The sequence below is a fragment of the Meles meles genome, chromosome 3 (genome assembly GCF_922984935.1).
Source record: "Meles meles chromosome 3, mMelMel3.1 paternal haplotype, whole genome shotgun sequence".
In the NCBI taxonomy this organism is placed as follows: domain Eukaryota; kingdom Metazoa; phylum Chordata; class Mammalia; order Carnivora; family Mustelidae; genus Meles; species Meles meles.
Genome location: NC_060068.1, coordinates 45,113,298 through 45,257,476, shown reverse-complemented (window position 1 = coordinate 45,257,476; position 144,179 = coordinate 45,113,298). Strand labels below are relative to the sequence as shown.

General features: G+C 41.0%; 2 protein-coding genes across 4 annotated transcripts; one reads left to right on the top strand and one right to left on the bottom strand.

The window, feature by feature from the left end:
* Positions 1-13,662: 13,662 nt before the first annotated feature.
* Positions 13,663-14,281, bottom strand: LOC123938794 (fatty acid-binding protein 5-like). The gene has a single exon (XM_046000498.1). It carries the CDS (start codon positions 14,224-14,226, stop codon positions 13,819-13,821), a length of 408 nt encoding a protein of 135 aa, XP_045856454.1. The 5' UTR covers positions 14,227-14,281; the 3' UTR covers positions 13,663-13,818.
* A 20,323-nt stretch (positions 14,282-34,604) lies between these two features.
* Positions 34,605-119,209, top strand: CEP120 (centrosomal protein 120). 3 transcript variants are annotated; one of them, XM_045999822.1, is made up of 21 exons: positions 34,605-34,719; positions 34,987-35,064; positions 39,028-39,184; positions 40,599-40,713; positions 43,457-43,598; positions 63,077-63,225; positions 67,071-67,268; positions 69,648-69,875; positions 71,317-71,533; positions 72,620-72,797; positions 75,808-75,957; positions 76,707-76,889; positions 79,251-79,347; positions 79,447-79,599; positions 80,109-80,198; positions 88,873-88,965; positions 90,395-90,556; positions 93,818-93,940; positions 100,722-100,820; positions 114,197-114,342; positions 117,357-119,208. In XM_045999822.1, exons 2-21 carry the CDS (start codon positions 35,016-35,018, stop codon positions 117,589-117,591), a joined length of 2,964 nt encoding a protein of 987 aa, XP_045855778.1. In that variant the 5' UTR covers positions 34,605-34,719; positions 34,987-35,015; the 3' UTR covers positions 117,592-119,208. The 3 variants fall into 3 exon arrangements, with proteins under 3 accessions (XP_045855778.1, XP_045855779.1, XP_045855777.1); XM_045999823.1 differs by having other exon boundaries at positions 34,655-34,719; positions 34,984-35,064; positions 117,357-119,209; XM_045999821.1 differs by lacking the exon at positions 34,605-34,719 and having other exon boundaries at positions 34,934-35,064.
* The last annotated feature ends 24,970 nt before the right edge of the window (positions 119,210-144,179 follow it).

The window sequence follows — 144,179 nt, the reverse complement described above, 5'->3', positions numbered from 1 at the left end:
TCAATGTAGTACCTGGAGTCCTAGCCTCAGCAATCAGACACCGAGAGAAATAAAAGGCATCTGAATCAGCTGAGAAGTCAAATTCTACAGGTCTTTTTTTAATATAATTTTTTATTTTTTTATAAACATATAATGTATTATTAGCCCCAGGGATACAGGTCTATGAGTCGCCAGGTTTTTTACAGGTCTTTTTTTTTTTTTTTTAAAGATTTAATTTATTTATTTGACAGACGGAGATCACAGGTAGGCAGAGAGGCAGCCAGAGAGAGAGGAAGGGAAGCAGGCTCCCTGCTGAGCAGAGAGCCCGATGCGGGGCTTGATCCCAGGACCCTGGGATCATGACCTGAGCCAAAGGCAGAGGCTTTAACCCACTGAGCCACCCAGGTGCCCCTCTACAGGTCTTTTTAAAAACAGAAGTGTTTGCAAGGTGGTGGTAGCACCCGGGCAATGGGGCAGTAATAGTGGTTTTGAAAAGCTCGTGCAGGAATGATAGTCCTTTTCACTTATACTTGCCAATTTTTGGTTTCAGCCTTGCAAGACTGTTTGTACATCCTGGCCCTGTTGGTAAGCTGTGTCTCTCATCTTAATATCTTTCCCCAGCCTTCATTTCCGCCAAGCTGCCATGTTTCCAATTGCTCTATGCCAGGCTAACCCATCCCCCTATCTGACAATACGCTTGAATGCCACAAAGTTAGAGGCTTAGGGAACCTCTGTGCAGATATGAGGGAAACACTGTACAAAGCATTCTTTCAACATCCCCAGATCACTGGAGTTAAAGGGGGAAATGTACCTTATTGAAATACGGCAGTAAATAGAGTTTCGGACCCAGATTATTAGAAATGCTTAGGGACGTTGCCATTTTCTATTGAAGCTGAGTCAGAGAAAAAACTCACAAAACTGGAAACACCACCAGATGGGACAGCAACTGAAGGTTAGCTCTGCTTCAGGATATATTTGCAACTGCAGCCATAAATTGTATGGCCGTATGTTCATGGTAGAAAGGATTAATGGTGGGACACGGAATTCCTAATCACCAGTGTGTGGCAGATTAGTGGGAGGTGAAGAGAGGGGCTTATGGCTTAGCCTTCAGAGTACCATGTGTGGCCTGCTTCCAAGTGTACCTCTGCTAAGCTTGTAGAAACAGTGGGTATCTTTATTTGTGCATATGAACATTACCCGTCAGGAATGAGCAGCAGAAAAAAAGTTTACTACTCCCCACTACTGTGAAAGCCTTCCTATTTTTTCCCAGAGCTTTATGCATGTTAACCTCCCTTTCTTCCTTTAAATTTAAATTCAATCAGCCAACATATAGAACATCATCGGTTTCAGATGTAGAATTCAGTAATTCATCGGTTGCATATAAATTCCCTTTGTTTGCCATTGTGAATCTCAAAGAAAAAGGCTTCCAGATAACACTAAATCAGTTGATTGCCTCAACTGATAAAATACTGAACTGAGAACGTTTGTAATAATTAATATTATGGAGAAATTTAGTACTTTTTTTTAAAAAAGATTTTATTTATTTATTTGACAGAGAGAGAGATCACAAGTAGGCAGAGAGGCAGGCAGAGAGAGAGGAGGAAGCAGGCTCCCTGTGGAGCAGAGAGCCCGATGCGGGGCTGGATCCCAGGACCCTGAGATCATGACCTGAGCCGAAGGCAGCGGCTTAATCCACGGAGCCACCCAGGTGCCCCAGAAATTTAGTACTTTTGATGGAAAGTTGTTTAAGGAAGTAGACACATATGGGACTGTCTTACCAGTGATGCACACATTTCAGACTTCCACTGTCCTCGTTTGGCAGCATGCTAAAATCACCAAAGCATATGGAAAACTTGTCTTTGTTTAGAAAATGTAGTTACTGAAAACAGGGAGCATTAAAAGGAAATTTTCTCTACTGGCTGCTCAAAGAGGGTGTCAGGATTTCACGAGCATCTTTGTATAATCATGTAGGGGGGAATTCAGAGTCCTGGACGGAGCCTGAGGTAAGATTTGAGCCACCAAGCTCACTTGAGGAACTGCTGGACGGCACTTCCATGCGTTCATTTGCAGGAGAGTTTCTCATTGAAGACAACGGAGGGTGTAGAGAACACAAGGGGATTTGGGCCTCAGTTATCACTATCCCCTCCCCCACCTGACTGCCAGTGCCCCAGATGTGGAGCTTATGGAGAAAGAGGCAGAAGGCATGAGACATAAAAGTAAATTCCCTGAGGCATACTCTCCCGAGGGCAGAACATGCCATCAGGAGGTTGGTTCCAGGTGAAACAGACCTTAGCTTTGGTGCAGTGGGAATCCAGGATTGGAAGAATCGTGAGATGGCACCTTGGGTCTGGCTAATCAGGCTATACCACAGGGCCAAAAGCACACGAGTCAAATGATGCCCTTGGGTAGCTTAGGCCAGCATGGAAGAATATGCGTTTTTTGTGAGCTCACGGGAACCATTATTGGAAAGTTCCAGAAATAAACTGGTGAGACTTTAAGTGGTGCCAGATTTCCCTCAACAACAGACAGGGGAATAAGCCAGTGCACTCACATGAATATTAGCTCATGTGCAATCATGACCAAAGACAACTGTATCAGTCTTACGAGATAGATACTATTGTTATCCCTGATTTCTTTTAGTGAGCATAGTACAGAGGCACAGAGAAGGTGAATGACTTGCCTGAGATCACACAGCAAATAAGTCAGAGTCCCAGATCAGGCCCACCAAGGCAGTTAGACCCAGATCCCACTCCTGAGCCCTTTATCCCATTGTCTTACCATATTAGCCCACAGTCCAGAAACATTCAGGTAACATATGTGATTTTCTATTTTATTTTAGGAAATCCCTAAGCCCTTATAAATCTAAGTAAAAATTGTAATTTTTAAAAATTTTTAAAAATTCTCTAATTTTTAGAGATTGCTTCTATTACTATAAATTACTTGAGGTTGAAAGATTTCTAAATATAGTTTGATTTGAAATATAAATGATTCTTCAACTCAGGAGTGGCTAATCAGTATATAAAAACACTGGTATTACTTATTCCTTAATTTGAGCAGTTTATCTAAATACTTATGAACAACCCTCAAATCACTGAAGCAAAATTTAAAATATAAAAAGTTTTGATGAGGAAGCTTGATGTGTGCGATGAACCTGAAGTGAGACAAAACAAGTCCCAAATTGATTCTTTGGCCACATTTTTTTACCATTTTCACGTGAATTTCCTCTCTGAGAGGTCCTATTAGATGGCAAGAAAGGAAAGAAGCTCCCCCCTCCCCTCTGCACCAAATCACCAGGAACATGTAAGCGGTGTTGATAGTAGTAAGCTAGGAAAAGATGGAGAGAAAGTAGAATAAGGCCAAACTCCAGGAACTAGGAAGGCCAACCTTCCTCCCTTTGAATCATTCTGCCTTTAGAAAGAAGGATTACAACTTGAGGACGGGATGTGCGTCTGATGAGAGAAAGCTCTGGCTGATCATTAGGAACACTGGAGATGTCTTTCAGACACAGTTTTTGTTGTCTTGCTTTTTCGTTTTTGTTTTTATTTGGAGTTCTGGTCTTTGAGAATTTAGCCTGTTGGATGAAGACCATCTTCTTCAACCTTCTCATGGAGACTACATTTTGTGTGTGTGTTAAGAACACTTAACATGAGGGTGCCTGGTTAAGCCTCTGCCTTCGGCTCAGGTCATGATCACAGGGTCCCAGGATTGAGTCCTGCATCGGGCTCTCTGCTCAGCATGGGGCCTGCTTCTCTCTCTCTCTCTCTGCCTGCCTCTCTGCCTACTTGTGATCTCTCTCTGTCAAATAAATAAATAAAATCTTTTTAAAAAAAATCTAAAAAAAAAAAAAAAGAACACTTAACATGAGATCGATTCTCTTCACAAACCTTGAAGTACCCAATACCATATTGTTCATTATAGGGGCTAGGCAGATCTCTGGAGCTTACTCATTTAGCATAACTGAAACTTTATATCCTTTGAATATCAGCTCCTCATTTTTCCCTACCCTCCAGCCTCTCACAACCACTATTGAAGTTTCTGCCTCTATAAGTTAGACTATTTTAGATACCTCCTATACGTGGAATCAGGCCTTATTTCACCCAACAGAATGTCCTCCAGGTTCGTCCACATTATCACAAATGGCAGGATTTCCTCTTTTTTTTTTTTTTAAGGCTAAATAATATTCCATTGTATGTATATGTCACATTTCTTTGTCCATTCATCTGTCAAAAACAGTGTGGCCCTGGCATAAAGACAGTCCATCGGGACAGAATAGAGAGCCCAGAAATAAGCCCACACATACAGAGTCAACTGACCTTGGGCAAGAGTGCCAAGAACATACAATGGGCTACTTTCTGTTTAAGTTTGACTGCAGGCTTAAGTGACGGCAGCCAAAGTGAGTTTACATTGCTTTCTGGCTTCCTGGGATAGGCAAACGATTCAGTGGCAGATAAACCTGGCCTGGGACCAAAATCCACATTAAGTTTGAGCCCCTGTTCAGAGGACCATGAACCGGGACAGAGACCAAAAGGGAGATAAATACCAATAAATTTACAGTGTATTAATCTGTTGTAATGCGCTCGGTGCCAAATTGCTGAGTTCTAAGTACCTCCCTTATTAAATGATGAAGCATCATGTATCCTACTTCCCACAGTTGTTTTAAAATTAAATGAGATGATGTACATGTAAGTTCCTAGAAAACTATAAAAATCTTTTGTTTTTCGAAAGTGGTTATTGAAATATATGATTTTATTGTTAATGATTTTTATTATCTTTTTAAAAAAGATTTTATTTATTTACCAGTGAGAGAGAGAGCATGAGTGGGGGGGGGAGGCAGAAGGAGAAGCAGGCTCCCTGCTAAGCAGGGAGCCCAAGGGGCGACTTGATCCCAGGCCTCTGGGATCATGACCTGAGCCAAAGGCAGATGCTTAACCGACTGAGCCATCCAGGCTTCTCCCAATAAGGGAGATTATCTTAATGAATAAGATTCTCTATGAGTAGCAGAAGCAGGGTTTTCAAACATATTTTAGAAAGTAAAGTTCTTACAACACTACCACTCTCTGCACTCCTACTCAAGCCAGGTGACCTTTTATTTATGTATTTTTTATTCTTTCCTAGATTTTGAGAATCTTGAATTCAGGGAATATTGGACTTATCTTTATTCTCAATTCGTGTCACTCAAAGAAGTATGTGACACAGACAAATGACAACCCAGTCATTCAGGGATTCATTAATAGACCCCTTGGTGTTTCTGTGAGAAGCAAGTATGATAGAATTTTCACGAAACGAAAAGTGTAGATTCTTAAATAATTTAGAAGAGGGCAAAAGCTTTGGATTATTTGTTAAAGTACCAAAGTAAATTAAATTATTCAATTCTGGTTTAATATTAAGTAGTCTCCATGTCCAACATGGACCTTGAACTCATGACCCCGAGATTGAGAGTCACAGGCTCTACAGACTGAGCCAGCCAGGTGCCCTCAATTCTGGTGTAATATACATTGAGGAACATAAATTCTTTCACCCTACTAGGAAGCCTTTAGTTAAACTAAAACTCTATTTGCTAATGGCACCCTCATGACTTGTAAGCATTAATGAATACTGCCTCATTTACGCCTGAGGCTAACCCACTTGTCAGATGATTCTGCCCAGAACTACGGGCATGATCACGGCAGGAACAACTGAGCATCTGCTCAGCGCCCCAGGATGAAAGATACTGGAAAACGCCTCTGAGAGGAAAGAGAAGTAGGTCCTATTCCTGACTCTTCCATCAGCCCGCTGTGTGACCTTGGCCCCTAGGGCTTGTTCCCTAATCTTGAAAGAGCAGTGGCTCTCAACCAAGAAAAACAAAGACAGTGAGGAGGTGGCGTGCCTGCATCCCTGAACACATTCTAAGACGTTATCACACTGACAGAAAGTACAAAACCTTCCCCAAGAAAATTGTGTATTTTGCTTTTGTTTCTGTTGTTCTTGTCATGGTGGGGCCTGGGAGCGTTCGCATTTATTCTACGTGAAATGAGGAGAATGACCAGAACTCCCTAATGCATCTTTCACATTACAGCTCCGTGATCCAAGTCAACCGCTGGATGTTTGTGTGGAAGGAGACAAAGCTGGCCATGCGCCAGAATTGGTTCTAGTTATCAAGCCAAAGCCTGCCCCTCAAAATAATGAGCTTTTGAAGAGGCTAAAACTGTTTTTATTCTTACAGGGAGCAGCCTGCTTATAATGAAAGAGCAACTGACTTCAAGAGTCAAAGCTAATATCCACATCATATGAATCTGCCATAGACAATTACGGTTGCAAAAATTAAAAAGGATTGTCATAATTTTCCCCTTCAAGTTTAACCATTTGTGACGGGGAATTTCTTCAAGGTTACCTCCTGTATTTTATTTTGTGTTTTTAAAAAAAAATATTTTATTTATTTATTTGACAGAGAGAGAGAGAGATAGAGAGAGAGATCACAAGTGAGCAGAGAGGCAGGCAGATAGAGAAGGGGAAGTAGGCTCCCCGCTGAGCAGAGAGCCCAGTGTGGGCCCTGGGATCAGTGACCTGAGCCAAAGGCAGAGGCTTAACCCACTGAGCCACCCAGGTGCCCCACCCACTGTATTTTAAAGGATTACACTTACTCTGAATAAGAGGCTAAATGCTTTTTGGGGGGGACCGGGAATTAAACAAGATAAAATTCTCATTTTCTACATTTCATTGAGGAAAGGAGAACAAGACCATATGTTCCAATTAGCACAAAGAGAAAATAAAGGTCTTCTTCTCAACTGCCCTCTCAGATCTCTGATAGGGACATTATGTCTGGGACAAGTTATCAAGGGAGCATCAGAACTATTTTGTAGCATGACATAAACAAAAACTCAGCAAGCAGAAGGGAGAAGAAAACTGTAACCATGACAGTAATAATGAAACAATGTAGCATTTTACTAACCTTTCAAACCTTTCAGAAGTGGCTCTAAGCTAGTGAGTCATTTTGCTGGGTAAAAAGAGAATCAGAATATTTCCTAACAGTTCTAAAGGCAAGAGAAACAGAAATTATGAGAACTTGCAATGATAAAAATATTTAAAATATCAAGGGAAAAAGAGCCAGTATTTGAAAGGGCACGACCTGAAAATAAATAAATAAATAAATAAATGTGTGTATGTGTGTGTATATATATGTATACATATATACATATACATATATATATCTTCTGCCATTATATATTACATATTATAACAAATCTGTCTTTATCGTGAAGTAGACTAGCCTGGGTAATAAATTCTACCTAGCTCTAATTTATATGAATTAATGAATCTAATGAATAATGAATTCTTCATGGGAGGACAAGATTCTTAGAAGAAAACAATTTATCTATGGGATAATGTTTTCAGGACTGGCAATTTCGTTATATACACTTGTTTGGAGATAATCCTCTGTGGGTCCTTCACATTTCTGCATGTATTATAAGCAAGGTACTGACTGCCTTTTATTCTGGTTAGTCTCAAAGACAGTTGTAGAGAGAACACACTTGGAAAATAGAGAAAGTGTTGCCCTTTGGAGCGAAGGGCAGGTTTCCTTATAGTCCAGAAGAGAGGGATAGTATCAGCTGCTGGAGCAATGAATGGGCAGGCATGCATCATATCTGTTTTTTTTTTTTTAAAGATTTTATTCATTTATTTGACAGAGAGAGAGAGATCACAAGTAGGCAGAGAGGCAGGCAGAGAGAGAGGAGGAAGCAGGCTCCCTGCGGAGCAGAGAGCCCGATGCGGGGCTGGATCCCAGGACCCTGAGATCATGACCTGAGCCGAAGGCAGCGGCTTAATCCACTGAGCCACCCAGGTGCCCCGCATCATATCTGTTATTACAAAGATAACCCCTCCATCTAGAGTGAAGGACAGGCATGCTTATTGCCCATTGTAGAAGATGCTGGCTCTCTAGGCTCAGGGTCTTTCTCTCGCAAATCAGTTACCTGTGTGTTACAGCTGTCACCAGGCCCTCTTCATGTTGTCCTGTGGGAGATGGGGCTTGGAGAACCTGCACAGAATGCTGACACATGGCTACGGCTACTGCTTACCTTTAGCTCTGATCTGGGGACTTAAGTGATTTTCACCAGCATCCATGACAGTGCAGCAGCTAACTTGGGAAGTAGCAAGTGGAGTAAAAATCTCAGAACCGTCAAAGTTCTTGACAATACTCACATGGCTGATTATCTTGGAAACATAGTGGTCTCCTCTCTGGAGTTTGGGTATGTAATGAAAAATTTCATGTGTTTAAAATAGATTTTTCAGGACATGTAGTATACAGACAAGATGCAGGTGTCTGTATAAAATCAGACCGCCAATAGGCTCTTGCGGATTTAGAAATTCTATGCTATCTGGGTGTGTAGAATCAATGCAGTTTAAGGGCTAACAAAACTCCTTTGAGTCTGAGATATCGTCTATAAGGCTGCTTTGTCCATTTGTATAAAAAATATTTCCAAGCAGATCAAAAGTTTGCTGGAAGAGAGAAGAGCCGTGTCTTTCTATATGCACATCAGGTGTAACGATTACAGAGGTAATGAGGGGTTCTCAAGGGTCAGTGTGGTCAAGTCTGACACATGCATGAGCACTTTGGGTCTGATTTCAGGTTGACCATCCATAGCCACTAGTCGAGGTCTCTCTCTTGTGAATCGCTACATATGTTACTCTGAAGTCTTTTTCCAGAATCTATCCACACTGCTTCTCTGAGGATGGCTTTTTTGTTTCTTCAGACACATTGCAATTCAGCTAATCGGGTTTCAACTTTCTATGTCACTGTCACTTTCTAGCAATTCCATTTCACTGAAAAGAGCAACCTTTGCACATTGGCCGGACTTGGTTGTTTCCCCATCTTCTCTGTCACACATTGACAGAAAATAAAACAACTAGATTCACCGGTTGTGTTTTCACTCTCGGACAGCTCAGGGTTGCTCCACTTACTTTCTGAACATATGGTGTTAGCTGTGGTGTTTGTGGTTTTCATCCTTTGGTTCTCAGAGAGAGAGACCTGGGCTGCCGTAACTACCATCACCACCATCCAGCATCTGCTGGAAATTTTTATTTTTTTATAAGGTCTTATTTATTTGACACAGAGAGAGGCACCGAGAGAGGGAATGCGAGCAAGGGAAGTGGGAGAAGGAGAAGCAGGCTTCCCACTGAGTGGGGATCCAGATGCTGATGCGTTGATTCCAGGACCCTGGGATCATGACCTGAGCCCAAGGCAGACGCTTAACAACTGAGCCACCCAGGCGCCCCCTCTGGAAATTTATGAGAACTGCAACTTCTAGGACTGACTGAAACCTAGTGAATTCAAAATTTTAGAGAAGCCCAATAGTCTCTGTTTAAACGTGTTCTCCAGGATTCACGTCAGCTAAACCCCCCTGGGTAGTTAAACTGAATTCCAGCGGGTTTTTAAAATTATTGAAAGATATCCATTTTGCCTCATGAAAAATAAACTGACCGTGGAACTAGAGCTTGAAATATTTTATTGTGCATAAAAGACAATGTTAAACTTGATTATTGGAGGAAGCTGTATGAAGGTACTATGGTATCTCTCTGTACTATTTTTTTACAACTTGCTTTGAGTCTATAATTATTTCAAAATAAAGAGGTTTTTTAAATTTTTGAAAATGTATGACATTTTAAGTAAAGAGAATTTTCCCTTTAAATGAAAAGAGTAGAGGGGCACCTGGATGGCTCTGTTGTTGTATATCTGCCTTCGGCTCAGGTCATGATCTTGGGTCCTGGGATCGAGTCCCACATTGGACTCTCTGCTCAGGAGGGAGTTTGCTTCTCCCTCTCCCTCTTCCTGCTACTCCCCCTACTTATACTCTCTCTCTCTCTCTCTGTAAAATAAATAAATAAAATCTTTAAAAGAAAAGAGTAAGATGGCACATAAGTAAGAAAACAATGATGCTCACTAAGCAACCCGTGTTGTACTGAAATTTGTCTTTTACTCTTGTTCTTCATACCTATGAGAGAAACAAATACGTGAGTTCCCAAGACACAATGTCTACTTGGGAACTGAGTGACAAATAATATACAATTAAACTGATAGTCCTCTGATTAAAAATTACATAGACTATGTGGTTTCCTTCACTAAGAGTTTTGCAATTTCTGGGTATCAGAGTTTAATTCATAACTGAGGAAGTGCAAGCTTTATAGATTTTCACTGACTAACTATGCTTCAAAAGATAAAAGTAGCCATGTGTTAGAGATTGGCCTTTGTATTTGTTCAGGCCCTCTGAGAAGCAGATGCTGAGATGGGATGAGACAAGCAGGAAATTTACTCATGCATGATAAAGGGGAGGAAGTAGGAATAAGGTGAGAGAGAGAGAGGATAGAGAGAGCAGACTGCAATGTAGGTCTAACCCCTGTGAAAGGTGAAGCAAAGGGAAGAGGATTGAGAAGAAGTCTCAGAGCGTAGAGGTCTAAGGGAGTTTTGGACATCCCACAGGTGAGTCTTGGAGTAGATATTGCCTTGTAGATGAGTCTCGTGTCCAGCAGCAAGCAGTGTGGCCCTAGCAAGCCCTCTGTGCTTAGTCATGGGCTGGGGACAGCCTGGCGCAAGCGTGCCCTCAGCTTGTACACTGAGGTGCCTCCAGAATGCTGAGCTGTCCATCAACGATGCACACTGCACCAGGAATTTTGCCTGGTGCGTTTTCACGGCTACTGGAGTACTCAGCCAAGTCAGTTTCGAAAGCACAAAATGCCTAACTACAAAACCAGTGTATGCTCTCCCTGTTCCAACTACATAGTCATCTGGACACAGCGATGTCACACTGCAGATTGTTGAGGTCATCTTTGTCATTCCAAGAAATCTCTGAGATGAGTACAAAAAATGGCAGCTACACTATTTGGAACGTAATTCAGGGCTGAAGTTTTTGAAAATATGGGTTGAGACCAGAATATTGTAATATATCATGCGAAACAATGACGTAATAGCTTGCCCATGTACGATGCATGGACGCGCCCGTTGCGATACTCATTCTACCATTCATACAGTGTGCTGTATACCGTAGCACACCAAGCCGCAAACCCGGACGGGCAGTGATGTTCAGAGCAAAACAATAGACACTCTGCAGGGCTCTGTGATAGATTTGGATATTCACATAAAAGTCTTGAATGACTTTTTTAAAAAATTTACTTATTTGACAGACAGATCACAAGTAGGCAGAGAGGCAGGCAGAGAGAGAAGGGAAGCAGGCTCCCCACTGAGCAGAGAGCCCGATGTGGGGCTTGATCCCAGGACCCTGGGATCATGACCTGAGCCGAAGGCAGAGGCTTTAACGCACTGAGCCACCCAGGCGCCCCTTGAAAGACTTTTTAAAATAACAATTGAGCTTTATATTTTAGAGAAGTTACTGGTTTGTGGAAAATTTGAGTGGAAAGTCCAAAGAATTCACAAGTACCACTTCTCCTTGCTTCCCACCTCTGTGGTTTCTCCTGTTGTTAGTGTCTGGCATTAGTGTGGTACAGGTGTTGAGCCAGTCTTGATACATCATTGTTAATAACTAAAGTCCATAGTTCACATCTGGGCTCACTTCTCTGTGTTGTGCATTCTATGAGTTTGGATGAATGGCTGAGGACGTGTATTGACCATCATAGTACACTGCTGTCAAAATCCCTTGTGCTCCACACACCTCTTTGTCCCTTCTTCCTCTCCTTCCGAGCAACCCCCCTGCAACTGCTGACTTTTCTCAATCTCCATTGTCTCATTTTTCCAGAAAATTCTCATGTTGTGGGAATTATATAATGTGCAGCCTCTCCACATTGGCTTCCTCCACTTAGCAATGTGCTTTTAAGATTCTTCGTATCTTGGGGCGCCTGGGTGGCTCAGTGGGTTAAAGCCTCTGCCTTTGGCTCAGGTCATGATCCCAGAGTCCTGGGGTCGAGCCCGGCATCGGGCTCTCTGCTCAGCAGGAAGCCTGCTTCCCTTCTCTCTCTGCCTGCCTCTCTGCCTACTTGTGATCTCTGTCTGTCAAATAAATAAATAAAATCTTAAAAAAAAAAAGATTCTTCGTATCTTGAAAGCCCATTTATTTTTGTTATTATGTGGACATACCACCGTCTGTTTATCCATTCACCTACTGAAGGACATCTTGGTTCCTTCCAAATTTTGGCTGTAATGAACAAAGCTGCTATAAACATTTCTGTGGCAGTTTTTAACTCATTTGGGTAAATACCGTTAAGTTTAAGCGTTTAAACCATGCGTGTAATACCAAGGAGCATGTTTGCAGGGTCGCATGGTAAGAGTACATTTAGTTTTGTGTGAGATTGCCAATCTGTCTTCCAAGACGGTTGTACACATTAATGACAACCCTCCCACCCCCCAAATAAGAGAGCTATTGTGTGATCCCTTTAAAAAAACATAAATCATCCCTCTGCAAATTACTTGCTGTAATTTTCTCTTGAGACAGTAGAAGGAAATGATAAAGCTGGGAGGACAAATAGAGATTTTTCTCTGCTCCACTCAAGAGACACCCCCCCCCCAAACCTTTCTAGTACAAAATAAGCCTTTAATCACAAGTGGGACTTTCTGGAAAGAACTTAGTCGTTCATGGCTGTTTTCACCTTACCCTAAGCTATTAATTAACATCTTTTTGGCAAGTAAACTTTGGCCCGAGTCAAAGCCTGCATTTGCAAAACTTCACGAACTGCATTGTCGGTTGTTTCTAAATACACATTCCCTGAGAAAGGCAACAGAAGGTAATGCTGGATTGTAAGAAAGGTATTAATTTTTTCTAGCTTTTCAGCCAATGAGAATATATTTTAAATCCTTTTCCATCCTCTGAAAAAATCTCTAAGAGGAGGAACAGATGGTCTACTCCACCCACCCCACCTGTTTTACTGGTTACTCTTAGACAAAGCTTCAGACATAAAAGACTCACACTGATGGACTAAGAATAACTACATAATTCTAAAATGCATGTGCCTCTGCAGAGTGTGAAGGAACTGAGGTGTTTTCCATTTTTTAAAAAAGTACCATTGTCATTAATACAAGAAAAGATTTTTCCTGAAAGTGAGGAGAGAACGTCAGCTTTTTGGTTCAAACTATAAACATAAGGCATGTTCAATGTAATCATTTTAAGAATGCAGAAAAATATTAAGAATATCAGGGCACCTGGGTGGCTCAGTGGGTTAAAGCCTCTGCCTTCGGCTCAGGTCATGATCCCAGGGTCCCGGGCTCTCTGCTCTGCAGGGAGCCTGCTTCCTCCTCTCTCTCTGCCTGCCTCTCTGCCTAGTTGTGATTTCTCTCTGTCAAATAAACAAAAAATTAAAAAAATATATATTAAGAATATGACAAAAACCATGTCAGATTTCAGCACCCGGAGATAATTGCTCTTCGTATTTTGAGTAACATACTTCCAAGTATCTCTCGATATATATAGGCTTATAAAATTAGGATAATACTATATAGGTTGTGTTGTAATCTGTTTTTTAAAATCTGCCTTGTCTTCTGTACATCTTTCCATGTTAAATACACATGCAATTAATTATGATTGCTTTTTTTAATGGCTGCGTGGGTATTCTGACGTATGACTATATCCTAATTTATTTTACAAACCTTTTATTGATGAACCATTGGATTATTCTAAGGATTTGGTGTGATGTTCCTATAAAATATTCTTTTTTTTTTTTTAGCACAAACACATTTATTTACTAACCAAAGGGATGATCCTAATTAAATCAACACTTTGAAATAGTTGCATGTAAAATGTTTGTGATAAAGATAACTGAACACAGTAATGGAAAAAAAAAAAAGCAGTATGGAGCTTTGCTCATTGAACTGAGCTTGTTCATCCTCACAGCTAATTCCTATCCAAAATGATGATGGAATTTTTACTCTACTTTTTCATAGACCCGAGTACAGGTGACATTGTTCATGACGCATTCCACCACTAATTTCCCATTTTCCAATTTTCTTGTGATTGTGCTTTCCTTCCCATCCCATTCCTGATGTTGAACCAATGCGCCGTCTGTGAAGTTGCAGACCGTCTGAGTTTTTCTGCCATCAGCTGTAGTTTCTTCAAACTTCTCTCCCAGGTTACATGAAAACTGGGTTGTTTTCAAAGTGCTCTCAGTTTTTATGGTGAGGTTTTTGCCATCAGAAGAGATGATACAATCTGGTTTGGCCATTGCACCCACTTTTCGCAGAGCCATTCCCACTCCTACTTCCTTCATGTATTCGTCAAAGCCTTTGCTCTCCACTAAGTGCCATCTTCCTACCAGCTGCTGAATGGTGGCCATGGTGGGTGCGGGCGGGCTGAGCTAGCAGAGCAGAACCGGGGCATTGGGAAGCGTGGCTTACCCTATAAAATATTCTTGAGGATTTACTTTACTGTCGTCCCGAGATATTTGCTAGTAATATAGTTATCAAGTTAAAGCTTATGTAATTTTTCGAGGTTGTTGTATTTTGCCAGACTGTCTTCCAAGAGATTTGTACCTATCTAAATCCCATCAACATTACAAAAGAGCTGGCAGGTTCTCTTCAGCTCCCCAACCAGGGGCATTGAAAGATTTTTGAAAAGTTCTTAGAGGTGAGAAACTCTGTGTCAGTGTTGTATTTATTTTCATTTCTTTAAGTTTGAAGCAAAAGCTATTTTCATGTGCCTATTGGCCATTTGTAATCGTTTTGTCCTTTACCCGTATTTCTATTAGAGAATATTCTTCTGGCTGACTGAAGATCTCACTATATATTAGATTAAGCGAAATGAATTTATCGAATTTCTAAAGGAGCTGCTTCTTCGACATTTCTATTTGGAAGCTTCGAATGTAAAATTGTTATCCCTACATGCACAGGCAACCCACTAGAATTCTGCTAAGAGTATAAAAAAAAATAAAAAAGACATTGCTAGGACAAAATGCTTTAAAAGGCTTTGTTTTCTCCACTCAGGAGAGAGTTCAAACGAGCTGCAAAAAATAATTTCTAATAGTCATTATCTAAGGAACTTGGTTGGTCAGGAGCAGTGAAGATCAAGGCAAACCGAAGAATGGAAAAGCAATCTAGGTCTGCATCCGCACACTTTCAGGCTACGGTCCCCGTGAGTTCTAGTCTAGCTCTCTAAAATGGTAGGACGCAGTGTCTACTTTCGGTCTCATTTACACAAAAGAACCTGAAACTCAAGCAGTAAATGAGGACAACGGGATGCCGCCTTTGTGAAAATCATGTAGCCACCTGTGTCCCCACTTAGGTTTTAATTAGCAGGATCACATCCCATACTGTCGAGAGAGCAAGCCACCCTAAATGAATGCTCCTCCAGGGATTCCTGAGGAACACGGTCAATTGAGGCGTCTGCTCAGCTAAGTCTCAGGTTTCTGCGTGGTGCTCGGGGCTCTCAAGAACGCAACGTAGAGGCAGATGAAATGTTCTTATTCTCTCTGAGCCTTAAAACCCACCCCTCCAGGCTTGCAGACAGGAGTCAAAAAATAGAAGAATAAGATACGTGGGGTGTAATACAATGTATGCAGATTTCTCAAATAGAAACAGGGAGTAGAGTCTCAGGTTTAAATTCTAGGTCATCGAGAAACAGATCTACAGGAGAATTTCTTAGACCCTATCTCGAGGAGAGAAGCAGCATCTTACTTAATCTAGCTCCGTTTTCACCCCTTTCAGTGGAAAGAATGAGCTCTTCCCTCAACGGTATGGCTCTGACCCAGTAGACAGTCAAAGAAAGATCCTTGAAAGGCATGGCATCATTCATGGGGTCAAGCCCCCAATAATGCCAGATGAAAAATGAAAGTGTGATTTTTTTTCTTCCTTTAACTCTGTCTTTTAGAGGGGCAGGGGGCAAATATTTGTATAAACTCAGAATAGAATACAAAATGTGTGAATGTACAAATCCTGTCTTACTCACAGGGTCACTGCTGGTTTGTTTGTTTGTTTGTTTGTTTTTAAAGATTTTATTTATTTATTTGACAGACAGAGATCACAAGTAGGCAGAGAGGCAGGCAGAGAGAGGGCGGGGGAAGCAGGCTCCCCACTGAACAGAGAGTCCGATGCGGGCCTCAATCCCAGGACCCTGGGATCATGACCTGAGCTGAAGGCAGAGGCTTTAACCCACTGAGCCACACAGGCGCCCCCACTGCTGGTTTTATAAGGCTATCTTATTTCCTAATCAGATTGACAACTCTTTTTGGGCGGGGATTTATCTCATACTTTTCTTGTATTCCCTCACACCGTATAAAACAAGTATCTCTTTATAGATTGCTTTGCAAGGCTTTGGGCCAATGAGCCAAAGGCATCTACGGTTGTGTGACACAGTTTACTTACGACTGTGCCTTGAAGAATATACATTCCATCAAAGAATTCTGGGAGACAGGATGGATTTCAAAAGAATTGAAGAAAGCCACATTTAATAATCTTCAGAGAGTATAGTGAATCTCCTACAGAACAGGTCATTATGTATGTGGTGTGTATTGTGTGTGTGTGCATGGGTGCATGCACGTCTGTGGGCTTTCCCTACCATGGTGGAAAATCAGTTTTGGTCCCAGACACGATAAATAATCAACAATATAAACACAGCCTTTTGCAATAGTTTGAGTCATAGGTAAGAACACATGATGAAAAACCTTTATTTTTTCTGCAAAATCAACAATCTAAATGGCCATTTGACCGTCAGCGATTTGTTCTTGCATGAAAGGCTGTTGTTAGACATATCTCTGAAGCTAAACTGGAACTTCGAGTTTTGTTAGCCTCCCTTTGTAAGTACAACCCTTTATATTCAGAGGACCCAAGAGTGTCTTATGTTCCTGAAATGTACACCCACACGCCCACACCTGCTTCTAGGTAACAGCCGATTACAAGACATTTACTGCTTGCCTCTCTTTTTGTTACAGAAGGGTTTCATTTAGACGCTTATATAAATCAGTTATAATCTGAAGTTTTTGTAATGATTTGCATGAACGTCCTTATCCTTTATGGACATTTCATAATGGATACAGAAACGGAATATTTCATTACATACAAAATAACCATAAAAACATTGAAATGCATTGCATGCTGTAAGAGACTACTTTCTGTAATTATATGCAATAGTCTATATATTGAGTTATGCATTAATTATAAACAAAATATGCTGACTAGATTTGAACACCAAAATTCTAAAATAAAAAAAGTAGACTGATTCTTTTAACTACTACAGTATAATATTGTGAGATTTTTTTTAAAAGATTTTATTTTTATTTATTTGACAGACAGAGATCACAAGTAGGTAGAGAGAGAGAGAGTTGTGAGAATTTCTAAACGTGTTTTAGCTGTCAGGATTTTGGATTTTTAAAAAAAATTTTTATGATTTATTTGAAGGAGAGGCAGAGAGAGAGGGCGATCACGAGTGGGGAGGAAGGGCAGAGAGAAAGGGAGAAGTAGGCTTCCTGCTGAGCAGGGAGCTGGATGTGGGGCTCAATCCCAGGACCCTGAGATCTTGACAGAGGCTCAACCCACTTAGCCACCTAGGCGCCCCAGGAATTCAGGATTTTTTTTAAATAAAAATCTACAGGGCACATGGGGGGGAAAAAGTAGTGAAACCAATGATTTGTACGATCTACTTTTGCCCAAACACTCCATTCTCTGACAATTAAATGGATTCGGTTTTTGTGTTGTCTTCGAATAATTATAATGATATTAATATTTATTGGGCAGTTAGTGCCAGGTGCTATGCTATACTGATTTCTCAAAACGGCACTGTGAAGTAGGTTTCCCTCCAGCCGTTTTACAGATAAAGAAACTGTGGCTTGAGAAGAGTCTTGCCCAAGGTCACAGAGCGACTTGAATGACCCAGTTGAGATTTCCATCTCGCTTCTCAGCCTTTTGGCTAAGATCAAGTGTAGATGCTCTGGCTTCACAGTCTATGCCCTCGGCTCTTATCATTGCTTCGAAAAGTACTAATTGAGCATAGACTATGTGTCACACACCCCGCGAGATGCTGACGATAAAGCAGTCAACTGAAAAATTCTGGATCTCAATGGGGATTAGCAGGAGGGTCCCAAACAAAAAGTTAAAAATACAAATGGTGAAAACGATCACGTCTGTGTGACGTGTTCTGAGGCAGGTATATATATCTCCTGGGGAAGTGGCATTGCTGAGTCAGGTGTTTCCCCCTCATTCACGCAGCAGCATCTCACGGACAGTCTATTAGCCTACACACTTGCAGATTGAAGAAACAGAGTACAGAAAAATCTTTGATTTGTATTACTGACCAGTCTGTCATCCGGCTCCTCCCTTCCACTGTACAGGAAGCTAGAGGGAAACATGCCTGGAGGGAGGGTCCACACTCCGTATCAGAGTCTCGCTGCCCCCCTCAGGAGTCAAGCTTCCCCTCGGCGTGGCTGGATTGGGTCTCACTCAGATACATCTGGTGGACAGTCAGACTTTTAAAATTTGTACACCAGAATAGATGGTTATTAGTTGATAGAGATAATGCCTATCTCACTTATGGATTATTGTATGATTGTATGGGGTCCATATTTTGGAATACCTTCCAATTACCTCTTGTGATATGGGCCACACCTCCGAGAACACCATCAGTCAGACTCATGGCTCCATTTTAGCCTGAGATGGTTTCCTCCCTTGAAGCACACACCTCATGCCATCAACAATATTCAGGATTGCTTTTTTTTTTTAAGATTTTATTTATTTATTTGGCAGACAGAGATCACAAGTAGGCAGAGAGGCAGGCAGAGAGAGAGGAGGAAGCAGGCTCCCCACTGAGCAGAGAGCCTGATGTGGGGCTCAATCCCAGGACCCTGGGATCATGACCTGAGCCGAAAGCAGAGGCTTTAACCCACTGAGCCACCCAGGCGCCCCTGCCTTTTTTTTTTTTTTTTAAGATTTTATTTATTTGAGAGAGAGAGCGCACACAAGCAGCGGGGAGGGGCAGAGGGAGAAGCAGACTCCCCGCTCAGCAGGGAGCCCAATGTGGGGCTTGATCTGAGGACCTGGAGATGGGGTGACCTGAGCTTAACCAATCCAGGCGCCCCTACAGGATTGCATTTAATCACTTGACTTGAATATGCATCCTTGGTTGGTCCCCAATACAGAATTCCCATTAGTAGCACCAAATACCCATCACCACCCAGAGAACCAAATCCAGATGGTCTCCATGTGTGTTCTAGATAGTACTACCTTTGTCATATTCCAGGAAACAAGCCGCAGCGGTTGTATGAAATCTCTTTCAAACTTTGCTCCACTCAGAAGATGCCTTAGTGTACGAGGTCTGCCGGAACAGAGTACCACAGACCAGTTGGCTTGAACAGCAGCAGTTTCTTTTCTCACAGTCCTGGAGACTGGACGTCCAAGATCAAGGTGTTGGCATGGATGATTTCTTCCAAGGCCTCTCTCCTAGCTGATAAGTGGCCATTGTCTCTCTGTGTCTTCACACAGTCTTCCATCACGTGGGCCTTTGTGTCTGGCTCTGTGTGGGTCCCAATTCTCTCTTCTTCTGAGGATACCAGTTATACTGGTGTAGGGTTCACTGTAATGACGTCACTGTAACTTAATTAACCTCTTTACAAGCCCCTTCTCCAAATACAGTCACATTCTGAAACACTGAGGGTGACGGCTTCCAACATATCAATTTGGGGGTGGGCGGGGTGAGGACACATGATAGGGAGTAACAGGAACGTTTACAAGATAGGAGAGCATCTCTAGCCAATCTGTCTTTCAGTTACAGAGTATATAGGATTTCATGCTAAGTCCTCAACTCCTAGTACCTCCTACACTTGGCCTACAGGTGGCATGGGGATATTCTCCCTACCGCTTCACAGAGGAGGGCAGCTGCCTCCAGCAGTGTTTGCTAGAGAGGGGTGTACCCCACCAGACAGGAAGCTAGGTGGTATAAATAACGTTGAATCACATAGTGAAAGTGACCGTATTCCTTTGGGTTCTGAGGAAGTCATCTGGCAGTGGGAGTTTGTTGGTAATGTTTTTAACACTTGCAAAGTCCTCCCTACCCATGGCTTCCCCCGCCCACCCCCACTTTCCTAAACAAACAGAAATCAGGCCTCAGGCTCAAGAGCCTTTGGCAAGCTGCAGCGCCCATCCCTAACTAAGTCCTATTTTTGTAGCGTGTTGGTTTTCACTGGATTCATGAGGTCACCCACTTTTTTGTGGTGATTCTTTTTTTTTTTTTTTTTAAGATTTATCTATTTGACAGATAGAGATTACAAGTAGGCAGAGAGGCAGGCAGAGAGAGAGAGAGAGAGAGGAGGAAGCAGGCTCCCCGCTAAGCAGAGAGCCCGATGCGGGGCTTGATCCCAGGACCCTGGGATCATGACCTGAGCTGAAGGCAGAGGCTTTAACCCGCTGAGCCACCCAGGCGCCCCATCATTTGTGGTGATTCTGTTCTCCCACTAAATTCATGATTTTTTTTTTTAATGTAACACGAAGTCTTTAAGTTAAAAAAAGACTACGTTGAGGGAAAAATATTAATGATGGTGCTCGCTATAGGCACAGATGGAAAGATCAGGAAGGCGGTTTACACAGGATCGAAAGTCTTAGAGAGGCTGCTTTCACGTGTAAGGTAAGTAGAAATAGTGGTCTTCCGGTTTTTGAATTGTCCATGAGGGGATGCTCCCTGAGAACAAAGGTACTTCTAGATCCAACCTGGTGTCACCGTTGTCAGCGTTATGGTCACCGCTGGTTTCATGGGTCCTGTTCCCCTCCCCAGAGTGATGGAGATAGTGGGGCACAGCTTTCTTCCCCAGCTGTTCTCCTGAAAATTCCCATACCCAGGACCCAAAAGAATCATGGTTCCCCCTCTAGATCTTCTTCTTCCTTTTACTTCAGTTCCAGCATTGACATCCAGCCCTCCTCTTGGTAAAGGAGCCGCTTATTACAGAAGCTGAAAGCAGACACGTGTAGACAAAGCAACGTTTCTGGCTTGGATCTGAAGACTTCCAGGAAATCCCAGCCTATATTCGATTCATCATTCTTTTCCAAGCTTGTTCTGTCTCTTTGCCACATTTTTGTTTTACAATTTGTGGTTTCGTTCCTCACTTCCCTACCAGATTTCTGATTTAACACTAATTTTAGGACTCAGGTCATTCAAAAAGGAGCTTGGTTTATGATTGTCTTTGAGACCTTCTAGCTTTGTGAAATGTTTTATCTGCAAGAGTAGCATATTTCCCCCAGTTGAGGTTGGTTAAATAATCTTACTTATATGATGGTTTTAGAAGAATTATTAATGCATGGGGGAAATGCATTTTAAACAAAGAGAACAGTTTACAAAACAGCATTTCTCGTAATGTACTACTTTTTTTTTCTTTTAAAGATTTTATTTATTTATTTGACAGACAGAGATCACAAGTAGGCAGAGAGGCAGACAGAGAGAGAGGAGGAAGCAAGGTCTCTGCTGAGCAGAAAGCCCGATGCAGGGCTTGTTCCCAAGACCCTGGGATCATGACCTGAGCCGAAGGCAGAGGCTTTAACCCACTGAGCCACACAGGTGCCCCTACTTTTTTTTTTTTTTTAAAGCACTCTGTGTATACATATATTTTCTATAACAATTGATTCATATGTAATTGGAAAAGTATGCCATAATGTTATTAATGGTTCTTTAGCTGAACGGATAAGGGTTTTTAATTATATTCTTTATACATTTTCTACATGTTCTCAATCTTCTGCATTTCACTTTTATTTTGTTTAAAATTATCAAGATACTATTAACTTTCAAACAGACCACATTGGGGGAGGGGGAAAAACGAACAAACTGTTCTATTCAAATGTTTCCAAGATGAAGCCTCTACCCTCAAAGCATGACTGAACCACTGCTGGCCTGGGGGCTCTTCGAGAAATTCCTTTCGCCCTCTGCTGAGAAAGGGATGGAAACGCCATAGCTAGTTTCGAGTCATTTTCTACCAAGAGACACGGTCTTAGGTAAGATACAAGGTCGACACCACCAAACAAGCTTGCCTGACTTTCTTAGCACTAGGTTAGGTGAAATCTTTCTTTCTTCCTCAAAGAGATGAAAAAACTGTCATAGCTTTTATCACAGGGTTTGTGAAAGCGAAAGACAAGTAAAAAGAGGCAGACAGCAAGATAGAATACCAATAACCAGATACATCATTTCTTTTCTTTATGGACCGTTTATTTCGCCCCCACCCCCTACCCCCACATCATAAAGCTTTTTCCGTGGAAACAGTTCTCAGTCTTTTGAACCCCTATCATCTAGCAGATCCAACATGGTTCCAAAGTGTAATTAATTTTCCACAAGGCAGGCAAGAGAGCCTCATACAGATGCAAATCAGAATGGGGAGTGATTTTACTTGGATAAAATTATTTCTAGTTGCTTCTGATATCCACCCCCCCAACTTTGAGAATTACTGCTGTATAGTATTTTGTTGGCTTTTATTGAATATTTAATAGATCAACATCACCTATTAAAAAAAAAAAAAGCTTGGCTGTCTTCTGCTAAACACAGTTAGCATTCTCCCCTCACCTTTCCTCGCTTTGTCCTTTCTTTTTTTTTTTTTTTTAATATTTATTTATTTGACAGAGAGAGAGATCACAAGTAGAGCAGCAGGCAGAGAGAGAGGGGGAAGCAGGCTCCCCGTGGAGCAGAGAGCCCGATGCGGGGCTCGATCCCAGGACCCTGAGACCATGACCTGAGCCGAAGGCAGCGGCTTAACCCACTGAGCCACTCAGGCGCCCTTGCTTTGTCCTTTCTGTTGTGTCTCCAAAACCCAGATGCTTCAGGGCAAGGTGACTTCATCTCTGGCCTCAGAGCTAAGCCTGGGTGATTTGAAGGGTGTTCTACTTAACTAATGAATCATTGAACACTACATCAAAAACTAACAATGTACCACGCAGTGGCTAACGGGACATAATAAAAAAAAATTTTTTTAAAATAATAATAAAGGTCATCTCAAACGCTTGTGACAGTGACTGGTTTGGGAGGACTAGGATCTGGGCAAGTCAGCCGTGGCGTTTCCCCAGGCACAGGATTGTTCAGGAAAGAGAAACAGCCAAGGTGAGCCAATGGACTTTATTTAGCTGGTTAGAAAGAAATTTCGTCCCTGTTAGGAGAAAGTCCCTGGGAGAGACAAGTTCTTTCTCTGAAAGCCATTTTGTGTAGCCGTGAAGTACAGGACTGTTTCACGTTCTCCCCAGTGAAGGAAGCGGACGCGAGAATGAAACAATTCTAATTGCAGAACACAGACGAGGAACTCACAGGAGCTACCCACCACCCTGATACCCTTCCTGCTGCTTAAGCCCCAGGGGCAACCATTCCCTTAGTCTGTAACCAGCGGAGTAGGAGGGACTTTTCTATTCCTCACAGCTGAAAGCACACTAATACTGATAAAATGTATGTAATATTGGAAAATTCCTCAAAATAGAGGCTCATGATTCTAGTGTGAACTGAGTTTTTCTTTATAGATTGGGATGAATAGGGAAAGAGAACCTGCTTCCTTTTCTAACTATCGATTTAAGTTAATCCCCTTAGATAGCATCTTAAATATTAATACTGAAAGTTTCCATTAAATACAGCATAATAATACAGTTGGTTAGAAGAGATGAGGGCTTTTAGCAATCACAGAATGCCGATGATTGTGAAGCAAATCTCAATAATTAGGATTTGTGCTTAAACTGTGTTTTTACCTATAACGTCCTTGAGATCTAATCTTAAAATATTGGTGCTGATAAGTGATTAAGATACATTTCTTAGTGAATAATTCATGTATCAGATCATCAAGTTGAAGAATTATATTGCAGAGAGATTTCAATAACCATTTATACTATCACCAGAATAATCCTTAGGGTTTTTTTTTGAAGGGATGTCTTTTTCAGATAATCCATTCATTCCTTTAAGTTCATTGAAATATTCTAAAATAAAAAAACTGTAAAAATAAAAGGTCAACTTAAAAAAAAACTCAACTTTTTCCCTCTTTGGTAAAATCATTTCATGTTTTGTTCCATAAATTGCTTGTCTAGGTAATCCGTACCTTTAAGTGTGTGGGAAGGACAGGTGATAGAAAAAAACAAACAAACAAGCAAACGAAAAACTTAAAACCAAAAACCATAAACCCAAACCCAGATGCCAGGTAATCTACAAGATTCTTCTCTAGAAGAAATGTAACTGCATTGAAAATGCGTGTTTTTGAAGGTTACTTAGGTGCAGAATCATTGTGGAAATGCTATGCTCCCTTTTCATAGGAAATCTGTCCTTCAGTGATGCTTGTTTTGAGGTTTCCATTTTTTTTCTCCATTGAATTCAGTATCTGTGCTGCAGACTCAAGGTACATAGGCACTTTGGTATCCATCCTCCATTATTTACTTATACTTAATTTGCTAGATTCATACATTCCTACACATACATCATCATAGTATGTGGCCACAGAGGAAAAAATAAGTTATTCAGGCTGGCTGGATATTGACCATCTAGACTTAAATTGATTTCTATTTCGCTGACACAAGAAAGTGGGAAAAAGAAAGAGCGATGCTGGAAGAGAAAGCTCTTACATTCAGTGGAAATATATTAAATTAACTCTATTTTTCTTGTTTGTTTGTGTGTGGAAGTTCATGTTTGAGACTTTAAAATGGAAAGGTGTAGCCAGTAGGGTCCAAACAGCTAATCTGGGGGTTCTATTCACCGAAAAATCAAACACATTTTAATACAAAAAGACTTTTGGGGGTAGGACCTATAAACAAAATATCTCAATGAGTGAAATTTTAACCAAAGTGAATAACACGACTGGATACGTTATTATCTTTGGATAGAGCCAACGTTAATCTGAGAGGACTGGGAGAAAAAAAATGTATAGAATAATTTTGTCTCACTCATGGTATCAGATTGAAGCATGTTGCTTGTTTGAAATGGATTTGAAGTGAATGCATCTGAGGAATGGCTATGAAGTTCTACCTTTTCATATCAAAATGATAACACGAGGCACCCACACTCATGAGAACCACCCTGGGTCGGGAGAAAGTTAATTGATCTGGGCAGAAAATGCTTTAGGGAAAGGACAAGAAGAAAAGAAACCCCAGCACTTTTGTAAGATAAGTACTCCCTAGGCTCTCCGTCTCAGAAGTGGTTAAGTTAACTATTTGGATAGCATGATAATTGGGTCCGTTGCAATGCATTTGATATTTAATGCTTGGAAAATGGAAGGAAAGTGGAATATCTGATCACTTCTCCTAAAACTTAAAAGCTTACTTTGAAAAAAAACACCAGTGAATTTGGCAGAACGTAGATATATGATAAATTTATTTAAGCCTTCTGATTAAGTTCAGTGAGAATATTTTCCAAGACAGACAGCAATGTGAATTTGGATATTTGAAATTTAAAGAACCCCCTGGGAATCTGATGGAGCCGATGGTTCTGTTTTGGTCCAATTACGAAATAGGAGAAAGTCCTTGAAAACTTTCGATATCTACATTTAAAAACCTGAAGCTTAAGAGTTTGACCAAGGTAGAAAGCCACTGGCCAAATCTAAAAAACATAATATAACATATTATGTAAATTTTATATTATAAAATTATAAAAATGTTTAATATTCTTATATTTTTACTTTATAATAGAGGGTATTAGTCAAATATATCACATGCCAGGTTTAAAGTCCATCTGCTGGCTAAAATCCATCATAGTTTTGCCATTTGTGTAACAAATATTTACTGAATGTCTATCGTGTGCCAACTACTAATTCCAGGCCCTGGGGATAAGGTCCCTATCTCATGGAACTTAATTAATAGATTATACTTTGTTGGCATTTGTGCTATTAGCCAACTGAATTGTTAATTTAAACAAGGATTTGGGTTGCAATGTATCCAAATAGTGTTAAAATTCCCAATAAGAAAAGAATAATGAACGAGTAATACAATGTCTTTTTATCTTTATTCTGCTGAATAGATATCCTTTTGATGTATTCGTATTCCTTGATGGAGATAACAGAAACTGGTTTGTTAGTAAACATTGTCTGGACGGTGGTGGACAAAACCATAACATCCCGTATCTTGGTATGATTCAAATGTTATCTAAGTAAAAATTATGAGAAATGGCTGGTGAATACATACTTGTGCAAACACATTTGGAAGATACTTCTCATTGCCTTTCTGAGCATTGGCTTAAATTCTGCAAAAGTCTGGATTTTTTAAAATATTTTATTTATTTGACAGAGAGAAATCACAACTAGGCAGAGAGAGAGGAGGAAGCAGGCTCCCTGCAGAGCAGAAAGCCCCACATGGGGCTCGTTCCCAGGACCCTGGGATCATGACCCGAGCCGAAGGCAGAGGCTTTAACCCACTGAGCCACCCAGGCGCCCCAAAAGTCTAGATTTTTAAAAATATTTCTTGGGACACCTGGGTGGCTCAGTCAGTTAAGCGGCTGCCTTCGGCTCGGGTCATGATCCCAGTGTCCTGGGATCAAGCCCCACATTGGGCTCCTTGCTCAGCAGGAAGCCTGCTTCTCCCTCTGCCTATACCTGCCACTCTGCCTGCCTGTGTGGTCTCTCTCTCTCTCTCTCTCTCTGAGAAATAAATAAAAATATAATTTAAAAAAATTCTTTCTTTGTTATTTTAAGTATCCTTCTCACTCCCTGATGAAGTCATCCTCTTCGTTTATCAGATTCCTGTGGCGCTGTCAATGAGAATGCTAATGAAATATACAAGTTTCATATTTAGTTTCTTTTTTCCTTTCCTCTCCTTCAGTTTTTCCTCTTTCTCTTCCTGACACTTATACAATAATCATATTTTTCAAGGTTGGCCTGATATTTGTGTAAAATTTATCTGTTTATAGAGCATCTTAACCTTCAAACTTTTCTCAAAGTAAGGCCACAAATCTTTCTTTTCTCCTCTAGTCCAATAAATCACTTCTTCTCATTCTGGTAGAAAGTTTCTGAAATCAAATAGACTGCGAAGTGTTTCCTAATGCATCAGAGAATGGCTGGTACAATCTGAACAAGACAGTCTCGCAGCTACATTTCTTAATCTGTGCCAAATTCCATATTCACCTTGGTTCTCTGTCTGTGTAAGATTATATCTCTGTGACTATCCATCAGTGGCACAGATACAATTCTAACATCGTTGTAAGTTTGGCTTAATTTATTTAATGAGAATTTCTTGAGCCTCTGCTACAAATTTACTCAAGATACTCTTCTAGGCACTAGGAGTATAGTAATGAATAAAATAGACATGTTCTCTAATTTACTGGAATTTGCTATTCCTGATTTTTGGGAGATTATGTATTTCTGGTTAATGGTAGAATAATCCAGTTAATGCTGACATTGCAGATTTTTGGCTAAAAGGTAAAAAAAAAAAAAATCACTGCTTCTTACCTTGTAATCAATCTTGTCTGGGACATTCGTCATTTTATGGTAAAAATTTGTAACAATTTGGGGCACCTGGGTGGCTCAGTCGGTTAAGTGTCTGGCTTCGGCTCGGGTCAGGGTCTCAGGGTCCTGGGATCGAGCCTCACGTCAGTATACTTGCTCCTTGCTCCTGCCTCTCCCTTTGCACCTATTCCCCATTTGTGCTCGCTCTCTCTCAAAATAAATAAATAAATAAAATCTTTTTAAAATTTTCCTAACTATTTATAGAGTATACTAACATTCCGATATCACACAAGAGTACCTCACAGCTAACCATCCCACCATTTACATCTGAAGTAATTAGAACATTCAAGTCAGCTTTCCTTAGAACTTCCCACCATATTGAAATAACAATGACTTCAATGTATGATTAGGGAAATAAATTCAATCTTCTCCAAGCCCTTAGAGCCCTATGCGGAAGTTAGACATTCTTTTCCTTTAGATATTGTCTTTATCCCTTTCAGTATCGTGAACAGCAAAGCGAATCTGGCTCAAGAATGTCAGTAACGAACTTTTCAGCCAGTCCATCAAATGACCCCTTAGCTGGAGCAGAGGGTTGATACTGATGGAGTCTGTGTGGGGAAAAGGCTGAAGATGTGATCCAAAATGAATTTCTTTGAAGGACTAAGTTTTTTATTTTTAAGTCATGCAAAAATGTATATTGTATCCATATAGCTTCATGTTTTTTTTACTATTGACCAACATTGCTGTTCTCTGATAGGATACGGGAATTTCTACTCGTTTCCTGGGCTCAGGTCACACGTGCACCCCTCTTCGAAATCACGGGGGTAGCTTAACACAAGCTGTCAGACCACCTGGCCTCTCATTATTATCCAATTGTTCCAGTTATCCAACTTCACATTGTCTCATGTGTTAAAAAGTAATAAAGAGCAGAGATGCTTTTCTTTCCACAGGGTCGCTGGGAAGACTGGAAAACTTGACAGGATATTATTATTCTTTGAAATTTCTTTCATTTTAAAAAGATTTTATTTATTTATTTGAGAGAGAGAGAGAGCGAGTAGGGGGAGGAGCAGAGGGAAAGGGAGAGGGAGAGGGAAAAGCAGACTTACCGCTGAGCAAGGAACCCAGGATCCTGGGACCATGACCTGACCTTGGATTAAGATTCTGCACTTGGATCCCAGTCAAGGTACAGATATAAAATGGTTCCATTTTTCTCTAGTTACTGCTTCTAATTGTGCTCCACAGAGTCTCCTCCCATCCCTTAATGACAGCTTGATCCTAAGTTTCTGATTACTTCTAGCTCTTAAAATATCAGTTCAGTCCAATTTAACCCATTTTAAAAGGTCACCTCGTATCTGTTTGACATCTTGTCTCTTCCCATTTTCCCTCTGTCCTCCCTTTCTTTTGAGACCCTTACTCCTCCAAAGAATTGGGATCCAAGATGGAGAACAGCAGCAAACATCCCTAACTTCTCAGATGCAGCTGTGGTCCTCTCTCATCCGTCGCGCTTTCTTTGTTCAAGATCTCTCTCTGATGTCCTTCGAGTGACTCCCCGATAAATGCTCTTTCCCTTGGGACACACATGGGAATTGCATCTAGTGGCAACGTTGGTGGGGGTGGCATGGGGAGCTTCCCAGTGCAATGTGCTGTATTCCGAAAGACCTGCCCTCACTCAATCATTTTTGATTCCTTCTGCTCAACTCTTCTGGAACCAGATCAATTCCCATATTGGAACTGACCCCATAGCTTCTCAAGGCTGCAGCCTCGTCACCTGGTGACTTGGCTTCTTGGACACCAGAAAGGCTCAAGGGACGGGACTTAGCACCATATTCTTTTCATCCATGGGAATCGCACACATTTTTGACACAACAAAAGATGAAGTAGGCTACTCATCTCTCTCTCTGGCTCATAACCATATAGACTCACAGCCTCTTTCTCTCTCTCTTTTCCACTTAAGTATCTATAGTGAGCTGCTAGTGAGCATGCCCACACAGCTTTGTGAGAAATTCCTGTTGACTCACTCCTTTGTACTTGGCCTGGATTGAGGAGGGGGAGCACTTTCACTCTCTGCAACGGGAAGGCCCTCAGGCTTATGGCTAATCAGTCCTCAGCCCGCCATGTTTGAACATAGATGTTAGGTGGCTACTCAGGCGATGGTCATGCTGGACCAGGTGGTCACCTCCTCAAAGCCCAGGAGATAAGTGGCCCAGGAGAGGCATCTGGGCCTTAATAGTCTTGGTGCTCTTCACAATGAAGGAGACATGACACCTCTTTGTCATCCTTTGAGTCATGGGTGACATCTCCAAGGCAACAAAGTCCCCATCCAACATACTGTTACCTGTTACACTAACTAGACTCTGCCTGGAAGTGGAGACGTTTTTGCAAATGAAAAATTCTATGGTGGCAGTGAAAACACATACAGTAATTTAGGAAGGGCAGTTTAGTGATTTAGGCAACTGCCAAGGGATATCAGCTTTGCTGTACCACTTGGGAAATGAGGTGACTAAGCGCGCTGGCTGCTGGCTGTGGGCGCTGCTTGTGCTATCGCTCAGGGATGTGGGTGAGAAGTTAAGGAGCCTTCTGTCTTCTCTGAATCCAGGCCATATGTTTAGAGCCTTTCTCCAAATTCATTTGATGGGGGGGCGGGGTGGGGGGTGGGGGAGATGGGTAATGATTGTCTGTTGTTGTAATTTCTGGTTGTTGATGGTGGTCATAACACAGACAGGGAGGAAATAGTTTTCTACCCTTCGGGTGTCCTTGTAATTTCATCATGAACTAAAACCCTTATACCAGAGATGACTCACAGTGCGGAAGACCATATTACCATTTGATTGGGTCAGACTTCTGTGGGCTAAAACCCCCAGAAGCCTGGAGCATGTCTCCTCTAGACAGCTGAGTAGGCAGACTTCAGCTTTTCCTCCACCATTGGCTTCCAGGTTTCAAAAGGAAGCTTTTCAGAGGGGAAAGAAATTGACACACAGGAGACATTACATAATAGGTGAATCAAAGTCCCATAACGTCATAGAGTGTCTCTCAATGACACCATGTCCCAGTGGCTGGGCTTTCATCCCAGCATAGAACATCTGTTGCATCCTCTACCCCTAAAATGAAGTCCTCTCAGGGAGCCTGGGTGGCTCAGTCGGTTGAGGGTCTGAATTTGACCTCAGCTCAGGTCTTGCTCTCAGGGTTGTGAGTTCAAGCCCTGTGTAGGGCTCCATGCCGGGCCTGGAGCCTACTTAAAAAAAAAAAAAATAATAATAAAATAATAATAATAATAAAATAAAAAGAAGTCCTCTCAAAAGGCTGTTGCTTCTAGTATGCAGTTGCTCTACTAATGGCCTCCTCCTTCTAAAGCAAATTCGGTTGGCCTGCAGGCCTTACCCACAGTTGCAGAAATATCTCTAGCTCTGTCTGTTCTCTGTGGAGTAGTAGGAGGCATTCTCCCACCCCTGCTCTGTGCCTCACCTCAGAGACGGAGCCACTCGGTACCTCAGACCCCGTCCCAGCCTAAAGGAACTTCCAGAAGCTTACGCCACAAAGCAGGGAGAGCAAGGAATGTTGCTCTTCTTCAGATGCTTACATTTGACTGCAAGCTTCTGCTGTCAGGCAGAAAGTCAGTCTCAGTCACTCCTGGGGTTCCCCACTGCACGCACAAAATGTTGTGCAAAGGTGTTTGGGTTCTTACATGAAGCAAATATTTGCAGAGGACTTGGGAGGTTTTGCCCTTCCTCTTAACTGATAAGTAGTCTATCATCCAAGCCTCTGCGGTCTCCTGACTTATCTAGTGAGTCTGCTGATTCTGTGTCAGTTTAGGGGCATAAAAACTTGTGCCAAGGGTGATAAATGGGGGGCTATGGTCTCCATTTCCTGGGGATCCCACAGAGCTAATCTCTGCTTCTGCCCTTCCTGAAGGTTCTGCTAAGGAGTGCAACGGAGGTCCCCAGCACACTGTCCTTCAGTCCACTCCTTCCCACTTGGAGGTGATCTCTTCTCCTTTCCCGACTCTTGTCCTTTCTCTGCCCTTCAGGAATACCCATTAGAACCACCTTCCTGAATTAATGCCAGAGGTAACTGAAGTGTGATTGGAAGAAGTTTTGGTTGGCTCCTGTAGGGCTGTTGCTGTTGTTTGTTTGTTTTTTAGCTGAAATTAATAACCAGATTTTATTGTTTTTAAAGATTTTATTTATTTATTTGAGACAGAGAGAAAAAGAGAACAAGCAGTGGGGAGGGGCAGAGGAAGAAGCAGACTCCCGGCCAAGCCGGAAGCCAGACTCCATCTAGGGACCCTGAGATCATGACCGGGCTCTGCTCTGAGCACCTGACTCTGGCTACTAGCACCTGCCTGACCTGAATGAGTGTGTGACTTTGGAGCGCCCTGCTGTGGCCTTTCCCAAGAGCCAGGGAGGGAAACTGTTTCAGGACTACATCACCCTTAGAACATAAATATAGGCCAAACTGAGGGAATATAAAAAAGCTGGTTTTCTTTGCAGGAGCAGAAGGAAAAAAAAACAACAAATGACACAATGATACATCTGTCCAAATCAACAATCAAAATGGCTGTCGCGTTCAGAGATTTCATCATGGCTGGGGCCTCTCCCTGAAGTAACGCCAATGAATCTTCACGAACACTTATTATCCCTGTTTTACAGAAGGGAAAACTGAGGTTCAGAGGAAACAGACGTGGCCAGGTCACAAAGTGGAACTTGGGACACAGGTCGGTAAGGCTGGGCTTACTGGGCTACCCTGCCTCTCTTGCCATGGACATTAGTGACCCTTCTTCAGGGGAGTAAGGGCACCCGAATTCACTGCCAGGTTTAATGATATCAGATGCTGGGTTGGAAGTCAAGTCATGTGGATGCTGAGTGAGTAGAAGTTACTGCCTCCACCCTCCCTCCCTCTGCCTGAAAGAGGGACGTCAGGGTCTGGAAGGTCAGGGTCTGGATCATGCTCTTAGACATCACAGGTGTTTAGTTACTATGCTCATGTTGTTACTTCTGGTGGCTTGTCTGAAATTGTAATAAGTGCATGTGTGTGTGTGAGAGTGTATGTGCGTGTGGTTTGTGTGGTGAGAAGGGGGAAGAAGAGGGAACAGACAGAGGCAGGGCTCCTGATCCTTCCTGTCTTGGGCCATAAATGTTGCTGGAAAGAGTCCAGATAAAAGGAACTGTATGAAAATTTTACTATGTGAAAGAGTTTCTTAGTTAATTTTAATGGTTTGTCAGATTTTTCTTTTCTGATTTGAGATTATTTTCTGACATTCAGTGATGGTTTACAATCTAGCTTTTCAGCCTGAAATATCCTAAAACAAAACAATGAGACATCTTGATGGAAATTTCCTAGTTCTTGTACATCTAGTAACTTAAGGTCTGTTACTATTCATGTAAAAAGATAATAACTAAATGCCGTTTGCTACGCTTAAGTCCTGAACTAAGAAATTATGTATACTACTATTGTATAGGTGAAATTTAAACTCGGAGAGGTAGAGTGACTTGCCTAAGTTCACCTAACATATAAATAGTAGATTTAGGTCCCAAACTCTGACTTGCAGAATCATTCTTTGCTTTGGAGATTGGCTCCTTTTGTCTAGGGTTTAAGCTAAATAATGTTTTATACCATAATAAGCTTGTATTTGGCTCACTGTTGTTGATCTGTTTGCTGATCTCGAGTATTGTCAGTCTGGACTGGACATCTTCATTAGACTGCTCAACAGGTGAGGTGTTCAATAATGACATTGTTTTTGTATCAACAAAATTGAGACTGTGGTAAACTCCACAGGGTACATGACCAATTTCTTTAATGAAGAGTTTCGAGGGAGAAAAAAATGGAAGTGAGTACGTCTACACGAAAAGACAAAAAAGACAGATCAACCAAATACACTGTGTTTTGGAACCTCTTCGAATTCTGATTTGAACGAAGCAACTGAAAAGTAATTATTAGCTCATCAGGGAAATTTGAAAAGTGCACTTACAGGTTTTAAGGAATTGTTTTTTAAATTTTTTATGCAATAGAGGTTGAGATTAAGTAATATATGAAGATATATTATGTTTTAGAGTTACATATTTACATATTTGTTTATTTAAAAGGTTTTATTTATTCATTTGACAGAGAGATCACAAGTAGGCAGAGAGAGAGGGGGGAAGAAGGCTCCCTGCTGAGCAGAAAGCCCGATGCAGGACTCGATCCCAGGACCCTGAGATCATGACCTGAGCCGAAGGCAGCAGCTTAACCCACTGAGCCACCCAGGTGCCCACCGAGGTACATATTTAAAGAGATGAGTTGAGACGATGTTAAGACTTCCTCCAAATTAACGGAGCAGATGAAGACGGGTCTTCTATCATAATCGTTGAAGCCATGTTTTGGGTACTTGCTGGTTCACTGTATCATTCGATCTACTTTTGAATCTGTTTGACATCTTACACAAAAGAATGCATTGTTCAACGATGAACCCAAAGTAGATCGTTACTTTGGTTTTACATCGCATAATGCCTTCATTGCAGGGAGCTCGGAAGGGGACGCAAAGGGTCTTCTTCGAAGTCGTCTAACCCAAAGTGCATATTCTTCTCCTCTCCTTTTAGGCACCCAATGGGAGTGGGGTGGGGATTGTTTTTTCCTCCTTACTCACCCCCCTCCACCCCACACCAGGTTCAGTTTCAAGCTTATAACCTCCAGAGGATTCCTAATCGGTCCTAAAATAAAGCCTGAAGGTGGCGGGGTGGGGCTGGGGGAGCGGGGATATGCTTTGTTTAATTTGGGTCTTGATTGTGCTAATTAGTTACCCTCTCGTCAGGGGGCCGCAGAACCTATACTTTTCATTCCCCTGCCCACGTGACGATGTTGTCGTTTCAGGGTAATTTCTAAAGTACAGGAAATTCTCGGAGAGCTTACGTCACCGCCAGCAGTTACAGTAATTACCGTATTGACGCTACTTGTTTTCCAAAACGTGAACGTTTGCGGGGCGCCGCGAGTCCTAGTTAGGGATTTTTCAGTTCAGACTTAATTTTAAGCAGTCGTGACGCTGGGGATTTGAACGGAGGGGGATAGGTGGGTGGGTGGATGCGTGCGTGCGGGTTCTCCGTCTCCACTGCTGTATTTCCCAGGTTGCGTCGGGGGGTGAAAAAACAGAGAATACACCACATCCACACTCCTCGTAAGGGCACTGCAGGAAGCGGCGGCGGCAGTAGTGCGCCTGCGCAGTCAGGTCCCGCCAACGCTCCCGCCGTCCCCCGTCTCGCTAGCAGGGGGCGCTGTGAGGCAATGGCCGCGTCTTCTCCCTAGGGCTCTGGAACATAGCATAAAAGGGCAGGAGGCGAAGAGGGAGGAGGGGCGTTCTATCCGCGATTGCCCTGGTCTCTATCACCCTTTGTCCTCCAGCTTTCCCTCGGCACTGGGCCTGCGGGCCTGGTTGCTAGGCGGAAGCGGGGCGCGGCGGCTGCCGCGGCGGCTGCCCGGGCGTTTGAAAAGCTGCAACGCAGGCGGCAAAAGGTTTTCCGGCGGCGGGCTCGCCTCTCCCTGCAGACGGGCCGGGTGGCCGAGCTGACTTTGCCTTTGCTTTCAGTCGGGGCAGGGCGAGGAGTGGGCTGGCGGCCCAGGGCCGGGTTGCCCGGCTCGCTGCAGGCGGCGGCAGGCCCGGGCCGCGGAGCGGGGTCCCAGGGTCGGGAGCTCCGGGCGGGCGGTGGGAGCCCCGCCGGGAGCCCTGCTGGTGGTCGCGGGCCTGCCGCATCTCACCCGGGTCCTTCTTCCCCCAAGCAGACCCCGCCTGCGGGTCGCGCACCGCGACCATGGTCTCCAAGTCTGACCAACTGCTCATCGTCGTGTCCATCCTAGAAGGTGAGCGGCGGGGGCTTGCTTCTGCAGCTGCTGCTTGCTGAGCCCTAACAGTGGCGTGCGACCGAGGCTTGGTTAATCTTTTTTTTTTTTTTTTTTAAGATTTTATTTATTTATTTATTTGACAGAGAGAGATCACAAGCAGGCAGAGAGGCAGGCAGAGAGAGAGAGAGGAGGAAGCAGGCTCCCTGCGGAGCAGAGAGCCCGATGCGGGGCTCGATCCCAGGACCCTGAGATCATGACCTGAGCCGAAGGCAGTGGCTTAATCCACTGAGCCACCCAGGCGCCCCAGAGGCTTGGTTAATCTTAAGAATCGTTGCTTTCGCGCTCCCCCCGGACGTGTTCACAGCTGGAGCTAGTCAGGTCTGTTAGGCGATTGATTTAAAAACCTCCCAAAGGAGCGTGAGAGCTATTAGGGATAGGTGGTATTTAGCGTGAGGAGCCGGAGCCCCAGAGAATGTAGGAAAAACGATTTCCATCAGAAGCAGCTTGTCGATGACTTTTTTCTGTGAGCTGAGTGTGCCTGCAAAGCACGTTCTGTTCAGCGGCCTCCCGGTGACACCGTTTGCGAGAACTTGGCTTCGGGTCGCGGACAGATTTCCTGCAGTCTGAAGTACTGCGGGAGGCCATTCCCTTTACAAGTCTTGGTAGGGGACTTAGAAGACTGGAGTTGTCTAGATGGTCCACCGGACGTGCCTTGAAGTTCGGTTGGTTGGATAAGTGGCATTTTTTCATCGGAGACTCTCTCAGTGTCAGGCACTGTGCTGGGAATGGAAGGAAACAAGATCCCTAGTCCTAAAAACTCAGGGGATAGCATGGAGAAATGTGTATAATTCCTCAGGACGTGGAAGAAGGAAAGACAAGCTCTGGGGACGATTTCCCAGCGGAGGTGACATTGATTTGGGTCTTAAGGGATGATGAGGTCTGCCTCAAGGAAAAAAAAAATGGAAGGGAGGGCTTTCCATACAAAGAGAAGAGCAAAGAGCACTTAAGGTATAGAAAAGCAAGGCATATTCTGCAAGTGCTTAAATTCCCTGTGGTTGGAGAGTAGGTGGCAGAAAGGGGGGGGGCATAGGATTTGGTAGGAAGAGTGAGGACAAGCTATGAGTATTGTGACAACAGTCATCTTGAGTGGGCCAGAGGAATGGCTGGTGGTTTGTTTGTTTGTTTGTTTTTTACCACTAGTGGAGGTATTTTGTGAGGCCTACCACTGTTGGGGGGATGAGAGGGAATGAGTTGTAATAAGTTGTGGGACAGAAGGCTGACCAGAAACTGTAAAGTGCTGGGGCATTTTTAACTGTTCATTACTCATTGTTAAAAGACAGAGAATTGAATTCCCCTTGTAATTTGGTTAATAAAAGCTTTTGAACTTGGTTCTTGCTCCCTGTAGCGTGGCAGCAAACCAAAAATAAAAGGCACTCTCTGTCCTTTCCAACTTGCAGGCTTCTGTCTTCTTGGGGAGATCACATTGATCTGCAGGGCACCGTATGTTGGAATGCTTTCTAATATTAAAAATACTGGATGTGGGCCGTAAACAATAGGTTTTGGGGGTGAGTGAGGATGATGGCTTCTGCACTGAGCGGTAAGTAAGGATGGAAGAAAGTCCTTGCTGGTGGTTAGATAACCCAGGCCAATGATGGAGCAAGTGTGTGGATAGAATGGTGGAGAGGCCTTCAGGATGCCCAGGGTCAAGGGAGGTGAATACTGAGGAATATTCTGGTTAAATAAGCTTGCGTAATTGGAGTGAATAGACCTTGGAGGATTTTGAAAGTCAAGGAGTTTAGATGGAACGTTCTAAAAAAGAGAGAGCCCACCCATATTCCTAAGCAGGAGAGCATCATTTGCAAATTTCGCAGGGCATGTGCAGGGAAGGGAACCTAGCTTCAAGAATGTCAGTTAGATGTTGCCACAAATATGGCTGACCCTGGAGGGTGGGCCTCCCTGCAGACTGTCTCCTTTTGTTTGTGTTTCCATGCATTGTCTCCATGTTGTTGCCTCAAGCCCAGAACCTGAGAGTCCTCACCTGCCGGGGTTCCTTCTCCATCTGCACCTTCCAAATGGTCCCCAAGTTTCGTTGGCTTTATTTTTAGAATAATACTAGGGGCTTCATGTAAACATCTGAATGAAAATTTTTCCACTTTGAGCATGCTGTGTTGAGGCCCTAGTAGTTATCTTTTCAGTAGTCTGTTTGGTGAATGGTTTTTTGTTTTGTTTTGTTTTGTTTTCCTTTTCAGAGAATCTTTACTGTTCACATTACTCTCTAGGGTGATTTTTTGAAATGCAAATCTAATTGTCTTAAAATCCTTCAGTGTCCTAAAGGATAATGTCTGTACTTTTTAGAACAGGATTCATGGCCTTTTATGACACACTGCTTGCCTGCCTTTGAGTTTGCTTTCCTCTCCTGCGCTGTTCCCAGCTCTCCAGTTATATTGAGCTACCCGCAGTTTCTTGACTGCACCTCTAGAAATGCCCTATATTCAAAAGAAAATGAGATTTCTACCATGAGCAAAACTGGGGCTATGTACTGGATGCTAAGAATGAAAAAGACAAAGTTTCTGTTCTCTAAGTATTGTCTTTGGAAGGAGGCAGGCACCGGTTCCCTCTAGTACATATTCTCTGTTGTCAGGCCAGTTGGAGCTTATAGTTAGGGTAGAGGGACTGAAAATAAAGGTTTTTTGTTGTTGTTGTTTTGTTTCTCTTTTTTTTTTTTTTAAGATTTTATTTGTTTATTTGACAGAGATCACAAGTAGGCAGAGAGGCAGGCAGAGAGAGAGAGGAGGAAGCAGGCTCTCTGCCAAGCAGAAAACCTGATGCGGGCTCGATCCCAGGACCCTGAGATCATGACCCGAGCCGAAGGCAGAGGCTTTAACCTACCGAGCCACCCAGGTGTCCCTGTTTTTGTTTTTGATACCGATGAATTTCATTTGGGGAAGCTGGTGATCATTTAGAGCAGCTCAAAATGATGTCCGGAGAGAGGCCTCTGTGATAGCTGGTTGGGAGAGCCATGTGCTATGTGGTAGGACAGCTAAGTGGGGAGTTTCACATGAGAGTTTCAGGTGGAAGGTCACAGGATGGCAATCAAGATCTCTCTGAGCCCTTCCATATGAAGTAATTTGTGCCAGGGTGAGTAGCAGCTCGGATGTATTTATTTAATAGGCGTCAATGCTCGTCTCACCAAAGTGCCCCTCACCAAACTTGTGAACAGGTGGACGGTAAGATTCTTGTGCTTTAGTTCTTCAGCTTCCTGTTTGCAGTGTCTTCAGTTTGTCTCTCTCCCCTAGACCCTCAATTCCTTGAGGGTCTTTTTGCTGGACGTGGTGGGCCTTCAGTAACCAGTGAAAGAACAGAGTCAGGCAGTGCCAAATTCGATAATTACAAAATTGTCCTTGAGATTTGAATGAATGAATGAATACCTGTGACTGCTTTTCTCTGGCTAATTTGCTGAGTATTCTCAACCATGTTAACAGGTAAATTAACATGAAAGTTGATGGGTGATTGCTTATTTGATTATTTCCTGACTCTTTGGATGACTTCACTGTTCTATATTAACAGCTGGTATAGTAATATCTAAAATTGGTGGAATCACATTTTTAATTGTTTAATTCTAAATGTCACAGAGATCATTGCTGCTCCAAGGGTGAACCAAGGACAACAGCATTGACATCACATGGGAAACGCAGCCTCTCAGGCCCATCCTCGACCTAGTGAACCAGAATCTATATTTTAACAGGGTCCCCAGATGATTCATGCATGTTAACCTTTGAGAAGCACTAATTTACAACTTGTAGTCTTCAGTTTGATCCCTTTCTTAAGGATCATGAATTTGTACGAGTGAGTACATGTTCGTAGGTAGGTAGTGGAATATATTAAGTCAACCTGATGCAGATGAGTTTTTAAACCACGTGCTAAAAGATGATGTTTGATTTTTGTATGCTCTTAATTCACCTATGTGGTCTTCTATTGCAGGTCGCCATTTCCCCAAGCGTCCAAAGCATCTGCTTATAGTGGAGGCAAAGTTTGATGGAGAGCAGTTGGCTACTGACCCTGTGGAGCACATCGACCAGCCAGAATTTGCTACCGAGTTAGCCTGGGAGATCGACAGGAAAGCCCTCCATCAGCACAGGTGACTCTTACTGTCCGTTCCTTCTGCTCTGTTTCTTTGGGCTCCTAGAGGTGAATAAATTCTTACCTTATTATAGTAACAATGATAATGTTTGTTTAGTGCTTTTGTCACGTGCCAGGAGATTTTTCAGAGTACTTGGCAGTAATAATTCACTTGAGCATTGGAAAAACCTATGAAGCGTGTGTTAGTTTCTCACCTAGTTCAGGTGAGAAAACTGAGGCCCAAGAAGGGAAGTCACTTGTCATCTGTCAGTCAGGTGGATAGCAGTAGAGCCCAGTCACTTGAGCTCTGGAGGGTACCTTTCTAACCTCTGCACCTCGCAAATCCCCCCTTCCCAACTGCCCCCTGATGTCTGAGAGAGTAGATACTCTAGAAGGGAAATAGCTATTCTAGAAGGGCTGTGATGATGCTTACCCAGTATTAAATAAGGGTTGGAATTCCTTGTAATTTCTGTCACTTCATTTATTATACACTTGACCTGGTTTGCCAACGATATATAGAGATGTGTATGTAGTAATTACAGAAGAGACTCTTTCTACTTAGTTTTATACTTGGTTTTATTTATTTATTTCTTTTTATACTTGATTTTAGACATAAAAACACTTTGTATCAGTACATAAAATAGGCTTAAAGTTAGAATGTCTTATTTCATGGACCCAGATAATTAGAAATAGGCAAGAGGACAGATACTTGTATTTTATTTTATTTATTTATTTATTTTTTTGATACTTGTATTTTAAAAGGCATGAAAAATATTTTTTTTGTTTGTTTGTTTGCTTTTCTGGGAAACACAAAATCACTTCATTCATTGCTGCGACTTAGGACTAGAGCAAATAAAATTGCAAAGTTAAAAAATGAATTTCAGGAGAAATTTGTTTTTTCCTATGGCTAAATGAGTCCATGGATTTGTTTGGGGCATGTGAAAGGGTAATCAGTTCTTAGAGAAGGTCAGAATTGTGTTTTCAGTGACTTCTGGAATAGTTTGTGATTTTTATGGCAGTTAATTTCTAAGGTTGTTTCATTATTTTAGTCACAAGCTTTAAGCATATAAGTATATTTGTAGTTTTATGTGTGTATTTGACAGTAGAAGGAAGACATTTTGAAATCAGTTTTGAGGATTCATGGTAGTTTTTTACTTGAAAAGAGTTCTGTATATTACAGAAGCTTGAAAAACACTGCCCTAGACCATCTCCAATGAAAGAGACCAAGATTTTTGACGTGGTTTGAATATTACTTGGTATAAAGATAAATAGGCATAATTAATCGTTGGTGTCAGTTGGATTTTTCAGAAAATCTATCCAACAAAATTATAATATACTTTATAGTAGTGACCAGCTTTTTCGAATCTAACAGAACATCAGTTCAGAATTAAGCAGGAGCTACATTATCTCTAATGTGAGTTGTTACCTTACAGGTTGCAGCGTACGCCTATCAAACTGCAGTGTTTTGCCTTGGAGCCTGTATCTTCAGCCAAGGAGACTATAGGTTACATTGTTCTAGACTTAAGAACTGCTCAAGAAACAAAGCAGGTAGTAGCCTTTGGATGTTTTCTTACTGATTCTGTTGGTTGACAATTTTTAGTAGATACCAGATTGCTGAAAAGGCCGTGGAATAATGGACCTGAAGGGTTAGGGGAAGGGGGGTGGAGACAGTAGGGCACTTCTTAGGTTTCGGTCCCTTCTTTGACCTAGAACTGTCTTTCTCAAAGAATGTTCTCTCTGAGCTCAAACATATGGTCATGTTGCTGTTACCTGGAGCTCAGTGTATTCACCTGCCAAGCTCTGCTTTTAGTGGTAAGCCTCCTGTAGCGGTGCTCCCTTCAGTGAGTGCTCCCTATTCCTCTTCCAGGCATGCAGCCTAGAGGGCCAGGAGTCTTCCTCCACCCTATCCCCCCCTTCAAGCTCTGCAGCCCTTTCCATTTGTTTCAGGCCTCCAGCCCCCCTTCCTGATCCAGCTACTCTTCTCCATTCTCACGTGGCCGTTGTGGCCTAGCCACCATGCTTTTCTAACGTGGCTGTGGTGGTAGCCCTCTGATCGCGTTCTCTGTGTCCTGCTCCTTGCGTTCTTCCTGAAGCTGTCCGAGCACGTGAACTTCCTGGAGCGCTCTCAGATGACTGAAACAGCACCCCCCACCCCCCGCCTTCACCTGACGCACACACACGGAAAAAGAATTCAGGGTCTTGACACCTAGCTCATTGCTTTCCGTTACTGAAAATGTCTTTCTTCCATCTTCTTAAAATCTCTTGTGTCACTGACTTGGGAAGTGCTTTTCTTCAACTTTTGTTAATAACCTTCTTTTGTCACAACTCTCTTAAGATAAGAAGGTAAATACACACACACTTGTCTTTTGAAGTCCTTTATTCTTCTTCTTTTTTTAAAAAGATTTTATTTATTTATTTGGCAGGCAGAGATCACAAGTAGGCAGAGAGGCAGGCAGAGAGAGAGGAGGAAGCAGGCTCCCTGCTGAGCAGAGAGCCTGACGTGGGGCTCGATCCCAGGACCCCGGGATCATGACCTGAGCTGAAGGCAGAGGCTTTAACCCACTGAGCCACCCAGGCGCCCCAAAGTCCTTTATTCTTGATTGGAATCCTAAATTAGGATTCTGGGAATAAAATGGATCTGTTACCAACATTTTTGCTGCGGTAGCCATGATATTTACAAATGGGCCAGTTAGCTTAGCCCGAATTTGGAATCCTTGAGAAGAAACTGAAATTTTAAAATGTTTTAAAAAAGAATATGTCTCTCCTTTTTCCTTGGCTACTCCTCAGTTCTCTGCACCCAGGTTCTGAAAAAAGTTTTCTCTCTCGAATCTTAGCCCTGCAACCATGATTGTGCCCCTGATGTTTTACTTAACTAGCTTTACTACTTGATCTAGACACTTGTGCAGTGGCTTTGGTTACAGAGAAAGGGAATTCTCTTAGGGGGAGGATGCCTGAGAGGAGGTCATGTCCGTAAATGCTCTTGGCATTCTCTCCTCCCCTGCCCCGGTCCCACTCCTGGTCCTATACGACACTTTGTCCTCATAGTGGTTTTTTATCTCTATCAACTTTAAGGAGAAATGTTTCAGAATTAAGAGTTTTAGGAAACCCAGATGTTGTCTTGTTTATTCTCTCTTGTTTATTAGCAGAAATATTTGAATTGGTGAGTAGAATATATGAAGTTCAAAATAAATTGATTTCTCCATAAATGAACATCAACACAGAAAAACCCAGATTTGTGGGGCGCCTGGGTGGCTCAGTGGATTAAGCCGCTGCCTTCAGCTCAGGTCATGATCTCAGGGTCCTGGGATCGAGCCCCGCATCGGGCTCTCTGCTCTGCAGGGAGCCTGCTTCCTCCTCTCTCTCTGCCTCCTCTCTCTCTGCCTGCCTCTCTGCCTACTTGTGATCTCTCTCTCTGTCAAATAAATTAAAAAAAAAAAAAACACAACAAAAAAACCCCAGATTTGTTATTCTAAGTTATATAACAGAAAAATAGATCATAAATTTTGAGTTGCTGAAACTCTTTCCTCAGGCTCATACTTAAAATGATAAAATATCCATCATAAAAAATATAGCACAAGACTCTTGAGTTTTTTGCTTTTAACAAACCTTGGGTGTGGGTTTTTTAAAGGCTGTGGCCTAGTTAGTCCTCTTTTACGTGTCACATGTAACTTGATACACAACAGCAGCTTTTGCTTTTGATCTCTAAAAGAGATAAGCTTCTATGGCTTTATGTAACAGTGGTCAAAGTAGGAGCGCCTTTCCTGCAGTGGTGCCCCTGCAGGAATGAAACAGGAGGTCCTGGGCCATGATAGCACTGGCTGACGAGTTATAGACTGCTCACCAGTACTAGAATAAAGGATCCTTGATTCTGTGAGAAAGCCTTTGTGTTTCCGTCAAGTGCATGGTTTGTAGCCCAGCCCTCTGCCTCAGGTCTCTGCTTTAGTATTTTGTTAGTGTTTTTTTGTTACCACTAGCTTTCCTTTTCCCTCATTTGATACATGCAGAACAAAGCAGAGATGGGGTCAGGCAGCAGAGGTATGCCAGAGAAAATGAAAAATGAGGATTTAGGGAAAATTGGTAGCCGAAACTATTTACTTTTTTTTCCAAGAGGAAGTTCAGTTAGCTTCCCAAGCAGGATTGAAGTCTTTGGAGGAAAATGAAAAAATATTTTAAAAGAGGACAAAGTACTGAGGAAGGACAGGGGATATATTAGGAACCTAATAGAATGCTGCCTACTCTCGTTGATTGCCTATTAATGATTAAGGTGGTTTTGTTATGTTTTACTCTCCAGGCTCCAAAATGGTACCAGTTGTTGAGCAATAAATACACCAAGTTCAAGACTGAAATACAGATAGGCATTGCTTTGGAAACAGATACAAAGGCCCCAATGGATAGTTTTAAAGCCAAAGGAGCCCCCCCTCGAGATGGAAAAGGTTTGTGCATCATCTCTACAGTCATTCTCCAAAAAGTTGTAACTGGGGACTGGGACTTGAGGAATGGTGAGTGGTGTAATAGGAGAACACACTCGGGAGTGGACTGATTTTACTTTAGTGCATCACACACGTTTTGAGATTGTTAAACATGCAACCCTTGCTGCTCTAAGCTCTTGTTTACAAAACCAAGAAATAGAACAAGAGTTTTTTTTATGTGATATATAACAGAAGAATGCAGAATTTTGTTTTCCTAAAAATTGATAGGAAAATTTTCTCCTAGCATGAGTATAGGAAAGCCAAAAACACATACTGTTCTCTTTTCCCTCACCTATTAACAGCACCTTCATATTTTTTTTAACTACATAAACTCTATCTTAGAGAGCATTTTGAGGTTCACAGCAAATCAAGTGTAAATTCAGAGTGTTGCCGCATTCCCCGATCTCCCTGTCACTCAGCCCCCCCACTGTCACCATCCCTCACCAGAGGGGAACACTTGGTAAAGTTGATGAACCGACATTAACAATCACCCGAAGTCCATAGTTGATATTAGGATTTACTTACGGTGTTTGTATTACAGTCTGTGAGTTTAGACAAAAGGTAATGACACCCATCTGCAACTGTAGTATCCCACAGAAGACTTTCACTGCTCTGAAAATTGTCTGCCCTGCTTCTCCCTCCGGCTAAACTGGCAAACACTGTTGTTTTGTTTTGTTTAATTGTAGGATAGTTGACATAAATTCCTATTACTTTCAAGTGTACAATATAGTGGTTTGACAAGTCTGTTCCTTACACTGTGCTCACAAGTATAGATACCCTCTGTCACCATACAAGCCCATTATAATCCCTCACCGTATTCCCTGTGCTGTACCTTTTGTCCCCACGACTGACTCGTGCCATAACTGGAAGCCTGTGTTCCCACTCTCCTTTATTCAGTTTGCCCTCCCCCTCCCCCTGGCAGCCATCAGTTTCTTCTCTGTATATTTATAGGTATGATTCTGCTAGGAATATATTTTGCATCATCTGCTGACAAAGACTGTTTTATGTCTGTACTCCCGCTCAGCATGCCTTTGTTTCCTTTGTTTATCGTACTTTATTAGCTGGGACTTGCAGTATGATGCGAAGAAACACTGAAGAAAGGGGATATCCTTAACCTTGTTCCTGTAGGTTTTTTGTGGACGTTTTTCATCAAGTTGAGGAAGTTCCTCTCTATTTGTAGTTTGCTTAGGATGTTTTATCAGTACTGAGTGTTGGATTTTGTCACATGCTTTTTCTGCATCTTTTGATGCCATTGTGTGGTTTCTTTAGCCTGGTGATGTGAGGGATCAGAGTAACAGATTTTCCAGTGTTGAACTAGCTTTGCATACCTGAGCAAAATCACATTTGGTTGTGGTTCATATTTCTTTCTTTCTTTCTTTTTTTAAACTATTTCTATTAACATATAATGTATTATTTGCCCTGGGGTACAAGCCTGTGAATCATCAGGCTTACATACTTCACAGCACTCACCGTAGCATATACCCTCCTGAATGTCCATAATCCGACCACCCTCTCCACACCCCCACTCCCCCCAGCAACCCTCAGTTTGTTTCATGAGATTAAGAGTCTCTTATGGTTTGTCTCCCTCCAGATCCCGTCTTGTTTCATTTTTTCCTTCCCTATCCCCCACAAGTCCTAACCCTGCCTCTCAAATTCTTCATATCAGAGAGATCATATGATAATTGACTTTCTCAGATTGACTTTTTTCATTCAGCATAATACCTTCTAGTTCCATCCACGTTGTTGCAAGTAGCAGAATTTCATTTCTTTTGATGGCTGCATAGTATTTCATTGTACTTCATCCATTCATCTGTTGATGGACATCTAGGCTCTTTCCGTAGTTTGGCTGTTGTGGACATTGCTGCTATAAACATTCAGGTGCACTTGCCTCTTCGGATCACTACATTTGTATCCTTAGGGTAAATACCCAGTAGTGTGATTGCTGGGTGGTAGGGGAGCTCTGTTTTCAACTTTGAGGAACCTCCATGCTGTTTTCCAGAGCAGCTGCACCAGCTTGCATTCCCACCAGCAGTGTAGGAGGGTTCCCCTTTCTCCGCATCCTCTCCGCCGTCTGTCTTTTCCTGACTGGTTAATTTTAGCAATTCTGACTGGTGTGAGGTGGTATCTCACTATGGTTTTGATTTGTATTTCCCTGATGCTGAGTGATGTAGAGCACTTTTTCATGTGTCTGTTGGCCATCTGGATGTCGTCTTTGCAGAAATGTCTGTTCATGTCCTCTGCCCATTTCTTGATTGGATTATTTGTTCTTTGGGTGTTGAGTTTGAAAAGTTCTTTATAGATTTTGGATATTAGCCCTTTATCTCATATGTCTTTTGCAAAATTCTTCTGCATTCTGTCAGTTGTCTTTGGTTTTGTTGACTGTTTCCTTCGCTGTGCAAAAGCTTGTGATCTTGATGAAGTCCCACTAGTTCATTTTTGCCCTTGCTTCCCTTGCCTTTGGCGATGTTTCTGGGAAGAAGTTGCTGCGGCTGAAGTCAAAGAGGTTGCTGCCTCTGTTCTCCTCAAGGATTTTGATGGACTCCTGTCTCACATTGAGGTCTTTCATCCATTTAGAATCTATTTTTGTGTGTGGTGTAAGGAGATGGTCTAGTTTCATTCGTCTGCATGTGGCTGTCCCATTTTCCCAACACCATTTGTTGAAGAGACTGTCTTTTTTCCATTGGACATTCTTTGCTGCTTTGTTGAAGATTAGTTGACCATAGAGTTGAGGGTCCTTTTTTGGGCTCTCTGTTCCATTGATTTATGTGTCTGTTTTTGTGCCAATACCATACTGTTGTGATGATGACAGCTTTGTAAGAGCTTGAAGTCTGGAATTGTGATGCCACTGACTTTGGTTTTCTTTTTCAACATTCCTCTGGCTATTCAGGGTCTTTTCTGGTTCCATATAAGTTTTAGGATTATTTGTTCCACTTCTTTAAAAAAAAATTGATGGTATTTTGATAGGGATTTTGTTAAATGTGTAGATTGGTTTAGGTAGCATAGACATTTTCACAGTATTTGTTCTTCGAATCCATGACCATGGAATGTTTTTCCATTTCTTTGTGTCTTCCTCAGTTTTTTTCATGAGTACTTTATAGTTTTCTGTGTACAGATTCTTTGCCTCTTTGGTTAGGTTTATTCCTAGGCATCTTATGGTTTTGAATGCAGTTGTAAATGGGATGACTCAATTTCTCTTTCTTCTGTCTTGCTGTTGGTGTATAGGAATGCAACTGATTTCTATGCATTGATTTTATATCCTGACACTCTCCTGAATTCCTGTATGAGTTCTAGTATTTTTGGAGTGGAGTCTTGGGTTTTCCACATAAAGTATCATATCATCTGCAAAGAGTGAGAGTTTGACTTCTTTACCGATTCGGATGCCTTTTATTTTTTTTTTTGTTTGTTGTCTGATTGCCGAGGCTAGGAACTCTAGTACTGTGTTGAATAGCAGTGGTGATAGTGGACATCCCTGCCGTGTTCCTGACCTTAGGGGGAAAGCTCTGTTTTCCCACACTGAGAATAATATTCGCTGTGGGTTTTTCATAGATGGCTTTGATGATATTGAGGTATGTACCCTCTCCCTACATTTTGAAGAGTTTCGATCAAGAAAGGATGCTGTACTTTGTGAAATGCTTTTTCAGCATTTATTGAGAGTATCATATGGTTCTTGTTCTTTCTTTTATTAATGTATTGTATCACACTGATTGATTTGCAGATGTTGAACCAACTTTGCAACCCAGGAATAAATCCCACTTGGTCATGGTGAATAATCCTTTTCTTTATTTTTTATTTTTATTTTTTTAAAGATTTTATTTACTTATTTGACAGACAAGTAGGCAGAGAGGCAGGCAGAGAGAGAGGAGGAAGCAGGCTCCCTGCCGAGCAGAGAGCCTGATGCGGGGCTCGATCCCAGGACCCTGGGATCATGACCTGAGCCAAAGGCAGAGGCTTTAACCCACTGAGCCACCCAGGCGTCCCCTTGAATACTCCTTTTAATGTGCTTTTGGTCCTATTGGCTAGTATTTTGGTGAGAATTTTCGCATCTGTGTTCATCAAGGATAGTGGTCTGTAATTCTCCTTTTTGATGGGGTCTTTTTCTGGTTTTGGGATCACGGTAATGCTGGCCTTATAAGATGCGTTTGGAAGTTTTCCTTCCTTTTTTTGAAACAGTTTCAGGAGAATAGGTATTAATTCTTCTTTAAATGTTTGATAGAATTCCCCTGGGAAGCGTTCTAGCCCTGGGCTCTTGTTTTTTGGGGGATTTTTAATGATAACTTCAATCTCCATACTAGTTATGGGTCTGTTCAGGTTTTCTATTTCTTCCTGGTTCGAGTTTGGTAATTTATATGTCTCTAGGAATGCATCCATTTCTTCCAGATTCTGACACTTGCTGGTATATAGTTGCTTATAATATGTTCTTATAGTTGTTTGTATTTCTTTGCTGTTGGTTGTGACCTTAGGGTTGCTTATAATATGTTCTTATAGTTGTTTGTATTTCTTTGCTGTTGGTTGTGACCTCTCCTCTTTCATTCATGATTTTACTAACTTGGGTCCTTTCTCTTTTCTTTTTGATAAGTCTGGCCAGGGGTTTATCAATCTTATTCTTTCGAAGAACCAGCTCCTAGTTTTGTTTATTCTACTGTTCTTTTGGTTTCTGTTTCATTGATTTCTGCTCCGATCTTTATGATTTCTCTTCTCCTGCTGGGTTTAGGCTTTCTTGGCTGTCCTTTCTTCAGCTCCTTTAGGTGTAGGTTAGGTTGTATATTTGAGACCTTTCTTGTTTCTTGAGAAAGGCTTGTATCACTATATACTTTCTTCTCAGGACCGTCTTTGCTGTGTCCCCAAGATTTTGAACAGTTGTGTTTTCATTTTCATTTGTTTCCATGAATTTTTTCAATTCTTCTTTAATTTCCTGGTTGACCCATTCATTCTTTAGTAGGATGCTCTTTAGCCTCCATGTATTTGAGTTCTTTCCAAATTTCCTCTTGTGATTGAGTTCTAGCTTCAGAGCATTGTGGTCTGAAAATATGCAGGGAATGATCGCAGTCAGTACCAACTGAGTCCTGATTTGTGACCCAGGAAGTGATCTATTCTGGAGAATGTTCCATGTGCACTAGAGAAGAATGTGTACTCTGTTGCTTTGGAATGGAATGTTCTGACTATATCTGTGATGTCCATCTGGTCCAATGTGTCATTTAAAGCCTTTATTTCCTTGTTGATCTTTTGCTTAGATGATCTGTCCATTTCAGTGAGGGAGGTGTTAAAGTCCCCCCAATAATACTATTACAGTATTATTGTCGATGTGTTTCTTTGATTTTGTTATTAATTGGTTTATATAATAAGCTGCTCCCATGTTAGGGGCATAGATATTTAAAATTGTTAGATCTTGTTGGACAGACCCTTTAAATATGACATAGTGTCCTTCCTCATCTCTTAATATTGTCTTTGGCTTAAAATCTAATTTATCTGATATAAGGATTGCCACCTCAGCTTCCTTTTGATGTCCATTAGCATGGTAAATTGTTTTCCACCCCCTCACTTTAAATCTAGAGGTGTCTTTGGGTCTAAAAATGAGTTTCTTGTAGACAGTATATCGATGGGTCTTATTTTTTTATCCATTCTGATACCCTGTGTCTTTTGATTGGGGCATTTAGCCCATTTCCATTCAGGGTAACTGTTGAAACACATGAAGTTAGTGCCATTGTATTGCCTGTAAGGAGACTGTTACTGTGTATTGTCTCTGTTCCTTTCTGGTCTACTACTTTTAGACTTTCTCCTCGCTTAGAGGACCCCTTTTAATATTTCCTGTAGGGCAGTTTTGGTGTTTGCAAATTCTTTTAATTTTTGTTTGTCCTGGAAGCTTTTTATCTCTCCTATTTTCAATGACAGCCTAGCTGGATACAGTTTTCTTGGCTGTATATTTTTCTCATTTAATGCTCTGAATGCCAGTCCTTTCTGTGTGGTCTGCCAGGTCTGTGTGGATAGGTCTGCTGCCAATCCAATAATTCTACCATTGTATGTTACAGACCTCTTGTCCTGAGCTGCTTTCAGGATTTTTCTCTTTGTCACTAAGACTTGTAAGTTTTGCTATTAGATGATGAGCTGTGGACCTATTTTTACTGATTTTTAGGGGGGGGGTTCTTTGTGCTTCTTGGATTTTGATGCGTGTTCCCTTTGCCGTATTAAGGAAATTCTCTACTATAATTTGCTCCAGTATACCTTCTACCCCTCTCTTTCTTTCTTTATCTGGAATCTCAATTATTCTAATATTGTTTCGTCTTATGGTATCACTTATCTTTCGAATTTTCCCCTTGTTTGTCTCTCTTTTGCTCAGCTTCTTTATTCTCCATCATTTGGTCTTCTATATCACTAATTCTCTCTTCTGCCTCATTTATCCTAGCAGTAAGAGCCTCCATTTTTGATTGCACCTCATTAATAGCTTTTTTGATTTCAACTTGGTTAGATTTTAGTTCTTTTATTTTTCCAGAAAGGAATTTTATTTCTGCGGAAAGGGATTCTCTAATATCTTCTATGCCTTTTTTGAACCCAGCTAGCACCTTGATAATCGTCATTCTGAACTCTAGTTCTGACATATTACCAATGTCCGTATTGATTCGGTCCCTAGCCATCAGTACTGCCTCTTGGTCTTCTTTTTGTGGTGAGTTTTTCCACCTCATCATTTTATCCAGATAGGAATAGATGAATGAGAGAACTAAATATTAAAAGGGTGGCAAAGACCCCAGGATTGTATATGCTAACCAAATCAGAAGAGACCTAAATCTAGGCGGAGAAGAGAAGGGGAAAGAATTTAAAATAAAAAAATAAAAAATAATTGCATATTAGACTGGTGAGTAGAACAGGGCCACCCACTTGATTTTGAGGGTATTTTGGTCTCTTAGAAGAAACTACCTCCCAAAGTTTTAAAGAAAGAAAAACTTCTGTATATAAAAAAGTAAGGGTAAACACGATGAAGGGATGGAATATGAGTGTAAAAATGAAAATGAAAAAAGATTCTAAAAGAATTGATAAGTTTGTTGGAAAAGGGGAAAAAAAGAATGTGATCAGGCTGGAGACTAGAACAAAGCCCATGCACTACATTTAGAGTGTATTTTGTTATATTAGAAGAAATTATATCCCAAAATGTTAATGGGAAAAAAAATGTATAAAAACATTTGTATACAAAAATAAGGTTAAATACAATGAAGGGATAAAATATGACTATAACAATGAAAATTTAAAAAGATTTTTAAAAAACATATTGATAAGATAGTTTAAAAACGTTAAAAGGGGAAAGAGGAAAAGTTGAAAAAAAAAGACAAAAAGAATTAAAAGAAAATTTAACTTTGCTGGACTAAAGGATCATGGGGAAAAAAGCCATGAATGCTAGTTGTTGCTTTCCCCTAGCTCTGGAGTTCTGCAGTTCTTTTTTTTTCTTTTTTTTTTTAAGATTTTATTTATTTGGCAGAGAAGTCACAAGTAGGCAGACAGGCAGGCAGAGAGAGAGGGGGAGGCAGGCTCCCCAACAAGTAGAGAGCCCGATGTGGGGCTCGGTCCCAGGACCCTGAGATCATGACCCGAGTGGAAGGCAGAGGTTTTAACCCACTGAGCCACCCAGGTGCCCCAGAGTTCTTGTTGATAGGTGAACTTGGTCTTGGCTGGATGTTCTTGCTGATCTTCTGGGGGAGGGTCCTGTTGCCGTGATTCTCAAATGTCTTTGCCTGAGGCGGAATTGCACCAGCCTTGCCAGGGGCTGGGCTATGTAATCTGCACTGGTTTGCTCTTGGAGCTTTTGTTCCCTGAACGCTTTCTATACAGCTTTGGAGGACGGGAATGAAAATGGCGGCTTCCCAATCTCCGGCTGGTAGGAGCTGAGAGGTCAGGGCCCCACTCCTGAGTATGCCGTCTGCGATAAGCAGTCAGTCCCTCCCGTCTCCCTGGTCTCCAGCTGTGCTCTGTGCTCACCCGGCCTGTGACTGATCATTTCTGTCTCTGGCACATGGCCCCATTTGGAGTCTCCAAACCCAGCAGATTCTTATTGCACTCTCCTGCGCCGCTCCTCCTGGAGGAGGAAGGAGAGGGTCTCTCCAGATCTGCCACTTGTCTGCTCAAAGATCAGTGGCCCTACTGTGTCTCAGATCACGGTTTAAGTTGTCCTGAGCTGAGAGCCCCCTGCTTGGCTCTCTCTCTGTAGTTGGCATCTCCGCTGCGATACCTGGGAGCTCTGCCACATTCAGACACCCCTGGTCTTTTTGTGACCCAGCTGGACCGTCTGAGACCACACTGTCTACGCAAGGGCTCCACCCCTGCTTAGTCTCTGGAGTGATGTCCCTCAGTGGAGCAGACTTCTAAAAGTTCTGATTTTGTGCTCCGCTGCTCTGCTGCTTGCCGGGACTGGCCCCTCCCCCCATGGTCTATCACCCTGTAGGTTGCCTTAGATTCACTTCTCTGCACATCCCATCTTCTGGAAAGTGGTCGATTTTCTATTTCTAGAATTGCTGCTCTTCTTCTCTTCTATCTCCTCTTGAGTTTTTGGTGTTTGGAATGGTTTGGTAAGTATTTAGCTGAACTCATGGGGCCTAATGATATTTCAGTCTCCTACTTCTCCACCATCTTGCTTCCTTCAAGTGTGGTACATAGTTCTTTTTATCCATAGATAAATGACTGAGTCCATGGATTCAGTCATCTAATATTTTGTTGAGAATCTGTGCATGTGTATTAATGATAGTGGTCTGGTGTGTGTGTGTGTGTGTGTGTGTGTGTGTGCGCGCGCACGTGTGTGTAATGTCTTGGTCTGGTTTTGAAATGAAGGTAATGATGGCCTCATAGACTGAGTTAGGAATTTTTACCTCTGCTTCTATCATCTGAGAATGATGAGAGAGAATTTATCTTCCTAGAATGTTGGCTAGTATTCACCAGTGAAGTCATCAGGGTCTGCTGCTTTCTATTTTGTAAAGTTATTGATTGAATTTCATTAAAAGATACAGGCCTATTCAGATTGGGTGAGTTTTGGCAGACTTTGTCTTTCAAAGGAATTGATCCATTTCATAGAGGTTATCAGGTTTGTGTATATAAAGTTCTCAAAATTGTCCTTCAGTATCCTTTTTTGTTAAATTTTATTTTATTTTTTTCAGTGTTCCAAAATTCATTGTTAATGCACCACACCCAGTGCTCCATGCAGTCTGTGCTCTCCTTAATACCCACCACCAGGCTCACCCAACCCCCTCCAATCCCCCTCCCCTCCCAAACCCTCAGTTTGTTTCTCAGGGTTCACAGTCTCTCTTGGTATGTCTTCCCCTCTGTTTTCCCCCAACTCACTTCTCTCCATCTCCCAGTGTCCTCTGTGTTATTCCTTATGCTCCGCAAGTAAGTGAAATCGTATGATAATTGACTCTTTCTGCTTGACTTATTTCACTCAGCATAATCTCTTCCAGTCCAGTCCATGTTGATACAAAAGTTGGGTATTCATCCATTCTGATGGAGGCATAATGCTCCATCGTGTGTATGGACCACACCTTCCTTATCCATTCATCCGTTGAAGGGCATCTTGGTTCTTTCCACAGTTTGGCGACCGTGGCCATTGCTGCTATAAACATTGGGGTACAGATGGCTCTTCTTTTCACTACATCTGCATCTTTGGGGCAAATACCCAGTAGTGCAATTGCAGGGTCATAGGGTAGCTCTATTTTTAATTTCTTTTTTTTTTTTTTAAAGATTTTATTTATTTATTTGGCAGACAGAGATATCAAGTAGGCAGAGAGGCAGGCAGAGAGAGAGGAGGAAGCAGGCTCCCTGCTGAGCAGAGAGCCCGATGCGGGGCTCGATCCCAGGACCCTGGGATCATGACCTGAACCGAAGGCAGAGGCTTTAACCCACTGAGCCACCCAGGCGCCCCTCTATTTTTAATTTCTTAAGGAATCTCTGCACTGTTTTCCAAAGTGGCTGCACCAACTTGTATTCCCACCCACAGTGTAAGAGAGTTCCCCTTTATCCACATTCTCTCTAACACTTGTTGTTTACTGTCTTGTTAATTTTGGCCATTCTGACTGGTATAAGGTGGTATCTCAGTTTGTTTGATTTGAATCTCCCTGGTGGCTAATGATGATGACCATTTTTTCATGTGTCTATTATCCATTTGTATGTTTTCTTTGGATAAGTGTCTGTTCATGTCTTCTGCCCATTTTTTGATGTGATTATCTGTTTTGTGTGTGTTGAGTTTGAGGAGTTCTTTATAGATCTTGGTTATCAGCCCTTTGTCTTTAGTGTCATTTGTGAGTATCTTCTCCTATTCCATGGGTTGCCTCTTTCTTTTGTTGATTGTTTCCTTTGCTGTGCAGAAACTTTTGATGTTGGTGAAGTCCCAAAAGTTCATTTGTGCTTTTGTTTGCTTTGCCTTTGGGACATGTCTTGAAAGAAGCTGCTGTGGCTGATGTAGAAGACGTTATTGCCTATGTTTTCCTCTAGGATTTTGATAGTTTCCTGCCTCATATTGAAGTCTTTTATCCATTTTGAGTTTATCTTTGTGTATGGTTTTAGAAGGTGGTCGAGTTTCATTCTTCTATACCTAGCTGTCCAATTTTCCCAGCACCATTTATTGAAGAGACTGTCTTTTTTCCACTGGATATCTTCTCCTGCTTTGTCGAAGATCATTTGGCCATAGAGTTGTGGGTCCATATCTGGACTCTCTACTCTGTGCCACTGGTCTATGTGTCTGTTTTTGTGCTAGTACCATGCTGTCTTGGATATCACAGCTTTGTAGTAAATCTTGAAATCCGGCAACATGATGCCCCCAGTTTTGCTTTTCTTTTTTCAACATTTCCTTAGCAATTCAGGGTCTCTTCTGGTTCCATACATAATTTAGGATTGTTTGTTCCAACTCTTTAAAAAATGCTGGTGGAATTTTGATTGGGATGACATTGAAAGTGTAGATGGCTCTAGGCCGTATAGACGTTTTAACAATATTTATTCTTCTAATCCATGGGCATGGAATGCTCTTCCATCTTTTTGAGTCTTTCATTTCTTTTGTGAGTGTTCTGCAGTTCCTCGAGTACAGGTCTTGGCACTTCATTGGTTAGGTTTATTCCCAGGTATCTTATGGTTCTTGGTGCTATAGTAAATGGAATCAACTCTCCAATTTTCCTTTCTGTATTTTCATTGTTAGTATATAAGAAAGCAACTGATTTCTGTGGATTGATTTTGTATCCTGCCACATTACTGAATTGCTGTATGAGTTCTGATAGTTTGGGGGTGGAGTCTTTTGGGTTTTCCATATATAGTATCATGTCATCCGCGAAGAGAGAGAGTTTGACTACTTCTTTGCCAATTTGAACACCTTTTATTTCTTTTTGTTGTCTGATTGCTGCTGCTAGGACTTCTAGTACTATGTTTAACAACAGTGGTGAGAGTGGGCATCCTTGTCGTGTTCCTGATCTCAAAGTGAAGACTGTCAGCCTATTCCCATTGAAGATGTTATTCGCTGTGGGTTTTTATAGATAGATTTTAGGAAGTTGAGGAATGTTTCCTCTATTCTTATACTTTGAAGCATTTTATTTATTTTATTTTTTTTAAAGATTTTATTTATTTATTTGACAGACAGAGATCATAGGTAGGCAGAGAGGCAGGCAGAGAGAGAGGAAGGGAAGTAGTCTCCCTGCGGAGCAGAGAGTCCGATGTGGGGCTTGATCCAGGACCCTGGGATCACGACCTGAACTGAAGGCAGAGACTTTAACCCACTGAGCCACCCAGGTGCCCCACTTTGAAGCATTTTTATTAGGAACGGATGCTGTATCTTGTCAGATGCTTTTTCTGCATCAGTTGAGAGGACCATGTGGTTTTTCTCTGTTCTCTTATTGATTTTTTCTATAACATTGACTTGCGAATGTTGAACCACCCTGCATCCCACATGGATAAATCCATGGATAAATCCCACCTGGTCATGGTGGATAATCTTTTTAATGTACTGTTGGGTCCTGTTCGCTAGGATCTTGTTGAGAATCTTGGCATCCGTATTCATCAGGGATATTGGTCTGAAATTCTCCTCTTTGATGGGATCTTTGCCTGGTGTGGGGATCAGGGTAATCCTGGCTGCATAAAGAGTCTGGAAGTTTTACTTCTGTTTCTATTTTTTTTGAAACAACTTCAGGAGAATAGGATTGTTTCTTCTTTGAATTTTGGTAGAATTCTGGGAATCTGTCAGGTCTTGGACTCTTGTTTTTGGGCAGGTTTTTAATCATAGCTTCAATCTCGTTTCGATACTGGTCTATTCAGGTTGTCTGTTTCTTCCTGATTCAGTTTTGGGAGTTTATAGTTTCCAGGAATGCATCCATTTCGCCTGGGTTGCGTAACGTATTGGCATATAGCTGTAGATAATAATTTCTGATTATTATTTCTATTTCCTTGGTATTAGTCATGATCTCTCCCTTTTCATCATAATTTTATTAATTTGGGTTCTTCTCTCTTTTCTTTTGGATTCATTTGGCCAGTGGTTTATCGATCTTACTGATTCTTTCAAAAAACCAGCTTCCAGTTTCGTTGACGTGTTCTACTGTTTCTCTAGTTTCTATCTCACTAATCTCTGCTCTAATCTTGATTATTTCCCTTCTTGTGTGTGTGGTTGGCTTAATTTGTTGTTGATTTTCCAGTTCTCTAAGGCGTAAAGAGAGCTGGTATATGTTGGATTTTTCAATTTTTCTAAGTGAGGTTGGATGGCTATGTATTCCCCCTTTGGACCACCTTTACCCTATCCCATAGGTTTTGGACCGATGTGTCTTCGTTCTCATTGGTTTCCATGAATTGTTTAAGTTCTTCTTTGATTTCCTGGTTGATCCAAACATTCTTAAGCAAGGTGGTCTTTAGCTTCCAGGTGTTTGAATTCCTTCCAAACTTTTTCTTGTGGTTGAGTTCCAGTTTCAAAGCTTTGTGGTCTGATAATATGCAGGGAATAATCTCAGTCTTTTGGTATCGGTTGAGTCCTGTTTTGTGACCCAGTATGTGGTCTATTCTGGAGAAAGTTCCATGTGCACTGGAGAAGAATGAGTATTCTCTTTTTTAGGGTAGAATGTTCTGTATGTATCTATGAGGTCCATCTGGTCCAATGTGTCATTTAATGCTCTTGTTTCTTTATTGATTTTCTGCTTGCGTGATCTGTCCATTACTGAAAGTGGCATGCTAAGATCCCCTACTGTTAATGTATTCATATCTGTGTGACTCTTTATCTTCACAGTTATCTTATGTAGTTGGCTGCTCCTATATTGGGGGCATAAAGATTTACAATTGTTAGATCTTCTTGGTGGATAGACCCTTTAAGAATGATTTAGAGCCCTTGTTTATCTCTTGACTACAGTCTTTAGTTTAAAATCTAATTGATCTGATATGAGAATCATTACCCATCTTTCTTTTGAGGCCTATTGGCATGAAAGATGCTTCTCCATTCCTTTATTTCCAGTGTAGATACATCTTTAAGTTCCAAATGTGTCTCTTGTAGACAGCATATGGACAGGTCCTGTCGTTTTATCCAGTCTGCAACCCTGTGCTGTTCTTTGAGAGTGTTTAGGCCATTCACATTGAGAGTGATTATTGAAAGATACGTTTTTATTGACATCATGTTCCCTGTGAAGTCCTTGTTTCTATAGATTGTAAATTTCTGTTCTAAGTCAGTCTTGTGTTCTTTCCTCTTTTATAGGCCCCTCCCACCTTAATATTACTTGTAGTACTCACTTGGTGGTTATATACTCTTTTAAACTCTGCGGGTCTTGGAACCCTTTATCTCTCCATCCATTTTGAATGGCAGTCTTGCTGGATAAAGTATTCTTGGCTGCACGTTCTTCTCATTTAGTGCCCTGAATATGTCTTGCCAGCCCTTTCTGGCTTGCCAGGTTTCTGTGGACAGGTGTGACGTTATTCTGATGGACCTTCCTCTGTACATAAGGAATCTTCCCCCTAGCTGCCCTCAGAAACAGTTGTCTAAAATTACGATTCATCAGTCTCACAATCAAGTGTCTCGAGGTCTTTCTAGATTGGTTATCTTGGGGGGTGTTCTTTCAGCCTCTAGGACACAAACGTGGGTTCCATTCCCCAGATTGGGAAAATTTTCATCCAAAACTTGTTCAGCTCTATCTTCTAGTCTTCTCTCTTTCTCCACCCCATCAGGGATCCCAATAATTCTGACGTTGGAACGTTTCATAGGATCATTTATTTCCCTAATTCTGTTTTCATGGCTTCTCAGCTGTTTCTTCCAGGCCTCCTCCTGATCCTTTTTCTCTGTCAATATGTCCTCTAGATCACTAGTTCTATCTTTTGCCTTGGTTACCCTAGCTGTTAGAGTATTTAGATTAGATTGGATCTCATTGATAGTATTTTTTTTTTTTTAAGATTTTATTTATTTATTTGACAGACAGAGATCACAAGTAGGCAGAGAGGCAGGCAGAGAGAGAGAGAGGAAGGGAAGCAGGCTTCCCACTGAGCAGAGAGCCCGATGCGGGGCTCTATCCCAGGACCCTGAGATCATGACCTGAGCCGAAGGCAGCGGCTTAACCCACTGAGCCACCCAGGTGCCCCTCATTGATAGTATTTTTAACTTCTTCCCAGGCAACTTTCACTTCTGCCATTAGAGAGTCTATGTTGTCACTAATGGTTTTCTCCAACCTAGCCTTTGCCTGGATAATTCTTTTTTTTTTTTTTTTTTAAGGTTTTATTTATTTATTTGACAGACAGAGATCACAAGTAGGCAGGGAGACAGGCAGAGAGAGAGGAGGAAGCAGGCTCTCCGCAGAGCAGAGAGCCTGAGGCGGGGCTTGATCCCAAGACCCTGGGATCACGACTCGAGCGGAAGGCAGAGGCTTTAACCCGCTGAGCCACCCAGGTGCCCCTGCCTGGATAATTCTTACTCTGAATTCCCTTTTTGACACTCTGTTTACGTCCATATCCAATAATTCTGATGGAGAGGGCACAGTCTCTGAATTTTTCCTCTTTGGGTGTTCCTCCTCCTAGTCATTTTGGTGAGAGGTGGTTGAGGGGATGTATAGCTGAATGTTATCAGTCGTGATCCAGGCAAGGTGCACTCTGGAACGCTTCTGAGCAACTGGGAGTCACCACCAAAAAGAAAGAGAAAAGAAAAAGAGCAAGAAACAGAAAGAGAGAGGGGAAAAAAAAAAGAGAAGACCCAGCCAGAATGGGCCCCAAAGATAAGATTTATAAGGTATACAAACAAAAACAGACAAACAAAAAGACCGAAAAAGTAAATATCAACAACAAAAAAAACCCAGCCAAAATGATCCCCAAGGATAAGATTTATATAATGCCAGAACAAAACAAATACACAGAAACACTGGCACAAGAAGAAGATGGGAGGGTGGTTATAAATCCTCGATGTGGGTGAGGAATTCTTCCTGGGTGTATCTTGGTATCTTTGTTAAAGGACTCAACTTTCTAGAGATGAAGGGAGATTAAAACTGGTTTATATATAGGGTAGTATTGATTAGTGAAAGAGGATTACTTTGAAGCTTATATGTATATGTATATTAAAAATAGAAAAGGAAAAAACCCAGGTACATGTATGAAAAAAGTTCAAGTTAAAAGGTTATTATGGAATATGTTGTATTAATCCTCTGGTTGTAATGGTAAGTAGGTTAAAAATTAAAATGAACAAGAATAGTGAAAACGAATTCAAAATAAAAGTTGTATCTGTGAAATATACAGGTTTTAGGGTAATACCAGGAGCTTAACATATCATTTTCCCCTGATATTGGGGTTTTACAGTTTTATGGGGACCCTGTAGTGGTTGTCTTCCCATTCTTCTGGCTTGTCTTCTGGGAGAGAGGCCTGCCACATTGTTTTTCAGTCAGATTTGCTTGGGTTGAGTCCTCCTGCCCCCTATCAAGGGGCTGGGCTCTGTGTAAACCGGTTTTTCAGCTTTTGTTCTCTGGAGGTTTTGGTTTTGTGTGGCTTTTTGGCTTAGTGGAAAGCAAACTGCACCCACACCTCCATCTCAGAGAGAAGCCTCAGTCTGCTCCCTTCTGGGTGGTTCAGAGCACACAGACTCCCCCTCTGCAAACTCCATGAACCGAGCAGCCTCAGTGCAGGCAGTGCAAGTCCCCAGCCACTGTCTCAGGGGTCGCCCGAAGCGCCCGCTTGTCTGTGCACCCGTGTGCCTCTAAAACCGCAAGCAATATTGGTCCAGGGAGTCTGCTTCTGTTGGCGACCTTTGCTGGGACTGATTCTGGGGTCCAGACTTGATGGTTGCCCAGGTTGCTGGGATCCCGACCAGAGATCGTGCTGAGTTCCTTCAGGCCCGGGCTGGGGAGTGGGTCAGACCCTGTTTGCATAGTGCGTGCAGAGCGCAAAAGGCTGTACTTCTAGAGAGCTAGGCTGGTGCTGTCACCAGACTCCCTCTTGTGGGGGCGGGAGTGCGCCCAGCCTAGCAGTGGTGCAAGCTACACAGCACGGGGGAGCTCAGCGACCAGAAACTGGAGGCTCCACCACACTCTCTCTGGCACTTGTGGTTGCCGGCGGTGGCCGTCCTGGGTCCGTGGGCCTAGGCCTGTGCCCGTGACTGCCTGATTCCACCAGTTGCCCCTCAAGATCTTTTGCTCTTTTTGAGTGCTTTTAACCAGACTCCAAGTTAATGCTGGTCCCCAATCACAGGGCACTTTCTTATGGAGTATTACTTTCCGATGGGTCGCTTCTGGTGGCTCCCTCCCCCTTCTGCTTATCCTCCAGTATCAATCTGAGCATTCCCACTCTGCTTTATCTCTCCATGGTGTCTTCTGCCCCCCTAGAGATCCAGAAGTGTATAATCCTACATCTCAGGCTGATGTCATGGTTTTCAGGGTGTTCTGGTAAATAATTAGCTCACTTTAGGGCTCCAGTTGAAGCAGGGTCTCCTACTTCTCCGCCATCTTGCCCCTCCTTCCCTCTTGAGTATCCTTTTAATGTCCGTGGAATCTGTAGAGATGTCTCTTCTTTTATTTCTGATGATAATTTGTGTTTTCTCTCCTTTTGTCTTAGTTACATTGGCAAAATGCTTAATGGTTTGATAGATGTTTTTGGAGAGCTAGCTTTTGGTTTCTGTGATTTTCTTCATTGATTTCCTGTTTCCATTTCATTGATTTAAGCTCTCGTTTTTATTATTTCTCTCCCTCTGCTGGCTTTGAACTTAATTTGCAAAAATGTGCTGCTGTTTTTTCTGTTTTCCTGAGATAGAAACCTAGTTTTTTGTTTTGTTTTGCTTTTTAATATGCCTTGTAATTTTTTGTTGCAAGGTGGACGCAATATACTGGGTAAAAAGAAAATAGGCCTTTAGTAACATAGAGGGAAGGCATGGGGAGAGGGGAACCTTTCTGTAGTCCCATGACTGAGTCTCAGCTCTGGGTGAGCCTGTCCCCTTGCACTGTTTCAGCTCGTCTGATAATCGATGTAGATTGTACGTCTTTGGCATGAATATCATGGATGTGATGCTGTGTTGGTCTCATTTCATCTTTGCAGGTGGCATGTAATTTGGATTTGCCTCATTACTGATGATAAAATGATTCTCATTTTGATCACTTGATTAAGGTGTAGTGTGTATCTGTTCTCAACTGTAAATTACTATTTTCTTAGGGAATTGATATTTTGTGACTCATTGTTAAGAAATTGTCAAAGTACTCATTCCTTAAACCTTCAATTTACTGTTGTTGTTGTTTTTTTTAAATGGGTTAAAATATTTATCATTGTTTGTCCCAGATTTGTGCAAGGGGAACCCCTTCAAGCTGCTTCTGTTTCCTTTAGCCTGTCTCCATAATTCTTTGCACTTTCTCTTGGTTTCTGGCATAGGAAGATGGTACAGGCTGATGTCCTTTCCTGTCTAGGCCTGGATTCAGCTGTTTGTTCAGGGGGCCCTGCTTCCTTACAAGAAAGAGTCTAGGTGCAAGGTATGCCTGTTGCTATTGGGGTGTTCTGCTGCCAGGGCCTTCTAATGAAAAAAGTGAGGGATTTGGTTTATGTAGGTATACATAAACACACATACATGAACATGGGTACACTTGCCTTTATATCTGTTTATCCGTACATTTAGTGAACTGTGTACATTCACACTGACACCTTCAGTCCTTCCAGTCTTACAGGAGGTTTATCCTCGTTCTCGTCCCTTTAACTTTAACTTGTGCCTGTAACTCCTTGGCACCAGGAAATCTGTCATAGTTACTCTTCTCATTTTTAAGCTCTGCTGACATTACTATTTTGTGGATGTCTTTAATTAAAGGGATTGTCAGATGCTTTACTTTGATTATTTAATTTGATCTTCTAAACAACCTTATAAAAGCTTTGCAGAGCGAAAAATGGAAACAGGAAGAAATCCTACAGGTTCTCCACAAAACTGGTAAATGGCAGAATTGGGATTGGAACCTCGGTCTATGTTACTGAGCATCTGTGTGCTTAACTGTTTGGCTATACTTAGCCAGTGCTGTAGGAAGTTCATTTCTTTAGGGGTAACCCTGCGTGCTGCCTTCCCCCATCAGAGTCCGAGCTGTCTTTCCAGCTGCCTGACTGCTTGGGCGAAGCGTTTGGTTTAAACTCCTTTTCAAGCCAAGGTACAATTTCTCAGGCTGCAAAGTAGGAATCTGGAGAGGATTGCTTATTGATGGGGGATGCATATCTCTGAGGTATGCATTATATCACTTCTCTTCCCAAAATTGTTCCATGCTCTCCTCTTAATCTTGGAAAATGACCCCAGCGTTAGAGTGTGGCCTGTAGGGAGTCTGTCATTGGGCCTCCACCCCGCATCTTCCTGCCTATTAATCCTCACCTTGTGAGCCAGCACGCCACCCCCCTCCCCACCCCCCAGCACTTCCCCCGCGTGGTTTCTCTTCCCAGGCTGCGTATTCCAGTTCCTTATGCCTGGAACACTGTTTCCTACTCCCTTATTCTCCGTTCATTCCCCTTTCTCTTCTTAGCCATGCTGGGCTGATGGTTCAGTCCCTGGTTTAGATTCACTTCCTGGGGCGCCTGGGTGGCTCAGTGGGTTAGAGCCTCTGCCTTCGGCTCAGGTCATGGTCTCGGGGTCCTGGGATCGAGCCCCGCATCAGGCTCTCTGCATAGTGGGTAGCCTGCTTCCTCTCCCCTCTCTGCCTGACTCTCTGCCCACTTGTGATCTCTGTCAAATAAATAAATAAAATATTTTTTAAAATTTCACTTTCTTTGGGAAACCTATGGGGTCTCTTCTCTGCAGTTAGTTAAATTTTAAAATGTTACCATATTTCAGACTAGAAGGAAAATGGTGGTTAAAAATGGCTTCTTGGGAGAGAGTGTTTAAAAAAAAAAAAAGAAAAAGAAAAGAAAAGAGAAATTTACTGAGGTACTGAGTGTATCCATGAAAACTCTCCAGCAAAATGCAAAGCATAACCGGCTTTCAAAATCTTACAGTGATTTATGGCAAACTGTAATGTAGTTGCATTGTGGTTTTCCCCATGAAGTACCTGCCAGCCTGTCTGGACTTGACCCCAAGGACATTGTGGTGGTGCTAAATGAGGAGGGAGGCTACCATCAGATCGGCCCAGCAGAGTACTGCTCTGACTCCTTCATTATGTCGGTGACCATAGCCTTCGCCACCCAGTTGGAGCAGGTGAGACTTTCCCTCTGATGAGGGATTCACCATGAACCGAAAACATTGATTTTTATTTTATTTTTATTATTTATGTTTTTTAAGATTGATTTGTCAGAGTACTGCACACAAGCACAAGCAGGGGGACTGGCAGGCAGAAGGAGAAGCAACAGCTCCACAGCTGAGGAGCATAGAACTTGGGAGATAGACCACTGGCAATGTAAACAGTCCGGGTCTCTCTCCAGGAACATACTTAATCCCTCGAGGTTACCAGCTGTACAAGCAACCCTGGGAAGTAGCCTGGGGAGAGTGCTCTGGGCCTGGTGGTCTCGGTGCCCTCAGCAGGGAGAGCAGGGACACTCACGACCCATGCCAACATTGCCTCCTGACAAAATGAGCTGTCCTTCCATCGATTTTCTCAAGATCCAGCCCAGTTTCTCAACATTATATTGGTCTATGGCAACTGAAATAATAATTTCAAAAATAGAGAAAATGGCTTATGACTTCAATTTTTACCGTACTGTTAACTTCTTTAGAGGTACAAAGCTCCCGCAAGGTCCACATTTATAAGTGAAATACCTTTTAGTGACCATATATATGTACATGACTTGGAAGAGTGTCAGGTAATGATTTTTCTCAGGAAATATTTAAAATTTTTCATTCCAGATTCATGCTTTTGCCTCTCTCCATCAGTTTCTCTCTTTTTCTTCATAAAGCCCTGCTCATGAATTGCTCCACCTTAATATGCCGTTCCTGCTGGGGGAAGGTCAGATGTCCACTGCCTTCATTAACCATATCAGGGTACATGTTAGATAATGAGGCTGCTGTATTCGTACTGTGTTATTAAGTAGATGCAAAGGCATTTTACATTACCTCTTTAATTTTTTTCAACTCTCCTGAGTGGCACAATTGTTCCTCATCATTTACTGTGTGTCCTTTTCTGTGGACCAGGGATTATGCTAACTACTGTGTTTAATCCTCCCACAAGTTTAGGGGATTATTATTTTCATTTTCAAGACCAGGAAACCATTTCTTAGGAAGGTTTTACAGCTAAGTAAAGAGCCTGCGTATTTTTGGACATAGAGTCACTTCCCTTATTCTCTTGTTCCCGTATTATGCTCTCTTCCCTCTTACACAGTTTTGGAGTAAGATGGATTGGCATGGAGCTTGCATTCTCTCTGCTTACTCACTACTTACTAGCTGGCTCCTCCAGTTTAGGCACCGTAACCTTTCTGAGGCTTGAGTTTTCTCAGGAGTCGAGTGGCGATAATACCAACTTCCATATAAGGATGAGGGATGAGATAATGTAACCAAAATGACTACCATGTAGTTTGTATGTGTGAAGCTACATTTGTACAGTAAAAGCTTGTTGAGAGTAATTAACCTATTGAATCCACAACTAAAACAGCTCTTCGTAATACAAGATGACTTACTGGGACCAGTCACTCCGTTTAGTTTTTAAAAACTCAAAAACCAGATTGATGACTGACCATTGGCTCTCTCTGCTAAAAAGGAAGCCAAACAGTTTTCTCTCAAGAGTAAACCGAACTAGTGTGGAATCCAGCAATGTCAATGCTAGGTGTGAATCGAAAGAACTGAAAGCAGGTGTACAAATAAAAACGTGCACAGCAATGTACTAAGCAGTAGTCTCAGTTTCCAGAAGGTGGAAACAACCCCGCTGTCCGCCACTGGATGAATGGATAAGCCAAATGCATGTCCGTACAATGGAATATCACGGGACTGTAACGGAACGGGGTGCTGACAGGTGCTGCAGTGCGGGCAGACGTGGAGCGCATGCCCAGTGAAAGAAGCTGGACACACAAGGCCACCTGATGTGTGCTTGCATTTCTATGAAATAGACTAGCATAGGTGACTCCAGAGAGACCCACAGCAGATGGGTGCTTTTCTGGGGCTGGAGGAGAGAGGGAATGGAGACTGCTTCATGGGTGCGGTGTTTGTCCTGGGAATGATGAGAGCGTTCTGGAATCAGGTGTGACCAGTGCACGCACAGCCTTATGAATATACTCAGTGTTACTGAAGTGCATGCTTTGTAATCGTTAAAATGGCACATTTTCTGTCACATTTATTTTACAATAATGAAAAAACACAAAGAATTGACCCCAGTAATCTAGTCATCTTTTGATATTGTTTCCTTTTTTCGTTATATATAGACAAGCCAAGGGTTTTATAAATTAGCCATTTAGTTTTTTCCTCAAGCTAGTGAGAAAGGCAGTGTGAGAAAGCACCAAGCAACAAATAAAGGTAAGAAATAATACCTTTTCAGGTGCTCCTCAGTGACTCAGGACACGTTCTGTCCTATTGTAGAATGGAGGAATGAGTTAGGAGCAGGAGGACTGGGTGGTTAGAATCTTGCATTGCTCCTTTTCTTAATATTGAATGTTGAAGGTTAAAAAAAATTACCTTCCAAATACAAAGATTGTTAAAGGATTTTTGAAAGAATCTTCTCTTAGTGGGAATTAACTTAAAATTAAATATACTGTGAAATACTTAAGGGCCATCTTTAGTTCTTAAATTTTTTTTTTTTTTCTGATGATGATGGCAGAAACAAAAGTCTTGTCTAATTAAACTCTGAAATAGTCACTGGTAAGGATACTAAGTTTTTGCCTCAGAGATTTTCCAGAGCACAGCTCAGCTGTGCACCGTTGACTCTGTGCTGGGTGCTGGAGTTGTCCTACTGAACAAGTATTCTCTTTTCCAATGCTTGCAACAAGCCTAAAAGAAACAGAGGTACAGAGCGATAGAGTAGTTTGTCCAAAGCTTCACAGTAACCCATGGATGGAACCAGAATTGTGGGCTTAATCCAGAATCTGCTCTTAACAACTGTAGGTATAAAAGTGCTGGCTTTCTCTAGATGGATCTACTCGAGTAAAACCTACTCAAATACAGTTGAATGTATGGGGTTCAAGTAAGCATTTACTTCACATACAAAAATATACTTTATATGAAACAGGAGCCATTGAGTATCTACTGTGTTATTTCACACAAGACCAGTGACTGTTGAATGTGGGGCTGTTTTATTCTAAGTGGTTAATTCTTTTATTGTCACGAACTCTACGAGCTATCCTGTAACTCTGCTTGGCCTAAAAGGATGTCTTAGGTAACTGTCATGTCAGGATATAATTATTTAACAGCGCTGTTGTATGATCACTGGGATATATTCAAAACCCATCAATAAACACAACCACTGTCTTTTTAACAGTGTGCTAGTGAGCACTTAGTCTGTTAGATGACTCTGTATTGTATCGGCCAAGAATCCACGTCTTTGCCATACGTGGCTATGAAAGCACGAACTTTGCGAAGTAACACTCCCATTAAAGCAAGTATCTTTTTGCAACTATGAATTTATAGATTTCCCAGTTTGGACAGATTGGCTAGAAAGTGTTTTTCGCGAAGGCCTGTGCTAAGGTGTTACATTTAATAGTCTGGATTATGGTTGTTTAAAACCTTTCTCTTAGGAATGAAGAGGGTGGCAGAGTGAGAATAAGATGAAATAAGGTAAATGGAAATAAAGAAAGCTCAGTTTAAAGTACTTGACCACTTCCTTCTAAAAGAACTTCCATGTACTTGTTCATGGGTCAGTTGAATGAAAGTAAACTTGAAAACAACAGAAATCTCTAAAAATATTTTAGTTTCTGGGCTTTTCTAAAGTAAGCCTTGAAAAATTAAACCAATAATTTGGTTGTAATTTTTCAGAGATGTAGGAATTCTGAGTGAATAACTTGAAGACTTAGAAGTTTAAAAAAAAAATCAGCATTTTAGCAGATATCTTAGAGTTTGTCAGACATGCGTAAGCATGTATAGTGGTTTACAAATTAATACTCTCTTCTTTTTCCTTGAATGTTTAGTTAATTCCATGTACCATGAAGCTTCCAGAAAGACAGCCTGAATTTTTCTTTTACTATTCTTTGCTGGGAAATGATGTTACAAATGAACCCTTCAATGATTTAATCAACCCAAACTTTGAGCCAGAGAGAGCATCTGTTCGAATACGTAGCAGCATAGAAATTCTTCGTGTTTACCTGGCTCTTCAGTCTAAACTACAGGTAAGTATTGCAGAAAGTTGCTTTTATTTTATTTTAGTTTTGTTTTATTATTTATTTGTTTGCTTGTTTATTTATTTTGACACAGAGAGATAGTGAGAGAGGGACCACAAACAGAGGGAGTGGGAGAGGGAGAAGCAGGCTTCCCACCAAGCAGGGAGCCTGATGTGGGCCTTGATCCCAGGACCCTGGGATCATGACCCAAGCTGAAGGCCATTGCTTCAGGACTGAGCCATCCAGGCGCCCCATTCTATTTTTTTTTTCTTATTAGAGATGATTTTTTTAAGCTTCAGAGAGGTACCTAAACTCCTATTTCAATAGCAAAGATGATCTCTCTGCCACATCTTTTAATTTTTTTAGGAATTATCCTGATTTGTAAAGGCCTAGCATAACGGTTACTGCAGAATTTTAGGAGATTGACTTATTAATCTAGTTACTATGAAAAGAGGTATATCACTTGTTGGGCTTTATAATTTAAAAAAATGGACCTGGAGTCTGAAGCTGTGGGCTCAGGGAAAATTTTATCATTAATTAGCGGGCATAGTAGCTATTCACACACAGATCACATGCTGGAGAGTTCACAATTTTATACACCTTATTGCTATTAAAAGCAAAGAAATAACACAACTTCCTAGAGCCTTCCCTTGAGCTTAGTACTTTTGTAAAAAGTAATTTTACTGGACTCTCCTTGAAAGTAAACCTTACCTAGTGAAAATGACTTTTATTTTTTTTTATTACGTTTGCTTTTAATCAGACTGAAATGGCATAGTGAAATAAAGGATTAGGTCCTCATTTGTGTAATGTGATCACTCATGAGATTTTGCTTGCAAATTTAGGTGGGACATGGGAAGGGGGCATTAAGAAATTAGAGTAGAGCTAGGGTGTGCCTGGGTGGCTCAGTTGGTTAAGCTTATGCCTCTTGATTTCAGCACAGGGTGTGATCTCGGGCTGTGGATCCAGCCCTGCTTCAGACTCCACTCTCATGGAGGAGTCTGCTTGAAGTTCTCTCTCCTCCTCCTCCTCCCCCCACCCGTGCTCTCTCTCTCTCTCTAAAATAAATAAATTTAAAAAAAAAATTATATTAAAACTAAATTTTAGAGGTGGTTCTGCTAAACCCAAGAGACTAAATAGTGAAATACTATATAAAATGATGAACTGCTTTTTTTCCTACGTTTCATCTTTTCACTAGTTTTTAGCTTTCCAAACCTCTTGCATTTTTTTTTTTTTTTTAAATATCTCACATACCAGTCTTTACTGAAGTAATGACCTTTTTCTTAGTTTGATTCTTAGGGACATTTCAGTCCTAAAAATCCTTACTCCAGCCTACCACCAACATCATACCTAATAACATTAAAACTAAGTGACAGGTCATTGCCAATATTAGAAATAAAATAGTTTCCTATTGTGATTGCTTATTGTGCATGTGAATGCTATGTTTGCCTATGTAGTAAGGTAAAAAAAAAAAAATACAAAACACAGTAGGTACCTCAATAGCCGTTTTTCTCCCCGTGGTTTTTTTTTTTTCCTTAAAAATTTTATTTATTTGACCGAGAGCACAAGCAGAGGGAGAGGGAGCCCTACGTGGGGCTTGATCCCCAGATCCTGGGATTACGACCTGAGCTGAGGGCTGCTGCCTAACTGACTAAGCCACCCAGGTGTCGCCCTTTTTTATTGGTTTCAAAAGGGGGTAATGTTGAAGTTTTAATTAGCTATCCATTATAAATAGTTCAGTCCACCCAACAGGTATTCTGTTTGACCTTGTCCTGGTAAACATTGTTTTATATATAGAATCTGAAAAGCAAGAGAAGAGAAAGAAACACTAAAGATGTTTTATGGGTGAAGAAGACAAAACTGTGTCAGGTTGCCAAATAGGGCCGGATCCACTAACTTATTTATCTTTTTAGAACTGTGTTTAAATTAATATTGAGATGGAAATAGAAAAAAAAAAATGCTTGCAGTATTAGTTTTCTGTTTGCATGCATGTATTCATGATACAATTTGTGAAACAGCATAGTAAAATATGAAAGTAACCGTAGTTCCTAAAAGAGAGAAGGGTGGAAACTTACGAGTATATAGTATTGAGAGAAAAAATGGAGGAGAATGGCTTTATTATTGAGTTCTTAATAAACTTTGTGCCTTATCAACAATGTTAACCATTAAGTATAAGAATCTGTTAATCAAAGAGACTCTGTGCTGAGCGTGATGCAGAGCTGGATGCGGGGCTTGATCCTACGACCCTGAGAGCATGACCTGAGCCAAAACCAAAGAATCAGATGCTCACTGACTGAGCCACCCAGGCGCCCTTAACTATCTGTTAAGTTTCTGTGTTTAGGAGACAGGAGAGAATATTAAGCCTGTTTTGATTTTTCTCTTTCACATTAGATCCATCTTTGCTGTGGAGACCAGTCACTTGGAAGTACAGAAGTACCCTTAACTGGGCTCCTGAAAAAGGGGAGTACAGAAATCAACCAGCGTCCGGTCACAGTCGAGGGTGCTTTTATTCTTGACCCTCCAAACCGAGCCAAACAAAAGCTTGCGCCCATCCCTGTGGAGCTAGCCCCGACTGTCGGCGTGTCTGTGGCTCTGCAGAGAGAAGGCATAGATGCCCAGGCAAGTGGTGACCCTCCAGCCCCTCCTCCAGCTTCTGCGGTGTCACTCAGGACTGCTCCTAAAATCTGAGCTTCTAAAGAGCTACCTTGCGTAGGAAACTGTTATTATTAATTAGCGGCCTATGTTATCAATAACTTCCTTTCTGAAAAGTACCGTAGCTTCCCAGCTCTACTTCATTAAGTATTTATACAGAATCTGTGCGTGCAGTCTTTTTTTTTTTTTTCTTAAAGATTTTATTTATTAGAGAGAGCACGAACAGGAGGGAGAGGCAGAGGGAGAGCAAAATGCAGACTCCCCGCTGAACAGGGAACCCAATGCGGGGCTTGATCCCCAAACCTGGAGATCATGACTTGAGCTAAAGGCAGACACTTAACTGACTGAGCCACCCAAATGCCCCCTGCTCTTTTTTATTTTTTAAAGATTTTTTTATTTTTATTTTTATTTTTTATTATTTTTTTTAAAGATTTTCTTTATTTATTTGACAGACAGAGATATCAAGTAGGCAGAGAGGCAGGCAGAGAGAGAGGAGGAAGCAGTCTCCCTGCTGAGCAGAGAGCCCGATGCAGGGCTTGATCTCATGACCCTGGGATCATGACCTGAGCGAAAGGCAGAGGCTTTAACCCACTGAGCCACCCAGGCGCCCCAAGATTTATTTATTTTTAGAGAGGAGAGTGCAGAACGAGAAAATCTCAAGCAGACTCCCAGGTACCCCCATACTGTCTTCTCATGTAGTAGGAACCATTCCCCCCAACCCCAGCTCCTGGTCAGTCACTGCCAGAAAAGGAACTCCTGGGAAAGAGAATGTCGTTAGACCTAGTTTCTGGGCATCTGTGTTGATGATAATGGTTTCAGTTGACTACTGGAGCTAAGACAAAGTTCTTGGGTCATTGGTGCTTTATGGTCCTCATACGGTCTTTAGGCAACAGAGATCGGTATTCAGATGTAAAAACATTTTTTGATTGTATATAATCAACTTTAGGGTAGTGTTCTTTTGAGGAACTAATCTTTAGGTAGGTTATGAATTGAAGGTAGAAAAACTGAAGTGAGAGTTTAAGTATGTGCATATACGTATATATATGTGTGAAGATAATCAATTTAGATATGTTTTTGTTTGAAAGTAACAGGCCTCCGTTGTGTTCATTGCCTTGGTAATAACCATTCCCAGGGACACCTGGCCTGACTTGTTATATCAAATATCGCTTCTTACCAGTTAGGATGCATTTTGGTGCTCAGCTCTGGATATCATATTTCCTTCCTTTTCATCTTCCTTTTTCTGGTCCTAGATGCTATAAGAAAATTTGCAAATTATGAAGAAAAATAGACTAGGAATATCCAAACTGGGAAAGGAAGCTTGTATTTTTAAAAAAACAACGTCACGTTTTTGCTTAATTATGAAGGAAAGTGCTTTGCAAATTATACTTTATTTAAAAATTGTTTTTAGTCTTTAATTGAGTTAAAGACCCAGAATGAACATGAGCTACAGCATTCAAAGAAGCGAGTTTTAACTCCTATAAAAGAGAAGACACTCACTGGGCCAAAGTCACCACGTGTGTCCCCTGTTCCACCTCAAAACCCATCACCTCCCACAAAAGATGATGCAACAGGAAGTGAAGTGGAAAGCTTGCAGTATGATAAGGACACAAAACCAAATCCAAAGGGTAAGATGTTCTTTTTACAAATATTCTAGGTGTACATTTTATAGCCATCTAATTAATGAGTAAGAGAGTTTTCACGGTTTGTAAGTAAATGGTGAGCTTTTTTTTTTAAAGACCCCATGATGCTTGGTGATGTAAAAAAAAAAAATCAGTTTAAATTGAACTAAATTTAAATTGAGTTTATAACTTCATCATAGAATTTGCTAAAAGGTAAGAGAATTTTTCTATTACTTTTATTTTAGAAGCAATAGGTTATTCAGAAGAAATTACAGAAAGTAGTTCTTTTGAACATATTTTTAACTAGTAAACACTTAAACATTGTGAATTCATTGGAATTTGAGGGAGAAGAGCTTACTACCTACGGGAGTAATCATTACACTCATTGTTTGATCGTACAGTTAAGGGAGACACTTGGAATGGTTTTACCTGGTTTTAAAAACTTTTCCCATCTGCTGCATGAGGGTCTGCAGTTGGATTTCGTAGTGTAAGTAATTCGAGTAGTGGGGGATTAGCAGTGAAGGGTTAAGGTGCAGGTTCTTACTCAGTCACTGAATAGCTATAGGACTTGAACTACTTGCTAAACCTCTCTGGTCTGTAATAGGATTGCACTAGATGGATCTTTCTGTTAGACTACATCATATGTGCCTAAAATAGCCAAAGCTGCTACTTAAGTGATGTTATTATCTGCCCTAAGCCTCAAGTACAACCCTTCAAATATTAAGTGTTGCTGCCTCTTGGAAAGAAGTTGGTGCCTGCCAGGCCGAAGGCCTACATCCCTGCGACAGTCGACAGTAGCGTATGCTTTTATGTTTTGCGCGCTGTGCGAAGAGTAAGCTCTTTTTTACAGGGCTCTAAGACGGGAATGAAAGCCTCCCTTGTTTTGGGTTAGTCACTTTAGGAAGTTGATGGCTCAGTTCATATGTTCATGAAAGCAAGTGACCAAATTCGTTGCTTGAAGGTAAATGAGGTATCTTTTTTTAAAAGTGCCATACTTAATGTAAAGGGAGATATCTGTAAGTGATGTAAATAACTTGAGAGAAACGGTTACCAAGTGGAATTTTTTCTTTGGAATTTGTGTGTTCATTCTAGCCGTTGGTCCTTCCGTACCTGCTTCTGTGGCCCAGCCAGTGCCCGCATCCCATGCTTCAGAAACAGCCTCAGGACAGAAGATTGCTGTGCCGGCGACATCGCATCATTTTTGCTTTTCGATAGACTTAAGGAGTATCCATGATTTGGAAGTTGGTTTTCCAATCAACTGTATATTAAGGTGTGATCTGATTTTGTCCCCAAGTATTATTTTCTGAAGAGCAATGCCTTTCCTCTCTTTGGCAATTGCAGCGGGAGAACTCTCACCAGAGATACTCAAACAATTGTTAAGCCCCTGAACGGAAAAGGAGGCCAGGCTCTTTCATAATGACTGGACTTAAACCAGGGCGGCATTGGTGGTAGGAGAGCTAATACTAATTGTAGGTATTGATGACAGTTGATTCGTGCTTCTTTGTAAAAAAAAGAAAAAACCAAAGTGACTCTTGAACTTAAAAGGTGTTTCTAGAAAAGGTACCATAGGTCAAAATAAGGGAAGTATAGTATCTGACTTTTTTTTAAAAGATTATTTATTTATTTATTTATTTGACAGAGAGATCACAAGTAGACAGAGAGGCAGGCAGAGACAGAGGGGGAAGCAGGTCCCCTGCTGAGCGAAGAGCCCCACGCGGGGCTTGATCCCAGGACCCTGGGATCATGACCTGAGCCAAAGGCAGAGGCTTTAACCCACTGAGCCACCCAGGTGCCCCAGTATCTTATTTTTCTATAAAACTTTATTATAATGGGAGGTTGTATCTATACCTACACCTGGTAACTGAGACTGTAAGAACCATACTTATAGAAGCACAAGTGGAATGTGTTCACCCCGTTCCATGTACAAAATTGAACTATGTATATATTTCAGTCAATTAAATGGTCTTACTCACTAGCTTGTTTTTGTTTGTTTTTTTTTAAGAGTTTATTTATTTATTTGACAGAGAGAGAGAGAGGTAGTGAGACAGCACAAGCAGGGGGAGTGGCAGGCAGGCAGGCAGGCAGAGGGAAGGGGAGAAGCAGGCTCCCCGCCCAGCAAGGAGCTTGATGTGGGGCTCAATCCCAGGACCCTGGGATCATGACCTGAGCCGAAGGCAGAGGCTTTAACCCACTGAGCCACCCAGGTGCCCTCACTAGCTTGTTTTTAATAATAATACATTTTCATCAACTTCCTGGCTAAAATGTATATTAAATGTAATACAATATTGTGTTTCAGTTTGGAGTATTTAGTTTTTTCTTATACATGTCTTTGGAGCAAGCATTAGCATTTCTCATAAAGTTGTTGCTCCTTATGTTTTTAAAATGAAAATCTTTTCTGTCATTTGGGATTGCCTTGGCAGGAATGTCTGCCACTCCACAGTGCTCCCTGCTGGTATTAAGGCATACCTGCTTTGCCGATGCATAAATTAACTCATACTTGTATCTCATTTTTCTGTTGTTGGATTTTTATCAGGCTATTTCCAAAATCCTCTGGACTTTGGTGTGAATAACGGACAGAATCAAAGGGACCCAACACCAAGTCTGATTGTGAATTTACAGAACAGGTGTCTCTCTGTCACAGATTGTTTTGCTTTTTGCCTCTTGTTAGAGGCTGAGAATTATTATGAAAATGTTAGTTGAAAATGGAGGGCCAAAAAAAAAAAAAGGTTTATCTCTCACAAACAGAGCTTTTCTCAGAGGGTTTCTAGAACTTCCCTTAAAATGGTTTTTAGAAATAGAATTATTATTGACTTTCTACTTTACCTTTTTGTCTTTTTCCCTCTAGTTTTTTAAACTGAGATCTCTTTACTGCCGCTGGTAGAGACTGTGACCTCAGGGTACTTAGAGACGTTGTTAGCCAGAGCATAGAAATATTGGTAATCTGAAATTAGAAGCTGTGAGGGGGAAGCCTTGAACCAGCCCACTTAGGCACTCGTAGCATTTGTGGTTTAGTCCTTTCCTGTGGGCCATCGTTGAATCATGAATACCAGTGTGCCTGATGTTAGGGGTTTATGGGCCATATAAACAGCGCTCAGCCTCGTGAAGAAGACATATTGAGAAAGAAGTTAATACATGAGGGAGGCCGGAAGTCCAGTTGGCAAAGAAAAGGGGGAGAGTATCATAAACCAATGGTCCAGTTAAGATTCACTTACACACCCTGCATAGAATTCACTTGATGATAAAGGCCATTGGTTCTGTCTTGGAAGTCATTTTATGGCTTTTTAAAAAACACTTTACCTTTGAGTTTGAGAAATCTTATGGTGTCGTGCTCTCATGAACTATCATGAAACTGTAGTTGGCAACTGCATAATGGGATTTGTGAGATGACCTGATTTCAGTGATGTGTAATTATATCTGAATTGAGTGCATGCACAGGATTCTTAGTTGTAGGAAAAGGAGTTTTCACTACTAGGCTTTAAGCCCCAGTTTTCGTAATGGATAACAAGATAGAAGATGAGATTTAAGTGAGCATTACGTTGTCAATACAAAGTAAGTTCTGCAGTAGTCAGGCAGCTTCCCATTTAATCTGGTGCGGCTTCTGCAATGACAGGAAGAAAGACTTGTTACTCATTGACTCATCTGCTTTCATCCTTGATTTTCAAAGACAGAATGCCATGGGTGCACCCTTTTGGCGCTGACTAGGAGTTTTTTTAGCCCATAAACATCAAGACATTATTGAATAAAGAAAATAAATTTTGAAATTAAATTCAGCAGGTATTTCTTGAATGTTTATTATGTGCCCCAAACTGCTTATTTGTTCCTGGGACAGCACAGATAAAAAACATGGGGCCCTGTGCCCTCAAGGAACTCCTAAACAAATAGCAGCTTGGTCTTTGTTTAGTGGCCTCATTGTCATTCCTAAATCTTAGTCTTACTTAGAATGTATCAAAATGATGAGCTCTTCCTTATTTGGTGTCCTTGCCTTCAAAATACCAGAATTCTGCTTCCACAGAGGGTCATTCTAGGATCACTTGTAAAGCAGCTTTGGGAACTAGTGCTGTACACATAATGCTTTTCTCTAGAATTGCTACAATTTCTGTGTGAACACTGACAGTATTGGCAGTGTTTTAAAGTTGGTGTTAGGACTAAAACCCTCATGTATTTGTACCATCTACCAATTTCAAAAATTGTATTCTTATAGTCATAGTATCTTTTTAAAAAAACATACTAAGTTTTATCTGTCAAATGTGTCATAGGATTTTGTTTTTCCTACATTCTAGGTACTCCTATCCATTCTTTGGTAGTGCAGCTCCCATTATGACTAATCCTCCCATAGAAGTTCGCAAAAACATGGAGGTTTTTCTTCCACAGTCTTACTGTGCATTTGACTTTGCAACCCTCCCTCATCAGCTGCAGGATACCTTCTTAAGGTAATACGCATACGGTGTATATGCTCTGAAGTCACTGGAAAATTGATATCCTGTTAGCAAGAGGAATTCCTAGAGTTTTAGACTCACATCAATCAGTGTGTTTGAAAACCTAGAAATAAAAAAAAACCAAAAACCTAGAAGTAAGTGTGCTAAGAAGGTCGGTGACGTTTGTCCTTCTGCTGTCAAGTTTTAATATAGTTATGGAGGCTCTTTGTAGATTTTCCCATCTTATTTGTCTTGATTTGTACGAAAGACGTGTGTTAATACAATCTGTGAGTAAAGAAGAAACTGAAAAGTAGTCTTGTTTTTTTCATAATATGTGAAGATGAATACGAGCAAGCTGTTTATGTTTTATTCTTGCTTCACCAGTAGTCTGTAGTGTATTACTTGCTTTTTCTGATTTGTCCTCTGTATAAAATGGAGGTGTTCATCCAGCTGTCTGAATTGGATTTGTGAAGAAAAGTGAGAACAGAAATGTCTTCTCATTTTCTCAGGGTATCGCCATTCAAATATGCATATTAATTTAAAGGGAAGAAGGAGGAATAAAAAAGAATAGTATTTGAAGGGTTTTCTTTATTGCACAGAAAGAGATGTTGAAAATGTGATAGGATTTTCTGTTTGTTACCTATGGAATTGAGCCTCTCTGATCCAGGTAACAAATCATCTCTGAATACATTGAGGAAACTCAAAGATGTCCATGCCTTAGTTCAGGACCGATAGTTACGAACACTGGTTTCTCTCTTCCTTAGGATCCCATTGCTGGTTGAATTATGGCACAAGGATAAAATGAGTAAAGATTTACTTCTGGGGATCGCCAGAATCCAGCTTTCTAACGTCCTGTCTTCAGAAAAAACTCGCTTTTTAGGTTCCAGTGGTGAACAGTGTTGGCGTCAAACTTACAGTGAAAGTGTACCTTTCATCGCTGCACAGGGGTAATGGATTTCCCAGAACTGGCCTTCCCTTGCCTTTTCTTCTCATTAGCTGGCTACGGCCTTGTCCGTTCCTGTCATTTTTGTTCTAATATGGGGGCTATCTTCTCCTTTGCTCTCTAGCCCTCTGTAGCTTTCAGGTACCACCATACCCTGTGATACTGTTAACATTCAGGCTCTTAAGTATTTTTTGCCCCCTCTTAAGCCTGACAATTGTAAATTCTGGCCTTTTTTTTTTTTTTTTTGGTATGTCAAGGTCAAATTTATGATGTATTGTTGCATTGTCTTGTATTGGGAGTGACTGTTCTACTTGACAATATTTCTTCAACTTTTGCTTCAACTCTAATTTCTGAGAATGTTACAAATGTTTGGCACTTTAAGAAGAGTATTGTTTTTCTGCCCTGGGCTTTATTGCCACAGTGAAAAACTGAAGGTCACATGTCTTCCACAAAAGACATCTTTTGAGTGAGCTTTTTAAATTTAGCAACAGAAGTTTAAATAAACTTGAACATTATATATCACATAACCTGGATTTTTGAAGCATAATTAGAATATAGAAAGAAATCAGGATCAGTAAAAAGCTGTGGTCCTAAAAGTTGTGTTGAAATCCCTTCCCTTACTCTTCGCCACCTCTAGTCACTTGCAGGGAGTGAAGAGTTGAGTAAAACTTTGACTTATTTGGAGGATCTGGGAACAGGTGTTTTACAGTGTCAGATATTCTGCTGAACTGAAAATTCTTTTAAAAATACCATTCTTGGGGTGCCTGCGTGGCTCAGTTGGTTAAGTGTCTGCCTTTGGCTCAGGTCATGATCCGGGAATCCTGGGGTGGAGCCCTGCATCGGGCTTCTTGCTCTGCGGGAAGCCTGTTGCTCCCTCTCACACTACTCCTGCTTGTGTTCCTTCTCCGGCTCTGTCAAATAAACAAATTTTTTTTTTTCTAAAAGATTTTATTTATTTATTTATTTGACAGGGAGAAAGGACAAGTAGGCAGAGAGGCAGGCAGAGAGGGGGAACCAGGCTCCCTGCTGAGCAGAGAGCCGGATGCAGGGCTCTATCCCAGGACCCTGAGATCATGACCTGAGCTGAAGGCAGAGAGGCTTAACCCACTGTGCCACCCACGCATCCCAAATAAACAAAATCTTAAAAAAAAAGAAAAGAAAAAAACATTTTTGGTCACATTAAGTAGAAAATCATGAGAATAATGAGATCATTACTAGTTGTTTTAAATCTGTGGGTTATAGACATTAATTTTTATGGCCCTGCTCTGTAGACAGAAAAGTTTTAGGACACTTGGGTAAGATAGTGCTTCATTTTGCTTTATTCATGTCTTCTGAAGGCTATAAGATTAGAAGAAAATGTAAAAAGTGATTATTAAGGGTTTGCATGTGTGGGTTCCATTCACTGAAGTTGTGTTTGACCAAGGATTTATGGAACAGATAGATTTAGACAAAGCTACATTTCTTGTAGCCAAGATTGTATTCTCCTCTAACAGTTTTATAAATGCTCCTAGTAGTTCTCTGATAGAGAAATCCTCATTGTAATAATTACATATAACTAACCAATTTTCAAGAATTATCCTGAAGCATCACTCACATCCAGTAAAAGATTTATGTACAAGTGCTTCGTCCAAGGGAAAAGGTAGAATAAGAATTCAGAATAATCTTTATATAATCAAGATGAGGGAAATTGTTTTTTTCTTAATTTTACTATATATATTCATTAGGATGTTGTATAGGTATTAAAGCATACACTGAGTTAATGTTCATGACCTCAGAAAAGTGCTCCAGGTAGAAATGGAGAGAGGGACAGAATGGTTTGATCTTAACATGCATGAGCACGTGTCTCTCTGCACATGCAGAAAATGGAGCTCAGTAATGATTACGTACCGACATTAGGTTTTTACATTTTTCCACATCTACAGTGTTAGAGGTCATTTTTTTTTTTTTAAGATTTTATTTATTCATTTGACAGAGATCACAAGTAGGGAGAGAGGCAGGCAGAGAGAGAGAGAGGAGGAAGCAGGCTCCCCGCCAAGCAGAGAGCCCGATGCGGGGCTCTATCCCAGGACCCTGGGATCATGACCTGAGCGAAAGGCAGAGGCTTTAACCCACTGAGCCACCCAGGCGCCCTAGAGGTCATTTTTAAAAAAATGTGGGTATGTGCTAATTAGAGTGTTTATGCTCAAGTGTGATTCTGTATGTGGAAGGTCTTGATTGAAGCCTAGAGAACTTACTGCAGTTGGAGTAGCAAGGGTATCAGGTTTAAGAAATGTAACCAAGTCACTGTATAGCATTGAGAAAATAAAAGGAGAAATAATGGGAAAGGGTTTCCGTGAATTTTAAGATATTTCTGATCCATCTGTAGGTCAAACAACAGGATAATGGATCTTTCTTACACAGTAACTCTCGAAGATTATGGACTCGTAAAAATGCGTGAGATCCTTGTCTCTGATTCGTCTCAGGTCAGTATCCCTGAAAATGAAACCTGACTCCTCACAGTGGATCTCTTGCACTGCAGGTGTGAGCGTGTGAGTTTCATTTCACTTTCGTTCCCATGTCAGGGTTTATCTGCTGTGCAGCAGAAGCCGCCTTCCGTTCCTCCAGCACCTTGTCCTTCAGAAGTCCAGACGGAGCCTCGAGAAACCTTAGAATACAAAGCTGCTCTGGAGCTGGAAATGTGGAAAGAGATGCAAGAAGACATTTTTGAAAATCAGGTGACTTTATCTACTGACTGCATTGCTTTTCTTCTCCGCAAGGCTTTTCTCCCTTTGTCTGTTGGGTACCCTACCCAGTCCCTCTGAATATCCAGAATGCTTTACTCTTACAGAAAAACAATAAAAAAGTACTCCATAAATGACAGCTGGGCAGAAGCCATGCAGAAGAATTCCCTTAAACTTTCTCCATGACTCTGAGGCAGAATTCGGACTGAAGGTTAGAAGGCAAAGATGGAATACTTGAACGTTTCTTTTAGTTTCAGGCCCTGGTGTAGCATTTCCTCCTGGAGCCTGGAATTATCCTTCTGGAAACAAGAGAGTTAGCGAATGGGTCTTACGTTAACTTTATTCTTATATGGGCGTTCCTTGCCTCAGGCCTTCCCTTTGTTTGATTTAGGAATAAAAGAGAATCCCGAAAGAAAGAACAGTATTAATTCTTTAAGAACAACTGATTTGTGTGCTGGAAATACTGACGTGTTTGCTGTGACTGTTTTGTCTCCCTCTTGTAGCTAAAGCAGAAGGAATTGGCCCATATGCAGGCTCTTGCAGAGGAATGGAAGAAAAGAGACCGAGAGAGAGAAGCGCTTGTAAAGAAAAAGGTAATCACATCTGTAGACATCAGAGGTGGAAAGGGAACTATTAACGACAGTACCTGGTACATGCATTACAGAAAATCTGTGGAGTATCGAAGTTACAGTGTTGTACATTGGCTTGGGGAGAGTGGATGAATGGGTCAGGAGTAGGAGGAAGGCCTTTCTCTTAAGCTGTTCGGTGCTTTTTCCATTTCGAACCCTGCAAATACATTATTCTTTCAAAAAATAAATACTCTAGGAAAAAAGCCTACCTCTGTATGAAAAAAGAAAAGACATTTAAGTATCCATAAATGTTATAATTTGTTAATTAAAAAAACATCAAAAACTTAGAAGCCCTTTTAAAGAACTTAATTCTGGAAAGAATGACATCTTTATTTTTTTAAAGATTTTATTTATTTATTTGACAGACAGAACAGACAGAGATCACAAGTAGGCAGAGAGGCAGGCAGAGAGAGAGAGAGAGAGAAGCAGGCTCCCCACTGAGCAGGGAGCCCAATGCGGGGCTCGATCCCAGGACCCTGAGATCATGACCTGAGCCGAAGGCAGAGGCTTAACCTTACACTGAGCCACCCAGGTGCCCAGAATGACATCTTTAAAAAGGAAATGAGACCATCTGATCTTACTCCAGAAAGTAGAAGTTCAATTCTTACCTATTCACACTCAAGTTACTATGTAAAACAAAATCCCTGAAAATTAGACGTGTTGCAAATACTGAAATTTAACTTTTGTATTAGTGGTTAATGAAGTATCTATAAATGGGAGAAGACACCAGTGGCAGGATGGTTTGCTACACTTGACCAGGAGATAGGAGCAGCGTGCGGACTAGAATGTTTTTAGAAGTTAATTTCTTCTCTGACTTCAACCATTTTTTAATGGGTAATTCTTGAAATGCTTGGGGTTTATTTGTTCTTTTATTTTATTATTTTATATATGCTTGGGTTTAAATCTACTTTTTTTGCTCTTGGTTTTCCATTTGTTCCATATTAGCTTTTTTTTTTGTCTTCTCCTTTTTTGGATTTATTGACCTTTTTATGATCCCATTTTATTTCTGTTTTTCTGCCTTTTTTTTTTGGTGGTTGCTTTAAGGTTTAAAATGTGCAGCTTTAATTTATCACAGTATGCTTCGAAGTGCTGTTAGACCACTGCACGTGTAGTATATAAGAGGCTTACAACAGTACATGTCCAGCGTATGTCCTCTGTGTTGTTACCATCATAGGTTTTTGCTTTTACATGTATTACCCTAAAATATATTTTTGCTTTAAAGAGTTAGTGTTTTTAATGAAGAAAACTCTGAGGCAGTAGTCCTTCTTTATTACCCAAATCCACAACATTTCTTGGAGTATGAGTCTGATGGCAATAAATGCTGTCAGCTTTGGTGTGAGGGTTTCTCTCCCTCATTTTGGAATAAATATCTTTCCATTGGGTATAGAATTCTCAGTTCACGATTTTTTTTGTTTCAGTCTTGAAAGTTGTCTCATTCGTGTTTTGGCTTGTGTTGTTTCTGATGGAAAGTCTGCTGGCCTTTTTACTGTGGCCCTCTATTTGTCATGTCTCGTTTTTTTCTCTGAACTGCTTTTAAGCTTTTTTTTCCTTACCACTAGTTTTCAGCATTATGATTTTGATGGGCCTTGCTGTTCTGTGTGTGTGTGTGTGTGTGTGTGTGTGTGTGTGTGTGTTCACCCTCCTTGAAGACTTTTGAGTTCCTTGATTATAGCATTTCATCAAGTTTGAAACAGTCTGGGTTTTTATTGCTTAAAATTTTTTCCTGTGTTTCTTTCTCCTCCTGTGTTTACGTTGCAATGTACATGTATCTGAGATTGCTTGATACCATCCTAGTAAGAAGTGCATTATTTTTTTAAGTTGTTTTTTTCTTCTCGGTGCTTCATTTTGGGTGTTTTTTATAGCTGGGACTTAAGGTTCACCTGTCTTTTCTTCTGAAGGGTCTAATTTGCCATGAACCTAATTGAGCATAATTTTTAATTTCATATACTGCACTTTTCATTTTTGAAAGGTCCATTGGAACCTTTTCCTTTTTTTTTTTTTTTTTTTAAACATACTCCACTTTTCCTCATGGTTATGTTTTCCTTTTCAGTATCTACAATATTTTTATAATATATTATCTACTTGTTCCAACATCTGTATCATTTTGAGGTCCCTTTCTGTTGTTTTTTTCACGTGGTCATAGGTTACATTTTTCTCCTTAGCATGATGGATAATTTTTTGTTAGATACCAGAAATGGTGAACTTTACGTTGTCAGTTGATGGATCTCGTCGTGATGTGATGTTACTTGGAATGAGTTGGATCCTTTAAATTTAGTTTGGCTAGGGTGAGTTGAGAACACCCCATACTGCTTGGGCTCCATAGCAGTATGTAGATGCCTGATGTCTCTCCCCTCGGACAGGTAGGAACGCACACTCCTCTCAGACCTGTCCGAGCTCTGGGAATGCTTCATCCTACAGCTTTCCAGTGGTAATGTCCCAGCCTTGCGGGGTTGCAGACTATTCTGCACATCTCTGGTGCTCACTCTGTCTGCGTCTCCCTCCTCCCTCATGAACTTGACTCACCTCTGTCTCTTCTTTGTTGCCTCAACTCAGGCAGATTGTGAGGCTCTGCTGGGTCCCCCCTTCTCTGAGCTAGTGTCTGGAAAATGCCTCTAGGAAGTGCACTAGAGTTCCTGTTAGGGCCTCATTTGTTTCTGCTCTGTCAGGGATGATGGTCCCGGGCCGCCCATTCTTCAGTGTGTGAAAGCAGTTGTTTTGTGTGGGTTGTTCCAGTTGTGTTTGGGGGAGGTCAGGGCAGTTAATCTTCTGTGGGTAGACTGAGCAGAAGGTCCCCAAGCCTTTGACTTTAAAGTAACTGAACTTTATCTCCCTTAATTCTCAACCATTAAAAATGTGAAAAACCAGTGAGTTATAAGAAAAAGATAATAGGACTACTCTAAAGCGGCTGTTCTTTAATATGCAAATAACTGAAATTAAAAAGGTAGAGGCCCTCACACAAACTTTATAGTATATGTGTATTTGTATTAAATACGACTTATATTAGGTAGCATTTATAGTTCTCAAGTATCCTTTATGAATTGCATCTGAGTGAGCCATAAAATATTTAAAGTTTTTGAATTTTTCATTTAGCTTTTAAGGCAAGACGAGCTTATTGGGGTTTTTTGGTTTTTTTGTTTTTAATTTTTAAAGATTATTTATTTATTTGACATAGAGAGAGATCACAAATAGGCAGACAGGCAAGCAGAGAGAGAGAGGGAAGCAGGCTCCCCATTGAGCAGAGAGCCCGATGTGGGGCTTGATCCCAGGACCCTGAGATCATGACCTGAGCCAAAGGCAGAGGCTTTAACCCACTGAGCCACCCAGGCACCCCAAGACGAGTTTATTGTTGAACCATTTTTTAAATGCTGGTGAAGAGTTTTCCAGGGTTGAGGTATGCAAAAGTCAAATCTTGAAACATTTTTTAGTTAATAATTTTGACAAATCCAGCTTGTGCCCTAATTGAGCTTTCTAGTGCCAAAAAAAAAAAAAAGAAGAAGAAGAAGAAGAAGAAAGAAAAAGAAAAATCAGTTTTTATGTAAGGAATTGAAAAAAAGTCATTTTTGGTTGGTTGTAATTTTGCTTTTTAATCTTCTCAATTGGCTTCCCATATATGCAATTTCTCCTACCATTTCAGCTTGAATACACAAGCTTCTGACAAGTTAGTAAGAGCTCTGCTCAGAAAATGGAATATGATATCTGTCTAGTAAGTGGCTGAGCTGTTCATTTGAATTAGTTCCGTCAAAAAGTACATTGGATGTTGCCATTGTATTTCGACTGAAATACATTGGACAGTAACAAGTCATCTAGTATAGGGTGTGCTCCGCCTTGCAAGAATATGGTCAATTAGGATGAGATCTGTTTTCTAAAACTTGATAAGTTACTGTAAAATTGAGTCCATGGAGGAGAAAAAAAACAATTTTTTCCTCAGTAGGATGAAACCTTTGCAAGCTGAATTCTCTGAGAATCTCACTGTACTATTTTTAGGTCTAAAATGTATGAGCCTTTTCTGTTCATTTATTTTCACTTTATTTACCTGTTTTCTTCAATGTTTCAATACTTAGAATACTTTCAATACTTAGAAAGTTCACCTGAAGGAGTCTGGGTAATATTGGTGGAACATACTATGCAGTCATTTAAATTTCTTCTTATTTCTGCTCTTTGGCACAAAATAGTTTATAGTAAAATGGAACTCATCTGCTTATTATGAGGACCTTCCATCTTGCCTTACCAAAAAGATGCTAACTAGCTAATAGCCCACCAATTCAGGATGTAGTGGTGAAGGAGTATAGGTAGTAAGTAAAACTACATGGAGTCAGATCTGCAAACACCAGTATTTCATAATAATAAATTAATATTTTAAGCTTATGATATATGTCTAATGGTATATATCCTTGTGGGTGATTGGGTTTATTAGTCTGTCAGTTAATGTTTTGTGGTCATCTTCTGGGATGATTTTGGAGGGGTTATTTTGTTCCCTGAGAAGGAGCAGATTGTTTTAGTGGAAATTTTTCTGTTTGATAAAATAATCTATTATTCTCTGGAGTTATACATAAACTTTCCCCCCAAATAAATGAAGGTTAGTTAACCTTGAAACAGATGATATAATGACCTATCTACCATCCACTTGGGGCCTTGAGGCCTTGTGGGAGAAGTGAAATATACCAAATCTTTATTTCCAGAATCCAGTGTATGCTAAAGACCTGGTTGTACAGACTGATAAGCTAAACCCAGTGATTGTTAAGTAATGAATGTGTCTTAAACTAATGTATGAGTATGATACACTGGTCCTGTCCTGCCTTCTACATAGCTGACATCATGTTTCTTCTGTCTTCTGCATGAGTTCCCATCAGATAGCTAAAGATCGCTATCGTGTACCCACAAAGAAGGAAGACCTCAGTTCTACATAAGGGAATAATGTGAGGAAGTGTTTCATGGATAAGATAATGCTTTCACTTTGATACAGATTAGCAGATACTACTAAGTGGACTCAAGGGACATTCCAAACAAAGAAGTTTGAAATCGGCTTGGCGTTAAGAAAACTGTGTGTAGTTTGATGTGGGAAGGAGGGAGGAGAGGGTATGCCTCAAGAAATAAGGTATAGAGAGGTTTATGGAATATAAATTCTCTTCTGTTCCATTTTGAGGAGGTATACTTGATGCTGCAGACTTTCTCCGCCAGGGTTTCCTGAGAGAATTAAGGCCTAATGCCTGCCAACATCCAAGGTTGCTGATGGATTAACTTTAGCCTGTGCTTCTACGTGTTGGTACAGTTGTGTGCCATTTTAAGAGGAGACAGAGAAAATACTTCCTTGAATCATTTGTTATGTTCTGTGGTTCAGCTGGTAACCCAGCCTGGGAAAGGTAGAAATTTGAGAAACTTACTTTTTTTTTTTTTTTAAATATTTTATTTATTTATTTGACAGAGATCACAAGTAGATAGAGAGGCAGGCAGAGAGAGAGAGAGAGAGAGGGAAGCAGGCTCCCTGCTGAGCAGAGAGCCCGATGCGGGACTCGATCCCAGGACCCCGAGATCATGACCTGAGCTGAAGGCAGCGGCTTAACCCACTGAGCCACCCAGGCGCCCGAGAAACTTACTTTTTTTAATGAAGACTTTTATATAAGAGAAGAAGGAAATGAGATTTTCATTTTCAGACAGTTATTCTGGTGGAAGTCTAGTGGACAGAGAGTGGAGGAGGGTGAAGCTCAAAGGCTCAAAAGTCAGAGCAGTGATAAGGTGGTGGAGAAAAGCGGAATGGGAGTTAAAGAAAAGGCATTAACGAAGTTTACGATCTGAAGGCTTAAGGAATACTCACTGCTACCCTCCACTCCTCCTGTTTTCCCTGATGACTCTGTTCCCTCTCCAGAACAATTCTCAACCAACCCTCCCTCATCCTCACCCAGTTTGATCTTGCCCTTTCTAAAACACTTCTCTGCTTGACCTCTCCTCCTGTTCTACTGAATTCACCCGTCTCCCCTTCCCCACTTCCGTGCTGGGTCATTTTTTCCCTTTAGCCTCTGCTGGGTTTATTGGCTTGCCCCAAGGCCCAGTCCTTGAATCTCTTTTCTGTTTTTACATTTCTTCAGGTGTTGTCATCTACTTTCTTACTGTCCTATACAAGTCAGGTACAAGTGTGCGAGTATACATAATACACATGTGTTATGTATAACATTTATTTGCTTGCATCCCCCGCGTCTTCCCTGGACTCTGCACTTGGCTGTTGACACTGTCCATTGAGTGTCTCATAAGCAACTCAAATGTAACCTGCCTAAAAACAAGCTATGTATCTCCCTCCTGTATAAGTTTGTTCCTGTTGATTCCACCTCTTAATAAATGGTGACACCTTTTACTCTGCTTCTCAGGCTACAGACAAGTTATGCTTGACTGATTCCACATCTAGTTTATTAGCAAATCCTCGTGGCTCCATGTTGAATATATATCCTGGAAACAAACCACTTTGAGCTCCCTCCTTTATGACTTTGTGTCTCACAGATGACTAGTTACTTCTTAACTCAGTATCCCTTCCTCTTTCCTGACCCCGGTAGCTCAGTTCTGGTACCAGAAGTCAGACGATGCACTCCTCGGCTTAAAAACCTGTCATGCTCCTCCTGGCGCATAGCGTAAAACTCCCATGGTTTACTGGGTCCTACAAGGCCTCAAGGCCTTACGCGATCTACCTCCTGGCTTCCTCTGTGACCTCATTTCTGTCAGCCTGCTGCTATAGTTTGTTCTTAACAACCTGGCCAGCCAGGATCTATGGAATGTCCTTTAGTTAGAAGTACTTTCTGGTCTCTGCTCAGGATAATCTTTCCGAAATATGCCTTCTTCCTTTGCTCCCGGCCACTAACTAGACACGCATTCTGCTTATTTTCATCCTGGCATTTACTTCAGAGTACATTAAATATCCACTTCCTTGTTCATAGTTGGGTCTTCCCTCAGAATATAAGTACCACAGGACTTTATTTTACCCACACCTGCTAGGTTTGCCTTAAAAACTTGTTATTTAAATGATGGTGACTTCCGGTTTTTAAACATTTTTGAGTTTGAGATATATAGGGAGTAGTGGCGGATGCAGCAGATCCTGGGGCTTCGAGGTCTGAATCTCTGGAGGGGTTGTGACTCGGCAGTCTGGATTTGCGAGTTCTTCGTATAGGTGATGGTAGGTGCCTCAGGTCATCTGCAGAGGTCATGTAGCAGGAAAGGACACCTCCCGAGACAGAGCTCTGGGAACTCACTGAGCATTTGCGTTGCCAGGGGCAGAACATTGGAATTCTGACTCACCATCCTGTTTCCCTGTCTCTATATGACTTTATAAGGAGGTAGGGCACACTTAGTTGGTTTTTTTGTTTGTTTGTTTTCTTTTGTTTTGTTTTTTAGATAAACCAAAAGGAGGTAGTAGAATTAACAGAATTCTTACGTAAGTGATCATGATTGGTTGGTATTTCAGGCCTAAGTTTGAAATAAAGTTTAATGAGGACAGATGTCAAATTCTGTAGTCACAGCAGTCTTCTGGACAATAGGTGTGTGGGTATAGTTATCCCAGACTTAAAAACAAAAGCCTTGGGGGAATTTCTTGTCATAGCAAATGGCGTGATTAGGATCCTGAAATAGCACATGTGAGTTTAGACCAAGTTCATGTACTTGCTGTTCTTATCGCTGGCGGGGGGACATTCTTTGGCTTCTGAAGTAGTGAGATCACATCGGGCGCCACATTTTTTTTAAAAGACCTAGTCTACAATCTAGACTCTAGATTAAATCCAAGATACTAGACGTGAAAGTGGTAATATGTGAATAATTGCTAAAACTTGTGTTTATCTTGGAGAAGAAAAAAGACTAAGAGGATATATGATGGCTATCACCAGATTCAAATACGTGAAGACAGATATTTTTTTCTTCTAAGGAGTACAAGTAAGGTTCAGGAGAATAAAACTGAGGTCCTGTTGACTATGGGAAGAAGATTAATATGCGGCCTGGGCTGTGGAGACTAATTGGTGAGGATAGAAAAATTGGTTCAGAAAGTCCTAGTAAAAATGATCCGTTAGAAATGAAGGGCAGGAAACTGTCAAGAGTCCTACATGCTGTGTAGGCTGCGCTAGCAGACCTCTTACTGTGAACGGGACTCACAGCGGGACTGCGGGCTTACGGCAGCCAGGGTACGAGGCTAATCATGAGGTCAGAAGGAATCATGAGGTCAGTTATTGGAACTGCAGGGAAGAGTCGGATCTGAGCCATGAGGAAGACGGACTTGAACCTGACGAGCTGACCTAGCAACAGAAGTAGTTCTAGGGAAGGAGCATAAGTGATGAAGGGGGCATCAGAGGAATTCCAGTGTAGTGACCAAGGCAGATTTTTAAGGAGCTGGATGTTGACTGAACGTGGGATTTTACTGGCAGTCTAATTGTCCAGTGGGAGAACGAGCTTCCTCAGGAAACTGAATGTCTCTAGAGATAGCCGAGCAGAAGCTAGAGGGGCTTCCTTCCTTAGAGCACTAGCAAGAATTTCTGCTTTGAATTGGTGGATGTAATTCATGATTTTCCTGTTCCCACATCATATGTTTCAATATGTTAAAATGTATGCAGCGTTGACTTTGTTCACGTTTTGAATTGGGGGAAAAGGTAATCTTTCTTTTATTGTACTCTAGGTGGCTGAATATACTGTTCTAGAAGGAAAACTTCAAAAAACCCTAATTGACTTAGAGAAGCGAGAGCAGCAGCTTGTCCTTGCAGAATCGGAGGTAACTGTATTCCTGTCTTTATGTCTTCATTTTCCAGAATCTGCACTCTAGGTACATGCTGTTACTTTTCCTTTATGCTCGTATGAAATCCATTTCATGGAAATGGTCTTGTAGGCATGATGGAGAAAAGTGCTATTCAATAATAGGTCAGAATGGGAGGAATAGATAACGAAGTATTTATTGAAATGTTAATTGTTACTCCGCCAGCTTTGGCTGATGTCTGCAATGGTAGAGACTTTGGTGAAGTTTCCCACACAGAGAAAATGTAGTACAAGCTCGGTGGCCCAGCCTTCTGCCCTTGTTCTCAGTAAGAAGGGAATACCCCTCTTTGTTGACCATTAAAGGTTAGCTCCAAAGGATGGATGAAAACTTCTGTTAGTGCTATGCCTACCTAGCCATTTTGTTAGGTCTTACTGAATTTTATCCAAAATATTTATTTAAATTACTACAGAAGTTTCAAAATAATTAGAATTTCTTCCATATTAAATTTATATGCCCCTTCCCTAACCACACGTGTTTCTCAAAATTTTTCTCAGCATATCTGCCTGACTTTGTCCTCATATATTTTCTGGAATTTCTAAAATGATTTGGAAACTGATATATTTAAGGTCAAACATCCATACTAAGGCTGAGTCACCTTCTGTGTTACCAGGCAGAATGTTTGCTTTTGGTGGACTCCACGTTTTGGTGGGCTTCGCAAATCAACACCTGAGTTGAGATTGAGTGTCAGCTGCTTAACCGACTGAGCCACCCAGGCGGCCCCATTTGTTTCTTGTTTTTTGTGTTTTTTTAAAGATTTGACACACACACAGAGATCACAGGTAGGCAGAGAGGCAGGCAGAGAGAGAGGGAAGTAGGCTCCCCGCTGAGCAGAGAGCTGATGCAGGACTTGATCCCAGGACCCTGAGATCATGACCTGAGCCGAAGGCAGAGGCTTAACCCACTGAGCCACCAAGGTGGCCTATTTTTTAAAGATTGTTTTATTTATTTGATAAAGAGTGTGTGCAAGTAGGGAAACGGGTAGAGGAAGAGGAAGAAAGAATCTTAGACTGAGTCACATGCTTAACCGACTGAGCCACCCAGGCACCCTCAGAATATAAGAAATCACTAAAGAAGAAACTTGGGCATATTTGCTTACGTAATACAGTGAGTTTTATTCGAATAGGAATTTTAAGTGATTAGGGCCTTTTCAGTTGAATTTTTTGCAAGTCATGTATGGAGTTTTGGAGGTACTTTTTATATTAGAATTAAATGATGATGGATTAAAATGTAGCATTTCAGTATGTTTAAACATTAATTCTAATAATGGAAAAGGACATGGAGATAAATTTGTACATATTCCGAACATTGTATATAAGGATGAGAGACTACTGGACAGTGTCACGTAGCCCAGAGCAAGCCAACCTCTGACAGATGCATCTGTCGTCAGGTTCAAAGAGAAAGAAAGGAACTGAAATTAGAACGTGAACGGAACCTGCAAGAACTTCAGGACTCTATCCGGAGATCCAAAGAGGACTGTGTGCATCAAGTCGAACTCGAGAGGTTGAAGATGAGACAGCTCGAAGAGGACAAACTCCGACTGCAGCAGCAGGTGGGAGCAGCGTTCAGAGCTTAGCTGTAGTCGCTGAGAAGTTAGGAAGATCCACAGTCAGTCCAACTGTTGATCATACTGATTGCGGCGGGATTCAGATATACTTTAAGTCAGAGCTTGTCTTCCTAAATCAAAGCGAAAGATGACACTGGGATAATGTTCCTTCCTTTACCATTACTGACATGAGAAGGAGCTAAGTTTCACTCCACATTGTTATTTCTGGTAAATTTGGTGGGGGCCAATTCATCGTTCATGTGCCCCTGGATCGGGTTCAGTTGTGAGCCAGGCTTGGGGAGCAAACGGTCTGTGCTCCGTCACCGTACACTCCCCTGCCTGCCTCTCCCACTCCTCTGTGGCCCCGTCGCTGCAGCCAGGTGTCAGCCCAGATGCTGCAAAGTCACCTCTCCTCTGACTCCCGCCGCCTGACTCACACTTCCTCGCAGCTTCCTCGCTGTTGTCCTGCTGTTTGTGTGTTGTCTTCCCTCACCCTGCACACCAGTGGTCTCCTGGTCTGCCTCTACTTTGCTGGCCACCCCTCCAGCTCCTCTGTGGGCTGCTTTTCCCTAATTCTAGCCAGTCAGTGTTGGACGTCCTCCCGGCCCAGGCCTCAGTTGGTACCGAACAGTCTTATTGGTGCCTGTGGCTTTAGAGACACTGTGCACCTCTGGGACTTTCACATTTATATCCCAGCCCTTTCGTTGGCATTCCAGAACCATATATCTAATTGCCCTTTGGCCTCTGTACTTGGATCTCTTAAAAGCATGGGAAACCCACCCGCAAGCCCCTGTCCGTACACTGCAGTCATGGACTCCCCTGCTCTCGTCTTCCTGTTGCAGCCAGTGTGATAATCATGAAACTTGGGAGGCCTGACCCCTCCACTGTAATCTTACTGGGCTGAGGATAAAGATGGGAGTGATAAGCTTGCCCTACAAACCTCTGCATCGCTGGGGACCCAGCCTACCTCGCTCACCGCTTCTCCCAGTCCTTTACTTCTGCTGGAGGCTCTCCAGCCACACTGGGTGTCCTGCGGTCTTCAGCCGACTGTGCTTGCCTTCCCCAGAGCATCTCGGTGTCTGCTACTTCTCTCAGCCTCGTGAGCTACACTCCTCCTTGGGTTTATAGCCCACTTCCCTAGAGCCATCTTCCCTGACCCTTATTCTCCAAGTCTCGGTGGAGTTTTTATTAGATGTTAGAGCAGTTTGTTTTTATTTTCATTAGCATGATAGTTTGATCAGGGTCAAATGATTAGCTCCATAAAATTCTCTGGGTTTGTATCTGTATGCCTGGAGTCCAGCCAGTCTTCAGAACATAATAGGGGCTTAATATTTACTGAAAAAGGCAGGATCAAGCTGTTAAAAATTAAGCTTCTCTTTCTTCAAAAATTTCAGCATAGATTAGATATGCACGGTGAATGCCTCCAGACTTCTTCGGTAAATTCTGGCATGAAGAATAGTTTCCATAGCAGTTCAGGGCCAGTTAAAGTCCCATTTCTTAGGCAATTGTAAATACAAATGTGATTGTTATAGAAGCCTCACTTAAGATATAAAAGATGGAGTTATGTAAGTGGGCAGTTGTGGCTAGGATTCATAGGTAGTGCTTCTCTTCTACTTTGTAGGAAGATCAAGGCTTCTAACGTGTATTAGACTCATCAGGGATCTTTTTAAAGAAACCATTCCTACCTTGTCCCAGACTGACGTAATTAGCTCACATCTTTGTAGGAAGAACCTTTCTGGCACAAACTGGCATTTTGGAAAAATTACCCCAAGCACTCCCCTAAAACATAGTCTGAGACCTGGGGCAAACCTGGCGGGAAAGTGGGGAGGGAGCTGTGGGGCAGCACACGTGTCTGGGAACTGAAAGTGCTCAGCCCTTACCTGGGAACATTTCACAGTTCATATAAGAGAAAACATGCTAGGCCCTGATTCAGAACCAGGTTCCATATACTCAACACACTGTTCTAATGAGACAGGTAGAAAGGACAAAAAGACACCCTGTCAGTGAAAGGTGGTCAAGTGTCTGTGTGGCCGTGTAGAAAAGCAAGTTGCACAACTCAGTCTGTGTTTAGGGACCACTTAGCACTTAGCAAGAGAAAGAGGCCCTTATGCCTCACAGCTTACTTTTGTACAACCTGATTTGAGCCACAGTAATTGTTTATGATGAGGTCTCTGAATGCTGGAAAAAATAACAAATATCAAGTCTGTTAGCTTTTGTTTAAAACAGAAATAAGTATGATGGAGATGCTTGAGAAAGGTTCTGATTCAAGTTTAAAAATGAAAGTTCTGATATGCAAAGGTAAATTCAGTCATATGAAGAATTTTCAGGTAACAGAATACCTTAATACCTAAAGATGCTAGATAAATCCTAATTAGAACGATTTGTATTGACTGGCATGAAGTAAGAATTTGTTATTGATAATTGAAGTTCCATTTCTGTCACAGGTTTTCTCAGTATTTCGAATTCAGTTAAGTCTTACGTCTTAGTGAGAAGATAAATGGGTTTATCTAATGATTGGTAGTCATAGTGTGACATGTTTTTGGAAGGCATCTTTAACAGTGCTTGTTTTCATTTCATTAAAAAAACCCAGGATCAAATCAAAAAGAACATTCTTATATCCTGTTTTTGGGCGGGGTAGGGGTTGGTAGTTCTAAAACTGTTGAAAGGGGAGTTATATATAGATATGAGTCAAGGTGGTCTTGCTTTTTTAATTTAACAAAGTATTTGCCTGCTCTCCTCAGAGCATTATTCTAAGGGATGAAGACATTCAATGCTACTCAGGTCTCTGCTACTTCCCGGCCCCCAAAAATGAAGGGATCAGGGCAAATCATCTTGAAATGACTTAAGTTGTAATAGTATTTGAATTACAAAGTTCTTATAACTTCAAATAATAAGTAAAATAAATGCTACACTAAAAGTTTGTTTTCATCCATAATTAGCTGGTATATATATATAATGCACAATATGTTCTTATATGTGCCCTCCTAGTAGTATTGGTATTTTTGTAATTTTTGTAAAGTGAATTTTATTTGCCATCTAAAATTTACCAAAAATGTTCTGGTGATACTGGTTTTATAACAAATTTCATACTCTTAAAAAGTTTTTGTATGTTATTAATTTTCCTCATTATATTATAGGGATTTCCTAAATTTTCTGCTATAAACATGTTTTAGCATAAGGGAAAAATGACACAGTTGAATTCGGTAGTATTGAACTTAGCATACTGGTATTTTTTAATGGCTGTACTTTTTCCTTTGTTAAATACAGCTTAATGATGCTGAAAATAAGTACAAGATTTTGGAAAAAGAGTTTCTTCAGTTCAAGGATCAGCAAAGCAATAAACCAGAAATCCGTCTACAGTCTGAAATAAATCTTCTCACCTTGGAAAAGGTACCCATGTCAGATCATGGCAATTTAAGTAATTCTAATAATTTATAAAGTCAGTAAGTATTATTTGAATATAAAATATAATAACATTTCACTGTAATGTTCTGATGTCAACTAAGAACAGAATTCTAGAGATGTGACATTGTCAGTACCGGAATTTCTTTTTTTTTTTTTTTTTGTTTATTTACAGCATAACAGTGTTCATTGTTTTTGCACCACACCCAGTGCTCCATGCAGTACGTGCCCTCCCTATTACCCACCACCTGTTCCTCAACCTCCCACACCCCCGCCCCTTCAAAACCCTCTGGTTGTTTTTCAGAGTCCATAGTCTCTCATGGTTCATCTCCCCTTCCGGTTTTCCTCAACTCCCTCTCCTCTCGATTTCCCCATGTCCACCGTGTTCTTTGTTATGCTCCACAAATAAGTGAGACCATGTGATACTTGACTCCCTCTGCTTGACTTATTTCGCTCAGCGTAATCTCTTCCAGTCCCGTCCATGTTGCTACAAAACTTGGGTATTCATCCTTTCTGATGGAGGCATAATACTCCATCGTGTATATGGACCACATCTTCCTTATCCATTCGTCCAGTACCTGAATTTCTTGGCTTTTCTCAGTTTTCTCAGTTCTAGCTTGTACTGATCCGAATTGTTTGTTGCAAACAACAGAAGTGACTAACGGTAGGAATAAAGGAATCCCCGAAACTTTGAGGAAGGCTACAGAACAGGTTTCAGAATAGGAACAAGAACCAGGAGAGCACAGCATGGCCTGTCCTGTTACAAAACTCTCTTCTCTTGCTACTTTTGGTGCTATCATGGTCCTGTCCCTAGATTTCTGTATCCCCCAGTTCCGGTGTCAGTCTTGCTGTTGGGAATGCTCTCTGTGTATTACTCTCCAACAGGCGGATTCATTTCAAGCCCACGGTCCTCTAGGATGATTCCCCCCTCGAGGGGGGATGTCCATCCTCTTCAGTTTCCTGTGGTTGGAAGCCAGGTCCTCCCTCTATTTATATGGGATTCACCACCAACAGGAAGTATATTCTGGTTCTAGGCATTAAAAAATGTGTAAGGTCCAATAGCCAACCTAAGTTTGACAGTATAGGCTCTTGCATTTTTTCATTAGATGTTCTCTGGGCGTTATTAAAAAGATACAGCCTACATAAGAAAATGACACAGGTTATAAAGAAGGTGGTAATCTGTGGAAGTTAAAGGCCACTAGGGGGCACCACCGGAAGATGGCAGGATGAAAGTTGGGAAGATGCCAGGGTAGTCCCTGTGCTTTTCGTATTTTCTCAGGTAGTCGGTGTACTTTATGGTTTCCTCTCCCACCAGCCAGGCCTTCTCTCAAGCTTGCCCTGGACTCTCCCCACTGGGGCTCTAGCTTACGGACAACCCCTGTGTCTGGGTGGGAAGAACTACTTACTACTACCGCTCCTTCCTTCTGTAGTCCCTCCTACTTGGGAGAGGTGGGACCGGCTGCTGTGGCTCATCATGGGGTGGGGAGTGGGGCGGGGGCTCACCCTATCCCCTCTGGCATTTCTGCTTTTCACCTGTCTTACCAGTTGCCTGTATTAAGATAATCTCTTTGGAAGACCTAGAGTGGTTTCTAGTTTCCTGGCAGGATCCTGATGGACAGAACTGATTTTTCATTATCCAGCAAAGATGTACACTGACACTGTGTAAATCCTGTTCTGAATGATTAAAAAACATTCAGGATAGAGTTACTTAAACGGCAAGTCATACAGAAAGGCAGGGAACTTAGCCTAGGTCATCACAGTGGAAAGGAAGATGATGGCTCCTACGGTCTGACTTAGTCTTACTAAAAGCCCTGAATGTAAAGGGGAGACAAAGTTACTTTAGTGAAATCGCACATGAAGTGTAACAAGTTTCACTGGCTACGGAACCTAAAGGACACATGACCTCTTAATGGGTGACTGTGTAGGGAAGGATATTCCAGAAAGAGGTATGCACGCAAAGGAGCAAGGTTAGAAAGTCCATTAGTATTTTGGTAATAGCTTGATTAGAACCTAATCATTACTGTCGTCTTTTCAAAATAAAAATAGGACTGCTAAGAGAATGCTGGGAATTTTAATTTTTGGTCCTATGGCAGAGGAAGACCTTAGATGGTAAGTTAAAGAATTTGTGTTTCACCTGGGAGGGAAAGTCAGAGATGACAATCCAGTTTGTCAGGTTGGCTTCATGGATGTTAGTGGAAGTGAAGAATTTTCAGGAAGAACTTTGAGGAGGTGGAAGTTGTGGAGAATTATGGTTCTAGACATACTACGCTTGGGATGCTAGCAGAAGAAGGGAAGTGGAACAGTGGATGGAGTGGTTAAAAAATGGGAAGTATAGTAGGAAGAGAGAAAAGAACTGGACCTACAGACTGGGGGGCCAGTGGCATCAAGTAAACACCATAATGCAGATGCAGTGGGCTGAGGCGTGCTGAGGAAGGACCCCTGAACACTTCTGGGAAGTGCAGCCTCAGGGACAGAAGGTGAGGGAGAAGGGGGCTAAAAAGATTGAGAGGAGTCATAAAAACAGTCCAGTGCAGTGCCTAGGAGAGGAGGACCTTTGCGAATCAGTAGTAGAGGCCATCCCTCATGAAGGGTGAGTCAAGCATGGTGAATGAAGGGCCGTGGGTTTGACAGGTAAGAAATCACTAACTTTGAAGAAGCCAAATTGCTGGGGCTTACTGAAAAGTTGGGCATAGGAAAAAACAAGATCTAAACCAAGGGCTTCACGCTGTTGAAAAAAATCTTATATGGCAGTAGGAAAATCTACACGTATTTTTAGTTGAGGATAAGCAATTAAAAACAAAAAACTCAGCTTTCAGAGAGTAGGGGAGGAGTGGACCATGAAAGAGTTTCTCTTGGGAAATAGAGATACTATTTAAGAGGCAGAAAAAGAATACATAGAAAAGTTGGAGGCAAATATTTTAGTGGAAATGAATATTAATTCACCAGTTTCTGCTGCTGTTTCCAAACTCAGTAAATGTTTTCACGGCTGTCCACGTCTGTGCTGTGTTCCTTTTTTTTACCCAACGTGGGCTTGACTGCCCAGCCTGGTTGATGCTGCTTCTTACATATTGGGACAATCTTTGCGTTTTTCCACTGGATTTGGTGGCCCGTTCATTTGTCTACCAGTGAATTTGACTGCAGCTAGACCTCCTCAGGCCCTCTTGATAAACCAAGTGTTCAACTACTTCCACGTTGACCACTCTGAATTCTGTGGTACCTGCCAAGGACAAGTGACACGCATGGCTTCTCAGCCCTTCTCACAGGCCCTGTTACATGGGTGTCAGGATTTTCATTTTTCCCTTCAGACACTATCTATCTCACAATTAGAACAGAAGCACTATCTTTTCTGAATATAAATCTGACACTTTCCACCTTAGAAACACATTTTAAGTGATTTTCAGAATCCCCTTTTCCAGCTGTACTTATAGCAAAAGGATAAAAATCACCCAACATATTATAAGGGTGAACCGTGTCATTAAGTTAAGAACAAGAGGGAAAAAATGACTAGTTCACCTGCCAGAGCACCAGACCAAACAGATTCACCCAGCATGTGTAAGTGTTCAGTAAAACAAGCCTTCTCTGCTCTTGTGAAAATTCTTGGTAAATTTTTTTTGGAGCCAGAAGAGGGCAGAATGTTATTATTTCTACATAATAACAAAGACCTAAAAGCACAACACGGAAGGCATAAGTGAAAAAGTATCTAGTTCTCCATATAATTTTCTGGTTATGTCTGCCTGAGAGCTTTTCATTTCTGACTGCCCATTCTCTTCAGTGTAAAAGAAGTATGTCTATTTTCACGAAATGGTGTAACAGTAAGTTAGGATACAGTTTTATCAAGTACAATCCTGATTCCTTTTGTTACGTAAGAAGTCAGTTTATGATTTGCTTTTTGGTAGGAGTCTCTTCAATGGCTTAGAAATAGTCCAGTTTTTAAATAAAATATGGAAAACAATTTAGTAGGGTAGACTGAAGTTAAAAATAAATGCTGAATTTTTTTTTTTTAAGATTTCATTTATTTATTAATTTGACAGGCAGAGATTACAAGTAGGCAGAGAGTCGGGCAGAGAGAGAGGGAGAAGCAGGCTGACAGGCAGAGAGCCTGATGTGAGGCTTGATCCCAGGACCCTGAGATCATGACCTGAGCGGAATGCAGAGGCTTTAACCCACTGAGCCACCCAGGCGCCCCAATGCTGAAATTTTCTTAAGATTATTTGGTAGCTACTGCCTGTCCACCTGTGTCTTAAGGTAGAGGGAAAGATGAAGGGAAGAAACACATTATCCTTTGGGACCTCACTTTTAAAGAGTTCGTAAAGAAATCAGGGAGATGACTCAGCCTTAAGTGATTGTGTGTAATCAAATACCAGGGAATGTGATAGGAACTCCTGGCAATTTAGAAAACAGTTTTAAGATAGCTTTAAGTTTTAAGTTAGAGTAGAAAAGTAACCGGCTCAGGAAGTTAGTGGGTCAGGGGAGGTGGTGTATAGGACATGGACCTGAGGGCAGGAGGAGAGGGTCTTCTGTTGAGGAAAACCCAGGAGATAGGTTCAGCCAGGAGGACAGAGGTGAGAATCTGGAACACCGTGAAACCTAGACAGAGGAGAATAGGCTCCAGACTATAGGCAAGTAGCAGTGATGGTAGATTTTTTTTAGCAGGGAGGACAGTGGGATGTGTAGACAGAAAAGATTTAGGCTAAGAAACCAGAGAAGAGGAGAACAACTTGGGCTAAGGAAATGGTAGTAGGAAAGTAGAAGAATAAAACCACCAAGGTTTTCCAGGAAGAAATCTAAATTGTTGGTTCGTGACAGACTTGAACGAGGGAGTAGAGCATCAGCGACGAAGCCAGTGCCCCTGTCCTGTAGGGGATGCGAGCTGTGGGCATAGAGACAGACAGATGGGAGCAGCAGTGAGCATGGCTTTGTGCTTACTGCTGCGCTAGCCTCTCAACTGACTCCAGGTCCCGACGTGAGTTTGCACACCAGAGGTCTGTAACTGGGCTCAGGATCTACGTGTACAGGCTGGCTCAAGCCTCCCATCTACTCACAGTGAGACGTCTTAGCTTGAGGTCTGTGAGTGTTCTGGAAGTAGATCAAATCTTCACTCTGGTGCATGTTTCTGGGAATTGGCTTGGTACGTTTTCTTTAGAATCACAGAGGCTCCTATATTCTTAAAAAAATAAAGGTAGGAATCATTGATTGGGCCAAAGGAATGAACTTAAAAAAGTGAGGTTTCAATCTGAAATTTGATAACTATAGTTTTTTATTTAAGCGTGAATAACTATGCAAATGGGAATTATTTTGAGACTCATGGCAAACTGATAAAACCTTATCCCGCTTTTTCTGTTGAGTCAATCCCCTGGGTATATGTGATCCCTCTGGTTTCAGCCCAGTCCTGACTCTCCTCCTCGGTCCCATCCAGACTACTACACCTTCTCCAGGACCCATGGACATGATTGCTTTCATATTAAATACTACCCTTAAAAAAAAAAAATACGACCCTTTTATCTCAGAGCTATAAAAAATTTTTTGCTATTCCACTGACTGACACCCTATTGTTAAACTACCAAGTAATATGGATAAATCTGGAGGGCATAAGTAGAAGAGATCCTCTTTGATAATCTCACCGTATTATTCAACTTAGGACATGTAAGTCTAGTTGTGAAATGTCAACACCTTTAAATCCAAGCACCAGGGATTTGTAAAGCCGAAAAAACCTTGACTCCATGAAGTCATATATTACTGCAGAGAATGTTCTGGTCTTTTGTGAAGGGAATTTGGCAATCAGCTTTTCCTTACATGAAAATAAAATGAAAGTTTTCTGGAGTTTGAATTTTGGGAGAGTGCCTTTGGGTTTGTTTTCCTGAAAAACACAAGGAGCTGTGTGTATGGGAAAAACTAGACGTGATATAAAAAAACTTAGACCCGTTTAGAGTCACAGTATTTTACTGTAATTCAGGCATATTATTACATTATCACTTAAATAGTAAAACTGTCTGTTGGCTTCATGAATTTGTTTGGTACTTGGTTTGAAACACTGAGAGAGTACATTCCAGAACTTAGCCAAGTTGGCTTGAGTTCATGCACAACAGATTGCCTGCTGCAAGTATAAATAACCATTTTTTTAATGGAATCACTTTCATGTTTTTCTTTATATATTTGAGGGAAAACAGAAAATAAGAATTAGATGAGTATTAGTAGGAGCATTATTTTTCCTACTCTTGGATTTATTTTAACATTCTTAAAATATTTTTTACTTTGTACTCTTGTTTAGTAAACTGCTCTGATAAAACATTTCACTGTTTTCGACATTTTCTGACTTTTGCCGAAATATGAATGTATCTCTTCTAGCTTTTTTTGTTTTAAGACCAAGTTCCATGTCATGAGAGGCCTCCAAAAGGAATGAGTTGGTTTCTCAGATTGAGAGTGCCAGCTGAATTGGAATGCTAACAGTAAGAACTGCTTTTTGTAAAAAATGAATGTGTTTTGCACTCTCTACACGTTTTAATACATTTATAGTAACTGTCTGGAGGTTAAGACTGATTCAGTTCCTTTTAGTATAGGCTGTTAGGCAGTAAAAATACTACTATATTTTAAACAAGAAAATGTTCATGTGCCATAATATTTATAGTAAATTATATAACAGTTTTAGATGATGTCGTATGTTACACTGTATAAACTCTTTTCTTAAGCCAGACTCTTTGTATATATTATCTTTCAGTGATTGTACACAGTGGTATAGTGTTTCACTTGATACGATTTTAATCACTGTCAGGTTGAACTTGAAAGGAAGTTGGAATCTGCAACTAAGTCTAAACTGCATTACAAGCAGCAGTGGGGACGAGCTTTGAAAGAACTTGCCAGACTTAAACAGGTATGTAGTTGATAGCTGGTGATGGATTGTTCGTTTTATGTCTTTTTCCCCTTGATTCTTTACAAGTATGCGTATTTGGCAGTATCTCTTATGTTCGGATGTATCCATTTCAATTGTCAGGGCTATTTCTGACATTAGGAGGTTAGGGGCTTTTTTAAGAGCCTTTTCTTAATAAAAAAAAAAAGAACTTTTAGGTTTTTGTTTTTGTTTTTTTTTTAAATAATAGCCAGCTATCCTCCACGGAAGAAAGTGGGAGTAATTTATTTTACTTTCACTTCTAAAATGGCCATTTTTTTTTTCTCTTAGTAGAAATTCCTTCCACTGAAAGTACCTTTCAGGAGAGAACTTTAAGAATAACTTTAAAAATTTAACATGTCCTGCAACTGAACAGCTTATTTTAGATGTTATTCCTAGAATTCATAGTCATTTATATTCAGTGAAGGAAAGGAATCAGAGATAACTTTTTGTGTAATTTTACAAGAATTTAAAAGGTGATAGTGGTTTCCTGAATTCTTCTTAGGTTACGTTCCCCTCCCCCCCTTCTTCCTACTTGGTAACAAATGCTGTAAGCCTCAGGAGAAATTAATCTCATTTTGGGGTGTAATTTCCTCAGATGATTAAGATCAAGTAAAATATGAGCAAGGTTTTTTTAGAATCCAACCTACTTGACCTGACGCTTCTGAGGATCAATAATGGTTAGCTTTATTCTAACTTCTGCCTTTTCTTTAACAGTTTTATTCTGAAGGAAATTTGGCACTTGGGCCTTTCAAATTTGTATTCTTTTTAATCTGTCTCCATGACCATTAAATGCTATTAAACAAATTCGTGGTATCGTACCGATCACTTCCTGCCCTCAAAGAGAATTATGTCCAAGACCGCAGAAGAATTAATAGTACAGTTTGTCTTAACATAGCTCCTCAAAGAGTTGAGATTGTACAGAATGACTATGAAAGTTCACAGGACTAAAGATACATGAGTGTAACTGGGGGCCTCCTGCATTCAAGGTATTGTCCTAGATTGATTGATGTAGGTAAAACTTAAGTCTTTCCCTCAGGGAGTTTGCAATTTGCTAGTAGGGAAGAAAATTACTAGTATAACATATATATTTAGAGCCCTGAGAAGAACCATCCAGAGTAGTCAGGAGGGGAAAGTACATGTGTTTTACAGTACTTAAGAAGGGGTTTATGGAAGAGGAGGTATGTGAGATACAGCTCTGGTGAGTGGGTGGTGATTGAGGAAAGTAGTGAGGGAAATATTGGAAATAAAACTCCCAAAACAATTATGGCAAAAGGATCAAATTGGAAAGCAAAGACTGTGCTTGAACCCCAGAGGAGGACCCCTCATAGTAGTCATTTGAGGCTAGAAGGACTGGAACATCAGTGGGAACGTGACACGCAGACTCATGTAAAAAAAAAAAAACAAAAACAAAGGGCGCCTGGGTGGCTCAGTGGGTTAAGCCGCTGCCTTCGGCTCAGGTCATGATCTCAGGGTCCTGGGATCGAGTCCCGCATCGGGCTCTCTGCTCAGCTGGGAGCCTGCTTCCCTCTCTCTCTCTCTGCCTGCCTCTCTATCTACTTGTGATCTCTCTCTGTCAAATAAATAAATAAAATATTAAAACAGGGGCACCTGGGTGGCTCAGTGGGTTAAAGCCTCTGCTTTCGGCTCAGGTCATGATCCCAGTGTCCTGGGATCGAGCCCCACGTCGGGCTCTCTGCTCCGTGGAGAGCCTGCTTCCTCCTCTCTCTCTGCTTGCCTCTCTGCCTAGTTGTGATTTCTCTCTGTCGAATAAATAAAATATTAAAAAAATAATAATAAAATATTAAAACAAAACAAAAAATAGTTTTGGTAGATGCTGTGTAGCACCATCTACTTGATTTTAATGTGGAGTAGAAAGTCAAAGATGATGCCCAAGACTTAAGCCTTACAATCTGGAAATTTAAGACGAGACGGAGATAGGACTTACAACGTTGGGCACTGTAACTTGTGTAGAGGGACATTCAGTGAGCAGTCAGAAATGCGGATCCGACGTGTGGAGGAGGATGCCGGGGCTGAAGAACAGAGCAAGGATTCCCTTGCAGGGGTGAGAACTGAAGCTGCGGCAGGCAGAACTGAGCATTCTTAGGTTTGCAGTGGACAGATGAGAGCTGATCCTGGAGGCAGCAGCTGGAAAGAGAGGGATCCTGATTTCTAGCCCCTCACTTGTCATTCCATTCTAACCAAGATCCTTCTGGAGCAGGTCATTTTATTTCTGTTTTCCGGAGGAAAGACACTGAGACTTAGAGAAGTCAAGTCAGGTGCACCTGCTCACACAGAGACGGAGGACTGGAGTCCAAGCTCTTTCCCCGTTGTAATGTCAGCTTTTTATTCCCTAGAAGCCAAACAGTGAAAGAATTTCAGGGAGAACAAAGGGACCCAGGGAAGGCTTTAGAGATTTCCGACCAAGGACTGAGGTACTGGTCACGGTTTGGCACATCCCAGCCAGGAAAATGTTAGATAGAAGAGCTCTGATGGTGAGAATTCGGGGACCTTGGACGGGAGGAAGCTCTAGTGGTGATGCCAAGGTCCTTAGGTGACATACGGTATGAGAAGGAGGAGTCCCAAGGAATTGGGAAGAAGGAAGCGATGTGTTGAGAGGAGCTGTTAGAGGTAACAGGATTCACATTCTCTCAGAGGCGGCAATCGCGTTGGTTTAGAACAGGGCCTGGAGTCCTAAGAGGTGAGCGGAATCTGGACTCCACCTCTTGATTTTTCACGTACCAATGAAGAGACTCATCTCTCATCACAAGTTTGTCTGAGAACTGAATGAGTGGCTCAGGGGCGCCTGGGTGGCTCAGTGGGTTAAGCCGCTGCCTTCGGCTCAGGTCATGATCTCAGGGTCCTGGGATCGAGCCCTGCATCGGGCTCTCTGCTCAGCGGGGAGCCTGCTTCCTCCTCCCTCTCTCTCTGCCTACTTGTGATCTCTGTCTGTCAAATAAATAGATAAAATCTTTAAAAAAAAAAAAAAAAAGCAGAGATGGAAACCCTGTTCATGTATTTGAATGAGTGGCTCATACAGCATTTAATAAAGTTTTGGTTGTAGGATGTGCCCACTGCCTGGGAACTGTTACAAGGAGATGAGCTCTCAACCTGGAGCGTTCTTGGTTTTTGTCAGCCGGGACCTAATTGGTTGCTAGGTTTGGGTATTTGGGGGAAAATATTGGAGGGATTTGTGACTACAGTGTTCTACTCAACAATTTCAGGTTTTTACGTCTCCAGCAGCGGCGAATGTGATTATATAATAATAGAAATAGGCAAGTGGGCAGGCTATAGTTTGAGTGGTAACAGTACTTTATATTGATAGGGTAGCTTTATAGATGTTCTTTAGAAAACTGTGTAGAAGGAAAAAAAAATCCTGAAGTGCAGATATACCAGATAGTCTGTAGAACTTCCCGAAGTTCGGGTATAAAGAGATGAGCGTGCGCGGAAGCAGTGGCTCTCTCAGTATGTCATTCCCGGGAGCCTGTGGGCCCTCGCCCAGGAGTGACTGCTCCCCACTGAGCGGCGCTCTCCCCTGCGGAGTCCCACGTCCAGCTGGGAGCCCCGATCGATCGTTCCCCAGGGTCTTGCCAGGTGGTGAAAAATGCGAATGAAGTGAGCCAAAATAATACAACATTGTTAGAAAAGTACGAGGACAGTGGGCTTACCATTGTATTTTGTCCCTCAAAGCTAAGGGGAAAATGTTTTAAAGACCGTGTTTGCAATACCACAATTAGATTTGCAATCATTTCCAGTCTTGAAACTGAGAGTAGACTGAGAAGACGTGGAAGACCCTGCCTGCAGCTGAAAGAAAGTTACAAAGTGAAGGCTCAGAGACTCAGAGATAAGGCTAAATCCGTAATTAAAAGGTAGAAAAGGGTTAGCAGTTGACTAGGGATGACTTGTTTCTCCAAAGCAAATACCCTAAGTACTGAATGGAATTTCATTGGGATTGTCAGGAAAAGGCTGCCACCCCCTTGCCCCTCCTTCCTATCACAGGTATCCTTGTACACTTTGGCTCTTTCTGGCTTCTCCTATTTAATGCCTTCTTTTCTGGTTACACTTTTTCCCTCCATCTTTTCTACCCTCTTGCCTAAAAACCATTGGCAAAGTAATTCTGGCAGTTTGTTCCTCCAGAGAAGTTATCGTCACAAAAGTCAGATGCTGGGCGCCTGGGTGGCTCAGTGGGTTGGGGCCTCTGCCTTTGTCTCCGGTCATGATCCCTGGGTTCTGGGATTGAGCCCCGCATTGGGCTTTCTGCTCACCAGGGAGCCTGTTTCCTCCTCTCTCTGCCTACTTGTGATCTCTGTCAAATAAATGGGGGGGAAAAAAAGTCAGATGCTTCCCTGACTTAGTGTCTGTGTTAAGAACAGAACAGCCCTACATGACTGGTTTACCTCGGAACTATTTGCTCCAAAAAAAAAAAAAAAAAAAAAACCTCATTCTTGGAGTGCAGTGATCTTCCTTGCAGACTAATTCTCTTCCTTAGCCCACAAACTTTCTGCTTTGGAAACAACACTGTAAACAAACTTTGAGGTCAGCAGGAATCATTGATGGTCTGCAGACGACTTTCGAGGTTCGGCACTTAGGAAAAAAGGCAAAAGCCATACTGAATTGTGCTCTGCCACTCACTGTTTTTGCAGGATTAAAATTAATAACTTCAACTAAGCACAGTTCATATGTGTGAAAATACAAAATTTTTAGAACTTTTTATTAAAAACACATTTATTGTGTTTGAATATAAAATTGGAATCCTCTCTCTGCTTTTGTTCAGATGATTGTTTGTGCAACTTCTTGTTTAAATTGGATTAGTACCATGTTAATTTTACATTGCCTCTGGTGAATAGCCACGGGGCTCTAATCTCTGCCAGTAATTTGTCACAGCAAAATCCTCTGGAGGGCCATACAAAACATTTGTGTAGTACGGATTAGACGGGGAAAGCCATATCTTAGATTGTTAATAAATGTTAATGACAAAACCCAGCTGGTAAAGCTTGGAAATAAGATCTAATGCTTGGTGCCTTTTGCCAAAACAATGTTTAAACAGATTTCCATTACTCACAGGTGACCCAGGATAGTCAATTTGTGAATTAAAAAAATCATACTCCTCTAATGATTTAGGGGGGAAAAAAAGTCTTTTCTGTTGCCTCACAACCATAAAAATCTGTGTTTCCCAAGCTGCAGTTTTTGTGTTGCTGTTGTTGGTCTTTGCAAACGGGGGAAACAACAGCTGTAAAATGGAATGTAAAATGGGTCCAAACATAGAAAACAAGGAAATGAGCCCCAGACATTCTGGATCTGATGTCTTTCCTACAGGGTGTAGCACAGATCTTTAAAGAATTCTGATTGTTAGACAGTTAAGGGGGAGTTTAGTTTCTTTTTCCCCGCAGGTCCACCAAGATACACTCTAGAGCTAATTTTAAACCCAAACACTTGAGTTTCGTTGTTCTCCAGATACTGAAGGTTGTAGCTTTAACTTTTGTTTTATAAATAATATGTTTACCTAAAAGCATTTCTTGTCACCTTAGAAAATAATTGTCTAGGTAGCATAAAAGCCACTACTTTAAAAAAAAAAAGTCATTAAGAGGTATGAATTTGGTGCCGGAGAAAATTTAACATTTTCATTATGTCAGATCCATTAACACTAGGTACGTTTGTTCCCAGGACAGGAAACAGAACGAAGATTTTGGGGTAGGATGTGGGTCTCTTACCATATTTGTGCACAGTAGATCTGTTTAAAACTAAGCTCTGATGTATTTAGTTAAAACAACACAGACTTCATTGGCTGACATCAGCACTATCTTGTCCAGCCTCCTGCTTATCCACTCGGGGTAATTAATTTGATTAATTTATAAGTAATTTAGCCAAGGAGGGGATGTAAATCTTTGTTTAAGAAAACAGTTGGAGGTCCAAGTCTTGGTTAAAAACTGTGTCTTGAAACCATCCAGGCCCTCCTACTGACTTGTCAGCTCTGGGTTATTTTCAGAAAACTTGACTTGAGTTCCTTAGTTTCGTTGTAAGTTTTTCCCACAGACTTACATGGTATGTGTGAGTGGGAGAGTCAGTAGTGGCCACTTTTTAGCCGCTGTTTAGTCTAGTGTATGCGTGTTTACATCTTCTCTCTGGATTTATAGGCAGCTAAGGCAAAATAAAGATTATACTCACTTGATGGAGGAGCCTTTAACCCAGAGCACCTGGCAACAGAGAGGATCTCTTGCTCTAACCTCTAATTTTTGTGCGTGCATGTGCGATGATTATTAATGCCACAGACTTGAAGAAAAATGCAAGGCATTTAAAGGCTTTTCTTCAGTGTTTTAGAACTAGAATGTTTCCAGTTTCGTAAAATGACAGTTTCGTAGGTAAAGCTCGTATCATATAATTGGCTTTAGTATTTTTTTTTTCTGCTTGTAATGATGCTTGCTTATTGTAAACAAATGCAAATTTTGCAACACTGCATAACCCAGAAGAACGAACTCACCCATATTCTTATCCCCTCTTTAGCCAGTGTCAAGAGTTTGGTATATTTTGGTTGAGCTTTCTTGTCCTTTGTTGTTGTTGTTTTTTAAAGATTTTTATTTATGTATTTGACAGACAGAGAGGCAGGAAGAGAGAGAGAGGAGGAAGCAGGCTCCCCGCTGAGAAGAGAGCCCGATGCTCTCTTCTCTCCCAGGACCCTGGGATCATGACCTGAGCCGAAGGCACAGGCTTTAGCCCACTGAGCCACCCAGGCGCCCCTGTCCTTTGTTTTTTAATAATTACTTTTTAAGATAGCCTAACAGTCCAAAGAGGGGGCTTAAAGAAAAGAAGATGATTCTTAGACACCCCAACTCCAACTTTGTATTTTAAGAAACAGCATTATCGGGGCTTTGGAAGCTCTCCATGTGCCTTCTTTCAACTGTGTCCCCTCCAGAGGGGATCGACTACTTGCCTAAATTTGGTAGCTATTCTTCCTTTGCTTTTCTTTTGTGTGTTTTTAAACTTTATATAGATGGAATCATTTGGTTGTCTACCTTACATGACTTAGAATTGCTTTTAAGATTTAGCTATAGTTAATTTTTATAGTTTAAAAAAAGATATGAACATATTGCAACATTTATTGAGTCCTTTTTCAGTGATTTTTTTTTTTTAACTTAGAATAAGACAACACTGAAAATTTTTGTATGTGCCCGAGTTGTTCTCGTATTTATACCAAAAAGTAGAGTTTCTGGTAATAGGGTTCATTGGTTTCTTCTGCTAAATATGGCCAAATTACTTTCCAAAGTAGTGGTACAACTTTTCAGTTCCCAAGAGTGCTGTGTAATTGTTATTCTTCATACCATGTCCAGCCCTTGGCTATTAGAACATGTGTTAATTTTTTCCAGTTTGGTGAGTCTGAAATAGTATCACTTTGTGGCTTTAATTTTCATATCCCTGATTACTTCTTTGGAGCATTGTTTTCATTTCTTTATTAACCACTTGTGTGGTTTCACTGGGGAATGGCTTTTTATGTCTGGGGCTCAGTAGAAGTAAGGCAGCAAGTAATCCAGATTTTCAAATTACAGCAGTGATAGTAATTTCAAATTTGACTTCTGGGAGATAATAGGTGATATGATGGAGAATTGGAATCTTGAATGATACAGAAATTCTAACAGCTCAAAATGGAAGTTGGGTTTCATTAGGCACGTTTCCCCAGCTATCCAGAAGTAGAGTTCTTGAGAAACTTGTTGGAAGTTGAGATGGCGCAAAGCAGAGAGTGTCCCCAACTTTCCCCCAGTTGCTGTTTTGCCATTTGGCTTTTACAAAAGACCTCCAGGGGCGCCTGGGTGGCTCAGTGGGTTAAGCCTCTGCCTTCAGCTCAGGTCATGATCTCAGGGTCCTGGGATCGAATCCTGCATCGGGTTCTCTGCTCGGCGGGGAGCCTGCTTCCCCCTCTCTCTCTGCCTGCCTCTCTGCCTACTTGTGATCTCTCTGTCAAATAAATAAATAAAATCTTAAAAAAAAAAAAAAAAAGACCTACACGTATGGTAATGGCTTTTTCAGTAGTAGTCAAACTCCTCTTTGGATTCATTTAGCAAAAGCTGGTACTAACGTAGGTTTTTTGGACTAATGAAGCCGTATAATACCAACTTTCAAAAAGGTGGGAAACCTGTATGCATTTTGGAGAGACACAAATATTAAGCCTCTGGCAAACCCTCAGAAGACAACAGAATGGGAGAGAAAGCAGTATTTGAAGAGATACTAGGTGAGAATTCTCTGAAAGTAAAAAAGGTATCAGTTTATAGATAGAAGAGTATTTATGAACTCTAAGCAGAGTAAATACTAAGTAAATCATACCTAGATTCATCATGGTAAAATTGCCCAAAAAAGCAAAACCATAAGGGATGGGGGTAGAGGAAGGCATGGCCTTCACGGGAACAACAGACAGATGACTTCACAACAGCAGCGCAGGAATTCATGAGAATACCATCCTTAAAGTACTGAAAGAAAATTAACTGCCAACCCCAATTTCTTTATGCAGTGAAAGTATAACAGTGACACAGGACTTTTCAGACTAACAAAAATTGTGAGACGTCATGGCAAACCTCAAGTAAAAATACAAGGTTTTCTTCAGGCAGAAGGAAAATGATCCCAGAACGTAAACAGGAGAATAAAAAGGAATGGAAAGAAATATCTGACTAAATAGAAATAGTTGTTGATTGGAGGAAACAACCCTCACAGGCTTTGTTGGGTTTAAAATATACGTAGAATTAAAATTAATGACAAATATTCAGAAGAACAAAAGTGGAAAAGATAATGAAGGAATGAATAGAGTTAAACTGTTTAAAGTACATTCCATTTTCTGTGCAGTTGTCAAAGTCCTGATCTGTCTTATAGGTCTTAAAGAAGAGTGGGGTGCCTGGGTGGCTCAGTGGGTTAAGCCTCTGCCTTCGGCTCAGGTCATGATCCTGGGGTTCTGGGATCGAGCCCCACATCGGGCTCTCTGCTCAGTGGGGAGCCTGCTCCCCACCCCACCCCTCCTGCCTCTCTGCCTATTTGAGATCTCAGTCTGTCAAATAAATAAAATCTTTAAAAAAAAAAAAGTAAAAATGACTAAGAAGCTGATTGGGGGGGTGGGGGTGGAAAGACGAAGGATTAATCTAAGAAAAGACCAAAGCAGAGAAAAACATAAAAAATATGGAAGAAATACAGCATCCTAACATGTAAAGATTTAAACCAATGATATGACCAGTTGCTTTAAAAATAAATGGACGAAATACTGTCATTAGAGACAACTACATGAAAAACTAAAAACAATGGCAATATGCTACTTAGAAGGGATGTGGCTTAAATGTCAAGATACAGAATGGATAAATTTGAAAGAAGAAGTATTTTACACATTGATACTAATCACGAGAAAGCCAGTCTAGCACTACTTTTGTCAGGCAAAGACTTCAGAGCAAGAGAGATTATTGTAGGTAGTGTTCCTCATCATCAAAGGGTCAGTTCACCTGGAAGATGACACCGGTTCCACCTGTGTATGCACCTGGCAACAGCCACAAATGTATACGAAGTAAAAAACCAAGAGAACTAAAAGAGGGCAACCCTCTCGGGTCCCCTCCCTCTTTGGGAGCTTTCTACTATTGCTCAATAAACTTTACTATTAAAAAAAAAAAACATAAAAGGAGAAATAGACAAATTCATAATAATGGTACATTTTAGTGTAACTCTCCTGGGACGTGATGGAGCAAACAAAATCAGTAACGACTTAGAGGATTTAATCAGTATAACTGTTGGGGTGTATATAGAATTATTTCATGAGAGAAGTCTAAAATACACATATTCTGGTACCCACGGGACATTTAGCCACATTGCTCACATGCAAGATCACACTATTCTCAACAAATTTCATATGGTTGTAATCGAGAGTATTTTCTGTCCACAGTGAGATTAAGCTAAAAATTAATAACAAAAAGTTAATATCCCCAAATGATTGAAAATTAAGTAATACACTTCTAATTACCTATAGCTAAATTGAAAACCACAAGTGACATTAGAAAACATTTTGAACCAAAAAATAGCACAGCATATTAAGACAGGACATTTAATGCAAGCTGTGCTTAGTGGGAAATTTTATAATCTTGAGTACACTTAAAAAATAGAAAAGCAAAAAATTTATTTTTTAAATACCCCTTTTAGATGGTCAGTAAGAGCAAGAAATTAAGGCAGCTAGAAGAAGGGGATGAATAAAAATTGATGAAATAGGGTGAAAAAATACAACAAAATAAAAAAATGAAAAGTTCTTTCTTAAAAAGACCTCCTCGTGGCAGACTGTTCAAGGACAAAACGAGTATGTGCTAAGTTCCAGCATCAAGAATAGAAAAGAGGGACACAGGGCTGTTGACCCCATAGTCACTAAAAGAACTAAGAGAATGGTAATAAAATTTTTCTGTAAACTTTGAGAAACAGAACTTACAAAGCGGACACAAGAAGAAACAAAATATTAATTGGATAGCTATTAAGGAAATTAAATCTGTAATGAAAAACTTTGACCTAAAGGCTCTAGACCTAGATGGCTTCACAGTTGAATTTTAGTAAAAACATTAGAAAGAAATACCACTAATCATAGACAAACTGTTTCAGAAAGTAGGAAGTCTGAACACTCCTTTTTTAAAATGAGACTAGCATACTCTTGATCCCCAAATCAAGAAGAACATTATAAGAACAAAATAAATGGGACCGCTTAAGAACACTGATAAGCCACTTAAAACAATCACAACAGAGTTTATTAAATAAAAGCAAACATGGTAGTTTACCACCTTAAAAAAAATACAAGGGAGAAAAAATCAGGAGGGTCTATTAGATGGAAAGGTGAAAATAAAACTGTTGTTATTTGTAGATGACACTTACACTTAGAAAATTGGAAAGTATCTACAAATGACCAAGTGGAATTAGTGAGTTTATCAAGTTTGCTGGAAACCAATTCAGTATATAAATGTCAATGTTAATTTTCTATACTAGAGCCAATTAGAAAAGGAGACTTTAAAATCTCTGCCATTTACTGTAACATCCAGAAAGAAGAAACACCTAGCGGCATATTCTAAGAAAGTTGTTACCCTTACTATATAGAAAAGTATAGGGGCGCCTGGGTGGCTCAGTGGGTTTAAGCCTCTGCCTTTGGCTCAGGTCATGATCTCAGGGTCCTGGGATCGAGCCCCGCATCGGGCTCTCCGCTCAGCAGGGAGCCTGCTTCCCTTCCTCTCTCTCTGCCTGCCTCTCTGCCTACTTGTAATCTCTGTCAAATAAATAAATAAAATCTTAAAAAAAAAAGAAAGAAAAGTATAAAATACGCAGTGAAATTAAAGAAGACCTAAATAATTGAAGAAGTAAACGTTGTTCACTGATTTAAGAATCAATAATATGAAGATAATGGTTTGGCCAAGGTGGTCTGAAGATTAAGCATAATCATAATCAAATCCCAGGATTTTTCAGCCATAGAAACAGAGATTAATATAAAAATGTGGAAGACTTAAACTGTCCCTTATCAAGATTTATTATTTTAAAAGTTACAGTATTAAGGCCATACGATTTAGTGCAAGGGTAGAGAAATAGATCAGGTTAGAGAGCCCATTAACAAACCCATACATATATGGACAGAAGTGGTGTGTGAGTGCAGTTACTGCCAAGCAGGAGGAGAGGATATTTTTTTAGTAGATGTTGCCATGTCAGTTGGAGTTCTTTGGCCAGTGGGGGGGTGGGGGAGAAACTTGATCTCACACATACTCAAAACCCAGTGCATATGAATTATTGATCTAAATGAAGCTTCAAGATGCTACAAAACAGCATCTTCATACAAGAGTGTCTTTAAGACTGAGGCAGGCAAAAACTTCCTTAAATTGGACATAGAAGGCACTAGCTAGAATAGAATAGATAAATTTGGACTATGTTAACATTAAGTCAGAAACACCATTACAGGAATGAAAAATGCAAGACAAAACTAGTGGAAAATATTTGCAATTTAAATAACCAACAAAAGACTTAACCCCTGTATATATATGGTACAATGAATATATCAGTAAGGAAAAATGCATAACCAAGTAGACCTAAGTGCCAGATGGTAACAGGAACTTTACAAAAGAAGAACGCCATTAAAATACTAAACCATGGTCAACCTTACTAGTCTTGGAAAACAATGGAAAATTTACAGTGAGATGCCACTACATAAACCTATCAGAATGGTTTAAATGAAAAAAAAAATCACATTATGCTAAGAATATGGAGCACTGGAGTGCTCACAGGAAAGTATATATTAGTATTGCTACTTTGAAAACTGTTGAACAATACTTACTGATATGGAAATTCTCCTACCCGGTGGCCCTTCTGTTTAAGTCCTAGGTATCTTCCCAGTAGAAAGGCATACCAACATAGGCCTGTAGACATGTACAATAGTATTTACATCCGTGTTCGAGAACAAAACTACAGACCAACCCACATGCCCCTTAGCAGTGGAATGAAGAGACTGTATATTCATCTAACGTAATACTATGTAGTAATGACAATCCTCAAACGAAACATCCCTATAACAATCTGTACAAAGAACTATGAATTAACTATTTGATGATGGGGGTTTGCAGCCCTGCCTGCGGTACCAGACCGGTCCGTTCCTGAGACGGGTTGATTCAGTCATGGGCCAGCCATTCTGGGAAAGCTCGCCCATTTTATTCCAAGACATTTTGTCCTGTGTGCAGAAATTCTTGTGTGAACTTAGAGAAAAGAGGGGCAAGGCATACTCTGACCTGACGCGGACGTGGACTTAGTGACCAGTGCAGAGACCATTCATCTGGGTTTGCACGGTGTATCTATCTTTGTATAATTAACCGTTTCTTAGATGCTTTTACCACCGGTCCCTTGGCAACTCACTGTGTTGCCAGAAGACTCTTTCTCCTTCATCTTGGGTTCTCTTACGGTATTTCGCTAACCTCAGTACTGACTGGGCCTTGAATGACTGTGGCTGACCGCAAGAAGAGGGGACTTTTTTTTTTTTTTTTTAAGATTTTATGTATTTATTTGACACAGAGAGAGAGATCACGAGTAGGCAGAGAGGCAGGCAGACAGAGAGGGGGAAGCAGGCTCCCCACTGAGCATCGAGTCCCGATGCGGGGCTCGATCCCGGGACCCTGGGATCATGACCTGAGCTGAAGGCAGAGGCTTAACCCACCGAGTCACCCAGGCACCCGAAGAGGGGACTTCTGAAGAGAACTTGGCCCTTTCCAGACACCGTGACTCGGAATGAGCCCACATGGCTGTATCATGGGTCCTGTCTGATAGATTATGTCACAAGCCAGAGTCATATAAAATATATTTACTCCTCACATTCGAGTTCTGGCTTGTTTCTTTCTTTCCAGCGGGAACAAGAAAGTCAAATGGCTCATCTTAAAAAACAGCAAGAAGAGCTGGAACAGATGAGACTACGCTACCTGGCTGCTGAGGAAAAAGATACGGTGAAGACCGAGAGACAGGAATTGCTGGATATCAGAAATGAATTAAACAGGTACAATAACCAAAAAATTCCTTTTTTTTTTTTCTTTTTTCCCCCACACAGAAATGGGAGTTCCAGTAGGAAAACCTCTTCATTGGCCATGGGGCCAGGGCTGTCCGAAATAAAGGACATCCCGTGTCAGATGTAGAACGTGGCCACCACAACCAGAAGTCTACCCGAAAGACCGTTCTGCTCACATTTATTGCCATGAATGTAGCTGTATTTGGCTGGTTCGTTCCTATTCATACCCTTAGTACTTTAAATTTTATTTTTGTGTGACTAATGTAGGGTTGTTGTTACTACTTCAAGGTAATTGATTATACTGAATTTTTAATAACAATAGAAACTTCAAATCTAGTTATATTATTAATATAAATAATAAAATAGCCCTTACTTATTGAGCCCTTACTGTATGCCAGGAGCTATGGTAAATGCTTTCTTTGCCCATTTTTTTTTTCTCTTAAAAACAACTTTTTGAGGAAGATATCCCCATTTAGAGATGAGGAACCTGCTGATGAGAAATTTAAGTATCCTTTCCAAGGTCACATAGCTAGTAGATCATAGAGCCAGCATGGAAATGTGGTTCTATGGCTATGATATTTTTTTAAGACTTTATTTATTTATTAGAGAGAGAGAGGGAGAGCGAACATGCTCACAAGTGGGGGGAGAGGCAGAGGAAACAGCCTCAAGCTGACTCCCCGCAGAGTAGAGAGCCCGAGGCAGGGGTGGATCCCAGGAATGTGATCCTGACCTGAACTGAAACCAAGAGTCCAATGCTTAACCGACTACACAACCCCTAGGTGGCCTTGTGGCTGTATTTTTAATTATTGTTCAACACCGGGCCTCTCTGTAATGTCATGTTAATCTTAGTGACAATTTCAGCAGCACCTCATGTTAGAAAAGCCATCGTTAGAAAACAACACAAGAACAAATTCTTTTTGGAGGGGTTTTGGGGGAAGGCTTTTTAACTTAGTTTATGAAGACTCTAGTATTTTTGTTCCAGCAAAGCTTTCTCTCTTAACTTGGACTGCCTTCACTGTAGATTGGGTGGCTTCAACAACAAATTTATTTTCTCATAGTTCTAGAGGCTGCAAGTTCAAGATCAAGGTACCAGTATGGTTAGTTTCTGTGAGGACCCACTGGCTTATTCACAGCTGCCTCATACTGTGGGAGAGGGAGCAATTTCCCTTGTGTCTCTTCTAATAAGAGCTTCTAATAAGGTCCCCACCTTTAGGATCTCATCCAAACTGCATCATCTCCCAAAGACCCTTTCTCCAGATAGCATCACATTAGGGTTAGAGCTTCAGCCTCTTCTGGGGACACAAAATTCAATTCAGAGCACATACGTTTGACACCTGCACTCACTGTCAGGTCATTTCAGAGCTGAAGTAAACAACCGCATTTACAATACTAATGTATACGTGTCATTTGGAAAAGGTCAAGTAACATGCGACAGGGGTCAGTTTTGACTCTTATTCAGCAGATAATTAGTATCCAGTGTGTTACAGACATGGAGGATGTTATAAATGACCCTTGCTTTCCAAAATTTTGCAGTCATATACTTTTGTTTGTTTGTTTTAGTTAATTTTAGCATATAGGTAAGCCTCTACTGTTCGCTAAAGCACTGTTTTGGTGGCTGAAATACCAGTAAGCCGTCTGGCTATCAAATTTGCAGATCAAGCACATTTGAATCTAGAGAACTTAAGCCACTAATTATATTAGAAGTAAAAGCAGTGTCTTCTGTATAAATTACAAGGCAGACCTCCTAAGTGATGGGAAAGGCAGGAGCAGACCACTGATGTGAGGGAGCCTGGGCAGACGCATGGGGCCACGACCAACGGTGTGACGTGACTGTCACAGCACCATCTTTATACAGATAAAATTTAGTAGTTGCAACTTAAAACATTTTTATAGCCACTTGCATAAGGGAGTATGAAGTTCTCTCTTAATTGTACATTACTCCACTGTCCAAAGCTGGTATTACTCTCACTTAGGAAAGTATACTAAGTATACTTAACATTCTCAAAGTCACGCGATTAACAGTATTCCACTGGAAACACCCAAGTCCCAGTCTGGTACCTGCTGTCCCTTCTCTGACCTCTAGATGAGGCATCACAAACATACAAGATCTTCAAAGGTACATGCTGTCTAAACCAGGCATTCGCACTGACACGCTATCCCCAACGCCTCGCACTGTGGGGGTACATAGAGGTATTGCTTGAATGACTTGGGAAAATTTTGTTCAAAACAACCAAAAGGATTTACCAACGACTTAAAGACCAGCGATAAAGGGTGATTAAATAAGAGTACATCCAAGTGAGGGAATGTTGTGAAGCCCTTTAGAAGACACTAAAAGATGCAGGAAGACATTTTATCAGTAAGTGGAAAAAAGTAGTATACAGCCTTGTCTATATCCTATCATCGGCTTCTTTTTTTTTTTTTTTTTAAAGATTTTATTTATTTATTTGACAGACAGAGATCACAAGCAGGCAGAGAGGCAGACAGAGAGAGAGGAGGAAGCAGGCTCCCCGTCAAGCAGAGAGCCCGATGTGGGGCTCGATCCGAGGATCCTGGGATCATGACCTGAGCTGAAGGCAGAGGCTTTAACCCACTGAGCCACCCAGGCACCCCCTATCATCGGCTTCTTAGAAAAATATTTAAGACATAGCATTTTTAATTGCAAAGAAATACAGAAAATTATTACTTAGATTGGTTATCTTTAGATAAGATCATCACGATTTCCTTTCCTTTTTCTAGCCTTTCACATTTCTAGAACTGCTACAGTTCTTACATACTTTATAATTAGAAAAACAAGTATTGTTTTCAAAACTGTCTTTTATGAGCATGTTCACTCTGGCTAGCCAAGTGGAATACTGGTTTTTGTTATCTTCCTGAAAATAATGCTACAGGCATAATTTCCCATTAAATCATTTTTTGAAACGGTGTTCTGTTAACTAAAAAAAAAATCAAAACCCAAAACAGCATTTATTGCCTGCTTAGAGTGGCATCTGTTCTTGACTTCTCAGGTTAAGGCAACAAGAACAGAAACAGTACCAGGATTCCAGAGAGATTGCGAGCGGAAAACTGGACAGCCCGCGTGGCAATGCCCTGGAAGAGGGTTTGGATGATTATTTGACTCGACTCATAGAAGAAAGGGATACTTTGATGAGGACGGGTGTGTATAATCACGAGGATCGAATAATAAGTGAACTAGACCGACAGATCAGAGAGGTTTTGGCAAAAAACAATGCCAGTAATTAATACCATTTGGAAAATCTCTATAGACTCCAGGCCTAAATATTAATTTCATTGTAAAACCCTCGAAAGAAGGGAAAATGGATATTTTAAAACCAATTTCCAATTTTTTATAAGCAAAATTTTGTATGTTACTGTACAGTATTTATTTGATTTTTATTTACTTTATGCTACCTCTCCCACTCTGGTTTTATTTGTAATTGCATTTTATATACTCATTTTAAATGACTTTCCAGTGTTTCTCATAATTTATAATTTCCTGGCTAACTTTCCCAGCAGCTTTTCATGAGATTTGTCCTTAGAGAAATGACTGCAGTAATTTCCAGTTGTATAATTTTTCACACTGAGCTGAAAGAGTTTATGTTGCACTTTAAAAATGCTGCATGCTATTCATTTGGATATGGCTATCTTGAAAGTTGAGGCCAATTGTAAACAATTTTACTTTACTTTAGACAGCCTGTGTTTTTAACTTGTAATATTGGACAAGTTTGAAAACAGAAAGCACGATCAGTGCAGAGAAGCGCTAGGCTCTATTGAATGACAACCTAGGCATTTGTTTAAATAAAGTTCATACAGAATAAACTTGTTTCCACACCCATTGAATTTCCAAATTTTCACTGTGCTCCTAACTTTTAGGAAGATGCAAGTCACAGTTTAAAAAGATGCTTATCTGCTCACTCATGCCCCAGATTGTATTTTGATTTCTTGAAAACCCAAACCCTCTGTAATGTAACAGACACAAAGGCTTCTGAGAAAGAAGAGGGAAAAACAACTATTTTTACTCTCCCTAATTTTGATCAGTTGGATGTTAAAGTACACGAGATGCAGTCACTGGGGTTCGCTCTGGAGTGCCCTCCCCTGCGAACTTCTGAGAATTCCTGCACGGGCTTCATAGCCCGTGTTGGCCCTTAGGGCAGCGCTTTCCACCTCCTTTTCCAGAGTCTGTTAGCCGATTCAAAGATTATGCAAGTCTTAAAATAGAAGTAGTTTACAATTTCTGATTCCCAGATATAATATGTTTAAGTAGATTTTAGGAAATATATAGTGTTTACTGAGTACTTCCCTAAAAGCAGAACAGGCTGGAAACATGAAAATTTTCTATTGTTTTCAAGAAGGTGTATTTTGGGGGGGAAAGTAAAGCCCGGACACGCATTCTATGTTTTGTTTTGTTTCCTTCATAACAAAGTATCAATCTTCTAAAAAACACCCCAGCAGTACAATGACAGACCGAAATGACTGAATGAGAGACTAACGACTCTGACTCCCAGCAGGAATGTGAACCGTTCGTTATGGTTAGACATTGCTCTCACTGATTTCTCCCGCCACGTGCATGGAAGCAAGCATTTCTGTTGCAGGAGGGCGCTGGTGAAATCCGGCCCCTGGGCCTTCAGGGGCTTGGTGTGCGGCGCGCGACTGTCCTCCGACACTAGAGGGGGCCTCAGATTTAGAGAAACGAAAAGGACTTTTCTCCTCCGGTGTGTGTTCACTTCGCCCTCTGTAAAGCCAGCTTCTGGCTCTGTAGCTTCAGCAATAAAAACCAGAATCCTGCGGACACGGAGTGCTCAAGCAGTCTCTTACTCCTGCCCCTCCACAGAGCAGGCCTGTGATCCACGCCTCCTGTCGCCCTGTGGGCTGGGTTTTTAGGGGCGTACGTTGCTGGTGCTTTCATAGGTCTGGCAATGGGAACATCTGAAAGTGCGCCTTTTGCAGTCTTCCAGCAACAGCCAGTTCGTGCATCGGGGTCATTTCATGACCCTCCCAGGGTGCGAAAGCTGAGTGTCAGCACAGTAGGTGAGGGAAGGGGGGTGGCCACTGAGGGAGGTGGCTTCCTCATGACCACACCTAATGGCAGACCTCTCATCGTGCATTTCTATGTGAAACAAAATTCCCCTCCAAGATGTCTGGGGTCCCCTGACACAGAGGAAGCCCAGTTTCCACGTCTGAGGCTGGCGCCTGCTGCGTGGGAAGAAGGCAGCAGGGCTGTGCCCGGTCGGGGCCAAGTCAGGGCCGTGCAGGGTCTAGAGACCTGGCGAGCTCTTTTACCGCTGCATCCCGGTGCTTTCGACCAGACCTGGGTTCCTGTTTGCAGATGGGGGAGTCTGAGTGTGACTTAAGGACGGACTGGGGCACCACACAAACATCTGGGGGAGAGAACAATCTGGCTGGACCACCTGCTGCTCTCCACTGCTGCCCAGCACGAATGTCAGGTGTCAGTTCACAAAACATACCTCCTGTTCTTCCAGTCGGAAGACCAGTCCTCTGCCAGCTCCGAGCAGAATTTTACAGTCTGGCCTCTTCGCTGCCATTGTGTCCACGTTCATGGAATCGCTGACTTGATTGCTTTTATCGATATAATTCACAACAATAAAACCTACCTTTTTTTTTTTTATTATTTACTTATTTGACAGACAGAGATCACAAGCAGGCAGAGAGGCAGGCAGACAGAGAGGAGGAAGCAGGCTCCCCGCTGAGCAGAGAGCCCGATGCGGGACTCGATCCCAGGACCCCGAGACCATGACCTGAGCTGAAGGCAGAGGCGTTGAACCACTGAGCTACTCAGGTGCCCCTAAAACCCACCTTTTCAAAGGATACAGTTCAGGGGTTTTAGTATATTCTAGTATATTTAGTATATTCTCATCCTACAGATGTCCTACAGCCATCACCACTATATAATTATAAAGAACTTTCATCATGCTCAAAGGAAACTCCGTAGGGATGAGCAGCTCACTCCCCACTCTCCCCTCTGCCCAGCCTGGCGACCGCTAACTCGCTTTCTGTCGCTGTGGCTTTGGAGATTCTGGACATTTCATATAAATGAAATCCCAGATTCTCTATTTAAAAACAGAAATAAGAAAAAACCTGAAGTAATTTTCCATAAGCAGCAGTTCCTGTGGTGTACAACGTTTTATCACATGTTGAATGAAGGGATAAGGAGATGCGGAAGGCCACACTGAGGGTGTACTGTGTCAAGTTACACGTAAGAACGTAGCTCGACTCTGACTATCCATTCCCGACCACGGCCGTGATGAGCATGAACAGCGAGTGGTGAAACATGTTCTGCTGTACCGTCTCCGAGCATTCCCAGGCTGCTGGCAGTGATGACTGGTACGAGCGTCAGGCCCCAGCACCTTCCCCGCATCGCAGGCCATCCCCATGTTCTGCCGAGGTCGGCAATAATGAGAAGCATGGGTGACCACAGAGCCAGGTCAGGGAGGACAGAGAATAGGTCTAGCTCCCTTTCTGCCATGTGCCAGGACTGGAATAGTGCCTGCCACGTGCGGGCACTCAGTAGTTGGTGGATTCATAAGGAAACAAGAACAGCTCATGTACGGTCTCCCGGTCCAAAGACATAAAAAATGAACTATGATGGAGCTGCTAGGAAAACAGGCTCTCCTGACCTTAACCACCCAGGTCCTACTGAAGTTGAAGCTGGCTACTGAAGTTGCACTGTCCTGCTTTTAAAAATTGTGCTTTGGGGCACCTGGGCGCCTCGGTCGTGAAGCGTCTGCCCTGGGTCTGGGTCATGATCCCGGGGTTCTGGGATTGCGCCCCACATCGGGCTCCCTGCCCCAACCCCTGCTGTGCTCTCTCTGACACATAAGTACTAAATAAATAAATATGATGCTTCAAATGCTTGGAGATGGAATGAGTACAAATGACCAGGGGCTGAGATGGGGAGTGAGAATGAGTGAGTGCTGAGTGGGGACAGAATTTGTTGAGGATGATGAGAAAGTTCTGGATCAGGGATAGGGGAAATGGTTGTGCAGCCCTGTGAACTGGTATTTAATGCCAGTGAATTAGGCACTTAAAATGGTTATAATTTTATGTACATGTGTTTTACCACAACTTAAAAAAAAGCTTGCTTCCTCCATGAGTTGCCTGTCAAGACTTTCTGGAAGATCCGATCTTCTCATTCCCTGACAGTAGGAATGGATCAGTCACTTCATTAGATGTTTGTTGGACCTTTGTTAACAAAATCCAGAGTTACTGAAAATTAGTGGCTGCTTTTTCATCCCTGACTCCTGAAGGTGAATTGCAGGATCCAGGGCTGTGTCATTGAGCAGATAGTCCAGACCGTGGACATAAAGTGGATAGAGAATTTCCCACAGTGGGTTTCAAGTTGCTGAAAGTAGGCTTCGTAGTCTTACTGTCGGTTGGTGGTCTTACCAAGTGATGAAGTGATTTGTGTGGGAGCGCTGGATAGTCTGCCTGGATAATTGTTCATATCGTACGATGTGAAAATGTAAACTCATCCTTGATGCTTGTGTTTTGGCAACTGTAACAGGCTCTGGAGCCCAGACTTTCCCACATTCCCTTTTCTGCTACCCGCTCTGGAGCAGTGCTTACCCTTGCTTCTTCCTCTCTTCTTCCCTCGGCTTCCGTGACTCAGGGAAACCAAGATGTAACCCCTCTCTCTCAGTGTACATGGGAAATTCAGACAGCGTAGTGTAAGCACCGGCATTTTTCACATAAACCAAAAGACCCAGAGTGTTCACGGATTCTATCATATAACCTTGATTTGGCATCAAGGTCAAATTCATTACATTCTTGTTAGGAATGTAACTGTAGAAAGGCTGCTATATACTTAAATCTCATTTTATTTGCTTCTCTGGGGGTTGTCTTCATGTTTTCATTAGAAATGTTTTTACAGATGGAGGCTCTTCAGATATAAAGTTGCTGAAGTGGAGACTCAGAAGTTTAGCTTTCAAATTAAAGGGCGGTGGAAATCTGTTTAGAAAGATTAATTTATAGATAAATAATTTACTGACGGATACACTAATGTACAAGGATCCCCAGAGGCTTTTAAAGATGTAGTCATTATATTCTTAAGGTTTCTAAGAATGTTAAACCTGTCATTCATAACAGGAGAGAACTAAAATAAGGCCCATTTATAATTTCTTCTTGGAAACATTTCAGCCACAAATTCATAGACAAATATTTTTTCTTTTCCAAATAACCCATCTAATAGTTGGACAGCACAGTCCTTTTCTTGAGTAACATGTTAACTAGTTGAAAGCACGCAGATGCATTGGATGAATGCTGGGTTGTCCTGAATATTTTATATTAAAACTTGGCTAGAGAAAAAGAAGTATTACTGCAAAATCTTACTTGGACATTATTGTAAATTTTAGCGAATGCCAACCCAATACTGAGAAAGTCTGTGCCTGGTAGGTTTGCAGTATTTTAAGCGAATTCTCCTCTTAGTGAATAGATTGAACAGGATTAAGGCATCCCAGAACTGGCTCCCTTGCTAGGACTTCTTTCTGTAACCTGAAATGGACTGCTAACATTTCCATCTGTTCGCCTGATAGAAATTCTGGGTTGCCAGGCAAGACTGGTACTGTCCTCCTTGAGTTCAGTTCAGATTTTGTGAAAAATCGGATGCCCTGAAGAAAGTACGGCGAATCGAGAACTTGGGGCGTAAATACTGAGCACCCGTCTTCATGCCGTGTAGACTGGATGAGCCAGTGTATCTGACTGGCGTCTTCACCTTACTGTGGCCTCGAGGAAGGAAATTTCAGTCCTGACTTAGTTCCATGGTCGGCAGATGAGCTTAATGGTCTTGTCTTGGTCTCTGACAGATGTTTATTTAGGTAACCAACTGAAATCTGTCAAATTTGCACGAAGAAAATAAAGGTACCAAATAGGAAATTGTTTCATAAATAGTCTTCAGAAGTAATTTAGCCCACAGACTCACTCTGCCGATAAAAATTGTACCGGCCCCCCCACATGGCCTTCCGTCAGTTGCTCTGTCGCCAGCTCACGCTCCTCTGCCTTCTCTCTCCGTGCGCGTGTGTTTACCAGGAACAAATGATGCACAAAATGTGTGTTCCAAAGATTCTTTCAGAAACCCACAAAAAAGAAAAGGAGAAAGAGAAAGAGTAGAAAGAAGAGCGCACACCCCTGTTTTTTCCTTCAGTCCACCTTTTCCCTTTCTAAAGGCTCTAAGGTGCCATGGGGTTTTGCTGTTCTTCGGTTCTTATGGTTTGAACCTTATTGTCACTGTTCTGATCTACAAGGTGTCTGTGAATCTAGCGGCTCACATACGCAGGAGGAGCAGATGTCAGCCTAGTCTGTTGCTGCCTGAAGCCCCACTTGAAACTTGCTGCATTCACACGGTCATTGTAATGTGCCCTCCAGTGTGTGCATTTACTGACCAATCCCTTGGGCATGTCCTACCAGTTGAGAGAGAATAAGCTGCCCATTCTACTGAGATCAGATGAACTGAGGTATTCATCATGATTATATACATTTATAATTTTTATATTGTGTTTATATATGTATCATCTGGAACTCCTTTGTTTAGTATGGGATTCTCTTTAGTCATACATAAATCACTCATGCTGCACTTCTTATTATGGTATCTTAGAAATTACACCCACCACTGTTATCAGCGGATGGAGGTAAGTGACAGTGGGCCTCTCTTCTCTTTACAAACCAACAGCAAAGAGTGAACAAAAGACCATTTCTGCCTTTTTTCTTCTCATCTCTTGTCTATACTCACTATTGTACCTTTCCTGTGATTACTGTGCATCCTAGCCACCTAAGGTAACAAAAAAGTTTCCTAGCACAGGATTATTAGTACAAGGTCTAATAAGGCCTGTGTAACTCAAAAGAGACTTTTCTCAGATTAAGTCAGAGTTTTTTGATACTAAGAGTAATATCAAGCCTGTTGGAAACACCTGCTCAGCTTAGTCATAAACTCCCTCCACTTAGCTCCTAGTCACACTGAAAGTGCCACGTTATCTTGGGAGAAAAATGGAAAAAACACAACCAGTTTATAAGCCTGTGCTCTGAAATGTTGGTAGTGGGGGACTGGAACATGGAAAACGCAGAATCTAAGATGGCCTTCAAATCCATAGGGTCCAAACCTTTGTATAGAACGTGGTGATAGGGATATGGATTTGGGGTACAAATGAAAATGGTCATCAAGTGAGAAAAATATTTATCAGAATCTGACATTCATTCCTGATAAAGAAGCCCAGGAAACTAGGGAGGGAATTTCCTCAACCTGATAAAGAACATCTATTTAAAAAAAAAAAAAAAAAAAAGAACATCTATAAAAATCCTGCAGGTAACATAGTTCATCATAAAAGGTGAGGAATTTCCCTAAGATGAATAACAAAACAGCATCTGTTCTTGGTATCTCCATTCGATATTATATGGGAGGTTCATAACCAGTTCGATAAGGTAGAAGAGAAGAACATGGCAGAGTCAGAAAGACCAGTCTTCATTCCCCACCAAAAAAAAAGAAAAAAGTAAACAAGAGCCCATGAATGAAAATCACCCTGGGAGGACTCAAAGAGTCCAATTAGAAACCTACAGCAACACTGTAGAGCCCACAAGGAGAATAACCACATACGAAGGATCTCTAGGGAGATTGGCATAACTGAGGTATCTAGAGACAGCCAGGAACCAAGTATTTTAATATCTTAGTAGGGGTGTGTGAAGAATTTAACTCTAGTATAAAAGTTAAAAGACAGAAGTTTAAAAAATAATTATAGGTACGATAATTTATTAATGGATACACAGTGTAAAATGATGTAAATTGTGACTTAAGAAACAACATGTGGGGGAAGGAAAAGGATAGGGTTTTTGTAGATGATCAAAGTCAAGTTGTCTTCAATTTAAAACAGGCTTGTAAGATATTCTGTGTAAGCTCTGTGTCAAAGCAAAAACCTACAGTACTTAAACACAAGGTAAGGAAAAATAAATTAGGGCATATCATTCCAGAAGATCATCAGATCACAGAGGAACAAGGAAACTATAAAAACAGCCAGAAAACAACTAACAAAACAGTTAATTCTCAGACCTTATTTCTATAATTACTTCAAATGTAAATGGATTAAATTCTATCAAAAGACATAAAATGGCTGGGGGTGGGGGGAGCCCAAAGACACCCAACTGTATGCTGTCTTCAAGAGCCTCTCTTCAGTTTTAAGGATACAAATAGGTTGAAAATGAAGAGACTGAAAAAGATATTTCATACAAATGTAAACCAAAGAGATCAGGTAGTTATAGTGCTATCAGACAAAAATAGGCTTTAAGTCAAATACTGTAATTCAAGAAAGAAGGTCATTATTTAATGAAAAAAGAGGTCAATTCATCAAGAAGGTATAGGAATATTAAGTATATATTTACTCAATATTGGAGCACCTAAATATACTGAGCAAATATTAGTAGAGTTGAAGGCATAGACAGCAATGCAATAATAAGGGACCTCAATACCATCAACAATGGGTCTATCATCTGGACAGAAGATCAATAATGAAACATTGTACTTGAACTACACCACAGACCAAATGGAGCTAACAGACTTATTAATAACCTCCATTCAACAGGAACAGGACACACATTCTACTCAAGCACACACAGAACATTCTCCATGATAGATTGTATGTTAAGTCAAAATGAGTCTTAAGAAGACCAAAATCATATCAAGTATCTTTTCCAACCACAAGAGTATAAACTCGAAATCACCATCAGGAAGAAAGTTGGTTAATAGTGCAAATAATGTAGCAATTAAACAACACATTCCTGAACATTCAATGGATCAAAGAATAAGTCAAAAGGGAAATAAGAAATGAGATATAAATGGAAACACAATACACCGAAGTGTATGGGATGGAGCTCAAAGAGTTTTAAGATGGCAATTTATAGCAGTAGAAACCTGCATTAAATAAGGATCTCAAAGACATGAACTAACTTTGTATCTCAAGGAACTAGAAAAAAAATAGGTCAAAGTTAGCAGAAGGCAGGAATAGAGAGTAAAAAGATAAAAGATCAATGAAATTAAGAGCTGTTTTTTAAACACAATAAAACTGAAAGACACTTAAACTACGGAAAGCAAGGAAAGACCCAAATAAAATCAGGAATGAAATAAGCAGCATTACAACTGATTCTGCACAAAGGATCACAACAGATTACTACTGAACAATTATTGCCAACAAATTGGATAACCTAGGCATGGATACATTTCTAAAAAAATAAAACCTACCAAGACTAAATCATGAACAAATAGAAAATATGAACAGGATATTGAATCAGTAATCAAAAACCTGCCAATAAACTGAAGTCTGAAACCAGATGTTTTCACTTGCGAATTTTACAGAACATTTAAAGAAGAATTAATACCAATCTTGCTCAAACTCCCCCAAAATAGAACACTTCCAAATTCATTTTATAAAAGGCCAGCTTTAACCCTGACAGCAAAAACAAAGATACCACAAGAAAATTGCAAGCCAATATCTCTGATGAACCTAGATGCAAAAATCATCAATAAAAGACTAGCAGACCAAATTCAACACCATGTTATAAAGACCATACACCACAATCAAGTGGGATTTATTTCTGGAATGCTAGGAGGGTTCAACAAATATAAATAAACGTGATATATCACATTAACAAAAGGAAGGACAAAAATTCTATGATTGTCACAAGAGCTATTAAAAATACATCTATCCTGTGATCTACCAATCCCACTTCTGGGTGTTCATCAAAAGGAAAAAAAATAGTAACTTACAGAGATACTGCACTCCCATGTTCACTGCAACATTATTCACAATATCCAAAATGAAAACAACCTAAGTGCCTGTCAACAAATGAATAAGGTAAACAGAATATAAATATAAACATAGGCACACACACAGACACACACACACACACACACATACACACACATTGGAGTTACTCAGCCATAAAAAATATAAATACTATGGGATCACTTATATCTGGAATCATAAAAAATTTGACCTCATAGAAACAACAGAATCGACAGAGAGGCAAAGATGGTGGAGGAATAGAGGACCCTATTCCAGCCAGTCTGCTAATTGAGCTGGATATCTAGCAGACCACTCTGAACACCCACGAAACCAGCCTGTGCTGTAAGATCTATCCAGATCTCTACAAACAGAATATCTCTGGCATTTGGCCTTGCGGTATGAAGTGGGGAGCCATGATTCTACAGGCAGATATCAGAAGATAAATGGAAGGGGGAGGGATCCTCTGTGATCTTGCACTGGGAAGGCAAAAGCCTCCTGCGCTGGGGCCTGGGAACAGACTTGCAGACTGATAGGGGTGGGGAAAGGACTTTAGGGCAGCCCCCAGACTGAAACCTGGAGTTGCTGGGGTGCACATGCAAACTGGGGGTGACTGATAGTTTTAAAAGCACAAAGGGCAGAGGCGTGCCTGGACCTGGAAGTGAGGGCTGGGAGTGCCACTCTGGGGCACATAACCCAGGACGCTGTGGTGTTTAGCAGCACAGACAGAAATGGAGTCAGTATGGCCTGGAGGGCTCTCTGGAGATCAGACTGCCATCTCTGTTCTGAGACAGAGGTTTGGATACGGTCACTTCAGCTCTGACTCTTGGAGGAGATGCAGAAAGCCACCAGAGAACAAAAGTCCCCCAAAACCGGTTTTCACTGAGCCCACCCCCCACCCCAACACACACACATAGGGTACAGGGCAATTCTGCCCTAACAGGGTTGCCTGAGTAACCATGCAGAAGACCCCACCCCCAGAAGACAGGCTGGAAGAACTAGAGGCCAACAACCCTAAGGTCCCTATAAAACAGGTTCATCTTGCTTGGATTGTGGTCAATAATCTGGACTCTGTACATTCCCTCAACCACACCTCAACAGAATGACTAGAGGAGGAACCCCAAACATAGGAAAGACTCAGACTGTGACTTCTGCCACAGAACTAATGGATATGGATATGAGAAAGATGTCAGAATAGACTTCAGGGTAACAGTTATGCAGACAATAGCTAGGATGCAGAAAACCATTAATGGCAACATAGATTCTCTAAGGGTAGAAGTGAGAGCTGATCTGGCAGAACTTAAAAATGCTATCAGTGAGAATCAACCTAATCTAGATACTCTAACAGCTAGGGCAAAGAAGGAAGAAGAACAAATTAATGATCTAGAAGACAAGCTGATAGAAAAGAAGGATTGGGAGGAGGCCCGGAACAAACGTCTTAGAAGCCATGAAAACAGAATTAGGGAAATCAATGACACCGTGAAACGTTCCAATGTTAGAATTATTTGGATCCCTAAGGGAGTGGAGAGAGAGAGGACTAGAAGAGATATATGGGCAAATCAGGGCTGAGAATTTCCCTAATCTGGGGAATAAAACAAGCATTTGTCTCCTAGCGGCAGAGAAGGCCCCTACCAAGATCAAGGAGATCTTACCCAAGCATGTAATAGTAAAACTCGCAAATCTTAAAACCAGGGAAACCATCTTAAGGGCAATCGTTGGAAGAGATTCCTTACATACAGAGGGAGGAACATCAGAATAACATTAGACCTGTCCACAGAAACCTCGCAAACCAGAAAGGGCTGGCAAGACATATTCAGGGCACTAAATGAGAAGAACATGCAGCCAAGGATTCTTTTTTTTAATTTTTTAAAAAGACTTTTATTTATTTATTTATTTGACAGAGATCACAAGTAGGCAGAGAGGCAGGCAGAGAGAGAGAGAGAGAGAGAGAGAGGGAGAGAGAGGAGGAAGCAGGCTCCCCGCTGAGCAGAGAGCCCGATGTGGGGCTGAATCCCAGGACTCCGAGATCAAAACCTGAGCCAAAAGCAGAGGCTTTAACCCACTGAGCCACCCAGGTGCCGCACAGCCAAGGATTCTTTATCCAGCAAGGCTGTCATTCAGAATGGATGGAAAGACAAGAACCTTCCAAGACTGGCAGGAATTGAAAGAATATGTGATCACTAAGCCAGTCCTGAGAGAAATGTTATGTGGGCGGGGGGTTCTATAAGAGGAGAAAGACCCCAAGGTGATACAGAATAGAAACACACAGAGGCAATCTATAGAAACAAGGACATCACAGGCAACCTGATGACAATAAAACTGTATCTTTCAATTATCACTCTCAATGTGAATGGCCTAAATGCTCCCATAAAATGGCACAGGGTTGCAACTTGAACAAAAAGACAGGACCCATCCATATGCTGTCTGCAAGAGACTCATTGTGAACCTAAAGATACATCCAGACTGAAAATGAAGGGATGAACAATACTTCATGCCAATAAACCTCAAAAGAAAGCTGGGGTAGCAATTCTCATATCAGACAAATTAGATTTTAAGCGAAAGACTGTAGTTAGAGATACAGAAGGACACTATATCATTCTTAAAGGGTCTATCCAACAAGAAGATCTAACAATTGTAAATATCTATGCCCCCAGTGTGGGAGAAGCCAACTACATAAGCCAACTGTTACACAAAATAGATAATAATACATTAATAGTAGGAGAACTCAACACTCCACTCTCAGTAATAGATCACTTAAGCAGAAAAGCAACAAAGAAGAGTTTTAAATGACACACTGGACCAGATGGACCTTGTAGATATATACAGAACATTCCACCCTAAAACAACAGAATAGTCATTCTTCTCGAGTGCATATGGGACTTTCTCCAGAATAGACCACATACTGGGTCACAAGTCAGGTTTCAACCGATACTACAAGTTTGAGATTATTCCCTGCATATTCTTAAACCACAGTGCTTTGAAACTGGAACTCAATCACAAGAAAAGGTTTGGAAGAAAGTCAAACACTTGGAAGCTAAAGACCATCCTGCTCAAGAATGTTTGGATCTACCAAGAAATCAAAGAAAAACTTAAACAATTCATGGAAACCAAGGAGAATGAAAACACTTTGGTCCAAAACCTATGGGATATAGCAAAGGCAGTCCTAAGGTAGAAATACATAGCCATCCAAGTCCACTCAAAAAAATAGAAAAATCCTGAATACACAAACTGTCTTTACACCTTAAGGAACTGGAGAATCAACAATAAATTAAGCCTAACCCAATGCATGAGGAGGGAAATAAGATTAGAGCCGAGATCAATGAATTAGAAACCAGAAATACAGCAGAACACATCAACGAAATTAGAAGCTGGTTCTTTGAAAGAATGAATAAGATTGATAAATCACTGGCCATACTTACCCAAAAGAAAGGAGAGAAGGACCCAAATTAATAAAATTATGAATGAAAGGGGAGAGATCAGGACTAGCACCAAGGAAATAGAAATAATAATCAGAAATTATTATCAACAGCTATATGCCAGTAAGTTAAGCAACCTAGAAGAAATGGATATTCCTGGAAACTATAAAATTCCAAGACTGAAACAGGAAGGAATTAACAACCTGGATAGATGAATAACCAGTAACAAGATTGAAGCAGTGATCAAAAACCTCCCAAAAAACATGAGTCCAGGACCTGATGGATTTCCTGGGAGAATTCTATCAAACATTCAAAGAAGAAGTAATACCTATTCTTCTGAAGTTGTTTCAAAAAACAGAAACAGAAGGAAAACTTCCAGACTCTTTCTATGAAGCCAACAGTACCTTGATCCCCAAACCAGGTAAAGACCCCATCAAAAAGGAAAATTACAGACAAATATCTCTGATGAATACAGATGCCAAAATTCTCAACAAGATTCTAGCTAATAGGATCTAAAAGTACATTAAAAGAATTATCCACCAATTTATCCCTGGGATGCAAGGGTGGTTCAACATTCCCAAATCAATTAATGTGATAGAACACATTAATAAGACAAGAACCATATGGTCCTCTCAATGGATGCAGACAAAGCACTTGACAAAAATAGGATCCTTTCCTGATTAAAACACTTCAGAGTATAGGGATAGAGGGAACATCCCTCAGCTTCAGAAAAATCCATTTATGAAAACTCTACAGTGAATATCATTCTCGATGGGAAAAGTTGAAAGCCTTTCCCTTAAAATCAGGAACAGGACAAGGATGCCCATTCTGCCACTATTGTTCAACACAGTTCTAGAAGTCCTAGCAATGGCAATCAGACAACAAAAAGAAATATAGGTGTCCAAATTGGCAAAGAAGAAGTCAAACTCTCTCTCCTCACAGAGGACATGATACTTTATGTGGAAAATCCACAAGATTCCACTTCCAAATTACTAGAACTCATACGGTAATTCAGTAATGTAGCAGGATACAAAATCAATGCACAGAAATCGGTTGCTTTCCTTTCCTATACACTAACAATGTAACTGTAGACAGAGAAACTAGAGAATTGATTCCATTTACAATAGCATCAAAAACTGTAAGATACCTTGGTATAAACCTAATCAACGAGGTAAAGGATCTGTACTCGAGTAACTACAGAACACTCATGAAAGAAAGCGAAGAAAACACAGAATGATGGAAAAAATATTCCATGCTCATGGATTGGAAGAATAAACATTGTTAAAATGTCTATACTGCCTAGAGCAATCTATACTTTCAACGCCATTCTGATCAAAATACCCCCGGCATTTTTCAAAGTGCTGAAACAAACAATCCTAAAGTGTGTATGGAACCAGAAGAGACCCTGAATTGCTAAGGAAATGTTGAAAAAGAAAAACAAAGCAGGGGGCATCACGTTGCCTGATTTTAAGCTATATTACAAAGCTGTGATCACCAAGTACTAAGATAGCATGGTACTGGCACAAAAACAGACACATAGACAAATGGAACAGAATTGAGGCCCAGATATGGACCCTCAACTCTATGGTCAAAAAAATCTTTGACAAAGCAGGAAAAAAAAATCCAATGGAAGAAAAACAGTCTCTTCAAAAAATGGTGCTGGGAAAATTGGCAGCTATATACAGAAGAATGAAACTCGACCATTCTCTTACACCGTACACAAAGATAAACTCGAAATGGATGAAAGACCTTAATGTGAGACAAGAATCTATCAAAATCCTAGAGGAGAACACAGGCAGTAACCTCTTCAACATCACCCACAGCAACTTCTTTCAAGACACGTCTCCAAAGGCAAGGGAAACAAATGCGAAAATGAACTTTTGGGACTTCATCAAGATCAAAAACTTTGGCACAGCAAGGGAAACAGTCAACAAAACAAAGCGGCAACCCATGGAATGGGAGAAGATACTCACAAATGACACTACAGACAAAGGGCTGATATCCAAGATCTATGAAGATCTTCTCAAACTCAACACACACAAAACAGATTATCATGTCAAAAAATGGACAGAACACAGGAACAGACACTTCTTCAATGAACACATACAAATGGCTAACAGACACATGAAAAAAATACTCATCATCATTAGCCATCAGGGAGATTCAAATCAAAACCACATTGAGATACCACCTTACACCAGTCAGAATGGCCAAAATTGACAAGGCAGGAAATAAATGGAGAGGATATGGAGAAAGGGGAACCCTCTTACACTGTTGGTGGGAATGCAAGTCGGTGCAGCCACTTTGGAAAATAGTGTGGAGGTTCCTCAAAAAAATTAAAAATAGAGCTTCCCTATGACCCTGCAATTGAACTACTGAGTATTTACCCCAAAGATACAGATGTAGTGAAAAGAAGGGCCATATGCACCCCAATGTTCATAGCAGCAATGTCCACAATAGCCAATCCGTGGAAAGAGCTGAGATGTCCTTTGACAGACAAATAGATAAAGATTTGGTCCACATATACAATGGAATATTACTCAGCCATCAGAAAGGATGAATACCCAATTTTTGCATCAACATGGATGCGAATGGACAAGATTATGCCGAGTGAAATAAGTCAGGCAGAGAAAGTCAATTATCATATGGTTTCACTTATTTGTGGAGCATAAGGAATAGCATGGAGGACAGTAGGAGAAGGAAGGGAAAAATGAAGGGGGAGAATCAGCGGGGAAGAGGAATCATGAGACTGTGGACTCCAAGAAACAAACTGAGGGTTTTGGAGGGGAGGGGTGCGGGGGTTGGGTGAGCCTGGTGGTGGGTATTATGGAGGGCATGGATTGCATGGGGCACTGGGTGTTACCCGCAAACAATGACTCCTGGAACACACTTCAAAACTAATGCTGTACTGAATGGTGACCAACATAACATAATAAAAAAAAGGAAAGAAAAGAAAAAAAAACAGTAAACATACACAAGAAACAATAGAATGTTAGCAAGGGCTGGGGGTTAGGTGAAATGGAGAGATGTTCCAAGGGTCAAACTTTTAATTTGAAGATGAATAATTTCTTAGGATACAATGCACTGCATGGCAACTATAGTTGGTAATACTGTACTGTATACTCGAAATTTGCTCAAATAGTGTATCCTCCACATTCTTAACACACACACACACACACACACGGTAACTGAGTTGAAGGATATGATTACTTCATTATGGTAATCAATTCACAACGTTAGTATCTATCAAATCATTACACTGTACACTTCACATACAATTTTGTCAATTATAACTCAATGAAACTGGGAAGAAAAAGAAAGTCATCCAAATTTCAAAGACTGGGGTGTCTATTTACAGATCACATAATTGATCACCTATAAAAAACCCAACAGAATCTAAGGATTCACAAGTCCATTTAGAAAAGTTGAAAAACCCAAGAAGATCAACATGTAAAATACACGAACATCAGTTGTATTTCTGTGTACTACCAACAATCAATCCCAAAGCATTTAAACATGCATCATTTAGGACTAAATGGGACAAAAATGCCAAAGACCTACACACATACATCTCTAAAACACTGTGGAGACAACCTAAGTAAGTAAAGACACAGGGTATTCATAGGCCAAAAGAGTCAATATTGCTAAGGTATTACTTTCCCCAAATTGATCACGGAACTATAGGTTTAGTGAAACCCTTATCAAAATCCTATCATGTTTTTTGTTGCTGAAATTGAAAAACTGAATCTAAAATTTCTATCAAATGCAAAGGAAGAGTTCACCTCTTCCACCAACGCACCAAATGTACACCCATTTACTATAGAGAAATTCCTCCTGAGGAAGAACTGAAAACTCACCAAATAGCTTCTGAACAACAAAAGAGAGACCCCAGAGAGAATAGCAGGAGAGATGAAGACACAGTAATGGGGAGAACACTCACCTGGATGCTGCCAACTGCAGTGGGGAGGGATAGTACAGAGAGACACTGAGCAGATTTGGCTGCCCTGGGGCAGAGCAAAAAAACCCCCATGGTTTAAAAGGGTAACTGGAATATCCAAGAACCAGCCCAAGACCCTGCCAAATGGCAGAGGAAGTGTTGGAAATCTCTCTGGATCAGAGGAGTTGGTAAGCCCCAGAGCTTGCTTACCCCCTCCACTTGGGTGAGTCTCAAGTCTTTAGCCCACACCAGCCCAAGCCATCCCACCCGCCAACCTGACCTCAGCATGGTGCACAATGGAACACCCCGGTCAGGGCTCACTACAGCTCCAGCTATCTTACCAAGGTGACACAGGCACCAAGTACCCCAGAATACTCGAGATAACTTACTAGGGTACCCCTTGCACAGAGCACTCCAAGACACCCCAGCCTGTGCCCACCTCTGCTCCAGTCCCGCTGCCAGGGTGTTCCTTGAGTGGACCATCCTGGGACACCCCAATTTGCACCCACTTCAGCTTCAACTGTCCTGCCAAAATGTCCTTTGTGCAGAGAGCCCCAGGAAGGCCCTGGCCCATGTCCATCATAACTCCAATCATCCCACTAGGACAACCCCACATGGATTGTCCCAGGAACCCCAGCTCCCACCAGCCGCAGCTCCAAACAGCCAGCCAAAGCCACCAGGAATACACAGTCTACACAGGGGACCACCATATACAGGATCACTCCTCCAAGTTTAGGAAAGTACTTGTCTTTCCTAATTCATAGAAATAAGCACAGAAAGTCAAGCAAAATGAGGAGACAAGAATGTGGGCCCCAAAAATAAACAAGGCAAAGGCTCAGAAAAAGACCCAAAGGGAACAGAGATAATCAATCTACCTAGTACAGAGTTCAAAGTAATGGTCATGAAGATGCTCACCAGGCTGGAGAGAAGACTGGATGAATTGGAGAGAATGATTTCCAAAAAGAGATTTAAAAAATATTAAAAAGAACCAATAAAAGCTGAAGACTACAATATACTATGGAAAATGAAAAATACACTAGAGGACTCAACAAAGGATACACAAGAATGGATCACCAATCTGGAAGATAGGGTAATGGAAAGCACCATAGCTTATAGGAAAGTGGGGGGGGGGGGTGATAGCATGGAATGGGTTAGGAATCCCTTGGACAATATCAAACATTCACATTATAGGAATTCCAGAAGGAGAACAGAGAAAGGAGCATAAAACTTATTTTAAAAAATAATAACTGAAAACTTATTTAACTTGAGGAAAGAAATAGACATCCATGTTCAGGAAGCATGAAAGTACCAAATAAGATGAACCCAAGGAGATCCAAACCATATTTCAGATTTAAAATGTCTACGATTAAAGGGGCATCTGGGTGGCTCAGATGGTTAAGCGTCTGCCATCAGTTCAAGTTGTGATCCCCAGGTACTGGGATCGAGCCCCAAGTCAGGGTCCCCACTCAGTAGGGAGTCTGCTTCCCCCTCTTTCTCTACCTCTCCCCCTGTTTGTGCTCTCTTGGTTGGTCTCTCTCTCTCTCTCTCAAACGAATAAGTCTTTTAAAAAATAAAATGTCAGGGTGCCTGGGTGGCTCAGTGGGTTAAGCCTCTGCCTTCGGCTCAGGTCATGATCTCAGTGTGGAAACTGCTTGATATTCTCTCTCCCCCTCTCTCTCTGCCCCTACACACCTCTGTCTCTGTCTCTCTGTCAAAAAAAAAAAAAAAAAAAAAAGTACAAGGGAAACCCCAGAAGACAATCAGCTGATTTTTTTCAACAGGAACTTTGCAGGTCAGAATGGAGAGGCATGATATATTCAAAGGGAAAAATCAACACCAAGAATACTGTACCCAACAAAGCTGTCCAGAATTGAAGGAGAAAAAGAGTGAGCCAGACAAACAGAAATAAAGGAGTTTTCCCTCATTAAACTGGTCTTAAAAGAACTGTTAAAAGGACTTCCTTAACTGGAATAGAAGAAGCCCTGATTATAAGAAAATTACAAAAGGAAAAGAATTTTATGAGTGAAAGCAAATATACAATAAAAGTAATGCAGCATCATGTATAAAGCAAGTATAAACATTAAAAGACAAAAGTAATAAAATCAATTATACCTAAAGAATTAGTTAATGGGACTTAAAAGACACAAAGAGGTTAAAAAAAAAGACAACATATACATAAAACATGGAGAGGGGAATAAAAATGAAGTTCCTTTAGAACGTGTTCAAACTTAAGTGACAATCAACTTAATATAGTCTTCTATAATCTTAGGATGTTATTATGAACTTTATGTTTACCACAAATTCAGGACCTGTAACAAATACACAAAACATTAGAAAGTCAAGCCCAACACTGAAGAAAGTCAATCACAAAGAAGGACAAGCAAATGAACAGAGAAGAACTACAAAAACAACCAGAAAACTTAGCCAAAGGGCAATGATTACTTTAAATGTAAATGGTCTAAAACTCCAATCCAAAGACATAAATGGGGTGACCAAATGGATTTAAAACACAAGACACATCTACATGCTGCCTATAAGAGACTCACTTCAGACCAAGGACACATACACACTGAAAGTGAAAGGATGCAAAAAGATATTCTGTGCTAAAAATGGGAAGGAGGGAGCCCTGGGTAATAATACTTACTTTGTGACTCTTAATCTCACAAAACAAACTGAGGGTTGCTGGGGAGAGGGGGGCTCGGAGACAGGGGTGGGGATATGGACACTGGGGAGGGTATGTGATATGGTGAGTGCTGTGAAGTGTGTAAGCCTGGCGATTCACAGACCTGTACCCCTTGGAATAAAAATACATTATATGTTTATAAAAAAATTTTTAAAAATTTAAAAAATTGGAAAAAAATACTTTGTACAAAATAGACTTCAAAACAAAGACTGTAACAAAAACAAAGAAGTGCATTATGTAATAATAATGAGATCAGTTAAACCAAAGGGTATAACAATTGTGATTATCCATGGACTCCAACAATGGAGCACTAAAATCCATAAAGCAAATATTAACAGACACGAGAGGTAAAAGTGGCAGTAATGCACTCAAAGGAGAGGACTTCAACACTCCACTTAAATCAATGGATAAGTTATGCGAACAGAAAATCAATAAACAGTATCCTCGAACAACGCGTTAGACCAGATGTACTTAAGAGATATCAACAAAACATTCCATCCAAAAACAACAGAATACACATTCTTTTCAAGTACACAAAGAACATTCTTCAGGATAGATCACATTTTAGACCACAAAGAGTCTTAATAAGTTTAAGAAGAACAAAATCATATCATGCATCTTTTCCAACCACAACATTTCAATTAGAAAGCAATTATAAGAAAAAAAAGCTGGAAAAAATACAAACACATGGAGGCTAAACAACACACTACTAAACCACCAAGAGATCAACTAAAAAAGCCAAGAGACAATTAAAAAATACATGGAAATAAATGAAAATGAAAGTACAAGTGTCCAAAATTCTGGGGATGCAGCAAAAGCTGTTCGAAGTGGGAAATTTATAGCGACACAGGCCCTACCTCAAGAAACAAGAAAAGTCACAAGTAAACAATCTAACTTTCCACCTAAAGAAACTAGAAAAGAACAAACAAAATCCCAAGTTAGAAAGAAGGAAATCATAAAGATCAGAGTACAAATAAATGAGAAACTTAAAAACCAGTAGAAAAGATAAGTGAAACCAAGAATCAGTTCTTCGTAAAGATAAACATAACTAATAAACCTTTAGCTAGACTCATTGAGAAAAAAAAAAAAGAGAGCGGACCCAAATAGTAAAATCAGCAATTAAAGAAAATAAGTAATAACACCACACACAGACAAAAAAACAAAACCCACAGGGATTATGAAAGACTACTATGGAAAACTATAAGCAAACATTCGGACAAACTAGAAAAAGTCGATGAATTCCTAGAAACACACAACCTTCCAAAACTGAATCAGGAACAAATAGAAAATATGAACAGAGCAAATGTAAGTAGTGAAACTGAGTCAGAAGCAACAACAACAACAAAAAAAACCCAGCTCCCAAGGAAGGAACAAAACCCCTGGACCAGATAGATTCATAGGAAAGTTCTACCAAACATTTAAAAGAAAGTCAATACCCATTCTACTCAAACTATTCCAAAAAAGAGAAGAGGAAGGAAAGTTTCTAAATATATTCTTTGAAGCATTACCATTATACTAAAATCAAAGACGGTACAAAAAAACCCACAAAACTACAGGCCAATATCCTTGATAAACACAGCCATAAAACTCCTCATTAAAATATTAGCAACCCACATTCAACAATACATTAAAAGGATCATTCACCACGATCAAGTGAGATTTATTTCTGGGATGCAAGGACAGTTCAATATTCAAATCAATCAATGTGAGCTACTGCATTACAATGAAGCACAAAAATCGTATGATTGTGACAAATGGTGCAAGAAATGCACTGGAGTAAATTCAATACTTTTTCAGAACAAAATGCTGAACTGAGTTCAGAGAGAACATTTGTCAACATAAAAGAGGTCATGTATGAAAAACCCAGAGCTAATATCACACTCTATGATGAAAAACAGAGAGCTTTTCCTCTGAGATGAGGAATAAGGCAAGGAGGTTTACTCTTGCCACTTGTATGAAACATTGTACTGGAAATCCTAGCCACAGCAATCACACAAGAAATAAAAGGTACCCAAGTTGGTGAGGAAGTAGAAAACTATCAGCATTTGTAGACGACATGATACGATACGTAAAAAACCCTAAAGATTCCCCCCAAAAAACTATTGGAATAAATGAAATCAATAAAGTTGCAAGATATAAAACTAATATACAGAAACCTGTTCTGATTTTGTACCCTAATAACAAAGTAGCAGAAAGAGAAATTAAGACAACAATATTTTTTATAACGGCACCAGAAATAATAAAATACCTAGGAACAAACTTAATCAGGGAGGTCTAAGACCTGAGCTCTGAAAATGATAAAACATTGAAGAAAGAAACTGAACATGACTGAAGAAATGGAAAGACATATTATGCTCATGGATCAAAAAACTTAATGTTGTTAAAATATCCATAGTACCCAGAACAATTTACAGATTCACTGAAATCTTTACCAGAATACTGACAGCATTTTTCACAGAGCTAGAACAAATAATAATAAAATATGTATGGAGCCACACTAGATTCCGAAAAGCCAGACCAAACTTGAAAAAAAAAAGAACAAAACTGGAGTTATCCAAATCCTATATTTCAAGATGCACTACAAAGCTACAATAATTAAAACAGTACGGTACTGACAGCAAAACAGACACATAGATCAATGCAACAAGAGAGCCCACAAGGAAACCAATGATTTTATGTTCAATTAGTCTACAAAAAGGTCAATAACATGCAATAGGAAAATGAGAGCATCTTCAACAAATGATGTTTCAAAACTGGACAGGAACATGCACAAGAGTTTCTTACACCATACGCAAACTCAAAATGGACTTCAATACCTAAATGTAAGACGGCAAATGAAATTCCTAGGGAAAAAAAAAAAAAGGCAGTAATCTGTTTGACATTTATCCTAGCATAATTTTTCTAGGTATGTCTTCTTGGGCAAGGGAACAAAAGCAAAAATAAACCATTAGGACTACATCAAAATAAAAAGCTTCTGCACAGCAAAGGAAACTGTCAACAAAATGAAAAGGCAACTTACTAAATGGGAGAAGATATATGCAAGTTAAAGGGGGTAATGTCCAAAATATATAAAGAACTTATACAGCTCAACAGGAAACAAAAATAATCCAAGTTAAAAGAAGCAGGAGACCAAAAAAGACATTAAAAAAAAAAAAAAGTCATGCAGGAGGCCAACAGACACATGAAAAGATACTTACTACCTCTAGTCATTAGCGATATGGAAATCAAAACCACAATTAGATACCACCTTACACCTTTGACCATGGCTCGAGTGCAAAAGAAGAAATAACCAGTGTTGGTAAGGATGTGCAGAAAAAGGAACCCTCTTCTGTTGCTGGGAACGTATATTAGTGTAGCTGTTGTGGAAAAACCAATATAGAGGTTCCTCCAAAAAACTAAAATTAGAAATACCGTAAGATCCAATAATACCACTATTGGGTCATGGCTCAGTGAAACAACACTAAATTGAGAAGATATATGTACGCTTGCCCTTTACTGCAGCATTATTTACAATAGCTAAGATAAGGAAGCAACCTAAGTGTCCATCCACAGATGAATGCATAAAGATGTGGTGTATAAACTGTAATGATCCAAAGGGGAAATAGACCCACAAACATAGAAACTGAGGGTTGCCAGATAGGTCGGGGGAGGGGGAAGGACAAAATGTGCAGCGGGGAGTGGGAGGTGCATGCTTTCAGTTATGGAATGAGTAAGTCAAAGGGATGAAAGATACAGTACTGGGAATACAAGTCCAAGGTACTGTAATAGCACTGTATGGTGAGAGATGGTAGCAATACTTGCCGTGACCCCAGCATAAGATACAGACTTGTTCTATCGCTATGCTGTACACTGGAAATTAACATAATATTGTGTGTCAACAACACTTTAATTAAAAAAGTATATCCAAAATATAAAAGGAACACACACAACTCAACAGGAAAAATAACCCCAAATAATCCAATTTAAAAACAAGCAAAGAATCTGAATAGACATGAGTACATGAAACAGGAGGTCAGCATGTACATGAAAAGATGCTCGACGTCACTCGTCATCTGGGAAATGGAAATCAAAACCACAATAAATTGTCACCTCAGAGCTGTCAGATGGCTATTATAAAAAAGAGAAGAGATAGCAAGTGTTGGGAAGGTAGTAGAGAAAAGGGAGCCCTGGTGCTCTGTGGGTGGAGATTGAAATTGGGGCAGCCACTAAGGAAAACAGTATGGCAGTTTCTCAAAAAATGAAAAACCCAACTAGCCATATGAGCCAGATACTCCATTTCTGGGTACATACCCAACAAAAATGAAATCACCATCTTGAAGAAGTAGTTGCACCCCCATTTGCACTGCAGCATCACAAGAGCCAATGCATGTTTACCCTAAAGATACAAATGCAGTGATCCAAAGGGGCACGTGCATCCGAATGTTTACAGCAGCAATGTCCACGATAGCCAAACTATGGGAAGAACCTAGATGTCCATCAACAGATGAATGGATAAAGAAGAAGTGGTGTATATATACAATGGAATACTATGCAGCCATCAAAAGAAATGGAATCTTGCCATTTGCAATGACGTGGATGGAACTAGAGGGTATTGTGCTGAGCGAAATAAGTCAATCAGAGAAAGACAATTATCATATGATCTCCCTGATATGAGGAAGTTGAGAGGCAACATGGGCGGTTTGGAGGGTAGGAAAAGAATAAATGAAACAAGTTGGGATCAGGAGGGAGATAAACCATAAGAGACTCTCAATCTCACAAAACAAACTGAGATAAAATCTTAAAAAAACAAAAAACAAAAAACAAACTGAGGGTTGCTGGGGGGAGGGGGCTAGGGAGAGGGGGGTGGGGTTATGGACATTGGGGAAGGTATGTGCTGTGGTGAGTGCTGTGAAGTGTGTAAACCTGTTGATTCACAGACCTGTACCCCTGGGGCTAATACATTATATATTAATAAAAAAACTAAAAAGATAAAAAAACAAACAAAACCAAAAAACAAGAGCCAATACATGGAAACAACCTAAGGGTCCATCAATAGATGAATAGATAAAGATATTATATATACAATGGAATATTATTTCGCCATAAAAGGAAGGGAATTCTGCCATGTGCAACACCGTGGATGAAACATGAGGTTATTATGCTAAGTAAAATAAGCCAGACAGGGAAAGACAAATATTACATCATCTCACTTACATGTGGAATCTAAAAAAGTTGATATCATGCAAACAGAGAAGAGATTGCTTATTGCCAGGGGTGGGGGAAACAGGTGAAGGCGATCAGAGTACCAGCTTCCTGTTACAAGATAAATAAGTCCTGGAGGTGTAGAGCACTGCTTAGCGACCAGAGTTAACGATAATGTGTGTATTTGAACGTTTGGAAGAGTGGATTTTAAATGTTCTCACCATCCACAAAAAGCCATTATGTGAGGTGATGGGTATGTTAGCTAACACCACTGCAGCACTCATTGTGCAATATACAGACGCATATCAAATCATTATGTCACCCTAAACGTGCAGTGCCATGTGTCAATTACATTGCAATGAAGGAAAAGTCGTTCAAAATTTTAACTCAAAAGGGTTCATAGATCTAAAGGTAAAACCTAAGACTATAAAACTTCTAAGAGAAAAAAAAAATCTAAGAGAAAACATGGATGAAAACATGTGTGGTTTTTAGTTAAAGATTGCTTACATATGGGGCGCCTGGGTTAGATGGTTAGGCGTCCTCCTTTGGCTCAGGTCATGACCCCAGGGTCCTGGGATTGAGGCCTGCATCAGGCTCCCTGCTCCGCGGGGAGTCTGCTTCTCCCTCTCTTTCTCCCCACTGTATCCCTGCTTGTGTTCTCTCACTCTCTGTGTCAAATAAATAAATAAAATATTTTTTAAAAATGAAATAAAAAAAAAAGATTTCTTACATAGAAAAATGTCAACAGCCCAGTCCACAAAAGAATAAATTGGTAAGTATTAGAACTTCATCAGAATTAAAAACACTGTTCTTCAAAGACACTTGATTAGGGAATGAGTAATAATAATAAACAAAAAAACCATAACTTGGGGGAAAATCCTTGCAAATCATGTAACCGACTGCGGATCTGTATTTAGAATACATAAACAACTCTTCCAAGTGAACAGTAAGAAACTCAAGTTTTTAGGAAGATAAATCGTTTGAACAAACGCATCACTAAAAAAGCTATATAGCCAATAAGTGCATAAAAAGATGCTCATTATTGTTAAGTAGGAAAATATCTCTATTTTCTATATTTTCCTTATATTTTTAATCTATATATATTTTCTATTTATATTCTAAAACCACAATGAGATACCACAACACAATAATTAGAAAGGCTAACATTAGACTAAACAGACTGGCAATCCCTCTGGGTGTTTACCTAGGTTTCTTCTCCTAGGTGAAATAAAGCAAATGTCCCGACAAAGACTTGTACATGAATGTTCACAGGACCTTATTTGTAGCCACATGGGAAGCAGTTGGAATGTTCATGACTAGGAGAATGAGTAAAGAGGCATAGCTGTAAACTAGAATCCTGCTCCATATGAGTGAGTTCCCTGATACATGCAATCAGGATGCATCTCCAAACAATTATAAAAAGTATTATTCACAGGGGCACCTGAGTGGCTCAGTCGGTTAAGCATCTGCCTTCAGCTCAGGTCATGACCCCAGGATCCTGGGATCGATCCTCTCATAGGGTTCCCAGGCTCAGTGGAGAACCTGCTTCTCCCCCTCCCTTTCCCTCTGTCCCTCTCCCTGGCTTGCACTCTCTCACTCTCTCCAACAAATATTTTTTTTTTTTACTGTATTCACAGACTAAAAGTGCACAAAAAAGGAGCCCACAGTTCATACCTGTATTTTTACAGGAAAGCAAAAATTATTGTAAAGTCATAGAAAGCTGATTGGTGGTCAGTTGGTACTGGGATCCAAGGGAGGGGAAGGGACAGGATGGAGGAATCATGAAGTGGTAAAAGGAGGGGCGCCTGGCTGACTCAGTCAGTAGAAAACGTGACTCT

Bases quoted from the DNA above. Each gene is read 5' to 3' on its own strand.
- LOC123938794 (XM_046000498.1), bottom strand. From the start codon at position 14,226: ATGGCCACCATTCAGCAGCTGGTAGGAAGATGGCACTTAGTGGAGAGC.
- CEP120 (XM_045999823.1), top strand. From the start codon at position 35,016: ATGGTCTCCAAGTCTGACCAACTGCTCATCGTCGTGTCCATCCTAGAA. The intron at 39,185-40,598 runs GTGACTCTTACT...GTTACCTTACAG, and splicing joins AAAGCCCTCCATCAGCACAG to GTTGCAGCGTACGCCTATCA. The intron at 76,890-79,250 runs GTAATGGATTTC...ATCCATCTGTAG, and splicing joins CCTTTCATCGCTGCACAGGG to GTCAAACAACAGGATAATGG.